Here is a 144,179-nt window from a genome sequence, read left to right on the forward strand (position 1 = left end):
ATACATGGGGCATAAATGCATAGAACTATGCCCAAACTTATATGGATGCATATAAAGAACTACTGATAACTAAGTTAGGTATGTAGTCTAGTGAAACATATCATGTCACGGTTTTGATATCCTACTATAGTTATATAAGGTGCCACCTGTGGGAGAAGCTGGGTAAAGCATTCACGTGACTCTAGGTGATCAAAAGGAATGAATACTGTTACACCAAACAATGTGGATGAATTTCAAAATCATGTTCAAGGAAAGAAGCCAGTCACAAAAGACTGCATATCATTTGATTCCATTTATATAAAAAGGTGAACCAATTATAGTAACAGAAACAGATCAATGGTTTCATGGGCCAGAGGCAGAGAGAGATATGGACTCCAAAGCAATATGAGGGAAATCTTAGGGTGAATGAAATGTTCCGTATCTTGGTTGTGGTGGTGTCTTCACAGGTTTACACAACTCTCAAAACTCATCAAATTGTACATTTTGGGTAGATGCAGTTTATTATATGTGAATTATTCCACAATAAAATTGATAAGGCAAAATACGAGAGGAAGGAAGGTGCCTTTGCGGTGCTTCAAGTATACTCATAACGTATCAGTAATGTTTCATTTCTTAAGGGTCACAGTTTGAATTTTTCTGTTTACCTTTGTGTATGTATTAAAAAATTTACAGTAAAATTTTAAGTAGATAAAGGAATGCAAGACGTTTAATCTCTGCATCAACGCATTTCAAAGATTTGTGGAAAACATGTCAAAGAGCACTTACCTCAATTTATATTCAACCAGATTCATTTGCAGTTTTGTAAATTGGATGTTTTGTGTCTATGAATGTTATAGTCAGGTCATAGGGAACTATCGAGAGAAACCAATTTTTTTTTCATTGACTAATATGCTCAGACATTTAAAAAAATTCATCATTATTTATATAAGGATTATTGGGGAGAGGACTGGGGAAAGATAAACAGGTGAATGATCATTAATAAAGCATACTGATGCATTTGTGGCATGCTATTATCTTATCCTATTTTACTATGTTTAAGTGCACCTTATTCTAACGTGGTAAATCTCCTAATAAAAATTTGGAACATTACTTTTACAATTAACTGATTTAAAAGACTACATTTTGCATTTCTCATAGACTGGATTCACCAAAAGCACACTCTGAGATGAGGAATTTTATAAAAGTGGCTTATGAGAAAGGAAATATTACCAGGAAAGACTAGTATGGAGTGGGAGTGGAGACCTGGAAAAAAGGCGAGTAAGTTTGTGGCATAAAGTCCTACTGAGTTCACAGTCCAGTGATGGATATGCTTCAGCAAGTCCAAATCAGTTGTGCCATATCAATCTGACATTAGTTAGGGTATGCCTCTGAGGGGATGGAAATTACCAGGCACTTCCAGCTATCCTTGCAATTGCAGGGAAAGTGATCTTCAGGAGCCTAAGGGAAGCTCTCCCATAAAGGCACTCAGTGTTAGTTCTTGGTAATAACAGCACATTGGAGAGTATCGTGCACAAAACTGATGAAGAGATAGGAGAGGGCATAGACAAAGCAACACAGCATCTGCTGCAAGCTCAGATACCGCATGTCTCACATTGGATTCTCTGCACTGATTCTTCAGAATGGTTACGAGTCATGACTCCAAAAAGAAAAACTCTAAAGAGGTTGATCAACGTGATAGGCTACAGCCCACCCATGCTGCTGAAGTTGTTGCCACGGTTGTAATTGCCCTAAAATATTTCAGTTTTGGTCAGGACAAATCACTGCTCTTTCAATGGTGAAACGACTGCCTCTGCCACTCACTGTAGTTTATCCAAACACTGGTCCTATACTTCTGTAATCTGTGGTGCTCTTCCAAGTAACCTTCACTGTTGACAGCCCTGAGCCCCTGGTTACCAGTCACTTGTCTGTTAATTGCCTGTTCATAGTTCAATCATAATTGGGAGCAGGAGGAGATGACAAGTGGCTTCCCTGGGTTTCCAGACTTACTTCTTCCTACCTAAATTAAGTATCTAATACTCTGCCTTCTCCTGATAAACAAGATTAAGTATTCCATTTCTTGTCTACTTGTTTACTGTAAGAAGTATCTAAAAATGACCACATGGCAGTGATATATCTATTTTCAATAGAAGTCTTAATTTGTCCTCTGGTGTTTCCCAGGATCTAAACATATTGAATTTTAAATTGTGAGAAGAGGAAACACACATTCTCCGAATAACTCCCTTGGGTTGAAGGTGAGAGGAAACATTCTTACTTCAACTCCTGGATCTCAAGACAATTTTATTCCTTCTCTCAGAGACACGGAAGCACATAATGGTCATTGAATTCTGGCACGTGATGCACCATGAAGAATAGTATCTTAATCTCATGGAGTTCCATCTACAACTTGACACTTCAGGTGTGCCTTTAAGAGGTCTTTCCAATGTTCTATCAAAATGGCAGTTCTAGTGATTCACTATAAGGTATGACCAATGGGTCCCATGATCATGTTTACTGTCACACTCCTCATCGAAAGGCAGATCTCTTGGACAATGCAGTGGCAATGTTATGTCATGTCAGTAAATGAGATACTTAGTCCTTGGATAGTGGTGCTGTTGCAAGGCACTATGCTGGAAAAGGCAACCCTTTGCACAAATTACAAATCATGCAGAATAAATGACCTTTTACAAGTTTGAAGAGCTCTACTGTAATCAACTTGACAGTTTCTGGTGGATTTCTTTAAAGCTCATATTGAGATACTGAATTGGATCCTACAGCTCACAATTTCGATTTTCAGTAATGGTAATGGCCAGATCAGCCTTGGGCACATCATGTTATTGGGCCCATGCATAGCCCTATGCCTACTCAATTTGGGGGCCCATTCTCTATCACTGGGAATAGAGGCTGACTGACATCTATGCGATGAATATTTATATCCCCTTGTATTAAGTGCCTCCTTTGCAATGGATGATCTAGGTTGTGTATTAACCTGAGACTGAGACCTGAGACTTAGCCTTGCTCACACTTTTGTCCTATTTCCATTTGTCCATTCCTATGCCTTTTCCCCAGATCTCCTTATCCCACTCTTCTAGTATTTCTCCTTCCAGACTTCTAATCAACAAGATAAGCTATTAGCCACTATCTAGGAGTTCATAGATATTCTCACCTCAAGTCATTTCTCTCTCCATACACAGTGGATGGCCAGGTACCCCTCCAAAGCTCTGCCACTGGGAAGACTTCCATTCATTCCTGTGTTTAAGGGACATCCACACTTGGCGTTGCTGTTTTCTAGTAGCAGTCATTTTCAGATCACAAAAACACATTGAGCCAAACTATCCACAAACCCACACCTGACTTTTCCTCCAACAGCTAAGAAAACTCCATTAGAACATAGATCTCAGGTGAGGGAACATCATTAGTCTACAAATGTATGTATCCTGGAGCCTTGGCCACCTATTCACATAACTTCTTTGTCTTCTGGATCTGATGATCTCTACCCCAGATTTATATTACTATTACATGGTGGACAGGTGCTGTGCCTGCTCATATTTTGCAAATGATGTAGTTGATGCAGACAGCATAACCTTGCTCTTCAAGCCCACGTTTCTATACTGCAACTCTCTATTGAAGCTTTTGAAGTTTCCAAATGGTATGTTACCTCTCATTAACATCTCTAGCAGCACCATTGAATACGTTGGCTCTCATGGCCAAGGAGAAAGTATGATTGTACTCACTCACAACAGACAGCCTTCAAAATTACCCAATACATATTCAGAACAGTATTTCACACAGGCCAAAATCCAAACTGGCTTACCAAGCACAGAGAGGTAGAGGTAGGAATTTCAACGTACAAAAACTCTCCTTTCAACTTGGAGGATATCTCTTGTCATGCTCCTCATCACTGGAATCCTAAAAGTTTCTACAAAATGGAATGACTTTGAAGAGTTTATTTTCCACTCTTTGGAATATATATATCTTACAAGAGCATTTAGAGCACCTACCACTTTCTGTTCTTCAGGTCCAATTAACATCATATCACCAATATACTTCTGTGGGATGTCCAGAGTTTTAGGTCCCTTTGGAATATACTGTACCAAAGGGCAGAAGAGTAAGTATAGTCTTGGAACAAGACCTTACATTTGTAGTAGCGTCCATTCTGAGTGAATATTTTTTGTCCTAATGCATTTTGAAAAGAACACATATGCCAGATCTGTACAAAATATGATGTACCAGAGCAGAGGTTTTATTGATGGCTTCTAGTGGAGATACCACATTAGGCACAGGAATGGTTAAACATTAAGTTTGTAGTGGTGCACCGTCATCTACTAGGAACTGCTTTTTTACATAGGCTAAACTGTGAAATAAACAAGGACATGACAGGGACAACCAACTCATCATCCTTTACAGCTTTGAAAGCGGCAGTAATCTCTAGCTTTTAACTCCATATATGGCACTGCTTCTGATTTACAATCTTGGGCAGAAGTGTAAGTTTCAAGAGGACTTACTCCAGTGTTCAAAGAAATAACTGAGGTTCTTCCAGGTGCTAAGTATATCCATTTTAAATATTCCCTCAGGGACTGGACATGGCTACCTTGGATGCATTGTAACCACTGAGAGACTCACTTTGGCCGTGCCTTCATTTACGACCTTGATTTCATATACCTCCGTGCAAATAGCGGTCCTTGGTATCAATGCTAACTTGGATACAATGTAAAAAATCTCTTGTAAAATCTGGGTATTTCTCTCTCCCCAGTGTACCATTACCTAGGCGAATGGCCATACATCCTTTTGAATAAGGGCCACAGAGATTACTACTGCATATACTTTGTGTCATGTGATGACCCTTTAAGAAATATTAGCCTCTTCAACTGATTGTCTCTGGTCTGAGAATTGTCTCTATGCTACAGCATAGCAGGGGTAAAAAGTACTCTACTCACCATGAGTAATATGGCTACTATTGTAGTCTGGTCAGAGAAGGATCTAACTCCAGAATCCCATCCTGAGATTCTGCTACCTAGAAGCACCTCTGGGACCAGCTGTCTGAGTTTGGGTTCCCCAGAAGCAAATGTTGAAACAAGGATTTACGTGGCAGTGCACAGAAAATGTCCTAGGAGTGGGGTGAGGTACTGTAAGAGCGGGAATATGAGATTTAGAAGCTAAGGAGCTCAAGCAAAGGTGTAACAGCAAGCAAACCTCCACAGAGAGTAGCTGTAATTCAATTCTGCACTAGAATTTTGAAGACCACAGAAGCTGTGCTAATCAGGAGCAAGGAAACTGAAATATTTATACCCCATCACTGATCAGTCATTGTTTAAGGGAGGTTTGCTGGGTAACATGAATTTTCTGTCACTTAAGGCTGTCAGTTAACAGGGGCACAGTGAGCTCTGGGAGCCCAGGCCAGGTCCCTGGTAAACAGATGCAGATACTGGCTGTTGAGAGTGGAAAGCACAAGAGAAGTCCAAGTGCATGAAAATGGAAAAGGCCTCAGAAGTAACCATGGATGGATCATTGATATCATCTGCTATTATGATATTTAAAGTTCTTTGGAAATTTCTGAATTTTTCAAAACTCCAGCAGTCTCAATAGGATATAACAATATTTTTGGTGGCTCCAACTCATTCATGATTGTTTTTAGTGCTTTGAGATAAAATTATTTTTATAAGCCTAGGACAGGGAACAGCTTATGTGCTTGTGATTCTATATAACTTGAAATAATCTGATATTTCCCACTTGCCTTTAATGTTGTCCTGGTGCCAACATTACAACAGTTGTGCAGTTTAAGTAACCTTGATAAATCATTCAAAATATGATTCTTCCCCAAACTGATATTAGATGATACATGGTTTTTTCCCTTTCAAGAAGCCCTATATTTGTATCCATAATCAAAATAATGTAATAATGTTTCTTACGGATTAAAAATCAAGATGATTTATTTCATTACTTAGGGATAATTTTTAAAATTGAAAATAATTACTAAAAGAATTATAATTCAGCCTATATGGTTATATTGAAACACAGCATCCTTACAAGTACCATAACGTCTGTATTGACTTGTTTCATTTTTGTATGTGTTTGTCACTGGGCTAGGACATGGGGCTGCCTTTAATCTGAAGGGAGTTGAAGACATAGAACTATTTTTTCCCTAGAGGTTTCTTCAAGTGGCTACCCAAAATAAATTTTAAAGAAATTTAAAATATCAATTTTCAGGTATGTATATATTTACTACACTATACTCTTCACTTTGCCAAGAAATTTCGTGGTATAAGGGTCGATACTATAAAAGAAAATGTTGAAAATATTCTCTAGTGGCAACCACTAGAGAAAATCCATCAGTTTTCAATGAAAACACCTACTAGGACTGAACTGAATAGGATTTTGGTACAAGCAAATAAAATACTTGTTGTCAACAAGAAAATGAAGAAAAGGAGAAGGATATGGAATAAACCAAAGACTGGTAGAATTGTATTGGATTTATGTCATGAATAGATAATTGCACTTGAGGAGGCAATTTACTATGTAGTGACCCCATTCTCTGTCCTTTGTCAAATTCAATTCCCCTCACCCAGATGACACGGCCTATTCATAGGTTCTGTCTACACAAGCAAAGTGAAATGGACAGTTGAGCATTTATCCAGTGACTTTAATCAATGTAGATCGATTCTTTATAAATTCTTGGTCTTTAAGAGAAACAACTTGTTTTCCAAAAATTATACGGATAACTGTTTCAATTCTTCCCTAAATTTTGACTCTCCAAATGTTTTCTCAGGACTAACTTGCTCATAGTAATTCAACGTTCTTTTACTCTACTCCACCCCATTTTACAAAAAACTGAATAATTTTATATATTTTGTTTCCTTTCAAAGCCCAATTTCTTTGCCTGTCTTCAAAAAATTGTTTTAATCATTCACATTTTAGCAATGTGCTTAAACAGAATTACAATTTGAAATGCCTAGTTCACTTTTCTCACCACAGGATTTGGGTAGTGGGAGCGGTGTTAACGTCGAAGAGCAGAATTTCTAAACATCAGAGTAGCTGGCTGTTTGTTGTCTTGGCAGATGTTTGTGTTTGCCGGCCTAACAAATCTTTGAGGTTCATATTTTTACATGATTTCACATATGTCTATTTACAATATAATTTGACTTTGACATGTAATACACCATTTAATAAGACCTTTAATAACTGACATCTGCAAACAGAAAAGGGAAGTATCTATGGAACATTGATATGCTTCTAAAATATCAAAACAAAATTTCAAAGATGAAAATACAGGGGCTGGCCCCATGGCTGAGTGGTTAAGTTTGTGCTCTGCTTTGGTGGCCCAGGGTTTTCGCCAGTTCGGATCCTGGGCACGGACATGGCACCGCTCGTCAGGCCATGCTGAGGCGGCGTCCCACATAGCACAACTAGAGGCACTCACAACTAGAATAAACAATGTGTACTGGGGGGCTTTGGGGAGAAGAAAAGGAAGGGAAAAAAGAAGATTGGCAACAGATACTAGCTTAGTGCCAATCTTTAAAAAAAAATTAAAAAAAGAAAATACAATATATCTCTACTCTCATTGATTAAAAAAAGAGCAAATTTTTCCAAATGGATGCCAGGAATCCATATAAGCTTCTGATATTATATTTTACTCTAACAATAAGTTACCATCCATTGAAGGATTGGTAGTGTGACATAATTAACAAGATCTTGCTGGTATATGGCATAAGCTTAAGCAAGAAAGAGAAGTTGGTCAAAGAAAAGGAAGAAGAAAAGGACATGGAGGTGTCTTGATCAAAAGTCAACTTAACAGCAATTTACCCCAGCTAGAGAGAGTCAGGTCATTTTAGAAGCCTAGCTATTGACTTTTTGATATATTCAAAATATCTGTTTCCCTGGGGCTGGCCCCGTGGCCGAGTGGTTAAGTTTGCACGCTCCGCTGCAGCCCGCTCAGTGTTTCGTTGGTTCGAATCCCAGGCGCGGACATGGCACTGCTCATCAAACCACGCTGAGGCAGCGTCCCACATGCCACAACTAGAAGGACCCACAACGAAGAATATACAACTATGTACTGGGGGGCTTTGGGGAGAAAAAGGAAAAAAATAAAATCTTTAAAAAAAAATATCTGTTTCCTGACAAATTGTTTAGGAAGTGACACAATAGTGTTGAGAGTAATCTGTATGAATAGACACACAGGAAAGAAGACTCAGAGAAGCGACTGCACATTTTCACCTTTACTAAAAATTCCAAATGATGCTCCAAAATGAACTAATTTACTTTCCTACTAAAAGTATGTAAGGACTCACATTTCTCCAAATTCCAATCAGCTTCTGATATGATCAAACCACTACAATTCTACCCATTAAGAATATGATATAGCATAGTATTTTAATATCATGAAACAAATCAAATATAGAAAATGATACAAGTAATATTTATGCATGGTTTACAACTCAGATGAAAATGAATACGCCTACTCTCAAATTAGCTTAAGAAATAGAACCATACCAAACCCTTGTAATCCCCCTGTGCACATATTTAATTTCAGATGCTCCATTTCCCCAAGAGGTACTTCTTATCCTGAATTTTTGCTTGTGTGTACACCTTTGTTTTTAACAAAAGATACAGATATTTCTTTATATAAACAGAATCATATTACGTGTATTTTTCTGCAACTTGTCTTTACATCAAAATTATATTTGGGATTTTAGGTTTGTGCTATTTAGCAATTCAAGTCTTAGCTGTGGTTTAATCCTTTTTATGATTAAATAGTAGCACAATGTGTTAATATTAACACATTTATACATTTTCCTGCTGACAGACATTTGTTACTGTTTTAAGAATTTTGTTCTTTGCAAGCAGAGCTACTATAAACAGTATGATCCACGGCTTTGGGGACAAACAAAAGTAGAATTGATGATTAGCAACTAAATGCTTGAAAACCAAGTCACTTTACCATGTAAATACGACCTGTCATACAGATGAGCCAAAATGTACTTGGAGAAAAGAAGGTAAGCCTGCACTATGGAGCCATGAGAAATACTATGTGATTTTTCTCACCAAAGAAAGGAGAGATGTCCACCAATACAAAACTATATTAAGAATTAAAGATAGAAAGTTTTACAAATGATATTTTATGTACAGAAAAAAATAACATCTTGAGAAGAACGATTAGATAATAGCTAAGTCTTATAGGAGCCATTTTAATTATCCCCATCCACCAACTACACGTTATGGTTCGTCTTCAAAGTCTGTGTCTATGAGACAAGGACAGGCAGAGACACAGGATTTCAAGCTTCTGAATGGTAATCAAATATAAATTAAAAAGTAGACGGCTAATGTCATCAATGCTTATATATGCCCAGAATATTCTTTGACCTGATACCACTGCTGCACATTGGAAAAAAGTAGGAAGGAAGAAACTACACGAGTTCATATAAATTACACTGGACCATTGTGAATCTGCCACAGAGAAGATTTCTTGGTTTGAGGAGGTATTTACTCTCATGGGGAAAGGAGCTTATCTCTCTTTACCATAATCAACATAAAACCACATGCAAATACCTTAACAATAGTTTCTGTAGTGCAATGTGCCCAACAGTGCAAAATTATATTGAGTTCTTCATTTTTTTTTTTTTTTAAACAGTTGGCTATTTTTTTTTTTTAAGATTTTTATTTTTTCCTTTTTCTCCCCAAAGCCCCCCAGTACATAGTTGTATATTCTTCGTTGTGGGTCCTTCTAGTTGTGGCATGTGGGACGCTGCCTCAGCGTGGTTTGATGAGCAGTGCCATGTCCGCGCCCAGGATTCGAACCAATGAAACACTGGGCCGCTTGCAGCGGAGCGCGCAAACTTAACCACTCGGCCACGGGGCCAGCCCCTTGAGTTCTTCATTTTAATTTGCAAATATTAACTAATCCAACCAAAATATTAGGTATAATCTGATAATTTTATGTTAACTACCAAGTCCTATATTCTGCAGTGAAAAAAATTTAAACCCTAAAGAGAGGTCAAGTTTTCCCATAATGAAACTGGTTCCAATCACCCTATGATTTTGCCCTCCAAATTTATGCCTGTGTATCAGCAGGGTTTTATCAGAGAAAATGTACTGACAGAAAAAATATGTATATTTTTTCATTATGTATTCTTACTATATTATATTATGTAATATTATGTGATATATAATACATATGATAGAATGTCACCTTAAATGATTTTCAGAGCTTACCGAATGGTCTACGTTACATATGTAAGGCTGTTGTCCTTGCACCTGCAGAGCTGGAGCTTGAAGTCTTACAGGCAGGCAGTCAGGGAGGGAGGATGGATGGGAAGTAGAGAAAGCAAGAACAAGCTAGAACCTACAAGGTCAAGCCATAATCCATAAAGGACACAATGCAAGTCATACCAGCATCTCATCACCCTCCAGCCTCCAACGTCCATGATGATGGTGTCCTGCAGGAGAAGCCTGCACTTGTCATCAGAGCTATGCTTGCACCTGGCCTAGCAGTCAGAGAAGCTGAAGGGGACGCTGGAGGGAGTTAGATGAGCTGCAAGCCCTGCTGTTGCCCCTCACCAACAGAGTGAGCCAGCTGATAAGAGAATCCATGTGAGAACTAAAACAATGCGTGCTGCACTTGTCACAATTATCTGAATGTCAAAATAATGTGGCTGCTGATTTACTTCTGCCTCCTGAGTCTTTGCTGCTTGTGGTCCAGGATGACCGGGAACTACGCAGTGAAAGGAATTATGGGCACATAGCTCTAGCTTAGCTAGAACGACACAATGAAAATTCACCAGATTGTTTGAGAAAGACAGCGAAGAACTATAAGGTAATATCATAAGACACAGTATACGAGAGAGACATGTTGACATGAGTGGTCCAACTTGGATTTATTTATTTGGATTCTGGTAAGTTAACTATAACTACCTGGCCTGAAAAGGGAGTTGTTCTATTTGCAAAGAAATTAAATTAACTCTTAAAAGGAAAAAGAGTCCCACCTGAATTATCCTTAGAGAAAATATAGGAAAGTTTCTGCTAGACTTTCAATTTCAGCATGGTAATGTGAAGAGCTCTGCAGACTTGTCCCCAGGAAACCAAAACCGGTGAAAATTAAGAAAAATCAACCATTTAAAATCTCTGGAATTATCCTAAGGGCATAGAGCATACGAAGAAACATTTATTCAAGAACATTTACTAAACCTCTTTACAATGAGAGTAAAGAGCTCTCTTACAATGACAGTCTCTGGCGCTTGATCCATGACCCAGTCCCTGCTTCCCCACTCCCATCTCAGCACAATCACAGATGATTCGATCTGGGTAAGTGTGGCCAAATAAATGGGACCCCTCTCCCTTCAGCTCCCAGTCAAGGAATATTGTATCCCACCAGAAGGGGCAGACTGCCAGCATCTCTCATGCCCCAGCTCCAAGTTTCAGAGGATAAATTCCTGGCAAGTGCTGTTGAGAGACTGGAGGCTTCCCTCCCCCACTCAAACCACACTAACAGAACAGAAGCTTGACGCTAGCCATGGCACGTGGAGAATATCAGGACACAACTACTTGTGGAGTAGAGGTTCCATGTGGAGAGAGGCTAGCTAAACAAACCGCAGGCTATTATCCCTACCCGATTCCCTGCTCATAAAGCCAGGTATCACCTCCAAGAAAAGCAGATCCATGTCCCCACTCCTAGTTCTAGAGCAGTGGCTCTCAGATTTTGCCTAGGAGGAGAGGCAGTCCATTAAAACAGAGAACTCTGATGTTCTCCCCAAAAACTGACCTATTTGAAACACAGTGTTGGGAATTTCAAACCTAAGAGCACCATCAAAAATGATGGTGGTTTTGACGGTAAGCAATTAAGAACAATACCTAAACCATAGGCTAGCTAGTTTACCAGAGAGAATCAGGGAAAGAAAGAAATAAGAGTTCTTTTGGATCAGGAAAAAACCTCAAAGACTTGCCTAAAAAAACACCTGCAAAGGAGCTGGAGTTTAATTAGATCAGATGGTGGAGCAATTTGTGCCACTGGGAATCTTTGAGAATGCCATAGCAATCGCCTGACAAATAGCGGAGCTCTAAAACTAGGTGTGATACCAACAGGGGCAAAGCAGGTGGTTGAACAGAGAGACAGAGAAAGAGACAAAGACAGCCCTGCTAAAACCACTGTCATCTAAGGATGACTGTGCATAAGCAAAAGACTGTGTCTTCTGTGAGTGACAACAGAGACTTAACATTGAGGGGAAAATAGACTTCATTAAAATAGTTCAGCCAAGGCACTAAACAAATAAACAAGCAAACGACATCAAGAAGAATTGGAGTGGAGGGTGAGAATCCTAAGTTGGCCAAATACATTATCATACACAGAAAACAAGGCAGGCTTGTGAAACTGCTTGTGAGAGGAATCAGATATTGGATTTAAGAGACAGGACATCAAAGCAGTCATTATAAATTCAGTCAAAGAACTCAAGGAAAGCATGGTTATAAAAGTAAAGGAAGGCATGATGACAATGTCCCATCAAATAAAGGAAATCAATAAAGAAATAGCAACTATAAAAAAGAGTCAAATGGAACTTCAGAATTAAAAAGTACAACAACTCAAATAAAAATAATTCACCAGAGGGGCTGGCCCCGTGGCCGAGTGGTTAAGTTCCCGCGCTCCGCTGCAGGCGGCCCAGTGTTTCGTTGGTTCGAATCCTGGGCGCAGACATGGCACTGCTCATCAGACCACGCTGAGGCAGCGTCCCACATGCCACAACTGGAAGAACTCACAACGAAGAATACACAACTATGTACCGGGGGGGCTTTGGGGAGAAAAAGGAAAAAATAAAATCTTTAAAAAAAAATAAAAAATAAAAAATAAAAAATACACACCTTTCTTAAAAAAAAAAAAAATAATTCACCAGAGAGGCTCAGCAGATTTGATCTGGCAGAAGAACGAATATATAAGTGATTATATAAACTGAATTAATCCTAAAATTTCCAGATAATTAAGGAAATTAATCTTCCAATACTTTCACAATGTGCCAAAAAAAGTAGTTCTTACAGAAACTAACCTAAAAGTTTTAAGAATTCAATTTCATATAATTTAGACAAATCTCTGGCAAACAAGACTAGTTTAAAGTATTGGTTTAATTAAAACAGCAATGCTTTGGGGCCAGACCGGTGGCATAGTGATTAAGTTTGTGTGCTCCTCTTCAGTGGTCCAGGGTTCACAGGTTCAGATCCCGAGAACAGACCATGCACTGCTGGTCAGACCACAGGTTCAGATCCCGAGAACAGACCATGCACTGCTGGTCAGACCACACTGTGGCAGCATCCCACATAAAATAGAGGAAGATTGGCACAGATCTTAGCTCAGCAACAATTTTCCTCAAGCAAAAAGAGGAAGATTGACAACAGATGTTAGCTCAGGGCCAATCTTTCTCAAATGCACACACAAAAAGAAGCTATGTTTTCTGAGTGTTAAGTAGAACATAAGCACATATTTTATTCTACCTGTATATGTTATACAGGTTTGCTGATGAAATAAGCTGCATTACATCTACTGGACATGTAAGATTATAACAAAGTTAAATTTGTATTTAATAAAACTGAATCATATTGTGACAAACTTTATTTCAACAGTAATTATGCTTTGTAGTATGTCAGTTTAAAGATAGTTTCAAAGATCTTTAGATAACAAAACCTTACACTTATGCTACATTGTTAGTAAATGTATATTCATTAAGTATATGTAATTTCTAAGTAAGACAATACTGAAATATTAATCACTAAGCATAATATTAAGTTTATGTGCTTTTGCCTCTTATTTTTATACAATACAGAGAGGTCATACATTTGTTTGGGTCTGTTAATGAATGTGTTCATTTTTGCCATATTGAGAAGTTGTACTCTAAGGAAGTATATGGCTATAAAAAGCTCTGATATGTATATTCATAAACTCTGCAAATCTGTGCAAAATACTGGTGTATGACAGATAGTTGAAATTATCCACATCCTGCTTTTCTCTTTGAAACTAAAGTTACTATGGTTAAAAGTCGTAATATGTGTGAATACGACTCTACTAGGAGCGATAGTGGCAGAGAGTGTATGTTTTGTTAAGGAAAAAAAGAGTAGCTTTGTCCTAAAGTAAAATGACTGGTTGTTTTCAGAATGAGAAAGAGAAAAGTGTAGGACAAAACTTGAATGGATATAGAAAGCTGTAGAAAGTCCGTGGAAAGGGAATTTTATTTGTCATGGTCAAAGCTAACTAAAATTTATATATGAGGTATTTTTTTTAAAAAAATACCTTTAGTTTTAAACATTGTAATAATGCAAAACTAAATTTTGATTTTCTCTCTACCAAAAAAACAACAACGTCATTTTCTTGGATTATTAGTCTGCTCTTAATAAGAAGTTGAAAAACGGTTTTCTTTACTTCTGATTAATTTTCTTAGGAGGCAAAAATTCTGTGTCTTAGAATGATATTCTGTGTTTTATGTTGACTGTTTTCATGTCATTGATTATTTCAGAGAAGAAACTATTCTCACTTTTGAAAGAGCTAAGGCTCTTTAAGATCATGTCACCTCCTATGTTTACTTTTAAATTCTTTTATTGGCACTTGTTTAAACAGGTAGCGAAGTATTGTTTCTCACTAACTCATGATCCTATTTAATCAAACGTTGAAACCTCTTGACAACTTCTGATATTTTGCCTTCCCCAAATCAAATCCTAAATGATATCTTTTGCCCTTTGAAATTTCTCAGATGCTCCTGGGAACATCACAAAGGATTTGTTCTTTCACCTTGCAAAAAGAGGGATGTTAGAAATAATTAGGTTTAATTGATATAAGTTGCAGGGGAAGTATTGTCAAATCAGAAGATTTTACCCTTCGTTGGGTTAAATTTGTATGAGCGAAATGTTATCAATACAAATACTGCAGAAATCATAAATAGTTTTCTAGAGATTTGTCACTGCACTGGCTGTCTATGACATGTTTCTATTCATCAGAGTCCTGGTGTTACTCTGCCTGATATTAGACAACAAAAGTTCAATGTGATCAGTCATAATTTCGGTTGCTTTTAAAATGTTAATTTGGTCACAATTTTACTTCTTTAATTTAATCCAGTATATTCTAGTGGTTCAGTTGGGGATTCACATCACTTACTTATGAAGTTTTATTAAGATACAGATGTTTAGGACGTTCTTCAAACTTACCGGATCTTTTTCTTTGATATATTCTTAACATATTTTTGGTATATGTTTGATATACTATGTCTCTGGATTATTATACAAGATTTTTTTTTATCTTTAAAGAGATTATGTTCAACTGTTTTAAAAATTAGATGTAATAGCCACTGTTCTTTGAAAATAGAGATATTCATTATATTTATAGATACTTTGTCTAAAGCTTTTTTTAAATTGGCTTGTTTTGCATGTCAGAGAAACAAACTTTTCTTGTCAGTTACATTATTCCTGCAATGAACTCTCATCAGATCTGTCACTTTTGAAGCTTATCATTAGTAAGTCAACCACAGTCATTTTAGATTTTTTTTGTCACGTACGGAGATGGTTGTTTTACTCCAATGCTTCCCTGAAAGTACTTGCAAATCAGCTACAGGGTGCTTTGTCTTTAACAAAAACAGACCGTCTCAGAGACCCTTAGGAAATGACTATGTCAGTCAGGCACTCGGGCATAGACTCCTGATGGCATTTTATAAATAAGTCTAAGACCACACAGTAGACTACAGCAGGATTTCCAGAATTCGAGTGAAGAAGCAGACGTGTTCATGAGATTTGTAAACCAAGATCAAACAGAACAAGAATTAAATACATAGGACTGAATGAACTGACAAAGAATGACTATGAGTTTTGTTTGAAATATTACTGATGCTTTAATATTTGATTTTCTGGGTATATGGAACTACTTCCTCTTTTCTCTTAAGCCATGTATAACTCAGAACAATTTAGCAGACTATACTTTTATAAATAGATATAAGATATTTTTTTCTCCCTGTTGAACCCTCCAGAATTTGGAAATTTTTATTGACTATTCCTGTCTTCATGGCAATATAGTTATTTGTATAGACTTAATAAGCGTCTTGTTTGACTTGTTAACAGGACACAACTGGGAACATCTGTTATGAAATTTTTAAATCTTCCAATTTTCTTCCATTTTAGCTCCACCCCTCCAAACTAACATTTTCAATTTAGTCCCAAGAACTAAAGCCTGAATGCCGAGATCCTCAGGAGGACTCTAGGTTGACTTATACCTGGTTTTTCCCCCCAAGATCTGAAGAAATACCATCAGCAAAAGCCTAACAAATTCATGTACTGGTAGAAGGACTCATCATTGCAGCAGACCAAGCATGGGCTGGATTTTTCCCTGAACAAGCCGAAGTCTGGACCACTAAGTATGTCTAGTGAAATGCTTGGGTCATGTGTGCCTCTAAACAAAAGGTAATCAATACTGTGGACAACATCAGCCAGAGCACTGACACCTTATTTTCAAAATACTTAGTGAGCAATACGGCACAACAGAAATACTTCATGAGCAATATGGCACAACAGAAATTTTTATCCACCAACCTCTTGGAATCTGCTGGACTGGAGAGTCTCAGGACGCAACTCCTGGTGCTGTAACACAACTTTCAGATGCGTATTTCTCTTCTTCATTTTAGGCTTCCATCTTTGAAGAGGGCTGATCTCAACTCAAAATCAACTGATATATTCCATCATACCTCAACAGCATTCAACTGCTTTTGCAGTCTTCAAGAAACTATTTCCTGGACCCAGATTCACCTTACTCAGGAGGTTCATGACTGCTTCTGAGCTTTTCAGTGATGACTGATAATCATCATGAACTAAAGGAGGAGCTATTTTGAACTTTGAGATGACATGCCAAAACTTATGAGACACAGCTAAAGCAGTGTCTATAGGAAAATTTATAATGATAAATAAATATTAAAAAAGAATTTAAATCAATATCCTAACCCTTCCCCTTAACTGAAAAATAAGAGCAAACTAAACCCAAAGCAAGTAGAAGGAAGGAAACAATAAAGATTATAGTGGTGACAATGATGCACTTTGCCTGAACCGTGTGGTCCTAGAAAACAGTAAAGGTTAAAAAGCCTCAGCGTCAGGGGCCAGGTAGTGGGGCAGTGATTGAGTTCAAGTGCTCTGCTTTGGCGGTCCGGGCTTTGCCAGCTCAGATCTTGGGCGCAGACCTAGCACCGCTCTTCAAGCCATGCTGAGGTGGTGTCCCACATAGAAGAACTAGAAGAATTTACAACTAGAGTATACAACTATGTACTGGGGCTTTGGGGAGGAACTAAAAAAACAAGGAAGATTGGCAACAGATGCTAGCTCAGGGCCCATCTTCATTTTTGGCTAATGGCTTACAATAAAGAAACAACCTGTCTCATAAAATTTATACAAGACTTCTTGTCCACTCTTTCTCATGACTCACATAAAACTTAAGGACAACTCACTAGTTTTCTGTGACACAGCCACACAAAGACATTCCCCCTTCACCTGAACATGCGACAAGGTCAGACACAGAAACACCAACTCTGCTTTTTGTCTCATGATTGATTAGCTGAACTATATGCCCTTGTGAAACTAGCCAGACACAAAGATAAACATTTCCTATTCGGCTGATTGACTGAGACTTTCCATGATCACAAAGTTCCAAAATGTGAATTTCCAAATTATAACTTGTTTACTTCTCTCAATAAAAGTGTAGAAGAAAATCACCCTGTCAAAACACCTTGGAGTTGGATTTGAGGCGTTCATCCTATTGCAACAGCCTAAATAAATCAATTTCATTACTTGATCAGTGTTTAGGCAGCAATTAATGAAATGTGAAAGTCAACAAAACTAAACTTAGTTCTTTGAAAAGACTAACAAAATTGACAAATCTTTAGCCACACTGACCAAGAAAAAAAAGAGAGAAGACTCAAGTTACTGAAATCAGAAACAGAGAAAGGGAAATCTACTACTAACCTTACAGAAATAAAAAGGATTCTAAGGAAACACTAAGAACACCTATAAACAAAATTAAAAAAAAAAACAAGAAAATAGTTTAGATGAAATGAACAAATTCCTAGAAGGACACAAACTATAGAAACTGGCTCAAGAAGAAATGGAAAATCCAAATTGACCCACAGAAAGTAAAATAAATTGAGTTAGGAGTAAAAAAGAACTACTTACAAGAAAAGTCCAGTCCCACATTGCTTCACAGGAGTATTCTAACATATTTAAAGAACAATTAATAGCACTTTTTCATAGATTTATCCAAAAAATAGAATAGGGAAGACTACTCAATTCATTCCATGAAGCTAGTGTTACAGGGATACCAAAACTAGACAAGGACATCATAAGAAAAAAACCTGCAGAACAATATTTCTTTAAATACAAATGCAAAAGCCTTCAACAAAATACTAGCAAACTTAATCTAGCGACAGATTGAAAGGATTGTACACAAGGACCAAATGAGATTTATCCCAGGAATGTAAGAATGGTTTAACATATGAAAGCAAAATAATGTAACACATCATATTAATAGAATAAAGGACAATAAACACATGCTTATCTCAACTGATGTAGAAAAAGCATTTGACAAAAATGTAATATCTTTTCATAGTAAAAACACTCAATAATTTAGGAATAAAAGGGGACATCCTCAACTTGATAAAAGCATCGAAAAAAACCACACAGACATCATCTTACTTAACGGTAAAAGATTGAATGCTTTTTCCCTAAGATTAGGAAAAACAAAAAGATGCTTGTATAATTTCTCTTCAACACTGTACTAGAGATTCAAGCAAGGAAAATCAGGAAAGAAAATGATATAAAAGTCATTCAGGTTGAAAAGGAAGTAAAACTGTCTCCAATTACAGATCACAAGATCTGTACAAATACAAAAATTTTCGAGGAATCCACTAAAGGACTATTGTAACTAGTAAACAAGGTCAGCAAGGTTTCAGAACACAAGATTAACATACAAAACCCATATTTTCATTATGCTTGCAATGAACAATTTGAAACTAAAATTAAGGGGCAGCCGAGGGCATAGTGGTTAAGGTCATGCACTCTGCTTTCGCAGCCTGGGGTTCCCCGGTTCAGATCCTAGGCGTCGACACAGCACTGCTCTTCAAGGTATGCTGAGGCAGCGTCCTACACAGAAGAACTAGAAGGATGTATAACTAGGATATACAAATATGTACTAGGGCTTTGAGGAGAAAAAAAAAAAGTGGGGGGATTGGCAACAGATGTTAGTTCAGGGCCAATCTTCTTCACCAAAAAGCATACCTTAACAGAAAAAAATAAAATAAAATTAAGAAAACAAGTCCATTTTAAATAGCATCAAAAAGGATAAAACACTTATGGATACATTTAACTGAAGGAGTGCAAAATTTATGCTCTGAAAACCACAAAACATTATTGAACGAAGTGAAAGAGACCTAATAAATGGAAAGATATCATAAATCCAAAGACTTAATGTTGTTAACATGAAATACTTTCCAAATTGATCTACAGATTTAATACAATTCTCAAAATTGCAGCTGGCTTCTTTGCATAAATTGACAGCTGATCCTAAAATTCATATGGCAATTCGAGGGACCTACAAGAACCACAATTTTGAAAAAGCAAGACAAAGTTGGAGGACTCATGCTACCTGATTTCAAAACATGTTACAAAGCTACTGTAATCAAGACCAAAGAGTATTGGCCAAAGGATAGACACACAGATCAATGAAACAGAATGAAGGGTCCAGAAATAGACACTTATATTAATGATTGATTGATTTTCAACAAGGAAACAAAACAATTTAATGGACAAATAATTACCATTTCAAAACATGGTACTGAACAATTGGATATTCCCATGCAAAAGAAAGGAATTTGAACTCTATCTCACATGATATATAAAATTCAAAATGGATTAAAAAATTAAATGTAAGACCTAGAACTACAAAACTCTTAAAAAAAACATAGGCATACATCTTCATGGTCTTGGATTAGATACTGGTTTCTTAGATATAATATCAAAAACACAAGGAACAAAAAATATATAGATTAATTGGACCTCATCAAAGTTAAAACTTTTGTGCTGCAAACACCACCATTAAGAAAGTGAAAAGGCTGGGGCTGGCACCGTGGCCGAGTGGTTAAGTTCGTGCGCTCTGCTGCAGGCGGCCCAGTGTTTCGTTGGTTTGAATCCTGGGCGCGGGCATGGCACTGCTCATCAAACCATGCTGAGGCAGCGTCCCACATGCCACAACTAGAAGGACCCACAACGAAGAATATACAAGTATGTACTGGGGGGCTTTGGGGAGAAAAAGGAAAAAAATAAAAAAAATCTTAAAAAAAAAAAGTGAAAAGGCCACCCACAGAATGAAAGAAAATATTTGCGGATCTGATAGGAGAAATGTATCTATTATATATAAAGAACTCTTACAGTCAATAGTAAAGTGTAAATAATCTAATTAAAAAATTAGCAAAGGATCTGAATAGACATTTCTCAAAAAAAGATACACAAATGGCCATATGTACATGAAAAGATGCTCAACATCATTAATACTTAGGATAATGCAAAACAAAAGCACAATAAGATATCATTTCACACCCACTAGGATGACTGTAGTCACAGAGGCAGATAATAACAAGTGTTGGTGAGGATATGGAGAAATTGGAACCTTCATACACTGCTGGTGGGAAAGTAAAATGGTACAGATGCTGTGTAAAACAGTCTTTCAGTTCCTTAAAAGCTTAAATGTTGAATTACCATAGGACCCAGCAAACTCACTCCTAGGTATATACCCAGGAGAAGGGAAAATATATGTCTATGCAAAAATTTGTATATGAATGTTCACAGCAGTGTTATTCATAATAGCCAAAATGTATAATCAACCCAAATGTCCATCAACTAATGAATGAATAAAATGGGGTATAACCATACAATGAAATCTTATTTGGCAATAAGAGGAGAAATACAGATAGACGAAACTTGAAAATAGTACGCTAAATGAAAGAAGGTAGTCAGAAAAGAAAAGTTATGATTCTATTTATATGAAATTTTGGTATAGTCAAATATATAGAGACAGAGTTGATCTATAGTTTTTAAGAACTGGAAGGAATGGGGAATGGGGAGTGACTGCCAATGGGTATGGGGTTTCTTTTGGGGGTGAGAGAAATCTTCCACAATCAATTTTGGAAGATTGGGGAGGATGGAATGAAGGGAATGAAAACATAAATGCATTATTTAGAGTAAACTTAACGTAGATTATGTCTCAATTTTGGTGCTTTTTCCCAACTTATTAAATGTTATTGCCTACATATAATTCATAATTCAGTGCTAGCTTATATTAGTGACTATTCTATAGTTGGATCTTTCCATAGCACTTTTCAGAGAATGGCATTCTTTCTTAATGTCCTCTTTCCACTAGCTTGTACATTAATTCAATAATATACAGTCATGCATCATTTAATGATGGGGATACGTTCTGAGAGATGTGCCATTAGGCAATTTCATCATTGTGAGAACATCAAAGTGTACTTACACAAACCTAGATGGTATAGGCTACTACACACCTAGTCTATATAGTTCTTTTTAATATTTGGGATTAGGGACCAGCTACCTCAGCAACTCAGTGGTACCAAGACACATTAAGTTGGCATGCCAAAAAGTCTTTTCTTATTGTGGGGGAAAACTGTTAATGCATGCTATTTTGCCTCATCATGGAGAACTAGGAGACATCTTATAGATTCACATTAATGCAGATGTAACAGATCTACCAACAGACTGCCAAGATGGTAACTAGCCCTCTCAGACAGAGAGATGTCTCAATTTAGGAAGTCAAGATTTATGTGCAGAATTCGAGAGTTCAAAAGAATTCCTGTGAAGCAGGTGGAGCAAAATGGCAGGGTGAACTGACCCGGGACTCTCTCCCCTTCAGAATACAAAGAAATGGAAAAACTGAATTTCAACCAATGACCCCTAATGCTGAGACCGTCAGAGACCTACAGAGTAAGAAGACAGAGAACGGAGAGGCTGTAGCCGCCCTTGGAGGAGCTGGAATGGGGTAAGAGAGAACTTTGCTTCCTCCCCTAGAGACTGGGATCACTGCTGCAGAGGAGGGAAGGAGTGGGGGAGGGGCCACACAACCAGGGGATTGTCCAGGACTCCCGCCGCCAGTGCAGTGGAAACCTGCTGATGGAGGAAAGTTTCCGTGTGCAGGGACCCCATCAAGTTTGGGCCCCGGGAGACCAGAGTACGAGAGCTGATCCAAATCCAGATTGGCATGTGAGACAAAGTGCCTCACCCCCGCCCCAACCCGTGCTGGGTGCCACCATCTTGTCTGAAGGCAGAGAGCTCAGAACACATGGCTCTCGACCCCCATCTACTGGCGACAGGCTGTAACTGCAAGCAAATTCTACCATCATGCACAAAAACTGCTCCTCTACCATCCAGAAATTTATAAAAGCTCCAGACGAGAAGAGTAGCTATCATCAAAAACTCAATGAGGTAGAGAGAAAGATAGAGAAACAAGCCAATGAGTTCTGGAGCTACGTCACAAAAGAAATTGAAATTATAAAGAAGAATCAAACAGAATTACTAGAGATGAAAAACACAATGGACCAGATAAAACAGAATAAGGATTCCCTGAATGCCCGTGCAGACACCATAGAGGAGAAAATTAGCATAATCGAAGATAGACAGGCTGAATGGCTCCAGACAGAGGAAGAAAGAGAACTAAGAATTAAAAAGCATGAGGAAAATATCAGAGAGATAGCAGATTCAATGAGGAGAAATAATTTAAGGATCATAGGAATTCCTGAGAACGTGGAAAAGGAAAATGGAGCAGAAACTGTGCTTAATGAAATTATAGAAGAGAACTTCCCCAATTTAGGGATTGAGGGAGAAATGAGTATGGAGGAAGCTTTCAGATCTCCTAGATTTGTCAATGTAAAAAGACCTACTACAAGGCATATAGTAGTACAAATGGCAAAAATGAAAGACAAAGAAAGAATACTCAGGGCAGTAAGACAGAAGAAAAGAACCTACAAAGGTACTCCTATCAGACTTTCACCGGATTTCTCTAGAGAAACCTTACAAGCTAGGAGAGAATGGAGTGACATATTCAAAACTTTAAAACATAAAAATCTTCAGCTAAGAATACTCTATCCAGCAAAAATAGAAGGAGAAATTAAATCCTTTCCAGACAAACAAAAGTTAAGGGAATTTGTAACCAAAAGTCCTCCACTACAAGAAATCCTTAAGAAGGCTCTCATATCTGAAAAAAGAAATAAAGGAGAAAAGGGTCACAAACCACAGAGTAGGGAAACAGATAGATAGAATGAAAATAGGATAGCAAATATTCAACTATAGCATTAGGATAAAGGTAAGGAAAGTACCAAAGCAAAGATGATCTTATCACTCTAACTACAAACTCATAATACGAGTTGGAATAAGAAATGAAAATAATAACGTAGGAGGGGAAGAGCAAAGGGATTAAAGCAGTCTAGGCCAAGTAAGTAAGAGACCACCAGAGAATAGACTATATCATACACGAGATTCTAAATACAAACTTCAGGGTAGCCACTAAACTGAAAAACAGAACAGAGCCTCAAAACATAAATAAGGAAAAATCTAATAAACCCAGCATAAGAAATTGCAGTAGTCAATGGACAGGCTAAAACACACAGGACAAGAAACAAAGGTAACGCAGGAAAACCAGATAACGAGTGGCAGATTGACAGCATTAAGTCCACATGCATCAATAATCATGCTCAATGTAAACAGATTGAACTCTCCAATACAAAGACACAGAGTGGCAAAATGAATTAAAGAACAAGATCCAACAATTTGTTGCCTCCAGGAAACACACCTCAGCCCCAAGGACAAACACAGGCTCAGAGTGAAGGGGTGGAGGACAATACTTCAAGCTAATAGAAGCAAAAGAAAGCCGGTGTTGAAATACTCATATCAGACAAAATGGATTTCAAAATAAAGCAGGTAAAGAAAGAGACAGAGGGACAATATATAATGATCAAAGGGACATTTCATCAAGAAGAAATAATGCTTATAAATATCTATGCACCCAACATAGGAGCACCAAAGTTCATAAAGCAACTATTAACAGACCTAAAGGAAGATGTTAAAAACAACACAATAATAGTAGGGGACCCTCAACACCCCACTCACATCAATGGACAGATCATCCAGACAGAAAATCAACAAAGAAATAGTGGAGCTAAACGAAAAACTAAAACAATTGGAATTAATAGACATATATAGATCACTTCATCCTAAAACAGCATAATACACATTCTTCTCAAGTGCACATGGAACATTCTCAAGGATAGACCGTATGTTGGGAAACAAGGCAAGCCTCTACAAATTTAAAAAAAATTGAAATAATAACAAGCATCTCCTCCGATCATGATGCTATAAGGCTAGAAATTAATTACAAGAAAAAAGCTGAGAAAGGCACAAGGATGTAGAGACTAAACAATATGCTACTGAACAAGTAATGGATCATTGAAGGAATTAAAGAAGAAATAAAAAAATACCTGGAGACAAATGAAAATGATAACATGCCATACCAACTCATATGGGATGCAGCAAAAGCTGTATTAAGAGGAAAATTCATCGCAATACAGGCACATCTTAACAAACAAGAAAAATCCCAAATAAGCAATCTTAAACTACACCTAACTGAATTAGAGAAATAAGAACAAATAAAGCCAACAGTCAGCAGAAGGAGAGAAATAATAAAAATCAGAGCAGAAATAAATGCTATTGAAACAAAAAAGGTGGTAGAAAGGATCAAAGAAACAAAGAGCTGGTTCTTTGAGAAGATAAATAAAATTGACAAACCCCTAGGTAGACTTACAAAGAAAAAAAGAGAGAAAGCTCAAATAAACAAAACCAGAAATGAAAGAGGAAAAATAACAACAGACTCTGCATAAATACAACAGATTATAAGAGAATACTACGAAAAACTATACGCCAACAAAATGGATAACCTAGAGGAAATGGATAAATTCTTGGACTCCTACAATCTCCCAAAGCTCACTCAAGAAGAAGCAGACAATTTGAACAGACCAATCACAAGGAAAGAGATTGAAACAGCAATTAAAAACATCCCAAAGAATAAAACCCCAGGACCAAATGGTTTCCCTGGGGAATTCTACCAAACTTTCAGAGAGGATCTATACCTATCCTTTTCAAGCTATTCCAAAAAATTTGGGAGGATGGAACACTTCCTAACACATTCTATGAGGCCAATAGCAGGCTGATACCAAAGCCTGAGAAGGACACCACGAAAAAAGAGAACTACAGGCCAATATCACTGATGAACATATATGCAAAAATTCTAAACAAAACTTTGGCAACCAGAATTCAGCAATTCATGAAAAGGATCATACATCATGATCAGGTGGGATTCATACCAGGGACACAGGGATGGTTCAACATCCGCAAATCAATCAACGTAATACACCACATCAACAAACTGAGGAATAAAAACCACATGATCATCTCAATAGATGCAGAAAAAACAGGTGACAAGATACAACAGCCATTTATGATAAAAACTCTGAACAAAATGGGCATGGAAGGGAACTAACTCAACGTAATAAAGGCCATATACGACAAACCCACAGCCAACATCATACTCAATGGGCAAAAACGGAGCCTGAAACAGCAACGACACAAGGATGCCCTCTATCACCACTTTCATTTAACATAATACTGGAGGTCCTGGCCAGAGCAATCAGGCAAGAAAAAGGAATAAAAGGAATCCAAATAGGGAAGGAAGAAGCGAAACTCTTGCTGTTTGCAGATGACATGATCTTATATATAGAAAACCCCAAAGAATCCACTGGAAAACTCTTAGAAGTAACCAACAACTACAGCAAATTTGCAGGGTATAAAATCAATTTGCATAAATCAGTATCTATATTCTAATAATGAGCTATATTCTATATTCTAATAATATCTATATTCTAATAATGAGCTAACAGAAAAAGAACTCAAGAACACAATACCATTCACAAGCACAACAAAAAGAATAAAATACCTCGGGGTAAATTTAACTAAGGAAGTGAAGGACCTATATAATGAAAATTACAAGGCCTTTCTGAGAGAATTAGACGACGACATAAGGAGACGGAAAGACATTCCATGTACATGGATTAGAAGAATAAACATAGTTAAAATGTCCGTTCTACCTAAAGCAATCTACAGATTCAATGCTATCCCAATCAGAATCCCAATGACATTCTTTACAGAATTAGAAGAAAGAATCCTAAAATTCATATGGGGCAACAAAAGACCCTGAATTGTTAAAGCAATCCTGAGAAAAAGGAACAAAATGAGAGGCATCACAATCCCTGACTTCAAAACATGCTACAAAGCTACAGTAATCAAAACAGCATGGTACTGGTACAAAAACAGGTGCACAGATCAATGGAACAGAACTGAAAGCCCAGAAATAAAACCATACAGCTATGGACAGCTTATCTTCGACAAAGGAGCTAAGGGCATACAATGGAGAAAAGAACGTCTTTTCATCAAATGGTGCTGGGAAAACTGGAAAGCCACATGTAAGAGTGAAAATTGACCATTCTTTCTCACCATTCACCAAAATAAACTCAAAATGGATCAAAGACCTAAAGGTGAGACCTGAAACCATAAGGCTTCTAGAAGAAAACGTAGGCAGTACACTCTTTGACATCAGTATTAAAAGGATCTTTTTGGACACCACGTCTTCTCAGAGAAGGGAAACAATAGAAAGAATAAACAAATGGGACTTCGTCAGACTAAAGAGCTTCTTCAAGGCAAATGAAAACAGGATTGAAACAAAAAAATAACCCACTAATTGGGAAAAAAATATTTGCAAGTCATATATCTGACAAAGGCTTAATATCCATAATATATAAAAAAAACTCTCACAACTCAACAACAAAAAATCAAACCACCCAATCAAAAAATGAGCTGGAGACATGAACACACATTTCTCCAAAGAAGATATACGGATGGCCAATAGGCACATGAAAAGATGTTCATCAGTGCTGATCATCAGGGAAATGCAAATCAAACCTACACTAATATATTACCTTACACCCATTAGAATGACATAAATATCTAAAACTAATAGTAACAAATGTTGGAGAGGTTGTGGAGAAAAATGAACCCTCATAGACTGCTGGTGGGATTGCAAACTGGTGCAGCCACTATGGCAAACAGTATGGAGATTCCTCAAAAAATTAAAAATAGAACTACCATACGACCCAGCTATTCCACTGCTGGGTATCTATCCAAAGAGCTTGAAGTCAGCAATTCAAAAAGTCCTAGGTACCCCAAGGTTTATTGCAGCATTATTTACAATAGCCAAGACATGGAAGCAACCTAAGTGCCCATCAACAGATGAATGGATAAAGAAGATGTGGTACATATATACAATGGAATACTACTCAGCTGTAAAACAGAACAAAATCATTCCATTTGCAATAACATGGATGGACCTTGAGGGAATTATTTTAAGTGAAATAAGCCAGTTAGAGAAGGATAATCTCTGTATGACTCCACTCATATGAGGAATTTAAAAATGTGGATAAAGAGAACAGATTAGTGTCTACCAGGGGAAAAGTGGGGTGTGGGGTGGGCACAAAGGGTGAAGTGGTGCACCTACAACACGAATGACAAACATTAATGTACAACTGAAATTTCACAAGATTGTAACCTAGCATTAACTCAATAAAAAAAAAATAAAAAAAAAACAATTCCTGCGAAGCTACCCAAAATGTTTTGTTTACTATATTATTAAGCTTATCTGATGGAATATTAATGATGCTAATGATAAATGCCATATCGAGTACTTACATGTATTAAGCGATGTGTAAATTTAGAAGGTAACTTTTTGCCACTTAAACATTCAAAATTAGACAATCATTTGTAATAAGGAACAACTAATACCACTTTGGCTAATAGCAGTGATGTGAAAGCCTTAGCGGGACTGATGGAATTCAATGGGCCTATATTTTCAGGAGTCATGAATACTGTGAATTTGGAGATATTCTTGAAAAGTGAATCCCACTTATAGACTTAACCCTTAAACTAATTATTATAGTAAGTATAATTAGTCATTAATGAAGCAAACCCAACTAAGTTTTGACTCAAGTTCATTTTATATCAGGTGGAGTGTGATTACCAACATAGTCTATGATCATTTCCTCAGTTTTTCAGCATCTAGTTTAAGTGGATATCCTTAAAAAACTGTAAATTCCATCAATATTTCCCCTTATTTTTGAAGTAAAGTCTATTGTGAGTTAATAGTTCCATATGAAACCACTGGATTTCCTTTCTTCTACTAACATTTAATTCTTAAAAGGGCATTTTTATGGTAAAAGCAGATGTTCACCAGGTAGAGATGTAGGCATGATTGTTTATATCATGCTCCCCATTCAATTTTTTATTGGCCATGTATAATAAGTCTTAGAGAATGCTAGCAAAGACTCTGATTGCCACTAAAATACATTCCCTGGCATGTAGCACCTCAAGAGCAGTTCCTTTTGCCTGGCAAGTGTATCAGAACACTCTTAATTTTATTGTCCTAGTTATGTAAAATTTCTAGAACTGTGCTATATTCTAGTTATAAGGACCTAGACCAAATCATCATCAAAAGGAGATCTTCTTTTCTACCATATTCATGATGTAATCTTGATTGAATCTCCAAATAGGAGGTAGTAGGTACCCAAGAGGCAAGACACATATGCGGCACAATTGGAAAAATGTTCTATCAGCACACAATGTCAGCTACCATAGTGACATGCCCCTGTATGTCATGCAGAGCCATTTGTGACTCAGATGCTTTAACTGGTCATAAATAACTCAAGTTTAAAAATAGGTTTGGACTGAGGACGGGGGCAATGTGGCAGAAGTATATGTCTTTGGATTATAAGTAATCAGCTTCTGCATTTTCCCTGTTTTTCAGATTCTCTTCTCATCCCCAATACAGAGTATATTTGTTTCCTTCCAACTGTCAATAGAGCAGTGGCTATTCTTCACTAGAAATGCACTTATTGTAAATATTATCTTGCATTCCTGCCTTCTCATGTCTCTGTTCACAACACAGTCTGAGGATTCTCTGAAACCTGTACACTCCACTGTGATGGTCCACACGTTGTTTAACAACAATTATAGTTCACTAAATAAGATACATAAGCCAATAGGGTTCATTAGTCTAATTATACATTTGATTTATACAGAAGAGGTAGATCTAATAGAAAAGTAAAACGGATCACCGGACACTTGGCTACAGGGTCAGTAGAGAAAAATAGTGTGCTGTAATATTCTGTGTATTATTTTACGTGAACAAGTGTTTAATATGTGGTGCTTTTCATAGCAAAACCATAATCTATTGGTCCAGGAACCAACAAGTTGAGATGGGAGTTGAGATATACTTGGTTCCTACTGCCTCTACTGATAATCAGTGATTATACCACACATACGATAAGTGCTTTCGATTTCTGTGACTAATGAGAATATTTCTATTCATGGGTAAAAATATTAAGACTAATGGGCAGGAATATTTTAGCAAGCACACAATAATATTTGCACTCAATTAGAAGCAGATACTGCTGCCTAGCATAAACGAGGTAACTAGGCAAAATCTGAGATATTGACTGAGTTAATCAACCTTACACAATCCTCAGAAATGAAGATTTTGTCTCACTCAATGCAGCAAAGTTTCCTACCCAGCTGAAGGTCCATTTGAAGGCAGAAAGAAAGTTAAGAAATGGAACATGGGAGTCACAAATACCAGTTGCAGAAAGAGTGTAGCCTCTTCCTGCATTTCTTTGCTTACCAGACACACACACAAGCACACATACCAAACATGTATTATATATGATGTATACACTATTATACTTTTTCCTTTTCTCACCTTTTCCCCCGACTATTGTGACGAAATTAGAGGAGGAATGAGCCAATCGGAGATTACATCATCACAGATCAGAAAACCCCATAAAAATGCCTCTGGCGATGGGTGACTTTGTATTTTCTCCTAATGGGGAGACATTCCATAGTCTCCATGAGAATTTTTAAAAATTATCTATTTAGCAAAAAGTGTGTATGTGCAGGAATATACATGCGCATTTGTTCTACATGGGTAGAGCTTAGGAAAAGTTTTTCAATTGTGGTTTTCTCTCTTTAGCATTTGTCCATGTAGGGAACTGCTCCTGCAATCTCCCGAAGGGGCAATACGTGACATAACACAAGAGGCTTGCCCTTCCGGGAATCTGAATACTGAGCAGAGTCTAAAGGAAACTTGAGTTGAGTTACCCAAAGAAACACTTCAAAGCTACCTCAACAAGCTCCAACTATCTTAATAGCCCCAAAGCTAGCTTATTTTGTAGTTTTCATGTTGTCTGGCCTACAAGATTCTTTCAATTGTGTGAACTGCTAAGTTTCTTCCCAATAAACCATTTTTGCTTATGTTAGATTTGGTTTCTAAAAAAGTTAGTGGAGATTGGACTGGGGGTTACCTTTGGGGAAGGGGGGAGGGGGGAGGGCAAAAGGGGTGATTAGGCTCACATGTGAGGGGATGGACTATAATTAATGTTGGGGTGGTGAACATGATGTAATGTACACAGAATTCAAAATATGACGTACATCCGAAAAAAATAAAAATAAAATAAAATAAAATAAAATGTCAAAATGAGCAAAAAAAAAAAAAAAAGTTAGTGAAGGGAGAATAGCCTTTCTTGTTTTGTGCCTGAATTTTGATGGATTATATTTTCATATGTCTGAGATGGAATAACATGTTTTGGTAGTTTTATACTAAATAGCCTAAATCACTTAGAAATCCTTTTGCCTTAAAGTAAGAGTAGACTTGATTTTCTGTAGCTTTTAAAAATGTGAGACTTATTCTCACCCAGTGTTTGAGAGGTTGTTAGGGATTTTGACTTGACATGTAGAATGTAACATGTTATAATTTTGCACTTTCAAAATAATAAATATAGGCTTGAAGTTATCGTTTTCTGGCAGAATATCTGATTTCCAGAATGGATCATTGATGTTAGGTGGGAGCCTATATTTAGCTTTTGCTTTAATAGAAAGGAGCAACAGATAAAGTTTGAAAGTGAGCTCTTTGTCCCTGTGACTTACCAAGTCTCCAATAGCAATTTCTTCCATGCTTACCTCCTCCATTCCTTAAATGCTAAGAGATTCTATGTTTGGTTGGATTTTGGTTAAAGAGTCTATGTTTTCTTTGGCATATTTCACAGAGCATATTTCACATGATGGCAGCATATTTCACAGAGAACAATCAGTTAATAATGAAAGAGTTATGGTCAAACTAGGAACACAGAGCGGGGAGTAGAAACAGATTTGTGATTGTCTCAGAATGAGGCTCCAAAATCATGTGGTTCAATTAGACTTCGATGAAATGAACAAAGCTCTGTGTGTCCCAATATTCAGCTCAGCAAACTCCCACTCCAAACTTGTCCCTTTCCTCCACTATCATCACATTCCAATTATTTTCCACAGTGCAGATAAAGCTTTCCAGGTTATAATTCTGATTCTATCACTTTATGATTAACATCCTTTTAAAAGCACCCATCTGCCCTCTGGATAATGCCCAAACTTTTTTCATCACTTATTTATGCTTTCCTGTCACATATCATGAAGAATATTCATGAAAATTAAGTTTGCAACATTTGGAAAAATAGAAAATACCAAGTCTGAAACGAAGTCTAGAGAGAGAGATTTATAATAAGAAACATCAATATCTGAGAAGAGGAAAATGTCTACAATGGTTCTAGGAAAGAACAGTCAGAAAAATAGAAAAATTGTGAGAATTTGCTATCGACAAGATAAAAGAAGGAAGGCAAGAAACATTCACAGTGCCAACAATTTCAGGAATGTGAAGTATTTTAATAACTAAAAATTATACATTGTTTTTAGTACATTGATAATTTCTGTGGTATGTGGAGGCAAGGGTCAGATTCTGGTACATTTCAGAGGTCAGTGGGAGGGAGATAGGAGAGTTTAATTTGGTGGGTGAATGACAGAGGAGGGCAATGGGGAAAAGTAAATTTTGTTGGCAAAGGGATTGCAGAAGAGAGAAACTCTGAAGAGACGAGAATAATGAAGATAGAAAACTAATGACTGAAAAAAATATAAAGGGACATTAGGGGTATCAGGTCAAAGATACCTGAGTGAGGGTGTAGTGTGATGAAGTAAGAAATATGAAAGGATAAGAATTTGGGGCACAGAATTAACACTTGACACTTTAAAGAAGGAGAGGTTTGGAAACACTTTTTTCTTTAAAGATAGTTTTCAAATGAAAGCAACGTTTTTGTGAGCTGCACTCACAGAAACCTAAAGTCTCTTCAAGGCATGGTGAAATAAATAAAGTGTAAGAACTCCTTCAAATAATTATAGAAAAAAATATACTTAGTGAGAAGATACATTTTATTTAACCTGAATTTCAGGTATTCACTATCAACATAGCCTAGATTTATGAAGTAAATAAAAACTCTCCACTTAAGTAGAGCTCAATGAGCCATTGCCTGAGGGAGATCCTTGAGTAACTGGTATTTGCCAATATTACTTTAGGCTAGACAGTTGCCATAGAGGAGTCAAGTAATTCATGTAGGATCTTGGTGCTAAATGATACAGTTTGATGAGCTATATTTTAAGCTTACTAAGTAACTGTCATTGTTTCATTTAACTTTTACTTTTGACTTATTTTTACTTATTGATTGTATTTTTAAATTGTAAATTATGAGCTATGTACAAAAATAAATGATTCACAAATATTGACTTCAATGAATTATCATAAAGTGGACACATGTTTACTACCACTCAAGAAAGAAACAGCACATTGCCAGGAATCCAGAAACCTCCTTTCACCTTTGAATCGATATCCATTCTCTATTCCCAAAAGGTAACTACTAGCCTGACTTCTAACACTATAATTCAGAACTGTCTGATTTTGCACACTAAGTGGAATCATATACTATAGATTTCTTTATATATGACTTCTTGTATCCAACATTAAGTTTGTGAGACTAATCCACGCTATTACATGTATCTGTAGTGCATTACATTTAATTGAACTATAATATCCTCCAGTGTGAATATAGTAATTTACCAATCCATTCTACTTCTGATGGCTGTTTGGACGTTATCAGTTCTGTGTGGAAAATATCCTCTCCCCCTCTGCAGTTTACAATTGCTCTTTTCTTATTCCACTATATTTAGATCTACATTCCATCTTCATGAATTACAAATACTGCTTTGAACATTCTCGCATATGTCCCCTGGTGCATATGGAATTGCTGGGTAACAAATTACACATATGTTCACCTTCAATAGGTAATTTCTACAGTATTTGATAGTTTCAGTTACTCTCCATCCTATCTATACCTTGGTCTTGACAGTCATTTTTTAGCCATTCTTGTAGCTTTTATCCAGTTAAGACATTTCTATTACCAGAAAATATCTCTTGGATTTAACATGTTACATCGGGTAAGTTAAAAGGATCCCAGATTCAATAATAAATGTAAATGATATTTAGTCATCAGTCACAATTAACCATAGCTAGATATACTGATATTTAGAAATTTTGAACAAGAAAAGATCCTATAATTGGTCTAACATAACCCTTCTGGAGACATAAAAATGTTAGTCTTTGGAGTCAGACTGGAGTTAAACTTGAAGAATTTAGGCAAAATATTTAACTTCTTTGAATCTAACCTTTTCCTCATTTAAAATAAGACTAACATGACTTGCTTCATAATGTTGACTGAAAATTATAGTAAAAAATGAAATGGGATGGAATGTCCTTGGACATTATATGTAGTCAGTAGATTTCTGATTCTTTACCATTTTGTTAAAGCAGATAAAACATTAGAGCCTAAGTTGACTAAATCTACATTATCAAAAATGTTTAACAGATTCCTTGAGGTTAAAACAGGACCTCGTCATTCGCTTCCCGGTATCCTCTAACAAATTTGCGATTTAAACTTTATTACATACAAAATGAACAAGGAGAAAAATTCTCCAATTTACCTTGACTATGGGAGCAAAGCACTGATATATTAAATAAAACATATATGTAACTTTCCATTAAACTCCCATTCTTAAATGTAAAGTACTTAAAAACATTGATAAAGCAACTAGAAATATTAAGATACTTTTTTATATTTTCTATAGTTTTTTTCATTTATTCACAAATATTCATTAAATCTTTATTTCACTGATTACTTACACTAGTCAGACTTCTACAGTTTTACATCTCAGGCCCAAGATTTCACCTAGTATTTTTGAAATATCTTTATTTTTGATTGCTTCTTGTTGCTTATCTGAGACACGTTGTCTACATGCCTGGGTTTTTTTTTTTTCCTCTAGCATGATCCCATTCTCCCTCCTAAAAGTAGTGAGTATGTCTGACTTTTTATAATGAGACAACAAGAGGACTCACAGAAAAGGTATAATTCAATGTCTAGTTTCTACAAACAGAGAGAGAGAAATTCTTATTCCTTTCTAATACTGTCTGTGATATTTCCAAGCCTCTTGGAACAATTAACCTAGGCATTATAGGTTAGCCAGAGGGATGCTAACTCAAGCCACATGAGCTAGCTTAATCAGAACCCACAGGCATTGTCAACAAGAGCAACTGAAAGCTCATCCAAGCTGTGAAAATAGAAGATGGACTTCACAAGAATATTCTAGTGCCAGCAGTGGGCTCTGTCATCTCAGCACCAACGTGAAAAGGAGAACAATTTCTTCTACAGAGAAAAATATTTAATTTAGATCTAGTGTCCATCATTCAAAACAGCCATTTCTTTTTACATCTTCTTGCAACCCATTACACACTCCAAAAAATTCTCTTTTGCTGCAGTGTTTACAAAACACATCTCATTCGTAGAGAGTGTCAAAGCCCAGTACTTTGACTCTATCAAAACAGATGCAGCAAATTTGGCACCCACATTCTTATGATTCTTTTCTTCCAATAAAGAAAAGCAACTTTTTGATGTAAATTTCTTATTGCTATTAACCATGATTTTCTGTTCACCAATGCTTCTTAATCCTACAATTCCTAAGAGTTTTACACAATTCCTTGGCTAAGTAAACGTTACTTTAGCATGCGTTTTAAACATAGCACTTGCAATTATCTCATCCTGTAGAACACTTGAACAAAACATCAAACACCTTTTCTTCCTGGTTTCTTCACATGATGAAGTATTGAAACAACAATTTAAAAAAAATGGAGTGAGTTACTGTTAAGATGCTCAGGACATTTTTCCTCTGAAGGTCATATTAATACAAATTTAAGATAACCTGTACGCTTGATGAGAACAATTAACCAGTCAATTTGCTATACTCTTACATCTGACTTTCCATGGATGAAGTTATCACCTAACACTTTTATTAGCTCTTGATTTTTTTATAATGCACATTTTTAGAATGACAGTAAGTCACACACCATGGCCTAATGATGCTATTAAAATTCAAACCACTGCTCACAAAACAGTTTAAGCCTCTCTGCTCTTTATAAGCCACATTTCTGTAGGTATATCATTTGGAGGTGGGAATGTATCAAGGTGTCTCCAGACTTTTCTCAGCAGTTAAGCATGTTTCTTGAATACTCACTGGCACCAATTCCTTCTGTGCCACTGGTTCACCTGGAGGTCCATGAATACACAGGCAGACGGGTTCAGTCTTCATTGACTACCTTGGCTGTATCTTTGGTTTTGCATCAAAGCCTCATATCTACTTTTGAGCTTTATCTTCTGCATCTTATCTAGGCAACATATTTGGTTCAAACATTTGCTAAAAAGAAACCATATTAAAGTCCTAATGTCAAATCACTTAAAAATACCCTGAATAGCCAAAGGAATCTTGAGAAAAAAGAGCAAAGCTGGAGGTATCACACTCCTTGATTTCAAAATATACTACAAAGCTATAGTAATCAAAACAGCATGGTACTGGCACAAAAACAGACACACAGATCAATGGAACAGAATCAAGAGCCCAGAAATAAACCCACACATCTATGGACAGATAATTTTTGACAAAGGACTCAAGAATATACAATGGAGAAAGGGAAGGCTCTTCAATGACTGGTGTTGGGAAAACTGGACAGTCACATGCAGACGAATGAAAGTGGACCATTATCTTACGCCATACGCAAAAATTAAAATGGATTAAAGACATAAATGTAAGACCTGGAACCATAAAACTTTTAGAAGAAAACATAGGCAGTACATTCTTTGACATTGGTCTTAGCAGCTTATTTTCAAATACCATGTCTGACTGGGGAAGGAAAACAAAAGAAAAAATAAACATATGGGACTACAACAGACTAAAAAGCTTCTGCATAGCAAAGGAAACCATCAACAAAATGAAAAGACAACCTAACAATTGGGAGAAGATATTTGCAAATCAGATATCTCATAAGGGGTTAATATCTAAAATATACAAAGAACTCATACATCTCAACAACAAAAAAACCAACCACCCAATTAAAAAATGAGGAAAAGATCTGAACAGACATTTCTCCAAAGAAGATATACAGATGGCCAACAGGGACATGAAAAGATGTTCAACATCACTAACTATCAGGGAAATGTAAATCAAAACTTCAATGAGATATCAACTCACTCCGGTCAGAATGGCTATAATTAACAAGACAAGAAACAACAAGTGTTGGAGAGGATGTGAAGAAAAGGGAACGCTCACACACTGCTGGTGGGAGTGAAAACTGTTGCAGCCACTATGGAAAAAGAGTATGGAGATTCCTCAAAAAATTAAGAATAGAACTACCATATGATCCAGCTATTCCATTGCTGGGTATTTATCTAAAGAATATGAAAACACAAATGTGTAGAGATACATGCACCCTATGTTCATTGCAGCATTATTCACAATAACTAAGACTTGGAAGCAACCTAGCTGCCCATCAAGGGATGAATGGATAAAGAAGCTGTGGTATATGCACACAATGGGCTACTTCTCAGCCATAAGAAATCATGAAATCTGGCCATTTGTGACAACAAGGATGGACCTTGAGGGTATTATGCTAAGTGAAGTAAATGAGAGGGAGAAAGTCAAATTCCATATAATCTCACTCATAAGTAGAAGATAAAAACAAAGACAAATACACACATAGAAACAGACATTGGGTTGGTAGTTATCAGAAGGGAAGGGGGAGGGGGGGTGAAAGGGGTGATTAGGCACATGTGTGTGATGATGGATGGTAATTAGTCTTTGGGTGGTGAACATGACATAATCTACACAGAAAGCAAAATATAATGATGTAGACCTGAAATTCATATAACATTATAAACCAATGTTACTGCAATAATAAAAAAAAAAAGAGTTAAGGGATATGTTTGATATATAAAACTAGACACATTTCATTTTCATGAAGCAGAGCCTACAAAATACACTGGTAATCTGCTTTAGTTTACTGTCACTAAAAGACTGTGCAGCTTCCAGAGTGTGTGTTTTATTATAAGTGGTATTTTGATTTTTAGTTTTCATTCAGAGCTTAAATTGTCACCCAGATTTAAGACAGTGTTCTTCTTTTTAAGGTCAAAGATCAAAGGCAATCCTTTAAAAAGGCCCACACCATCTTCTCCAAAGCCATATAGCTTCAAACATCTCACATATTTAAATAGAAATGAGATTAGACCAATAAAACTTTGTCCTTACTTATGAAGTATATTTTCTTGACTTTTCTAAAATGCCACTACAATTACATATAAAGTTTGTGTGCATATGTTTATAATGTTTTCGTGTTTGCTAATCTTCTCAGTGAGTAAACACATACTCAACTTCATAAGTTATTTTTCCTCTGATCTCTCACTCTTTATTTTTCTTGGATTATTTAATTAAAAGGACACTATAATACATATTAAGAAAAAATACGAATACAATTGGAAAAATGTGTATCTGTTTATTAGAAAGTAGACTCAGCATCATCAGCATAAATCCTACATTAATTACTTGACTCTTCCGTACCACCTGACTTGTCTAGAGTAATTTTGGCAAATGTTGGTTGCTCAAGGATCACCTTAGAAGCTGTACAATTTTCTATTTTGTTAATTATGTAGTATTTATTTATTTATTCATTCATTCATTTTATTTTCACAATGATATTATAAGTTAGGCAGATATTATAAGTTATTCTACCCTCAGTTAACAGGTATAGAAATTGAACTTTTGAATATTCAAATGTATTCTTAAGAATTATGTATCTGTCAGGTTGTCCAACTGCACTTTACAGAAAAAATTCAAATCGTTGGGATTTACATAAGAAAATAATTTGTTTTTCTGATAATACAATTTACATATTGTCAGTCTAGGTTTGATATGGCAACTACACAATGTTTTCAGTTCTCAGACTCTTTCTTTTGCTTGTTACCCTTCTTAAGACATAGCTTGTCTTTATGGATCAATGTGGTAGCTGGAGTTCTAATGAAGGAAGGGAATAATATATCTATATTTTTTAAATCTCTGTCCATAATTTAGTAACATGACCACATACAGCTGCAAATGAGGCTGGAAAATGTTATATTTTCACTGAATGAACAGAATCAGTGCAGATGTGGTAGAGGGTGAGATCAGATTATGGAGTAGGCAACTAACATGATTTTCCATACAAAGAATGAGAACATATGTCTCTAGGTTTCGAATCTTCCTTTTCTGTGTTAATCTTCTCTATATATTTCATAATTATTTGCTTTTCTCTGTGAATTCAAATTCTATAACTCATTTAAACATACTTTCACATATATAATAGTTTAGATAAATATCAAAGTAAGGAAATATAACAATAGCATGCAGCTAAAAATAGTATATATTATTCCTATTATATACTATATATAATACTATACTAAATAATATATTACTGTCTTTTACATATAAGAGAAATACGTAAAATATGTAAATAAATTTAGGGCAATATTTCTTACAATAGAAATAAAAGCAATTGATTATAATGACATATTCTTCCATTAAATTTCAATTTCTTTATTTAAAAGCATGTCTTAACTTGTCACTTTATGTTTAAAAGTTAGAAGCCAGAGAAGCAGTAAAAATACATTATGAGAGCACAAAAGTATAGAACCAATCATATCTAATAGAATATATTGCACGTATTTTTAATGCCTATGTATTATCGTTATGTCTGGATTACTTATAAATGACCCACAATATATATCATGGTCAACTCAGTTCCTGATGTGGTTAGGATCTGCTATACATCAGACTTTAGTTTAATAACCAACAAGGACAGTACTATTAATAACCCAATTTAAGGGCTGGTGGTGAAGATGGTTTTCAAATGTTGCATAAGGTTTCCTACTTTATATTTACATTCAATTTTAAGTAGAAAAATATAATTTTTCCCTAAGGAAAAAAATTTAATGTGTCTGAGTTTCTCTTAAGTGGATATACTTAGACTCCAATATCCTTTAAGAGCCAGTGATATTCCCTTGTGCGTGAGAAAATTTTATTCTTCACAGTTTGATGCTCCCCCAGGAATTTTTTTCAAATCTACTATCCTCCTCTAATCTAGTTATAAAAATAATATACTGCTATTTTCCTTAGAGACCCTATCCAAAATGCATTCTTAGTTTTACTATAGAGAAAACAAACTGTTGTTGTGCAATTTTAACTCAACACTAAAAATTATATAGGGCACAAAATTAGAATTTTAAGTTTATGAAAATTTCACTCATCTTGATATGTATTCCCTTCAATGAGGTCTCATCATCAACTAGGACAGAAAATCACTGTCTTAAATTGCCAATGAAGAAAACAAAGTCTTACCAAAATTTAATACAAAGTTAACAATGAAGTTAACAAATATAATCAAGCTTATTATTTGCAATGTTGGTCTTAGGAGAGAATTAGTAGAAAGTCTTGCAAGATCCTAAAGTAAATCTAACAACCTACATGATTTGAAAGGTTAATCTTACTGCATGTCTATCTAGCACAATGAGAACTAGAAAAGGTATTTTAGAAATATTGAAGCACCTAAAATCAGCTCCAAAGAGTGGCAAGAATGTTCTTAAACTATTATAGACAGACTTCTACTTCTGGCTATAATAAATACTCTTACACCAGACCAACTCTCCCTGCAAGAACAAGAGAAGCAGAAGCAAATTTTTGAAAAACAGTTTGAAGTCATTAGGGAATTGGAAATTAGAACAAACTGAGATACCTCTATGTATTTATTACAATAGCTAAAATCCAAAACACTGACAACACTAAATGCTGGCAATGATGTGGAGCAAGAGGAACTCTCACTCATTGCTGTTGAAAACGCAAAATGGAAAAGCCACATTGCAAGACAGTTTGGCTCTATCTTACAAAACTCGTCATACTTTTAGCATATGATCCAGTATCCATGCTCCATGGTATTTTTACCCAATGGAGTTAGAAACTTACATCCACACAAAATCCTGTACATAAACGTTTATATAAGCTTTATTTATAATTGCCAAAACTGGGAAGCAACCAAGATGCCTTTCAATAAATGAGTGGATAAACATTCTCTGGTATATTCTATGATGGAATATTATTCACTGAAAGAAAGAAATGAGCTCTCAGGTCACAAAAAGACATGAAGACACCTTAAATGTATATTGCTAAGTGAAAGAAACCAGTCTTAAAAGGCTATGTATTGTATGATTCCAACTATATGACACTGTAGAAAAGACAAAACTATGGATACTGTAAAAAGGTCAGTGGTTGACAGATGTTGGGGAAATGGAGAGCGGGATGAATAGGTGGGGAACCTATTAAAACGGGATTTTTAGGGTAGTGAAATTATTCTGTATGCTGCTATAATGGTGGACACTTGTCATCACACATTTGTCAAAACCCAAGGAATGCACAGCACAGAGTGAACCTTCATGTAAACTACGGACAATAATTAAAAATAATGTATCCATGTTGGCTCATTAATTATAAAAAATGTACCACAGCAATGCAAGATGTTAACTATAGGCAAAATTAACCGCTCAATTCTTCTATAAACCTAAAACTGCTTAAAATTATCTATTAATTTAAAAAAACATAAAAAGTATACTCAAAACACAGTCAATATTACATTACTTTAATGGAACTGCTAAGCAGAATAGCTATTTTGAAGAGTAAAGCAGAACCTAACACAAAAAACGTGGTTTGTAAACCAAGGCCTGATAAATGCTGTAAACAAATTGGTTTCATCCGTCATCACACTGCAAAAATTTTAAATTTGTGTTGTTTTAAGCAGTGAACTCATTTTACTTCTTCAGTTTCCTAAGCCTTGTGTATTAGCTGGGGTTCTCCAAAGAAACAGAACCAACAGAATACAGATAGATAGATAGATATAAGTATAATAGATGTAAGAATAGATTTATTACAGGAATTGGCTCACTCGATTTTGGAGGCTTAGAAGTCCCATAATCTGCTATCTACGAGCTGGAGACCCAGTAAAGCCAGTGGTACAATTCAAACTGAGTCCAAAGGCCTGAGAGCCAGCAGAGCCGCTGGTGTAAGTTTGAGTCCAAACGCGTGATTCAAGGCATCAAGGGTGTAAGCCCCGATGTGAGTCCAAAGGCCCAAGAACCTGGAGCAAACATGTCTGAAGGCAGGAAAAGATGGATGTCCTAGCTCAAGTAAAGAGCAAATTCACCCTTCTGCCTTTTTGCTTTATTCAGTCCCTCAATGGATTGGATGATGCCCACCTGCATTGGTGAGTGTGATCTTGAGTCAGTCTACCAATTCAAATGCTAATCTCTTCCAGTAACTGTCTCACAGACTCACTTAGAAACAAAATTTTCTCAACTATCTTGGCATCCTTTAGCCCAGTCAAGTTAACACATAAAATTAACCATCATTCTTTGCCATCCACACAATTAAAACACACAGAAAACATATTTAAGTTTTCTGCCTGACTCTTGTAGCATTTTATGTTGATAGCCCAAGATAGAAACAAAAGGAATGTCCTTGGCAATTGTATGTTCTAGAAGAAGTCAAAAGACTGAGCTGAAGTATCTGTAAGGAAGTTTATACATCAGGCCTATGTTTAAACTTCTTTAAATCATCCCAGTTCTCTATTTTCTACCTGAAGAGCACACAGACACATAACATTTCTGTGATCAGTTATTCTTTAAAAATTTATTCATCAAATATGCATTGCAGTGTCTGTAAACAGAAGTTAACAAGACAAGAAAGTCCTCTGAAGCTTACAAATCAATTGATGGAGACAAAATTAATAAGTAGACAAAGAAATACAATTATAATTTTAGAGAGTGACAAGTGCAATGAAGAAGATAAATGCGTGCAAGAATGAGTGGGAATTACTCGATCAGATGTGCATAGAAGGCCTATTTGCTTTTCTTTAGCTTCTTAATTATTTTACTCTTGGTTGAGATATTTGGTTCTTTGTTACCATTATGTAGACTTTCCAAATTGTAAGAAGTTGATACAATTTTTGTCCAATAAATATAATTTTGTACTATACATATAGTTACAACAGCAAATATATGCAGTAACTTTGGAGTGAGACGCATACATTGTACATATGCATACATAGCACATTCACATAGCTTACAACGAAAGCTTGTTAAAGGAAAGAAATCTTGCTAAAACTTGATTCACTTATATTCAGTGATTATAATCATTTATAATTACTTATATTGAGAGATTCTCTTTTATGCTACCAACATGGAGGTCCCCTCTCGCTCATCACTCCACATTTTCCCATCCCCTGTCCCCACAAGGAAAACTGCATTCCATACCAAAGCTTCTCTGGTTTCCTGCAGCTGGACAATCTCAGCCTTGTTGAAGATCTTCGAGCTCATCTCCACCTCAGGAAGAAGGGACAGTTGTCTTAAGGGATGCTGGATTGTCCAGATTTCCATCTGTTGAACTTGACAGTTTCTCATTGCTTTCACATATCATAGATTCCTGATGGTGTGATTCAAATACTATGAATGGTCACTTTTTCTTAGAAGGAAACACACATATTTGTATATGGAAATATAAGTATAAATATAACTATATATGGAAATATAAATACATTTATTTTTGTATACGGAAATATATTTTTGCACATGGAAAATACAGATCATGTCTGTTCTTAGTATTAGTCAGTGGGAAAATACTCAAAAAATTTATCCTTCATTGGTAAACATTGTATATGTACAAATATTATAACACAAGAAACTAAATTATTTAGTAAAGAATAGATTTAAATGCTGAAAAATTTAAGAACAGATTTTTTTTTTTTTTAAAGATTTTATTTTTTTCCTTTTTCTCCCCAAAGCCCCTCCAGTACATAGTTGTATATTCTTCGTTGTGGGTTCTTCTAGTTGTGGCATGTGGGACGCTGCCTCAGCGTGGTCTGATGAGCAGTGCCATGTCCGCGCCCAGGATTCGAACCAACGAAACACTGGGCCGCCTGCAGCGGAGCGCGCGAACTTAACCACTCGGCCACGGGGCCAGCCCCCAAGAACAGATTTTTTTTGAGATGAGATGTCTAGAGGAATAAGGTAGATTTAAAATAAAGATAGAAATACAGATACTAATACATATATATACATACACACATATATACCCAGATACTCTACAAACACCTAACACATACATATATGCAATAAGGTTTAGTATAAAGAAGACAAAAAATCATTTATAATAATAAATTTATAATTCAGATACTAATATGTGTAAAATTATAGATTTTTGAAATATACTTCAAAATAATATTACTATCGATGTTTGTTTTGGAAGAGAAATTGAGATTTTTCTTAGGTTCCAAATAGAAAAAGAAAAAGGAACTATCTTTTAAGGTTTTGGAAACTCTTTACCACACATTTGTACATTAAAAAATATATAAAATGTAAAAATTGTATAAAGTATAAAAATGTAAAAAAAAATGACATTTTGTTACGATTTATACCTAAATGAAAAGCAATGGTCATTAGGGAACTTTTTGAGTTTTTTTAAGGAAGATTAGCCCTGAGTTAACATCAGCCACCAATCCTCCTCTTTTTGCTGAGGAAGACTGGCCCTGAGCTAACATCCATGCCATCTTCCTCTACTTTATATGTGGGACACCTGCCACAGCATGGCTTGGCAAGTGGTGTGTACGTCTGCACCCGGGATCCGAACTGGTGTACCCTGGGCCACGGAAGCATAATCTACAAACTTAATGACTGTGTCACAGGGCTGGCCCCAGTCATTATGGAACTTTTTTAAAGCCATTTAAAAAGTCAAAAGAATACAAACAATGACAATTTCAATCTTAATAATAAATCTGCTACACAAGAAGTCGGCAAACTATAGTTCACCTGGTAAATCTGGTCTCCAGAAATTTTTGCAAATAAAGTTTTACGGGAACACAGTCATGCCCATTTTTTATTGTATTGTCCATGGCTGCTGTCCACTAGAATGGCAGAGTTGAGAAGCTGTGACAGATATCATGGGCCTGAAATCTTAAAATATTTATAGTCTGGACATCTACAATAACAGTTTGCCGACTCCTGGTCTACACAAGTTGGGTCACATCAAAGTGAATCTAAAATACTTGTATGGAAAAACTGTGTGTAGGTGTGTAGTTACAATCCATTTTTATTAGATGATTGTGCTACAACATTCACAACTACTTGTATTTTCTGGAATTCTGCTGAGTTTTAGAAGAAGCCACATTGAATAAGAAATGTGACCTGAACCTGAGAAATAGTGCTACATAACTCTGAAGTCGCTTGTTTATGTTGTCTGATTTAAAAAACAAATTACATTTCTTTCTTCATAGTTAAAAACACAGTGTAATTTGTGGATGATTTGAATGACAGATTAATTTGCCCTAATAAAGAGAAAAGATTCACCATTCAGATCTGTTAATGTAGTGCACTCCTTTACCCCTACAACCGGCGTTACCATTAAGTTGTTTGCAGGATTAGGGCTAAAACAGATTCACCTGGGTTAACCTCCGAGTACCACCCCTCGCCCCCAATAACTAGCTGGGATCCTTGGGTGAAATTAATTATATCTCCAAAGCTTAAGCAAAATGTTTTTTCCATTCCTTATGTCATAGTTCTGTGTGAATGTGTGATTCATAGGAGATAACAGATATAAAGCATAAATACACCATAGTGATAAAACGGTTTCTACTTATGCTTACAAAAAAAATTGTATAAGGAGATGTATATTCCTTTCAAAGATTGGTGAAAGTGGTCTCCGTTAAATATATTTTGTTTTAATTGAATATATGCACAATCTATATTATTCACTAATGATATAGTCAAAAGTTCAGCCATTACTGAATTCTAGTTTCACTTGTGTATACTAAGGGATACCAAGTCAGCAGAGCGCAAAGGGAGGAACATACGGAAACCATTCTGCTCGTAAAGGTTTTTCCTGATTTAAGGTTGTGACTTGCAAACTGTTCAGCCTATTAGAGGTTATGTCTTTGTCTGCATGTCACTAAGGAACTTTTTCTTCAATGCCTGGATGACACTTTCTGAATCACGAGGACTGTGCTTTAGGTGAATAATCCCCGAAATCTAAAACATTTTAATAAAACTTCACTATTTGCACATTGAAAGACAAAGCAGATAAACATCTTCATGTATGTAATAAAAGGCTTTTTCTGTAATATGTCACACGCAAAAAAACTGATAATGCATATGTAAAACTTAAAGAAAAGCAAGAAAATGTATACCATTTATCCACCACACAACTTAAGCATACAGATCACTAGGACTTAGTCCTGTGTGCTCCTGTGCTCATTTCAACCAACCACCTCTCTGCTCTCTCGTTCAGAGCCTCTAGCCTAACGTTTGTGTGAGTCATCACCCTTGCTTTTCTTTATAGTGTTACCACGTGTAGGCATCTCTCACTCTCTCTCTCACACACACTTGTATACATACACACACTCATATTTTCCTGTTTTTATATGTTATATAAAGGAAATCTGAGAGTGTAAACTCTGCTATCTCTTGTTCTTTATGTTCAAAATGACACATTTAAAAATTCCTATATATGGTAAATGAGCTCTAATTGATGTTTTCATATAATATTTTATGAACATTTTACCAGCATTTTATGAATATACTGGATTAGGTCTGATATTGGTGGGTATCTGGATTGTTTCCAGTTTTGTTTTGTGGTCAGAAACAGTGGCATAACTTTAGAGGAATTTTTTTTTTATTGCAGTTAACATTGGTTTATAACATAATATGAATTTCAGATGTACTTCATTATATTTCAGTTTCTGTGTAGATTACATCATGTTCACCACCCAAAGACTAATTACAATCCATCACCATAAACATGTACCTTATCACCCCTATCGCCCTCCTCCCTCCCCGCTTCCCCTCTGGTAACCACCAACCCAATCTCTGTTTCTACGTATGTGTGTTAGTTGTTGTTTTTATCTTCTAATTATGAGTGAGATCATATGGTATTTGACTTTCTCCCTCTAACTTATTTTGCTTAGCATAATGCCCTCAAGGTCCATCCATCTTGTCACAAATGGCAAGATTTCACCCTTTTCATACCTGAGTTGTATTCCATTGTGTATATATATCTTCTTTATCCATTTGTCCCTTGATGGACACCTAGGTTGCTTCCAAGTCTTGACTATTGTGAATAACACTGCAATGAACATAGGGGTGCATATATCTTGACACATTTATGTTTTCATGTTCTTTGGATAAATACCCAGCAGTGGAATAGCTGGATCATATGGCAATTCTGTTCTTAATTTTTTGAGGAGTTTCCATACTGTTCATCATAGTGGCTGTACCAGTTTGCACTCCCACCAGCTGTGTATGAGAGTTCCCTTTTCTCCACATCGTCTCCAACACTTATTGTTTCCTGTTTTCTTAATTATAGCTATTCTGACAGGAGTGAGATGATATCTCATTGTAGTTTTGACTTGCATTTCCCTGATAGTTAATGATGTTGAATATCTTTTCATGTGCCTGCTGGCCATCTGTATATCTTCTTTGAAGAAATGTCTGTTCAGATCTTTTGCCCATTTTTTAATTGGGTTGTTAGTTTTGTTGTTGTTGAGATGTATTAGTTCTTTGTATATTTTGGATATTAACTCCTAATCAGATATATTGGAAAAGAAAAAGTGGAACTGTCACTATTAGCAGATGACATGATTTTATATATAGAAAACCCTAAAGAATCCACCAAAAACTTTTATAAATAATAAATGAATACAGTAAAGTTGCAGGATATAAAATCAACATGCAAAAATCAGTTGTTTCTATACACTAACAATGAAATAGCAGAAAGAGAAATTAAGAATACAATCCCATTTATAATTGCAACAAAAAGAATAAAATACCTAGGAATAAACTTAACCAAAGAGGTGAAAGAGCTGTACACTGAACACCCTAAAACACTGTTGAAAGAAACTGAAGAAGATACAAAGAAATGTAAAGATATTCCGTGCTCTTGGATTGGAAGAATTAACATTGTTAAAATATCCATACTTCCTAAAGCAATCTACAGATTCAATGCAATCTGTATCAAAGTTCCAACAATTGTCACAAAAACAGAACAAAGAATCCCAAAATTTATATAGAACAGCAAAAGACTCTGAATAGCCAAAGAAATCCTGAGAAAAAAGAGAAAAACTAGAGGAATCACACTCCCTGATTTCAAAATATACTACAAAGCTATAGTAATCAAAACAGTATGGTACTGGCACAAAAACAGACACACAGATCAATGGAACAGAATTGAGAGCCCAGAAATAAACCCACATATCTATAGACAGCTAATTTTAGGCAATGGAGCCAAGAAGATACAATGGAGAAAGGAAAGTCTTTTCAGTAAATGGTGTTGGGAAAACTGGACAGCCACACGCAAAAGAATGAAAGTAGACTGTTATCTTACACCATAGACAAAAATTAACTCAAAATGGATTAAACACTTGGATGTAAGACCTGACACCATGAAATTCTAGAAGAAAACATAGGCAGTATGCTCTTCGACATCAGTCTTAGCAGTACATTTTCAAGCAACATGTCTGACCGGGCAAGAGAAACAATAGAAAACAAACAAATGGGACTACATCAAACTAAAAAGCTTCTGCACAGCAAAGGAAACCATCAACAAAATGAAAAGACAACCTAACAATTGGGAGAAAATATTTGCAAACTATGTATCTATTTCCAGTTTTAATCACTAAACATCTAGTGTTGAACGTGTTTAAGCATCCTGTAATTGTCTCTTGTTCTACATTTAAAAAGCCTCTCTCTCTAACATATGGGCAACTTCATCTTGGAAGTCCTTTGAAAATTTTATTTTACCTGTTTAGGGTATTACCTCTCAACTACGTCACTAACACTTATTGTTCAACTTTTCCAGAGTTTACCAAAATGGCTAGTTTATACGATATTTACTGTGGTTTTATGTCATTGCTTCCATCACCTCTATTCACCCTGTTGGTGAGAGAGGGATTCCACCCTGCGGTTATGGGGATGACCTAACTCATGACTCCAACATTGGAAAGCTGAGATCAGGACTACTACTCACATACACTGACAGCCCAGAGAAGCAGGGCATTGCATGTCCTGCAGGGCCACAAGGGTGGTTGTCACACTTGGGAACGGAGTGAAAAACCAGAGGATGTGGGGGGCAAGCTTTGTAGTATCAAGAGGCTGAGGTATCTCTCGAGTCCTGCTGGAGGCTGTTATTGGTTGTTTGCATCTCTCTGAGTGCTGGTGGAGAAGCGAAACTTGCTACTCAGGGATAAACAGAACCTGCACTTGGCCCATTTGGTAACCAGGGCTGTTTGGCAAGGAGACCAGGAGAACAGGGTGAGTAGGAGAAACTGTGGTTAGGACATGACCCTCAGGACGTTACCAAAGTCATGGCAGCACACTGTATCAACATTTGGCCTCATCATAGTCATTACTCATCTCCTATGTTTCTTGGCCATTTACTGATCTGTGAAATGCCTTGTCTTGACTTTTTTTCCATTTATAGTCACATATTTTTATTTTTGCTTTTTGATTCACAGACATATTTTATATATTCTGATTACTATTCTCTTATTTCAACTGCTTTTTCTCAGTGTTTGGTTTGTCTTTTCTCTTTCAATTTATGTATTTTTACGTAAAAATGTCTTAGTTTAAATGTATCAAAATATATTAAATTTTTCCTCTATTATGGGCAAGTTTTATGTTATATTTAATATCCTTAAAATTCCCAAATCCTGCACTGCCTTCTAAAATACATAATTTTGATTTTGACTTTGAATTTTTCCCACATGGAGTTAATTTCTGTGAATGCTGTACAGTAAAAATGAAATCCGAATGTTTCTTTTTTTTCCATGTGGATTGTCAACTATCCTGAAAACATTTAGTAAATATAACATGATTTTTTCAGTCACTCTTAAGGCAAGCTCTGCAATAAATCAAATGTGTTTATTTATATTTCTATATTGAGGTCATTTTGCTTTGTTCACTGGTTTTGTTTGTTCCTATCGCTGTACCAATGCAACACAATATTAATTAAGATGGCCATAACATAAATCTCAATGTGTTGTAATGCAAATATTTCATTTTGTTCTTATTTTTCTTCTTTGCTATTCCTGACCCTTTGCTCCTCCTTACAATATTAGTGTGAGCTTGTCAAGTTTCATACATCCCTTTTGGGACTTTGATTGCATCCTTTTGAAAGTATGTAATCTTTTTCTTTGAAATGCTCTCAGCTCTCTGATGACAGTTATGATTTTTTATCCAAGAGGAGAAGGTAAAACAGTGAGACTTAAAAAAAGACAAAGGACAAGTAGCTACCACAAAGTTCTACGATCATTTGTTTCATCAGGATATACACGAATTTCATAACGTCAATAGCTTATTCTTAAATTCTTCTCTTTCCTCCTGACATTTGTATTTTGTTTTGCTTTTTAATTCATGTACTCCACTCTATTATGAAAAATAAATCTGCTCTACCTGTTGAAACTAGATTTTAAAACTAGTGCTTAATTCATCACTAGCATCAATCTAGTTATTGCAAAAAAAAAAAAAAAAATCCAGTTCCATAGCTGTTGAGTTCTGCTAACCCATAATAATGTAACAATCTATGAAAACTAATTCCCATATACTTAACGTGGCTATTCATTAAATTAGACTTCTAAGATTTTTTAATGTAAAATTTCAAAGATTATCTCTATGATTAAAATATATTTACTTATGCTACATAAGTTGTTACTTATCTTAGAGATAAAATTAAAGTAATATTCCATACTTTTAAAATCCATATGCCAACAATAATATGCTGTGCATGAAGGGACGGGCTAGTTAACTGCATTAACTAGTTATTCTAGTCACTCCATCCACACATATAATGTGCATTCATATGGATCTTAAGATACGTGTGCAATTCATTGTTTATATATAATGGTATCAATATTTACTTTATGATACTGATGAACATTTAGGAAATTAAGAACAGATGTCCTATATTGTTTTTCAGAAAATGTTTTTATGTAAATATTTAAACTCATTCAAAACTTAATTACAGCTCTACCTCTTTTTAAATTTGCATAGTTTTGACTTTTTTTTAACACTAAAAGGCCAAATCTATGATTTAATAAACTATGAATACCTTGTTAATTAGAATTTTGAAAATTTATTTAAGTGGAAATATTATTTCTTTTTAAAGCTGGATTTACAGAACACTTGGAAGTACAACGAATACTCTCAATCTCTGGATACTTAAAACTCAGGTTTATCTCACAGAACAGGAACAACTGGAATTTTCACTATGTGATGAAAAACAACTGAGTTAAGATCAGTATTTTTACTTTCAACTTTTTGCACTTGTTTTCTCGTTCAAAGTAGGTAAGTTCAAAGTTGTTACCATTTTATCCTTGGTGCTTAATAATTATTTACTTCTACCAAATTTTCTTGGCAAAGACTGAATATCTTTTTTTTTTTTCATAAAGAAATATGGTGAACCAAGATCAGAACAATGACACTTTTAACAAGTGCACACTTTTGGTTTCTTTTCAATGTAATGAGTGTTATTTTAGTGACTTATTGTATTTAGAATTTTACTACATATAAATTCAACTATTATAATTCTTTTTTAGATATTTTTAAAAAGGCATTTATGATCTTAGCATCAGATGTATTCTGATATTTGTGATTTGACCAGAAAGTGGATTACAAAGAAATATATAGATATTATGTGATCATTGCTGGAAATTCTATTGGCTTTCCCATTAGCATGAATACGAAGTACATAACATCAAGTAAAGATTATTAGGTTTTATTAGCATTAAGGAAAATTATGCATGAGAATCAAATGGAAAGAGACTAGACTTCTTTAATCTCAAACATTATAACAGTGTGAGTATTGAAATTGAGAAGAATTATTTCCAAGAAATGTTTAAAATTGAAATACGGAATATTAGGGCTTCAAGTAATTTCCTCTTAATATGTCACAGCATTATACATCTTTCTTATTCTGAATTCCTGACCTCTACCATATAAATCATTTTTTTTCTGCTGGCAATAGAAAGTGCTAAGTGCTTCCTTTTTAGCACACCAATGCTATACAACACAACTTGGCTTAATGCCTACTCATTTTTCAAGGTCTACTGCAAATGTTATTGCTTTCCTGAAGCTTTCCAAAAGCCACCATCACTAGACAAATTTAGCGATTAGTAAAACCTGAGGTGTTAAACATTATAATGTGATATTCATTATACCTGCATTTGAATATAGAATAAAAATATTATATATTTAATACATAACCTACAGAATTTTATGGAGAAGTTTCTACACGTACATAGAATTATTTACCACATGAGGAGCCTTGATCAATATATTGGCAAGATTTGCAAAAGGTCTATCGTAAATTGAAATACAATTCCTTCAGCATGAACAGCTTTTCGACATCTTCAAGCTCCAGAAATCCAGAAATAGACTCTCCTTCAGTAAACAACAGAATATGGATAAAAATGGTACTACAGAAAAATACTAGATACTAAAGATTAGACAATAATAGAATTAGACAAAGGTACAGAGTATTATTAAAAACAATAGTATAAGAGAAACAAAAAGAAAACATACAAATAATTGTCCTCTTTAAAATACACAGTTTCAAAATGTAATCTCTTATTACTAAGTGAGAAAAACATCACTTGTTCATACGTTTCCCTATGGAAAGGAAAATGCTGTTATAAATTCATGGAAAGTTTTCTCTGCCAAAGGGAAAAAGAAGGAATACTCTGCCAATTGTTTTTTTTAGATTGTCTTTTTTAAAAGGAGTGAAAAATAATTAGAAGTATTTAAATGTATCATTTGAATGACACAACTATCTAGAGTTGCCTACTAAAAGATTTATTCTAAGATTTTATCTCTAGTCATATACTAATTTTCTCAATTTTTAAGAGTATTTTTAAGTAAATTGTGTAATCTACATTATCAGGTTTTTTTCTGTCCAAAAATCTTTCTTTTCTTCAGAAATTATCATATAATGTTCAAGCTTTTTGCAATTATTCAACATATCTATTGAAATTGTCTTCCTTATATTGCCTCTGGTTTTCCAAAATCTGCCGGTTGCCCTTCCAACTCAATCTCTTTTTGGCAGGCCCTCTCAGGAAAGGTTTGATTAACTTATGCATGGGCATCAAGCCATTTAAACAGATGGGGAGAGTGAAAACAGAATATATCTGTCAGGATAACCACTGTGCTAGTATAATCCATGATTCCGTTCTAAGTAACCATATTAATATACAGATTAAACAGTACACACCATTACATAAACTCTTCAATGGTGAACAGGACTTTTGGAACCTGCTGCAAATTTTTTAGGCCCCTAGAATAACGTTCTATGCATTAAAACAGCTTAATAAATTAAACAAATACAAAAATCTGCACTCTACCAATCCATTTGGAGAGTAGTGATGACAGCCTAAAGGCAATTTAAATTCCCATGCATTATTTCTTCTTTAATCAGGTATTATTGTCGGTGGTGCCATCCAGCCGATTCCAGCTCTGAGTGCTCCTGTGGACAGCAGAGCGGAACCCTGCCTGGTCTTTTTGTGCCATCTTCTCACCCTCTGGTGCTCTTATCAGATAGTGCTCTGCTGCTATTCACAGGGTGTTGATGGCCAATTTTTTCAGAATTCGGTGGCCAGGTCCTTCTTCCTAGTCTGTCTTTGTCTGGAAGCTCAGCTGAAACCTGTCCACCATGGGTGACCCAGCTGGTATTTGAAATGCTGGTGGCATAACTTTCAGCATCACAGCAACACGAAGCTGCCACAGTATGACAACAGACAGACAGGTGGTGTGGTTCCCTGACTGGGAAACAAACAGGGGCCACAGTGGTGAGAGAACCTAATCTTACCCACTAGACTGACCACCAAGTCAAGTGCTAAATGTCCCCTAATAATTAGCCAATGTAACATACATTTTTATATATTATCTACTAGGCACAAAATTCAATCTAGTAAATATTATTCCTATGTGTAACATACGAGGAAAATAGACACAAAGATTACTTCATTTCCTTTTTTTGGTCATTATAACTATTAATGATGAAAGAATCTCTTAGATCTATGTAAAACTGATAATCAACTGTTAATGGAGAGCTTGGATTTCTTTACCAAAGAGTCAAAATACGTGAGTAAGTGTAGATAAACCATTTTTGGTCTTTGGGTGCTGCTGACACTGCAGAATATGATTCTCCACAATTGAAATTTTAGTTTCATCACAAATTGAGCAAGATAGCCTGGGTAGAAGCGAGATCAGTACCTTCTGTAGGAACCTCTTCACCTCTGAGATTAACGATCTGCTTTAAGTACTCAGTGTGGTCCAGAAGTGAATGTTTAGGCTGCTGCCACTCTTTCAGGGTGGAATCCTTGGGCAATCTCCTCTTGACACCCTGATTGTGTAAGGTAAGATCAGAGTCAAACAACTCTACCTCCTCCCTTTCCAGTTAGTGAAAGTGAGTGAAAGTCTGAGAAATGGATTTTAACAGTCACATCCTTTTCCTGACAAAGTTCTGTAGCCAGTTCACTCCATGATCATACTTGAACCCTTTAAATTAAAAAAAATATATTCAATCAATGCCTGCCTTCCTCTTTTAAAATCTAAAGTATAATGGGCATAAAAATAGTTAAACAGGGGCCAGGCCAGTGGCATAGTGGTTAAGTTCATGTACTCTGCTTTGGTGGCCCAGGGGTCACAGGTCTGGATCCCAGGCATGGACCTACACTCCTTGCATCAAGCCATGCTGTGGCAGTGTCCCACATATAAAATAGAGGAAGATTAGCACAGACATTAGCTCAGGAACAATCTTCCTTATCAAAAAGAGGAAGATTCGCAACAGATGATAGCCTAGGACCAATCTTCCTCACCGAAAAAAAAAAAAAAGTTAAAAAAATAGAGTTACAGTAAGGTCAGTGAACTATAAGGAGACAGAGTTTAAATTTACCCCCTCTTACATAATGAATAATTAGTGAGGTAGAAAGTAAATACTCAGAAAAGGAAGACATTAGAGTAATGAAGTGAGACATTTGAAGTGCACGTAAACATTAAAACATTAATCTCTGGTCAGACTGTATACAGGGAGATTCACAGTGCCTATCCCCATCCAGTGCTTAAAAAGAGGCAAAAATCTGTACAGAAAAATAAACAGTAGTATTAACATGACAAATAAGCCATTTAGCAATATGTGGGTGGGATGGAAAGTCTCGTACGTCTACCTGGCCACTAGCTGTGTGAAGCGGCAAATGAGAATCTGTTGCCAGGTGGCAGCACAAGTACTGCAGTTCCCTTTCCTCACTTCCGTGATCCTTCCCTCTCTGCTTCCTTGCAACAGAAATAGCTAAGCTGGCCTCAGTTTTCTCCCCCATCCAGTGCCTCCAAGTAATCATAAGTAACTTCAAGTAACTATAAAATCCAGATCCCCCAATGGGTGAAGATTCCCGGATCTTCATTCCTTATAGGTGAAAAGGTGCTAGCTGGTTATCCACAGCGGAATGGGAATCAGTGATTTCAATTCTAATTCTCCTTCATTCTTCTTAGAAAGAAACCAAAAGATATTCAATATAAACAGATTTCAGTTACACTTAAACTATGTGTAAATAACAGTTCAAGTAAGGATATATCAGGTGGCAGTAATCTGTATTCTCTAGAAAAAAATAGCTTTAATAGAAGTCCTCATATCTTGTAACAACAAGTTTTAATAGAAAACATAAAGATACAATCTGTTTCCGTAACTGACATATTATTGTTGGCCAATGTTTGCGGAGAGCCTAGAGTATGGCTGTGAGAAGTCCCACTAGAGATGCCATCATTTCCCTTGAAGTCACATTTTAATCGAAACATCTAGTTTATATTATAAGTGCTAAACTGATTTTTATTGCATCACAAATCTCAGCAAATACCGCAACTAGGCTGCTTAGTAATTAAGAAAAAAACTCTGTGATTATTCTACTCTTGTTTGGGCAAAATATTTTAAGCAATTTGGCTAATCACAGTTTTGGCACCTCAGCAAATATAACCACCTCAATGAACTTAGCTAAAAGGAGTTTGTGCCTAATAAATGAACTACTTATTTATTGAGCGAATATTTTATGGAGAAGAGGGAAATGTCTTATCTTCTTTCTGGTAATATAAATTATTTCTATATTTTCAATCATCCAACAATACAGTACACAGTGTCAGCAAGTTATTGTTATATAATGTGTCTTTAACTGGCCATAAATCAATTCATATGTCAGGAAATGTAAATATGAGTAAGACATTTTACACTGAAGTGATGTTTCATAATTATCTAAAACAATTTTTCTGTTATGTTTTCTTTCAAAGCTGTTTTTCTAGTTATTTAGAGTGATAATAAAATAGATCCCCTTCTGTGTTCCTTATACTACTTTAGGCTACTGTAGAGAAGTCAACTATATTGTGAATAAAGGTGGCCTTTCTTCATGCAAAGGCCATTTAATTACACTTATGTTCTACTTTATTTTATAATATACTTGTGGATAATAGATGTTTTATTTTTATACTTTAATTGAGAAACTAGCATGCGAATCTGAAATGGATGCTCTGTTTATCTTAGCAGCAAAGATTGTATGGACAAGCATCTATAGCTATATCTATACTTATATTTACATATGTATCCCTATATTTGTGTGTACACACACATATATACATATACAGTCAGCCCCTGGTATCCATGGCTTCCACATCCAAGGATTCAACCAAGTGTGGAGCGCGTCAAGTTTGGTTGAATCCGCAGACACAGAGGACTGGAGGACCAACTGAAGGACTTCAGCATTTGTGGATTTTGGTATCCATGGGGGTTCTTGGAGCTAATCCCCCGTGGATACTGAGGGATGACTGTACATATATAATATATGATGTATGTGTGTGTGCATATATATGTGTGTATCTGTGTTGATGTTATATCAATAAGGACTACTTATACCCACATGTATACCTATATATATATCTATAACATTATATACGATATAGCTTTTAGAGTGTTGGCATTCAAATCATTATCATTACATAAACATTGAATCTTAATTGACCCTTGGCTTTTCACATTGATGTATCAGAGTAATAAGGTGCTACAGTTATCATAATTATGCACAAGTTATTTAGATTAGGTTTCTTGTCACGTACTCCCAACTATAGACCTTGTCATCAACTCCCATGTGACTAATTCAAAATTACTTGGTTTCCCTGTGAAATCAATCCCACTAGTACCATTCTTCAATTTTATTGTGATGTCCTATTTTTGACTCCACCAATTATACTAACTACACATCACTATCCCTCTTTCTTCAATCCTTTCCTTATTTTGATTCATTTCTATGCTGTTATTGCAAAAGTACCTTTAAAATACATTAAATCTCTCTGTGTCTATGCATTTTCATAACACATGTGTATTAGCTTGGAGAGGCTAGTTTGAGGTAACAAATGTTTAATACTAATGCCAGCACCTTCCTATTGCTGATTTGGCCCAAGGCCTGTTTTAGTAAATAAAGTGTTATTGAATACAGACATGCCATTTGTTTCTATATTTTCTATGTCTGCTTTTGTATTACAATTGCACAGTTGAATAGTTGTGGCAGAGACCTCATGGCCCACAAAGCATAAACTATTTACTGTCTGGCTTTTTTCAGAAAAAAAAAAAAAAAAGAGTACCTCCTACTATTGGCTTACAATTGAAATTTATTTTCTGTTCATAAAAATGTCCTGGGTAGTCAGTCATAAGTTTCATTGGGTATCTCTCTTTCATATGGTCATTTAGGGAACTTGTTTGGTGGTTGCTCTGCCATCCATAACATGTGGCTTCCAAGATTGCCTTGACATTTTTATCCAATCATATGAAAGAAAGATCACAGAAAAACAGATGGGAATATTTCATGTGTCAGGCCTGAACATACCTAAGATAAATTTCACTCACATTTCTTTGGCTAGAAATCAACCACTGGTCATGTCCAGATGCAAGAGAAGTGACCCAGTCTTGTACCCATGAAGAGAATACAGACGTTATGGAATAAAAGCAGTATTTGCCACAAGGCCTTTGTAAGAATTCCTATCCTGGAAGAACTAAACAATTTGATTTTCTGGGCCTGCCACTGAACACCCTAACAACACTGTAGAAATTCAAAAAAGAGAGTTGATTATGGTCACAATAAACAAAGAGCCATCAGTTACATTAGAAATTATACTATATTTCTCCAGTGAGCTCTCACACCTTCAAAGTAACAATTTCAAACTTTCTTTGCTTTGTCCAACTATTCACTTCTCTTCTACCTGTACCATCCCTTCCATCTTAGCAGACAACAATGCCTCTGGCTTCAGGAGAAAATAAAAACCATTAGACGTTCAGTATCTCAACTTTTTGTATCAGTCATATTAACTTACCTGCACCTGCACCCATCCATTCCTCCTTTTATAACAGACGATTTGTCCACCCTCTAACTAAACGACAAAACTCATACTGGAGCTCATGCAGTTTGACTTGTTAATAATGTTACATAATTTATTATCCCTCAGGCTCATTTTATTCAAAATATCCTTCTCAAATTATCATGCCCCTTTAGAAAGTCTATTCCATTTAACTCAAATAAAACTAAATTAAATTATCCAGCCATTACCTTATATATTTTTTCCATCTTTATATGGCCTCTAATTTATACCATTCTTCAAAACTAAAATTTAGCTCTCTTCTCTCAGAGGTCAGAGAGATGATTCATTAACAAGGACCATCTACTTATAGTTGTGGCCATGATCAGCAATCTCCTCTCTGAACTCTGCTCCAGATTCATGTCTGCTATTGTACAAAACTACACTAATGGCCACCTTGTTAATCATATTTTTTTCTTCCATTGTCACACATCTCAATGAATGCCATGACCATCATTCAGTTGCACAACTTTGAAAGCTCATATATCTAAACCTAATAAACCTAAATATATGTCATCCTCATATCTTCCTTCCCCCGCCCTCTACCTCTATGACATGTCTATTTTAAGCAAATATTAACTTCAAAACATACAAGCTCAAAACACTTCAAACTCTGTTATAGTTTAAGTTTTCACCATTTACTTGAAATAATATAATAATCAAATTATATCCATTAGTATACAATCCCTATAATTTCTAGTCTCTACAATGTAGGCACAGCAACAGTATTAGCATACAAAGATAATTATTTCCCTGAATGCAAATATAATTGGTCCCCCCGCCCCGCATCATATTATCTTTCCCAAATGTAACTGCTCCCCTTTCAACAGAAAGCTCAAGACCAAATTTTCCCCATTGCTATTATTAAGGAAAAAAGGTTTAAACCCTGAATACTCAAGCTACTTCTTACCTTCAGAGTCACCCCTTGCAGGCCCTCTCCATTCCAGCCTCAAGAGCCTTCTTTCTGTCATAGCACCTTCTCCCATCCTGTTTCCTCCTCCAGGTGCCACCCATCCTAGTCCTGAATGTCTCCTCAAGGAAGACTTAAAATCTGTTCAGCTACCAGAACTCAACTCTAATATAACATCCTCAAGAAAAGTTAGGATTACACCAGGTTTTTGTCCCCCCCAATACTATCTTTTACTTTTCTTTTCTAGCACTTACTACAGTTCCCAGTGACCATTATTCACGTGCTCATTCAATTAAAGTATGTCTAACTCATTAGACTGTGAACTCAAGGAAAGCAAGTCTTTTATTTAATTTTGCTCTCTATTTTAAATCCAGTGCCCAGCACAGTGCTTCAAACTAAGTAGGAAATGAAAAAGTATCTCACCAATGATCTGATGAATAAAATCAAAGAAATTCGAATGCTGAGTAAATTTCATGATATTATCTTGTCCAACCTTAACAAATTTTTGACTCTCAACTCTACTCTCCTACCAGATATCCAGGTATTTTCCATGTGTGTACTTTTTCTTTTTTTCAGTGAGGAAGATTGTCGCTGAGCTAACATCTGTGCCAGTCTTCCTCTATTTTGTATGCAGGATGCTGCCTCAGCAAGGCTTGATGAATTTTATGTAGGTCAGCACCCAGGATCCGAACGTGCAAACCTCATGCTGCTAAAACAGAATGAACAAACTTAACCACTATGCCACTGGGCTGGCCGCATCCATATGTATATTTTTGATGAGGAGGACATACACTATTTAAAAAGGCAGTGCATTTCATGGTTGAGCTGCTCTAATTTATTGGAACAATCTTTTCTATGTTGAATTAATATCTTCTAAACTGCCACTCCAACTATATTGTGCCTTTTCATGAGCCACATAGAGACTGCTCTATTGACCACAACATACGTTTTATATGTGAAAGCTATATATATCTTATACATGCATTTCTCTTTTCTATGATAAATAAAGTGAGTGGATTTTTATTTTCTATACAAGATGTCTTAGTCTGTCTGGGCTGCTATAACAAAATATCATAGACTACGTGGCTTAGGAACAGAAATTTATTTCTCACAGTTCAAGAGGCTAGGAATTCCAAGATCAAGGCACTGCCAGATTCTGCCTGGTGAGGGCCTGCTTCATAGGCATCCACCTCTTCCTGTGTCCTCACATGGCAGAAGGGGTGAGGGGGCTCTCCAGTGTCTCTGTTATAAGGACACTAATCTCATTAATAAGGGCTCTGCCTTCCCGGCCTAATCACCTACTGAAGGACCCACTTCCTAATACTATGACATTGGGCATTAAGTTTAACATATGAATTTTGGGGGCACACAAACATTCAGTCTAAAAACAAGTCCTATTTTTCTAATAATATTTATGTACAGTAGAATTTTCTAAGGTAAAATGTACATATTTACTTAATTGAAATTTTAATTGAGATAATTATAGTGTCACACAAACACGTAAGAAATAATACAGAGAGGGCTGGCTCAGTGGCGTAGTGGTTAAGTTTGTGCACTCTGCTTTGGTGGCCCAGAGTGTGTGGGTTCAGACACTGGGTGCGGGCTTACACACTGCTCATCAAACCATGCTGTGCCAGCGTCCCACATACAAAATAGAGGAATATCAGCACAGATGTTAGCCCAGGGACAATCTTCCTAAAGCAAAAAGAGGAAGATTGGCAATAGTTGTTAGATCAGGGATAATCTCCTCGCCAAAAAAATATAATAATAATAATACAGAGAAATCATGTACATTTTACAGTTGCTCCCAATGACAACATTTTACAGAACAATAATACAATATCACAATGAGGATATTAACTGATAAAAACCACTGATCTTATTCTGATGTCCTCTTTTACTTTCATTCATTTGTATACGTGTGTGTATTTAGTTCTACACAATTTTATCAAATGTAGGTATCAAATCAAGGTTCATGAATCCATTACCACAGTCAAAATAAAGAACAGTCCAACACGACAACTGTCCCTTGTGCTATTTTTTGATAGCCACACCCACTCCCTTGAATCTCCCCCGACTTTTGCCACTAACCACCTGGCAACCACTAATCTGATCTCCATGTCTAAAATTCTTTCACTTCAAAATGTTATATAAATGAAATCATACAGTATGCAATCATTTTGGAACAGCTTTTACACTCATGATTCCCTGAAGTCATGTTGTAAAAATCAATAGTTCATTTCTTTTATTGGTGAGTATTCCATTGTGTAGATACACCAGAGGTTTTTTAATCATTCACTCCTTGAAGAGATATCTGAGCTATTCCACTTTGGGCCTACTATGAATAACGCTGCTGTAAACATTCACATATAAGTTTTTATGTGAACATATGTGTACAGTGTTCTGCAATAAATGGCAAAAAGTCTAACTGTCGGGTTGTAGGGCAATCGCAAGGAATCACTAAAATTCTCCCCAAACTTTCACCAATTGCCATCAGAAGGTGTTTTCTGAATAGGAGAACTACTTGAGCATGGGGTTATTAGTATCTTTGGGTAATTCATATGTGCAAATCAAAAACTTGATAAACTGAGGTAACACAAATGTCAACTCACAAAAAGCATATCTTTTACCGTCAACAAAGTTTTACTAATAGTTCAAAGGATGCACTCACAAGCCACAGGTTCAACAAACTTGGCAACACCTGAGACCAGCATTGTAGCTTTCCAGATCCTTTCTTCTCACATTGGGGCAGCTCTTATTCAAATTTAACACACAAGTTCCCAAGAGATGCATCAGGGCATCATCTGCATAAATGGAGTCATTTTAGTCATACAATATCTTCATTTATACTCTGATAATTACAAGCTGTCACTGACATTTTCTAGCAGTCTCTGACCTATAAACCCATAATTTTGAGGTCAGTTTATAAGCCAGTTAGACTGAAAAGGCATATACTGTTAAAAGTATTTAATAGATAAAAACGTTCCATTATGTTTCCACTAGTAAATACCACCAGGAGGTCAGATTAGCTTGTTCACAAGATTTGACCACATCATTGCTTTTTATTGCTTTGTGAGCATTACTAGGGGAGGGAAAATGGGTTGCAAGCCAGTTACTACTCCTTCCCTTCTGGTCCACATTCTTTAGTTTGGAGTACTCTAAAAGCATTTTTATGACATATTTGGATGAGATAGAATTATACATATATATTTCTGTGCTTTTTTATGACATATTTGGATGAGATAGAATTATACATATATATTTCTGTGCTTTTTGTATGTACTGGGAAGAATAAAAATGACCTCTTGTCCATAACATCTTTGTCTACTGGTATTTATTTTCCAGCAGAATTTACCAAGGCATTTTCAGAAAGAAAAATACTGATAATTCTCACCACAAATGTCTTTTCAACCTTTCCTCCCATCTCTAAAACTCACTTGAAATCTTGACCTATACATAATATAAATACCATCCTTTCTTGTATTGATTTTTTTTGTCTGTGATCATATTTTGCAATGTCTGTGGTAGGAATTTTATATCATAAGCTACTAGAAATTTTTTTAGGAATCTGATTTTATAGGATATTTTCAGTTAGTATTTCACATGTATTTTATAAAAAATATTTCAGTGAAATATTAAAAGATATAAAATATAAAAAGTGAAATATAAAACATATTTCAGTGAGGGTTGCAAAAGGCCAAAATAAATGAAAAGTAGCATTTAAATAGACAGGCATAAGTGAAACCGGGGGCCAACTTGCTTTAACCATACTCCGATGTCTGTTTGCAAAAGTAGTTAGATAATGCATTGCTAAAACCCACCCTTATAGGTAACACCTCTGAGGCTTGGGTCGCCATAGTAACAGATGGAGTGCTTGGATTTTTCAGGAACTGAGAGTCAACCCCTTGTCAAGTTCAGGTTCGTTGAGATCACCAACACATCAACTGGGCCTGTGCAAATGCTCGGCAAGGCACCTTTTTGATGTGGAAGAGTTTAAAAACTCCAACTTCAGACCATGGCAACACTGCCATTTTGTGAACATGTGTCCTATCTTCACAGGCATGAAACTTGACTATGCTTGTGCAGATCATCAATTATGTCCAATCATCTATTCCCACACTTCAGATCACTCTGCCGCCTTCTCCCATAAATATCTCTGAGCCCGCCTCCCCTTTTTTTTTGGTGAGGAAGATTGACCCTAAGCTAACATCTATTGCCAATCTTCCTCTTTTTGCTTGAGGAAGATTGGCACTGAGCTAACATCTGTACCAATCTTCCTCTATTTTGTATGTAGGATGCTGCCACAGCATGGCTTGATGAGCAGTGTGTAGGTCCGCATCTGGGATCCGACCCGTGAACCCTGGGCAGCCAAAGTGGAGTGTGTGTACTTAACCACTATGCCACCGGGCAGTTTCCTGTTGAAGTCCCATTTTTGAGGAGGTGGATCTGAGACTGATTCTCCCAACTTTCCCTTGGCCCCCTTGTGATTAAATCTTTTCTCTTTGCAAACTTGTTTTGGTGATTGGCATAATTGTGCAGCCGGCAAAACAAACTTGGTTTGGTAACACAAGTGTGAAAAAACAACTGCAATCAATGGCTCTAATATTGAATATAAGAAAAACAAATCAAACAACAACAAACAAAATTTAAAAAGTACCACAACCACAAAGCAGGAAGTTGAGATAATCATTGTTCCTTTACTCAGATTCATATATCAAGTTGAATCCTATATTAAGTTGAAAGTATTCCTTTATATGAAAGTAATACAGCATGAGTGTTGTCAGGATGAGGACACAGTACCTTAGCTTAGAATAAAAAGAAGTTTTAGAAGACGAACTCACTCAACTTAAGGACTATCTAAATATTTTTCTATTTCATTGGCTGTCTATAATCTAAAAGACTCATTTAAATAAATTCCTTAAGAGAAATAAAGATCTATCTCATTAAAATCATACGCCAAAGCTAACTTTCAGTCTATGAGCAAAGTATCAAAAAGAGAAAGAAAACTAAAAAGAACAGAGAGAGAAAGAGCAGCCAGTCATATGAAATTTACAACATATGTCAAAAATTAAAAATAGAATTTTCTCATAAACATGGAGGTGTTTTTTAACCTTTTGGTATTTTTTTTTTTAGTATATTTTCTGTACAGACAATAAGAACAAAATTGAATGTAACATTTCACTTGTGCGTATTTTGTATTTTATATACTAAAATATAACCTATGTCTTGATTTAAATAACAGAAATGGATCTACACTCCTCATAACTTTTCACTGCATTTTTCATAAGCAAGATGGTCATTATCTCTAGCTGTGAAAGGACAAACCACATTTAAACCCTGGAACTTGGGTTCTTTGTGAGTATAAGAAACATATAAGCAGAGAAAGCTCCTAGTTTCAATGGTCAAGACCTCCTACAGAGGAAATTTCCCCACAATTCCTATTGTGAAAGTTCAGGGGGGTCCACAGAAACTAGAAACCACAAGATATAAAGAGAAAGAGAGTATGTGAGTGAATTATCTTTAATATACCTACCACATCTGATTTTATATATTTCTGTGATGGCCTTTAATAATATGGTAGCCAGTAGCAGAATACGCAAATCTCTAAATATTCCCTAAGGAGCTACAATTTTGAAATTATGTTACACCACTCTGTCCCTCCACTATCTCCTAGTATACTCATCAATTTACTATTCTTATAACTACCCTTTATTCTCCCTCCTCCAGACCTCATTTAGAACTTTAGAAAGTCTTGCTTTTAAATGTCTTATCGACCTTTGAGATACAATTCAAACTCATTTCTTCAAATATGCTTTTCTTAGCTTAAATCAATCTCTTTCTTTTTCATCTTTTTAAAGAATTAGGTTTTCATATTTTGTACAGTTTTTATCCTATTTATTGGACTTCAAACTCTCTATCTATGCTTTCAGCTTCTGCAGAACAAGAATATTCGATCCATCTTGGTATCCTCACAGTACCTACCAAGCGTAGAACTTTCCATATAACACATGCTCAATATATGATGGATTAACCAAACTGCAAAATATCCAGGCGGAAGGATCATTCCAGTATATCCAAAGTGGCAACCTTTCATCTGCGCAATCTCAGGTTTCCTCACTTAACAAAAAAATCCTTTCGAAAATACTGAGTAAAAATTTCCTGAAGTACTATTATAAAATATTCAGCATTAAGCATGCATTATTTGTCAATGAATTCTGTGATCTTCTCAAGAAAGACGGAAAACAAAAAAATAAAATCCAAATTGTTAAAGACAATTTAGGAAGTAAATCTTTATTTTTATTTGTTTATTGTGTTGTTTTGATGATTAAAATTCTCTTTCCAGACAACCTAACTTAGGCTTCTTGGGTTAAACATTCTGTTGTAGATATCTGTATTTGTAGTGTTACTTATTTAATTTGTTTTTTATTTGCGCAGCAGAAGTAGTATTTCCTGATTATTTTGGTATGACCACCTCTAATTCACAGAGCACATTTTCTGCTTTTTAGACATTATTTGGCTGTGAGAAACTATCTTCAAATGTCTGAAGGTTTATTTTTTCAATCTAGCTATAGGCTAAGCTCTGCCAAATGAGACACACATCATAACCCCTTAATGTTACAAGGAGGTTAAAGTTAGGCACATGGCCACATTATACTCAGGTAGAGCAGCCACGCTGACTTGAATTGTTTGAATCTGCAAACCAAAGAGCTGATGATTCTACAGGCTGTAGGTCACTTGAAAATTCCAGCTGTGCTAGTTGCAGAGCTTGCCAATAAATCCTGCCATCACCTAGGGCCTTCCTAAAATCTGTACTGTCATGGATTTGGAGGTCTACTGATAAATAAGCACACTTCGTGAAAACAGCATCAGTTAGCTTATTCTTGTTTTTTTTTGTCATTACTCTTACAGATTTTGTGAGAGACAATAACCTGTATTCTCAGTGAATGGACACAATTTTACTTTTAGAAAGCTCCAAACTTGCTTTATTACAGAGACTATTGTGTAATGTATTTTTTTTGTGCTCCTAATGATAGAGTAATAGACAGCAGGAAATATGACACTGTAAAATCTCTCCTGCCAATGAAGGAGTTGACAGTCGGGCCCAACGTGATGAGGAGAAAGAGGATAACCCACTATAACACGAGCCAGGTAGTGATTACACGAGACAGAGACCTTAAAGCAATGCTCTTAGAAGACACCATCATGTCCAACTGATCTGTGAAAATATGGTTTAATTTTCTAGGTTCAAAAAAACAAAAAACTAATATTTACATCATCCGTAACAATTTGCACAATTTTCGATGCATTCATCTTTGTATTTCAGGCAAAGAGTGTGAACAAAAAACGAAAGGAACTTGAAAATTCCTATGTTTCCCTATAAGCGTTTATAAAGGAAAAGACTTCAATTATGAGGACTTATTTATATAGAAGATATATTTTACTGATGTTCCAATATATTAGTGTGTACATGCGCCACTACATATGATAAGCTTGCCTCTCTTATCATTATATGCTAATGGAGCAGATGGCACAAAATAGGTAGTCAGCAAACATTTGTTTTTGGATTAATAAAGTTTGATATCACAAGAGGACTTTTAATATCAGGAGATTAACTGAAAACAACACTTTGAGAATATTGGCAAATGTTTTGTATGCTATTCCATCTATAGAAAAATACAAAAGTATTTTGTCAAAATTGAAAAAATATGGTTTATTCAGTAAATATTTATTGAGCACATTCCATGTGTCACAAACTGTTATGAATGCTGAGAATGTTCCAGTGAATGGGAAGCGTGAGAGAAAAAACAAATTCTTGTCACATGCTTATATTCAGATGATTGTTTTAATTTTTTAAAATTAGCAAATGTTTCTTGAACAAACAAAGAATTTAATTGTTCAAAATAGTTTCTTTACAGAAATTTCATCTAATTTCTGAGTGTAAGGAATCTCAACCCCTCGGTCCATGGTGGCTGTCACAATAGGAAGCTCCTAAAAAACAAAGCCCCTCCGTCGGCATTATTCACTTGGTTACTGCTGCCTGTGTGCAACATGATTCGATGTGCGTGTCTATATTTACGTCTGTGTGTGTGAGTATATAACGGCAGCAAACATGTAGAATATATTTCATAAAAATATCTTTGAGTTAATATTAAGACTATCTAATCTAACTTTCTAATATTACTCTCCATTATGTAACATGATAATCTTTCAAAATTGTATAGTAAAATAGGTTTTTTTGATGAAATTCCCAATGCCTGCCATTCACACTAATTTGTCATTTTATATGCAAATTTTATACATGATTTTCAGAACCTAAAAGTCAAACTGATCCATTTTCTAAATAAGATAGTAGGCATAATATTTGGAGATGAAGAATACAGTTCATATTCTTGAGATATCAGTAATCAAGGTCCTCTTTACCTTTAATGCTGATGTCAACACCGATGTACCACTCTGTTAAATTTTACTCATCAATAACAATGTAGGCTAAAATAAAGACAATAATCAAATATAAATCTTAAATTATCAGCACTTTACAATAATCAAATATAAATCTTAAATTATCAGCACTTTATTTTTATGAGAAAATAATCTTGGGTTGGAAGATAATACGAAATTTTGCTTCAAACTTTGGATTATAAATAATCACCGGGAATGATTATGTTTTTGGGCACAACCAAATTTTATTACTTTCCTAGATTCCTCTCAAGTAAACATTTAGCTCTCTCAACTAAAGCCTTTAGATTTTTGAGGCCTATTATACCCCTACAGTTATTTGTACCAACAGTAAAATCTGTATACCTTTTCCTGATAAAACATTTGATTGACTTGCTGGGCACTAGTAGTCACAAGGAGATATTGTAGTAATAAAAAATAGCACAAGAATTTGTCCCAATGCATTGTTTAACCAAAATTCAAATAAAATATTTTCAATTCTATCCTCTGTGTATTTGGCTCTATATTTTACATAGACATTTATGAGCTTAATTTTATAAATAAAATGAGGTTAAATAATGATACATTATACAAAAGTGTGCCTTTATGAACATATCAAAACATCAAATTAGATGAATACTTTTTGGGTAACTTAAGGTGTGGTCAGTCCAGAAAATATATCATCTTACGTTGTATCCAATTATGCTTTTCTAATTTTAGAATAATTCATGCATCAAAATCAGAAGAAATAAATTTCCTAAAGTTACTTATGGCCTTTAACAGAAATTAAATTTTATAGATTAATAACCTGAAAATTATAATGATTTGTTGAAATGCTTGGTAATATACATGATGCAAAAAAAAAAAATTGAATAAATTATAGTGGACCTACACACTGCTCATCAACCCATGCTGTGGTGGTGTCCCACGTACAAAAGATAGAGGAAGACTGGCATAGATGTTAGGTCAGCAACAATCTTTCTCGGGCAAAAAGAAGATTGGGGGCTGGCCCAGTGGAACAGTGGTTAAGTTCACGTGCTCTGCTTCAGGGGCCCAGGGTTCACTGGTTTAGATCCTGACTATGACCTATGCATGGCTTATCAAGCCATGCTGTGGCAGGCATCCCACATATAAAGTAGAGGAAGATGGAGATGGATGTTAGCTCAGGGCCAATCTTCCTCAGCAAGAAAGAGGAGGATTGGCAGTGGGTGTTAGCTAAGGGCTAATCTTCCTCAAAAAAAAAAAAAAAAGGAGGAAGATTGGCAATAGATGTTGTTAGTTCAGGGTCAGTCTTCCTCACCAACACCCCCCCTCAAACTGGAATTAATAGTTTGGGTGATACGAAACCACTCAGAGGAGACATTTTCAAAAGGTAAAGAAACTCTTGATATGAATTCCCCTCCTGGTCTGAAATTTTGGTATGTGTGAAAATGTTGTATGTTCCTTTAAACTAGTAACAGCTCTCAAAATTTTTTTTTTAAATATGCTTTTTTGGGGTGAGGAAGATTGGCCCTGATCTGACATCTGTTGCCAATCTTCCTCTTTTTTTTTTTCCTCCCTAAAGCCCCAGTACATAGTTGTATATCCCACCCATAAGTCATTCTAGTTCTGCTATATGGGATGCCGCCACAGCATGGCTTGATGAGCAGTGTGAAGTTCTGCACCCTGGATCCGAACTGGCAAACCCTGGGCCGCCAAAGCAGAGCACACAAACTTAACCGCTCGGCCATGGAGCTGAACTCAAATTAGTAACAGCTCTCAAATTTTAAGTGGAACTTGTTTTGTAGAGGGTAGAGTAGACCTAGAAGCTTAAGATTCAGCTGTATTATCTATAGAAAAATAGGAAATAAATATGCTGAAATGTACTTTTAATGGCAAAATTTTAACACATCACAGATATTGTGCCAGGAACAAAATATAAAGAGAAGCAGTTCCTGACACCACAGGCTTCCCAGACTAGTCTTCATTAAATAACTATCCTACCAGATAATACATAATATCATAGCAGCGTACTATGGCTGCAAAGGTGAGGAAATGTTCACTTCTGCCTAGAAAATCTCCAAGTAGCAAATTTACCCGTAAAGATATGTAGGCAAATCACATAACAGTTAACACATGTAACAAGCATCAAATTTACCTATAAAAGTATCTAGGCAAACCACATAATAGTTAATACATCTAAAATTAACTATGACACTTGGTACAATAATCTTAGTTCTGATTTAATAGCAAATTAAATGGAAAATATCAAGATTCTAAAGCATACTATATTTACTTCTTATCCCTTATCCATATGATTCATTTGTCTTTCCCACAGTGAAGGCCCTTTCTGCCTCAGCTTTATAACATCTGAGAAGCCATAACACACAGATATTTAAGTGGTACCCAGGCCTTATGCCTCTAATTTGCACTTCGGAATTTTCCTACTCTGGTTAATGCTGTGTCTCATGGCAGATATCTCCTATTCAATTTTTTTTACTTTTGTTTGGCATAAACCTTAATATTCAAATTATTCTTCTTTTTCTCCTGGAACAAATCTTTTTACCCCTCTCTTTCTTTTACTCACGAGCCTCCTCCTCCATTTTCAATTTTTTCTTAAAAAGATATTATGTTCCTATATATGCCTCACAGCTGTTTTTTCTTTTTTTTTCAACCTCTTACATTGTCAATGGTTATAAAATCTACCTAAACCATTTTCAGAGGGGCACACATATCATTAACAAATTAATTTATTAATTATAGTACGTATAATACAGAAGACATCTGCCCAAAACTTACAGGATGGCAGATCATAGTAAGAACAATTTCATATCCCACACTTTGGTGTCAACACTATGATTCTTAACTTCTAAATACAGATGCTTCCTTCTGGGAGCACATAGTAAAATCAGAAGTTAATTTTTTAAATAAGTTTAAGGTCATGTTAGAGAAATCTGAGAAAGCAACTTGTCTTCCTAATCCCTACTTTGATTCTATTTCAAGAGATTAAAGGAAAACATTATAGACATTCCTCAAAAATTCTTGTTACTTTTCTGGATTTCTACACATTTATTGATTTGCAAAATACTAGTGCCTGCTACATTTTTTCCTATGAAATTTTAAGTATTTTTTTACAATCTAGATTTCAGAGACAAAGATTAAACAAATTGGTTGATGTCACTGTTTGAAAATCTAGATATGTACCTGGCTAAACATAGCCAAGATTTTTTTTACATTCATAGGTTATTCTTGGGAATATTGAATGTCTGAGATATTCTTTGTTCCTCCTGTTTTATACTGTGGATGAAACAACTGTCTTATCTGTTTTTACTTATCAATAATCCTCTTTCATGCAGTAATAACTCCATTTGCTGGCTTAAATTGTTTTCTTTAAAATAAAAATGAAACATTTGGGGAATAAACGAATGATCTACTAGTCAATGAATTCATGAATGTCTGTGTATGTTTGCATATGATTTATCCTTTGTATTATTTGCCTTACAGGTATGTTTTCTGTTGGTATGTACCAGCTCTACTACAAGGACAGCCCAAAAAGGAAGCAAAACCAGAAGCATATATGAGTGATCATATATACTGTCATTGTATTACTTAAAAAATAGCTCTTCATTTTCAAATTCCTTATGGTTGGTCTTTGTAACTATGGGAAAATTTGAATTGAGGTATACAAATGTAGTTTAAACATATAACTGGTATTAAAGTTGAACCATTTCTAATCTAAATCCTAACCTCAAATACATTTACTTTGAGAGACCTGATCAGAAATAAATTACTATTAGCATCATTGCCCTGGAGCAGCACCGGATTACTCAAGCCTGCGTCATATCAGGTCTCAGCTTCTAGTAACATATTTTCAATCAAATTCCTAGTAACAGTTACATTTGGAAGATGGGCTATAAAATCAAAATGATTATACAAGATGTTTTGCATCCTTCTCAATTTTTCCAGAGGGTGAAGACATTTTTAAAAAAATCCGTTATGTAATAAAATAAAAAAGGAAGTCAACGCTTTCAAAGCATCACATTAAGTCTCCCAAGCTATTACTAAGGGCACTTACCCAGCTGTTGGGCATCTTTGCAGTGGTTTGTATGTAGACTATCCTTCCCTATCCAGGCAGACAAAAGAGAGAGTCGTATTTTCATGTTAAAATGTCAGCATGCTGAACGTTACCTTCAGTGTTTCTCTCCAGTCTTTCTCAATATTCCTCTTTCCCCCTTTCTCTGAGCACACAATATTTATATTGCTGCCCTGTGGATAACAGAAGTTCCCCTCTATGCAATCCAGCCAGACCTCTCTCTTTCGTTAGCCCTTCAACTTCAAAACTGGAACACGACTTCAACTTTAAAATGCAGTAAATTAAATTGATTAATGTAAAAAATGTAAACTACTCATCTTGTTCTTGAGATAATCGCCTTCTGAGAGTTATTTACATTGTTCATCCAAAAGACCACGCCTCAGCTGGCTCAGACAGTGGATGGTCAAGCTGTATATAAGGAAGAACTTCCTGTGTAGGTTTGTAATTTCTCTGCTTAGGGGTAAACTGCTCTCTGTCTGCAAAGTTGGCCAGAAAACACTCTAAAGCTATAATTTCGTTCTATTTCCTTTTGGTCTAATATATTTTACCTCCAGAAGGCTTTTAATACTTTTCTCCTAACTTTACCACCATAAATTGAGCAGTGTGGTTACCCCCAAGAAGGGAGAAGAAGGAAAATACCACCAGAAAAGGTTAAACAAATAATTTCAATATACTAGTAAAGTTTTATTTGTTACATTGAGATGATGCATACATTGCTTATAATTGAATTACTCTTTATACTTTTTAGTGATGGTATAAAATATTTCTAAAAATTCAGAAGGCCAAGCCCTACCCCAGACATTATGATTCTAATATCCAGGCATACGCATCTTTAATAAGATCCACAACACTTCTCACATAACCAAAATTTTAGAATCACCAACTTAAATGTAGTTAATCTTTATCTCTCTTTCTGTTTCATTAAATTAGGGAATGCAATCATTTTTCTAAATTACGGTTAGCTAACACAATAAAACTTTCAACCATAGCATGGTATTTGGTGTTTACTACTTTTAGAATGTGTATCTCCCTGGTGCACTGGATTATGTATAAATTGTAACAGCTCCCGCTGAGTTGCTGTTCCTGCTCACTTATTGATTATGTCTCTGAGTTATTCTAACAATATTTTAGGGTTAGATATTAATGGAGAAAATATGATAACTTGCTGTAACTATAGATGCTTCTTAACACATAGCTTTAAAATTATACTTCGCTAAAAGTACTCAAAGAAATATACCTTTTTAAATGATGAATACAGGTCCACTTTTTCCTGGGGAGGTTGATGTCTTAATGATAGCATTATATATAAATTGTCTCATAAGATTGAAAAAGCGGTCTAATTTGTGTAGGCATCATATGGGTTACATTTCAGGGAAGTTTATGACAGAGAGAGAGCTTAAAAATATTAACTAAAGAAATAACTGAAGGTTCTTGAAGACATTTTATATTTACATACTTGTCAACCACCAAAAGAGCACTACTTAATAGAATAATGTAACTAATTAAAACTAAATGAAACAAAATATTCTCTACAAAACCAGAGTCAGAGTCATATAAATTTGAGGTGAATCATTCCATGTACATCTAAATCATTTTATGTATCTTCCTATCTTCTTGTGGTTGTTGTTTTCATTTAAGAATGATAAATTCAGCCTATTATATTTGTTCTATCCAGGCCAATAGTCTTTTAATGAATAGCGAGCACACAACTGTAACTAGATAATTTATTTATTTATTATTTATGATGTACGTTTTTGACAGAGACGAAGAAGAAGCAGGTGCATAATGATGACAGTTAAAACACTGCCAATATAAAGTAAAAAGAAAAAAATGAACAGAGGCAATTAGTTATTAGTTATTGTGTCTATCTAAACCTGTAATTAAAAATAATATATGGCTTCATTAAGTGTTCCAGATTTCTATGTGATGTATTTTTCCTAATTATATCTTAGGAGAATGTGGCAAAAATGAAGCTGGAGTCATTGAAGACAACTGTGTCTCCTAAACCTCTCTCCTAACTAATGGAATAACTTATACATTGTACTTTTTATTTCCTTTTCCATTATCACAATAGGGTGATAATTCTTCTAAATAAAAGAGCTTCTTCAACAAAAAATTCTGTAACATCACTGAAATAGTCAGTCTGACAAATGTATTATGTCATGTGTGTTTTTCTGTCCTTTACTGAAATTGGAGGATTATTCTCAATGTTTCCATTTTTCCCAAAATGAAAGTCATGTACCACAAATTGATCCTCAATTAGAAATTCTTTAGATTCATTCATTATCTTGCTATTTTTTCATTTTATAAAATGCAAAAGGATTCTCAAGATCTTTATCCTATTAGGTAGTATGGTTTCAGGTAGTATTAAGCAGCAGAGTAATTGGACAAACAAATTTAAAACTAAAATCATAAAAATACACATATATATTTATGTACAAGTATATTTTGTCACTTATTTTCAGAAACTGTCAATCAGTATTATATCTTTTCTTAAAGAGAGTATGGGCTTCCTCTTTTGGTTACCTTTCCCTATTTTTGGCATTTCTGTACTCAAGACCCTACTAAATTATTCTTTAGAGATTTTAATTTATATTAATGAAAATACTGGGGTCACCACTGAATCTCATTCACAAAGAAAAGTGTATAAGTTATTGTTATTTTTTATCATTTGTTTACTTACCCCAAGTAATTTCAACACACATTCTTCAATAACTCCCTGTTTATGCTTGTTTTGAACTATTATGTGAATCTTAATTTACTAATTTATAACTTATTTCTTATAATACATTAAATTACAAAATTCAAATTTAAATCTTAAATTTATATCTCTGTAATTTAAAAGAATTACTAAATATGCTGTAATAAAAACCATTTTGCCACTATTCTCAATTGCCAAAATGACACTTTTTAACTTCTATTTTAATCATATAAGATGTAATTTTGACATAGCCCTAAAAACGTTCCTCTTTTAATCATTTAACATTATTTATATGTAATTATCCATATATCCCACTATTTACCATTTGTCATTAATCATAATTCTCCAATGACTTTTAAGATAATAATGACCTTGAACATTTTCTTATTTTGAACATCCAGGTTTTTTCAGTGTTCCACTGTTTAAAAAAAAGAAAAACTTTACATATTTTATACATGTAGCTTGTGGTCTCCTATGAATTATTCTTTATACATAACACTTGGAAGTAGATATTTGGATCAAATATATAAATAAGATAAGCTGTCAAATTAACTTCAGAAAATGATTTAAAAGTATACCAAAGTGATATTTTGTCTGGTATTATTTCAAACACACAGTCTTATTAGATTCAATTTAATATATACATCCTATTCACTTTATCTTTAATGTAGACTGAGTAACAATGCAAAAATTCTCAATAAAAACACTAACAAACCAAATTCAACAGTCAATTAAAAAGGTCATACACCATGTCCAAATGAGATCTATCCCTGAGATGCATGGATGGCTCAACATACACAAATCAATAAATGTGATACACTGCCTTAGCAGAACGAAGAATAAAATCACTTGATCATCTCAATATGCAGAAAAAGCATTTGACAAAATTCGATAACCTTTCAATGATAAAAACACTAAACAAACTAGGCATAGAAGGAACTTATATCAACATAACAAAGCCTATGTGGATATGAAAAGCCCACAGCTAACTTCATACTGAACTGTGAAAAATCGAAAGATTTTCCTTTAAATGAGAAACAAGATAAGGACACCCACTCTTGCCACTCTATTCAACATAGTACTGGAAGTCCTTGCTAGGGTAATTAGGCCAGAAAAAGAAATAAAAGGAATCCAAATCGGAAAGTCCCAAGCAAAATTATCTCAATTTGCAGATAACATGATCCTATATGTAGAAATCCCTAATGGCTCCACCAAACAACTATTAGAACTAATAAACAAATTCAGTAAAGTTGCAGCATACAAAATCAATGTACAAAAATCAGTTTATTTCCATACACTAACAACAAACCATCTGAAAAGGAAATTGAGAAAACAATCCAATTTGCAATAACCTCAAAAAGAATAAAAAACTTAAGAATAAACTTAACCAAGGAGGTAAAAGACTTGTACACTGAAAACTAAAAATTGTTGATAAATGAAATTAAAATACATTCAAATAAAGACATCTCATGTTCATGGCTTGGAAGAATTAATATTATTAAAATGTCCACACTACTCAAAGTGATCAACAGATTCATGCCATCCACGTCAAAACCCAAATGCCACTTCACAGAAATAGAAAAAAAAAATCTTAAAATTCATATGAGAGCACAAAAGACTCAGAATAGCTAAAGCAATCTTAATAAAGGAGAACAAATCTTAAGGTATCATACTTCCTGATTTGAAATAATACACAAAGCTATAGTAATTAAAACAGTCTGGTACTGGCACAGACAGAGACATATAGAAGAATGGAACAGAACAGAAAGCCCAGAAATAAACCCATGCATATACAGTCAACTGATCTTTGACAAGGTTTTCAAGAATACACCATGAGGGAAAGACAGTCTCTTCAACAAACAGTGCTAAGAAAACTGGAATATCCATACACACAAAAATTAAGTTGGACCCCTATCTTACACTATACACAAAAATCAACTCAAAATGCATTAAACATCTAAATGTAATACCTGAAACTGCAAAACTCCTAGAAGAAAACATAGAAGAAAAGCTTCTTGACATTGGTCTTGGCAATGGTTTCTTGGATATGACAGCATAAATATAGGGGTAAAAGCAAAAATAGACAAGTGGGACTACATTAAATTTAAAAGTTTCTGCACAGCAAAGGAAATAATCCACAGAATGAAAGGCAACCTGTGAGTGGGAGAAAACATTTGGAAACCATATATCTGATAAAAGGTTAATTTCCAAATTATATATAAAAACTACACAACTCAATAGCAAAAAACCAGAAATAATCTGATTTAAAAGATCTGACTAGACATTTTTGAAAAGAAGGCATACAGATGGTCAATAGGTACATGAAAAGGTGCCCGGCATCACTAATTTCCAGGGAAATGCAAATTGAAACCACGAGGAGATATTTCTTCACATCTATTAGGATAGCTTTTCTTCTTTTCTTTTTTTTTGCTGAGGAAGATGCACCCTGAGCTAACATCTGTTGCCACTCTTTCTCTTTTTGTCTGTAAGTTGCTGCCACAGCATGGCCACTGACAGACAAGTGGTGTAGCTCTGTGCCCAGGAAGTGAAGCCAGGCTGCTGAAGTGAAGCATGCTGAATTTAACCAGTAGGCCACCGGGGCTGGCCCAGTTAGGATGCCTTTTATGAAAAATATAAGTGTTGGTGAGGACATGAAGAAAACGGAACCCTGGTACACTACTGGTGGGAATGTACAGCCATGATGAAAAACTGTATGAAGTGTCCCTAAAAAATTAAAACAGAAATACCATATGATCCAGCAATTCCTCTTCTGGGTATACATCTGAAGGAAATGAAATCAGTAATCTCTAGATATATCTGCAGAAGTATATGAAAGCATGTTCATTACAGCATTATTCACAACAGCGAAGTTATGGAAACAAACCAAGTTTGCATTGACAGAAGAATGGATAAAGAAAATGTGGTATATGCACACAATGGAATATTATTCAGGCTTAAAAAAAATAAATTTCTGCCATTTGCAATATATGGATAAACCCAAAGGGCATTTATGCTAAGTGAAATAACCCAGTCACAAGCAAATACTGTGAGATTCCACTGATATAATGTATCTAAATAGTCAAACTCATAAAAACAGAGAATACAATAGTGATTGACAGGGGCTAGTGGTGGTGGAAGAAATGGGAAGTTGTTCAATGGATATGAAGTGTGTTATTCTAAGTTCCAGAGATCTGCCGTACACTAGTGCCTAAAGTTAACGTTATGGTATTACATGCTTCAAAATTTAAGAGTGTACATCTCATGCCAAGTGTTCTACGACAAAAAAAGATGTGACACAAAGAAACTCTAGGTGTTGAATTTGTCTATTCCCTTCATTGTGTTGATGGTATTACAGGTATTTGCGTATGTTCAGATTTATCATATTGTACACATTAAATAGGAGCACTTCTTCTGTACATACCTAAATAAAGGTGTTATTAAAAAAAAGAAACAATTTTAATTGTGGCATGGGCTTTAGAGAACAGGCCATCACCTAGCTAAGGATTTTTTTCCTCATAATCTAGAAGAAAATTATCTTAGACTCAATCCGACCCAATCCAAACACTTGTTCATCACGCTACTGAACAATAACTTTAGTCACCAGACACACCAAATCCATGCCTACATAGAGAGCAATTCCTCTTGAAGAATCTCTGAGGGCTGATTGGACAGCTTCTGCATAACAAACAACAGAGGGACCACAGAGAAAGGTAGGGGAGATGAAGACACAGTATCAATGGGAACCTCATTGCAGGTGCAACAAACTGTAGCAGGGAGCAATATCACTGATGGGCCCATGTGCAGGTTTGCCTACCCTGAAGCATAATGAAAAAACAGCAGTTTAAAGGGCACCTAGACTATATGGGAAGGAAATCTATTTACCAATCCTAGAGCATCTACCGAATGGGTGGAGAATTGCTGGAACACTCTGTAGGGTCTGAGGTGCTAGTGAATGCCATTTTTTTGTGTTCCCTCTCCACTTTGATAGCATGAGCAGGAACATGGTCAGGATGCTCTAGTTAGCCTGCTAAGGCCTGAACACTGCACACCCAGGACTCCCCTAGCTTACACCTGCTCCAGCTGGCCTGCCAAAGCTGTCTGGCACATGTAGTACACAAAGGGGCTACTCCTACACAAGGCCACTCCTTCAAGATTGGGAGAAGCAGCTATTTCACCTAATTCATAAAAACAAACACAGAAAGGCAAACAAAAGGAGAATACAGAGGAATATGTTCCAAATGAAGCATAAGAGAAAACCCCAGGAAAAAACTCTAATGAAACAGAGATAAGTAATTTACCTGAAAAAGAGTTCAAAGCAATGGTCATAAAGATGTTCAACGAACTTAGGAGTGGAACTCAGGGACCTCTGGGACAACATCAAGAGTACTAACATTCACATTATAGGTGTCCCAGAAGGAGGAGAGAGAAAGGAGCAGAAAAATTATTTGAAGAAATAATGGCTAAAAAATTTCCTAACTTGGGGAAGAAAACAGACATTCAGGTCCAGGAAGCAAAGAGGGTCATAAATAAGATGAACCCAAAGAGATCCATACTAAGACATATTATAGTTAAACTGACAAGAGTTAAAAATAAAGAAAGAATCTTGAATGCAGCAAGAGAAAAAAAAGTCACATACAAGAGAATCCCCATCAGACTATCAGCTAATTTTTCAGCAGAAACTCTGCAGCCAGAAGGGAGGGGCATGATATATTTAAGGTGCTAAAAGGAAAATAAATTACATCCAAAATACTCTACCTGGCAAAGTTAACATTCAGACTTGAAGGAGAGATAAAGCGTTTCCAGGCAAGCAAAAACTAAAGGAGTTCATCGCCACTAAACTAGCTTTAAAAGAAATGTTAAAGGGTCTTCTTTAAGTAGAAAAGACAAGGCCATAACTAGAAATAAGAAAATATATGAACGAAAAGATCATCTCAGTGGTAAAAGAAAATATTTAGTAAAGGCAATGGATCAGTCACTTAAAAAGCTAGTATTAAGGTTAAAAGACAAAATTAGTAAAATCAACTATAGATACAATAGGTAGCTAATGGATACACAAAATAAAGAGATGTAAAATATGATATCAAAAACATAGAACATTACAGGGGAGTAAAAAAGTAGTTGTTTTAGAATGTGTTTGAACTTAAATGACTATCACTTTAAAATAGACTGCTATATATATAGGTCAACATGTATGAACCTCATGGTAACCACAAATCAAAACCACACAACAGACACACAAAAAATAAAGACAAAGAAACCTAAACATAACACTAAAAAACCCCATCACACCACAGGGGAAGAGACCAAGAGAAGAAAGCAACAGAGAAGAATTACAAAAACAACAAGAAAACACACTAACAAAATGGCAAAAAGTAATAATTATTTTAAATGTAAATTGACTAAATGCTCCAGTCAAAAAACAAGTGTGGCTGAATGGATAAAAGAAAAAAAGACCCATTTATATCCTGCCTACAAGAGATTCGCTTCAGATGTAAACATACACACAGACTGAAAGGGAAGGGATGGAAAAAGATATTCCATTCAAATGGAAACAAAAAGAAAGCTGGGGTAGCAATACCCATATCAGGCAAAATGGCCTTTAAAACAAAGACTAACAACAAAGAAGGGCAAAGGGTCAATCCAAGAAGGGGACACAACATTCATAAATATTTATGCACCCAACATAGGAGCACCTAAATATATAAAGCAGATATTAACAGACATAAAGGGAGAAATTGACAGAAGTAAAACAATAGAAGAGGGCTTTAATACACAACTTATATCAATGGATAGGTAATCCAGATAGAAAATCAATTAAGAAACATTGGCCTTAAAAGACATATTAGACCAGATGGACTTAATAGATAAATATACAACATTTCATCCCCAAACTGCAGGATACACATTCTTTTAAGTGCACATGGTACATTCCTCAGGATAGATCACATGTTAAATCACGAAACAAGTCTCAATAAACTTTTAAAAAGACTGAAATCATATAAACATCTCCTTTAATCACAATGGCAAGAAACTACAAATCAATTACAAGAAGAAAACTAGAAAAAAACAAACATGGAGACTAAAGAACATGCTACTAAACATGGGTCAACCAATGGGTCAATGGGTCAAAAAACCAGTGGGTCAATGAGGAAATAAAAAAATACCTTGAGACAAATAAAACCAGAAACTCAACTTTCCAAAATCTAAGAAATGCAGCAAAAACAGTTCTAAGAGGGAAGTTCATTGAGATACAGGCCTATCTCAAGGAACAAGAAAAATTTCAAATAAACAATTTAACTTTACACCTAAAAAGAACTAGAAGAAAGAACTGAGCCCATAGTTAGTAGAAGGAAGGAAATAATAAAGACCAGACAGGAAATAAATGAAATAGAGACCAAAAATACAATAAAAAAGATTAACAAAACTAAAAGCTGACTCTTTGAAAAAATAAACAAAGTCAATGAACTTTTAAATAGATTCATCAGGAAAAAAAGAAGGGCTGGCCCAGTGGTGTAGTGGTTAAATTCAAGAGCTCAGCTTAGCTGACCCAGGGTTCACGGGTTTGGATCCTGGGCATGGACCTATGCACCGCTTATCAAACCATGCTGTGGTGGTATCCCACAAACAAAACAGCAGAAAATTGGCATGGATGTTAGTTCCTCAAGAAAAAAGAGGAAGATTGGCAACAGATGTTAGCTCAGGGCCAATCTTCCTCACAAAAAATAAAAAAGAGAGAGAGAGAAAGGGTCCAAATAAGAAAAATCAGAAATGAAAGAGAAGTTACAATTGACATCACAGAAATACAAAGGATCATAAAAGACTACTACAAACAATGATACATCAACAAATTGTAAAACCTAGAAGAAATGGATAAAATCCTACAAACATATAGCCTTTCAAAACTGAATCATGAAAAAAGCAAAATTCTGAGCAGACTGATTACAAGTAATGAAAATGAATCAGTAATTAAAAGACTCCCAAAAAACAAAAGTCCAGGACTACATGGCTTCACAGGCAAATTCTACCAAACATTTAAAGTAGACTTAATACCTTGCCTTCTGAAATTATTTTAAAATTCTGAAGAGGAAAAAAATGCTTCCAAAGTCATTTTACAAGGCCAGCATTATCCTGATACCAAAACTGGACAGAGACATACAAAAAAAATTACAGGCCAATATCCCTGATAAACATAAATGCAAAAATCCTCAACAAAATATTAGCAAACCAACTGCAACAATAAATTAAAAGGATCATACACCATGATCAAATGAGATTTATTCTAGCAATGTAAGGATGGTTTAACAACCACAAATCAATCAAGGTGACATACCACATTAAGAAAATGAATAAAAATCATGTGATCATCTCAATTGATGCAGAAAAAGCATCCATCAAAATTTACTGTCCATTTATGAAAAAAGCTTCAACAAAGTGGGTATGCAAAGTAGGCACTTCAACATAATAAAGATCATATATGACAAAGCCACAGCAACACTATATTCAACAGTGCAAGGCTGGAAGCTTTTCCTGTAAGATCAGGAACAAGACAAGGATGCTCCCTCTCACCACTTTTCTTCAACATAGCATGGGAAATCCTAGCCACAGCAATTAGGCAAGAAAAAGAAACAAAATGTGTCCAAATTGGAAAGGAAGAAGTAAACCTGTCAATATTTGCAGATAACATATTATATATAGAGAAAACCCTAAAGACTCCACCAAAAAACTATTAGAACTAACAAGTGAATTCAGTAATGTTGTAGAATACAAAATTAATACACAGAAATTGGTTGCATTTCTACACACTAATAACAAGCTATCAGAAAAAGAAATTAAGAAAACGACCCCATTTACCATTGCATCTAAACAAATAAAATACCTAGGAATAAATTTAACCAAGGAGGTGAAAGACTTGTACTCTAAAAACTACGAAGCACTGATGAAAAAAATTGAAGATGGCATAAATAAATAGAAAGACACATCATCCTCATTGATTGGAAGAATGGATAATGTTAAAATGTCTATACTACCCAAAGTAATCTACAGATTCAATGAAATCCCCATCAAAATATCAATGGCATTTTTCACAGTAGAAGGAAGAATCCTCAAATTTGTATGGAAACACAAAAGACCCTGAATAGCCAAACATTCTTGAGAAAGAAGAACAAAGCTAGAGGTATCATGGTCCCCGATTTCAAACTATACTACAAAGCTATAATAATCAAAACAGTATGGTACTGGAATAAAAACAGATACATAGATCAATGGAATAGAATGGAGTCCAGAAACAAACCCATGCATATATGGTCAATTTATCTATGACAAAGGAGGGAAGATAATACAATGGGGAAAAGATAGTCTCTTTAATAAACAGTGTTGGAAAAACTGGACAGCTACCTGCAAAAGAATCAGACTGGCTCAGTCTCTTACACTACATAAAAAATAAATTCAAAAAAGATTAAAGACTTGAACATAAGCCCTAAAGCCATAAAACTCCTAGAAAAAACATACACAGTCAGCTATTTGACATTGGTCTTAGCAACATTTTTTTAGATCAGTCTCCTTAGGCAGGGCAATAAAAGTAAAAATAAATAGCATTGCAACAAACTAAACAGTTTTTTCACAAAGGGGGAAACCATCAACAAAATGAAAAGGCAACCTACTGAATGGGAGAAGGTATTTGCAAATCACAGATCCAATAAGGAGTTAATATCCAAAATATATAAGGAACTTACACAACTTAATATCAAAAAAACAAATAAACTGATTAAAAAATGGGCAGAGGACTTGAAAAGACATTTTTCCAAAGAAGACACACAATGGCCAACAGGCACACGAAAAGATGCTCAAGGGGCTGGCTCCATGGCCTAGTGGTTAAGTTTGGCACTCTCCACTTTGGTGGTCTGGATTTGGTTCCCAGACACAGATCTAAACCACTTGTTGGCTGCCATGTGATGGTTTCCCTTATTTATGCACTTGTAAGGTTTGAAGAACAACTCAACTATCCACGCCATATCAACAACAGGGACTGAAGAAATTTATGTGATTCACAATATACTGAGTAATGACTAAGTATCAATGGGGGAAGAGTGGATTACAGGTCTCAGAATATATTCTAATCCTTATATCCCATGTAAACTCTGTGAGTTGACTGTAATATAAATGAAACACTTTGACCATTTGTGATTATAAAACATACGCCTAGATTCTGCTTCTGGAATAGTGATATAAGTGCACAACAGACTGACCATCTCACGGTTAATTATAAACTCTGAGCAAAATTTTTAAAAAACCCAAAACCAACAATAATTCAATTTTTCAATGGTTATGGAACATGGAGAAAGTGGGCAAAGTTCTGAGAGGACTAAAACTTTGGGGGAGTTATGACCATGAAGTGAGTGCCTTATTGTGACTTTGTAGTAAGGGAAGGCTGCAGCTGTTGTGTGGTGCAGGATAGCTAAAACTCCAGTTGATAGTCTGCTTTCTTTTTCAAATGAAGAACTAAGGGATTGAGCACCAGAAGCCATGGCTGCTAGACAGTTGGTTAGAGAGAGTGCAAGAGTAACTGAGAATCAAACTGATGTTGACAGATTTTCTAGTCTGAATCTAAACAAGCTAAGCAAAATATCAATATTTTTCAGAAAATATATCAGAATCCAGAGTCTTCAAAACAACATCTACAATGTTCAAAGTACAATCCAAAATGCTTGAAATACAAAGAACCATGTAAATATGTACCATTTTCAAGGAATAATATAATCATCAGAGGGTATCCCTGATATGACCCAGACTTTGGAACTATCAGAAGAGGATTTTAAAACAATTATTTTAACGACATTCATTGAAGTGAAGGAGAAAACAAACATCATGAATAAAAATGTAGAAATCTTAACAGAAGTAGAAAATATATGAAAGAACCAAAGAAACTGTTAAAATAAAAAATTACCGGAAATAAAAAATTTGGGTGTTTAATAAGTAGTATAAAGGTGGCAAAAGAAATAGTAAACATGAAATAATAAAATTATGCAATCTAAAGAGAAAGAAAAAAACATTGAAAAACTGAATAGATTTTCAGGTATTGAAATATACAAAGAAATTACAATACAAAAACAGTCTAACCTATGGGCAATCTCATTTCCAGAATGAGAGAAGAGAGAGAACGTGGTAAAAAAACAATGGTCAAAAACTTACCAAATTTGATGAAAGACATAAATTTAGTGTTTTTAAATACTAAATCCATCCTGGATACACACAAAGGAGGCCACACGTATACATACAATTGTTTAAATATTGAAATCCAAAGGGAAGGAGAAAATCTTGAAAATAGAGAAAATTGATACTTTAAATACAGAGCACAAAATTAAAAGTCTATTTCTCATCAGAAGCTATGGAGGCCAGAAGAGAATGAAATAATATTTGTAAATTTTGGCAAGAATCAAAATAGCTGCCAATGCAGAATTCTATATTTAGTGCCAAGATCCTTCAAGAATTAAGGCAAAATAAAGACAATTTCAGATCAAGGAAGACTAAGAGATTCACTGACTTAAATCCTGCATAACAAAAAACACTAAAGTTTCTTTAAGTTGAAGGGAAATACATACATAAACACATACATACATAAAGAAGTAAATTGTACATACATAAATAAATGGTATAAATAACTGTATAAATATATTTTTTGTCCTTTTAACTTTATAATGTATATTACAGCTTCCAGCACAAATTAAAACATTGTAATACAGAATTTATAACATTCCTACCTCTAAAATCTATACAGTGTAAAGACTGAGGGGAAGATACGAAGAACCCTATGTTTCCAAGTTTTATACCTTTTATAAGATGGGGTATAACATTAATTCTAAGTAGATTCTGAAAAGTCAAGGACATATAATTTAATACTAACACTTTGGGAAATATTAGACAGTTTCTTAGAATGTTACAGATACACCTATCATATACCCCAGATAGTCAACTCCTAAATATTTACCAAGAAAAATGAAAACATACAAAGTCTTGTATCAAATGTTCATGGCAGCTTTATCCAGAAAAATTTTTTAAAATTAGAAACTAAGTATCAGCAAGTAGGTGAATAAATAAAACGTAGTATATCAACATTGATACACTCAACAAGGATCTACTTCAAAATATTTATGCTGAATGAAAAACAGCAGACGAAAAAGAGTATATACTGTATGATACCATTCATATAAAAAGTTTTAAGTGCAAACGAATCTATCACGACAGAAAGCAGATCAGTGGTGTTGAAGCTGGGTGTGGAGAGAATGAATCACAAAAAGGACACAAGAAAACGTTTGCGGATGATGGAAACGTTTTGAATCTTTTTTTTTGTTGGTGATTTAGCAGTTATGTATGCATGTCAAAACTCATCAAATCATATATTTTATGCGTGTACAGATTTTTGTAAATAATTATTCATCGATAAAGTTGTTCAAATGTATGTTATCTAATGATGATTTAAGAAGTGTCCACTTAATATAGATATACGTATGCTTGGGCATTTATTAATTTTATGTTGTTGCTTAACAAATTACCACAAACAGCGCTCAAAGTTTTTGTAAGTCAAAAGTCCAACACAGCATAACCTGCTTCTTTGATGAAGGTATTATAAGGCTAAAAGCAAGGTACTTGCTAAACTAATTTCTCATCTGAATGCTCTAGGGGAAAACCAACTTCATTCTTCTTGTTGGCTGGACTCAGTTTCTTGAGACTGTAAGACTGAGTTTCTTGCTGGCTGACACCTCGAGGCCACTTTCAGGTCTTAAACGCAGCTGAAATTTCCTTGCCATGTGTCCCCCTAATGTTCAAACTAAAAACGTGGTGTAAAATTTTTCATGTACTTGAATTTCTCTGACTTTATCTTCTCTGACCCCTCAGAAAAAACTCTCTTCTCTGAAAGGCATTGTTTGAGGAGGTCAGTGCCACCCAGATAATCTCTCTTTCTTAAACCGTGCATATAACATAATCTAACCACTGGAATAGCATTGGTTAATTTCATAACATCCAAAATTATGCAGCGTATACATAGGAGGGGCAGAAAATTTTGGAGACATCTTAGATCCTGCCTACGACACATACACACTTTTGGGGGATATAGAAGGGAGGGTAGATAACAGCATTATGTGAGTAACATTGGATGTATAATGCTGCAGGAAAAGCAATTCCAATATCTCACTGGATTAATAACAATTTTCCCCCTCATTTATGCTATATGTTCATCATAAGTCAGCTGTGTACTTACTTTGCTTCTATATCGTGCCTTCTAAGATTCAGAGCCTAATAATGTAAGTACTGAGAATGCATAAATTGCAGGGGAACAGAAATCTGTGTTTTGAAGAACTGTACCACCAAATAATTTAATTTTGCATATTTCCCCTTTTTTTCTTCTTTAAACAAGATGAATTTCAATATTACTGCTTGCTCTTGGTATTTTCTCTGTATTGAGTGAAAGGTTTTCATAAAATTTATTTTTCTATTTCCTTATCTACAACTAGGTTAGTGTTGAGGAAGAAGAACAATTTAACCAAGGGGGTAGATTTGTGTGGCAATGCTTTTCAAAGGGAGAGAAATTTGGTAGATCGCTAGAACCAACTGCAACTTCTCACCTAAGAACTATTCTTTTGGTCCTAAATTCTTGGAGACTTGTGCTGTGTTTCACCATATTTCTTTATCTATTTTCCTTCACACTCAAAAACTGCCTGTAAAATAGTTTCTTCAGCTGAGTGTTTCACAATCAAAATATTCTGAAATAAGTGAATATGGAAGGGGGGAAGAAGGAAGAAAATTTATCTCAAAGAAAAAATTTAAAAATGCTTAATGTGTTCTTTGTTCTTCTAGGAAAGACTGTGTAGCTTTTTGGCATTGATAAAGTCTAATACTAGAATTTGAAACAATTTCCAAGGATGTATATTTTCTAATATATGAAAAATTATGCCACAATTTTCTTAGTAAATTTGACTTCTTAATAAAGTTTTTTTTTTTAAAGACTGGCACCTGAGCTAACATCTGTTGCCAATCTTTCTTTTTTCCCCCTTCTTCTTCTCCCCAAAGTCCCCCAGTACATAGTTGTATATTCCAGTTGTGAGTGCCTCTAGTTGTGGTATGTGGGACACCACCACAGCATGGCTTGACAAGTGGTGCCATGTTCGCACCCAGGATCCAAACCTGCAAAACCTGGGGCTGCTGAAACATCGTGCGTGAAGTTAACCACTCGGCCACAGGGCCAGCCCCTAAAGTGTATATTTTGAATAAGTGTTATTATGGAAATAATAGAACATTATTGAAAATCACTTTAATGCATGCATGGAAATTGTAAAAAACTGTCCTGTATTTTCCAGAAATCTACAATGTTTTGGGGAAACTTAGAAGGATATCTATTTTTTCAAACTGAACTTGAAATCCTTTCTTCTAGCTGATTTTTCCTTTTTATTGTTGCTAGAGCTTGAAGTCCTTCCTCAAAGGTAAGATCCCAAATCACCTAGCTGAATTTATGACTTAACTATTTCATATCTGTTCCTTCAGTTTTGTTATCTTACTTGCCAACAATCTTATTTTTATAACACTCTATCCTGGAAGAGAAAAAAGTGCTTTCTTTACCCCCTAAATCACAGAAATATCTAGTCTGGTAATGGTAGGAATTCATTCGGCCCCATCAAGATACTAAAGGAATGGACTGTAAGAACGTATATCAATGGTTGTCAATAAATAAACATGTAGGTCAGCATATCCACTTCTGTCACTGCAAAATCAATTTATTTTTGCCTAAACCAAGCAAGTAACTTGGGAAAGAAAAATTTCTTTTATTCCCTCATTATCAAGGCTTCCAGTCCCGTTGTATTTTCTCCACGCAATACAAGCTTCACACGTGGCCTTTGGCAATCCACTGGAGCTATCAGCCTCATCTCTCAAAACATACCAATTTCAAGGGCTCTCATTCCACACCATTGTCAGGTAATCACAATCTTCCTGAACATTCACTTTTCTCTTAAAACTTGAAAAGATAGAGAATTCACTCACATCATGATATATCCAGGGCTCTCCAAACACTGATGTTCTCTATATGCCAAAAATAGTCTTCCTAGGGAAAATTTCCTAAAGGTCCTCCTATGAAAACTGGTTGGAAGACATGAAATTAGACTTGGGGAAGGGATTTCATCTGGTTATTTGTTAGAAACTCCACAGGCGCACTTTGTGGGTTTACGGTTCTGTGCTCTCTGGGTCTGTACTGATAAGTGGAACTTTGCATAGTTAGTTATTCAGTGACTTTGAAAATTTATTTTATTGAAGTACATAAATAATTTCACCAGCTCTTTATGCTCTAACTGTTCAGACAGAAAAAAATGGAGCAACTATGTTTCAAAACCTGCAAAAGCTAAAATAGCTTCCCTGAGATCCCAAATCTCATTTTAAAGGTACATTTCTGATGTCTTTAGCCTTTGCTGTGGAATTCAGTAAATAAAGATGTTGATCATTATCCATCTGACTATGTTTAGCTTTGTTTATTTTAACATGCTAATGTATTTCATTAAAGCTGCACCTGTTACCACCATTGAATTTAAGGGTCTCATGTTTCTAGTACACTGTATTTTTAGAACCATATCTTGTACATCAGCTCTGTCAAACACTTTCAATCCCACAATGATTCAAACTAGATTTCAATAAATAGCCAACAATATTCCTTCAAGCAATTTTGTTGTTATTACTGTTGTTGCTTTCCTTGCTTTGTTTTTGAAAGCTTCCAATAAAGTATTGGGACAGTTATTAGGTTTCTTTATGAGATAATGTGTGATTTAGAAGGTAAACTATTCATAAAGCAACATCATGTTTCTTACAAGATTTTTAACAGGAATATTATCTTATACTTGTTTTATCTTTCTTACTCTATTAAAAGATGTTCTCCCCCATGCCTAGCAAAGGATGCTGCATAGGATAACTCAGAGTTCACATTTGTTGAATTAAAGGGAAGCGAATGCAAATCATTATAAATACAACTTTAAATTCACTTCCTTATGCACAAGGACTTGTACTCTGCTAAGTGGGGTTCCAGGGCTGCATCTTATGGCCCTTTTCTACTTTCATACCTGAAGCAACAAGTCTTCAGATACTGTCTTCTTTCTTTTGATAACTAATTCTGTACATTTTTCCCTTCAATGTTTTGTCCCTTCCTAATTTGACTATCTACCTACTATCTTTCAAAATATGCAATTATTGAAATGTCTAAAAAAGTTACAAGTGTACTCTATCATATAATGCTTTGTAACTTAACGCTAATGTGAAATGTAAAGAAAATTGCAATGTTACAGATTACTGAAATCACAACATTCTCGCTTTAGAATCTGTTTCCTAATGTGTGGATGCCAATTCCATTTTTGAAACCTAAACAAAAGCTCAGAAAAAGGCCCATTGTCAAAAAATATTTCTAATAGTTCTAGGGAGGAGATGGTCACCAATCCTCTTCCCTCGCCCTGGTACTCCCTTGCAACAAATAAAAACTTTATATACTTGAGCTATGCAGAGCTAAATACACATAATGTGAATTCAAGTTCTACACAAAAATGAATGTAAGATATCACATCTTCAAATTATTTATTCCTTTATTCATTCAATGTATATGTATCCATAACCATTTCTGTGGAAATATTTTAGGATTGGAAAAGAGCACTGGACAACAAGTTACTCTATGTTCCCACACTCAAATATATATTTTTAGTCTATAAAAATGAAAACATGTTAAAAAATAATCATATCATGGGGACTGAAAACTTCTAGGTAATATTTCAGTTTTAAATGTAATATCCATACATTTTTCAACTTCTAGAGATTATGAAGATAAAGATCCCATGCTTTCCCTCTTTAATAAAAATATGGTATGGCCAAAATATTTGACAACAACAATGGAAATGAAATAGAATAGCTAACAAAGTATCTGCATTTAGTATATGTTTTCCTAGAGGCAAATAAAAAGTTTTCAGGCTCACTACAGGCTCTATTTTCCATTTGAGCCAAGATGGCACATTTAATCTGATTTGGACCAATCTGGAGCATATCTTCTTGCCTCTTAGCACCCTTGCTGCCTTCTTTTTATACAAGCTTCTTTATTACAAATGCACAAATTATTCCTAAAATTGTTCTTTTGATACTCTATCATTAAATACTCAAACACAAATGGAGTAAAGAAACTACATAGGCTTTTATTAACTGATTCTCTTTTATGAGTAAATTCCAAATTCTAATCATATGCATTCAGGTCTAACCAGACTTAAGTCACATATAATATCCCATTACAAATTACTTCCCAGAGATTAATTTGAATGTAGTAATAAAGAAATATGGATACTCTTGGAGTTGAAGAGAGTCCCAGATTGCCATTAATACTAATTATGGGAACAGAATATAAACAAAACCATTCAAGCAATACCATTTAAAGTAGGATTTAGGGAATGGCTGGGCATGAATTAGAATATTTTAAGTAACTGTAATTACAACTGATGAAATAACTTTAAGACAATGTCAAAAATATATAAAATTGAGAAGATGTGTTGGAGAATGAATTAATATATAACAAAGATGGAGCAGGTTATGGTAAATATATAACTATGTAAGAAAACTCTCCTTTATTACTATCTTGAACACCATTAATTCCTCCATTGACTGCATAACTATTGACTAATATATGACAGACACTGGGTAGGACATATAAGAGTGACTATATCCTTGCTCTGCCATCTTGGAATTATGGTCTATTAGGGAAAAAAATAGGAAATGGATCATTTACATAAAATATACTATGTTATTAGATTAGAAAATGTCCATGATTCTGTGGAAAAACTTTGAAAAGCTCCCTAAAAACAGACTATTTTTTTCTCTCGGTTACAAGTGCTTCTGTTTTCAGGGATTGTCATGAGTAAAAGTTTTCAAAATTGATAGTTGTTAGTCAGAAAATTAAAACAGGAGTTCAGAATCCAGACATTGGATTTGTGACAAGGGCTAAGACTGATAAATTTGAGGGAGATAAAAACCTGCATGTGTTTCTTAGAAAGTGAATAAGCAGTTTAATAATCACAGGAGAAGCTCAGAAATGTGGTATTAAAAAGACAAAAAAGTATACATAATATCAATACTCTTTAAATACCTTTTTGAGGTAGTAGTCAAGTAAAAGCAGCCTCAGGGAACATATGACATAAATTTGAAAATTCATAGGATATTAAACATTTTCCAGGGTCAGTGCATCTAAATCTTTTTAAACCTAATTTTGATTGGGATATAGAAAGAGAAACTCATGCTGTAATTTAGCATCTGAAACTTTATATATAAACTAAACATAACTACTAAAGTAAGTTAGAGATGCTATTTCTTTTTCTGAAAAAATTCAATATTTCCCAAATTCCCTTTCCATTTCCCCAACTTTGCCCTGCTTATGACTACAGGGAAACACTCATAGCAGGAGAAGGTCATCAGAACAAACAGGACACTCTATTTCATTTTCCTGACTTGGTCACATTCACAACAGTGGGACACTAGATACAATGAAATGTTTCTTCTTACCTGGGAGTGAGGGGAGAACTGGCAAGATAAACTAAGAATAGTCTTGTTTATCTTTGAGATGCGTAGGCTAAAAGACATTTTAAAAAACGAGTACACTGTGGTATCTGAAGTATCTGACTGGACGACTAAGTGATCTGCAATAAAATGCAAGCTAGTAAGATCGTAATGGCTTGTGGCTTGACTTCAGGGGAGCACAAAGAAGTACCACTCTAAGAGTTTCTCCTTTCAACAGAAAAAAGAAAAAAAAACACCAAGAGAAGGCATTCTAGTTGGTAATTGGAATCCCTTGTGACCTGTGAACAATGGAATGAATAAGAGCCTAATAATTTGAACCAAAAGGACTGATTCATTCTAACAGTGGCTGACCTGAGAAACACTGAGTTCTTTCTTTCTGGAAATGTTAAAGCAAAGGCTGAAGAATAACTTACCAAAAACATTGTAAATAGAATTTCAGTTCTGCCCTGGAAGAGTAGTTGGATGAAAAGAACTACAGGTCAATGGTTGCATGCTTCAAGGAAGAGTCTTCTTTCCCTCCTTGTGGGTTATCATTTCTGCCTTTCCTATAAGTTGTCAGTAGCTCCCCTTCTACCTGACACACACACACAATAGATAATGACTGAACTCCATGAAGATGCTTCAGTTCACCTTTTTCCCTTTTTGAGTACCTAGGCTTCAGTGTACTTTATCTTCAAATGCACAGCAGCAGAGGCTCTTTTTAGTAAAAATGGCCCTCAGACAGTGGGAGCTTACATCCTCATGTATAGAGAGCAGGGAGTGCCTTGGAATTCTTGTCACTTTCCGTTCCTCCCCATTACATTTACACACATACCCTTTACCTAAACACTGATGGGTAACAGACTGTGAAAGCCCCTGCTCCTTTGCCCTCATCCAGAACAACTCTGGATTCTAAGTGAACACTTCAGAGCCCTTCTGTGGGATCAGGCTGAAACTACCCACTATGCAATTTTACCCAAGATGAAAATCTCCCTTCCTGTTCTTTCTGCCCCTTTCCTCTTATACTCCTGGGAACATTTTTTAAATAAGTTACTTGCACACAAAAAATCATCTCATGCTTGCTTCAAGGATACCTAACGTAAAACATGTTCATTGATCATACTCAACCTTTTCTTCAAGATTCCTTGTAGCTCCTATTTTCTCCTTGGGGTAGTCACCAACCCTTCTTTCTCTGAACTTTAATACACACTTATAGTGCTCTCAAATATTTTAGAAGTGCTATGGAAACTTTTAAATCAATCTCTCTCTCTCTTTCCTGTATATTGGTGTATTTTGTCACCTCAATAATGTTACAAACTTTTCAACACCAAAAACATGTCTTTTGTGTGTTATTCCTTTTTTTATACTTCATGATATGTTGTTATGCACTAAGAAAGAGGTTAATGAATACTTAGTAAATTAAGAAGTTAAGTCCCCGTGGAAGGAAATAGGAATGAAAAGCTGCCTATTTTGTCCAGGCACTAGGCAGAGTGATGGAGTTTCATTCTCTCCTTTAAAATTCACATAACTTATATGGCCATATAAACCATAAGTGTAATTTGGTCCAGTTATTAGGTGAGTGAACTGGAATTAAACAGGTCTATGTGATGCAAGGCAAAAGAATTTAGTAAACTACTTCAATAGAAAATTTAATACAGGTACTCCAGTGGATCTTCTGAGATTGAAATGCTCATTATTTCCAATAAAAATTATGCTAAAAAGATAATACATTAGCTTATATATCCAATCATTTAATGAAAGCTTGACACTGAACTAGTCATTTGGGTTAAAAAAATATATGACAGTCTCTACTCTCAAGGAGATCACAGTCTAGTAAAGAAAACTGATGATAACATATTAATTACAAGAAAATATGATGAGTATCTGGATTGGAAATATGTACCATGTGTCATGTAACGTCCAGAAGGTATATTTCTAATTCCACCTGGGGGTGAGGATATACTGTAGGAGCTTTTATCTCTTATAGCTATCACCATGATCATTAAGGCTAAAGTTATTTTGTGATTTAATTCAAATCAGGTAGATTGATTGAACATTTCTTATCTGCTTATATTACAACTGACTTGATCCTAGCTTTATTTATTATTATTCAATATCACTGAAATATTGAAGAAGATAGTTTAAAGTTTTTAATTATTTTTGTTATTAAATAAATTAGCTATAGAGAGCTTAGTATATTGATCATATTGGCTAGCTATTAAAAATTTAAAACAATTCCAAATTATTAAAAGATTTAACAAAACTAAAATATAAAAATACAGTGTTTTTATTTTTCCTATATATTTGAAAGTGTTTTCAACATTAATATTCACCATTTTTGAAAAATTACAAAGAAATTTAAAAATTCACAAGAAAAATAATCTATTAGCATTTTCTCAAAAACGCTGATTATCATCTGATTTATATGCACATATGTATACATGAAAAATTTTAGTGAGTTATTTCATATTTACTTTTCAGTGATGTTTAAAATATAGAATTAAAAAACAAAGTAGAAGTAATAGACAGTAAGGTCCACAAGTTTTATCATCCTGAAAGATATATGAGAAGATGCACTTGATGCAGTGCAGAGTAATCAGTAAATCAGGGAAGCAGAAGGAAATCAAAGAAAAGAGGAAGAAAATAAAAGATTGCATCACTGATGAAAATTTTTGCCTGCTAAAGCTGATTCATTACATTGTTCATCAAACAGAATTTGTAGTTGAAGCTGTGATGAAAGACAACACTAGACCCAATTTATCAGTGTAGAATTTTTACGGAGAATATCATGGAAAGAGTTTAGTAAAGCAAAATAAAAATGAAATCCATTGAAATTATATATATATACTAACATCACCACAGTCTTCTTTGAGCACAAAAGTAGGAAGAATAATAAATAAGATACATGGGAGAATAGGATAATAGTATGATCTTCCACTGGCATCTCACATTCTCCCCTACATGAAATATACATTAACCTTACGTAATCACAAGTCAGTCATTTGCCATCAACAAAGAAATTTCCATCTTTCCATTCTTTCTCCCTCTCTCTCTCTGTGTATACATATATATACATAGTCCTTAACTGCTAGCAACCATTAATCAGTTCTCCATAGTTTTATTTTGAGAATGTTATATAAATGGGACCATACAGTTTATACTATTTTGAGATTGTTTTTTTTCTCAAAGCATAATGCCCTGACGTCCATCCACATTGTAGCATGTATCCATAGCATGTTCCCCTTTGTTGAATAACACTGCATTATATGAATGTACTAGAGTTTAACTCTTCACCCACTGAAGACATTTGGGTTGTTTTCAGTTTTACCTATTTTACAAATAAAGCTGCTATAAAAATCCATGTATAAGTTTTTATTGTTCTTGATCATATTTTAAGCTTTCGAATAGGCTGTGAAAGTGAAGAAATAATTATGCAACTAGAAAGGATTAGAGTTTATATTCTAGCCCGGGCCCAGGTTACTTCAAAACCAGATTTGTCAACCACACAGTGACACTAACTATTCTGATGTTTCCCACATTATTGGATTTCATGTTTCAGGACTCCCAATAATAACTAATACACAGGATCTTACACTGAGAGTGTCTTTAAGTAGTCAATATTTATCAATTATTATTTACAAAATGTTTGCTTCACTCCAATAAGCACTACAAAATACTGACTTTCTGCTATGTGGTGAACATAATGGCAGCGGCTCTAACTAGAGTGACCCTGGTCCTGTGTCTATATGCTCTATTTCTGCTCAGATAAGCAAGTTCCATGCTAATTAATGGAAAGAACATTTAAAATCCTTTTTCTTTTTGATTGGCAGTGCTGTTTCCTCAGTGAAGAATGAACAGAACATCTCTTTTCTGTTTATTAAGTCCTGTTGAATCTTTGAGCAATATCATTAAATATTCCAAGATCTCATAAAAACTCTAGGCAATTTCTACTTAATAGTTTTATACCAATATTGTGAAGTTAATGGAGGTTAAAAGATTATGTAGAAGATAGAGCGTGGTAGATAGAATAATAACCCTCAAAAATGTCCACATCCTAATATCCAGAGTGTGTTAATCTGTTGCATGACAAAGAGGAATTCAGGTTGATGAAGAAAATAAGGTTGCTAGTAAACTGAACTTAAAGAGAGAGATGATCCTAGATTAGTCAGGGGAGCAGAATATAATCACAAGGGGCTTTACAAGTTGAATAACGAAGCAAAAGAGGAATCAGAATCAGAGAAAAGCATGTGAAAATGGGACCAGAGAGATGGCAATGTAAGAAAGACTCTGCCTGATGTTGCTGCCTTTAAAGATGGAGTAATGAGGCCAAGACCCAAAGAACACAGGTGGCCTCAAGAACCCAGAAAAGGCAAAGAAACTGATTCTTCCTACAGAATCCCAAAGGAATTCAGTAACTTGACCTTTGCGCAGTGAGACCCATTTCAGACTTTTGATCTTCGGAAATGTGAGACCACAAATGTGTTGTTTTAAGCTACTAAGTTTGTGGTAATTTGTTACCAGCAATAGGAAACTAATATAGATAGGTAGACTGATAGGTGATTGATAGACAGATGATAGAAGACAGATGATAGACATAGTGATGGCTAATTTTATGTGTGAACTTGGTTAAGCCGTGGTGTCCAGATGCTTGGTCAAACACCAGACAATAGTTACTGTGAAGGTATTTTTAGATATGATTAAGATTTAAATCAGTAGACTTTGAGTAAGGCAAATTATCCTCCATAATGTGAGTGGGCCACATCCAATGACTTCAAGGCCATAAGAGACAAGGACTGAGGTCCACTGAAAAAGAAGGCATTCTGCCCCCAGACTCGGAACTGCAACTTCAACTCCTCCCCCGGGTCTCCAACCTGACAGTCTGCCCTGAAGACTTCAGATTTCCAGCCCCACATTCATGTGAACGAATTCTTTAAAATCTCTGTGTGTGTGTGTTTATACACACATGTATATATGTATGTATATGTATGTCCTCTTGCATTGGTTCTGAGTCTCTGGAGAACCCTGACTAATGCAGATAGATAGATGGATAGATATAAAGTAGGAAAATTTTGGTTGTTTACACTTGAATTAGAAGCCTAGAGATTTTTTTAATTGAAGTTTAATTAACATATAACATTATACTAGTTTCAGGTGTACAAAATAATGATTTGATATTTGTATACACTGTGAAATGATCCCCATGATAAGTCTAGTTACCATCCATCACCTTATACATGACATTTAAAAACAAAACTAACAAAAAAACCCAAGCTCATAGCTATAGAGAACAGATTGGGGGTCAAAGGTACAAACTTTAAGTAATATTCTTCTAGTCCTTCACACAGATAGCTGACTTTCTCCTCCCCTCATAAAACTATATTTGAGTAATAACAGAAAAATAATTTTTATTAGTATGTAACCAAAAGGACATCCCACTGGTAAAAAAACCCCACAAACTATAGCTTGTTCCTATTGATTTACAACTTTGAAATATGTTAGCTTAATTCAATAAGAAAAATGATAAATATACATATGTATCTCCTCTGGACTGTCCCTTGGAACCCACTGAAACAAAAATCACAGTTTCAAATAGTATTGGTACATAATATGTGAACATAACAGGAAATAAGACTGGTGCTAGACTTTAATGAAAAAATTTATTTTATTTTATTTTTGCTGTGGAAGATTCACCCTGAGCTAATATTTGATGCCAATCTTCCTCATTTTTTGTATGTTAGCCTCTGCCACAGCATGGCCACTGACAGACTAGTGGTGTAGGTCCACATCCAGGAACTGAACCTGGGCCACTGAAGCAGAGTGCAGAGAACTTAACCACTACACTGCTGGGGCTGTCCCTAATGAAGAATGTTTAATGCAAGCATTACTTACATGGGTCCAGCTAGAGCTATGGACAAAACGAGTATACGATAAAAGATTCAAATATTAACAACAGCAGGAAGCCATTATCCTTACCTCCAGAACTGTGGGAAAAGGAGAGGAAAGTGCTACAAGGGCCAGTGAGAGCTACACCCACGGATAAAGACCCATTCAAGGGGAGCTATAGTCACGACAATCTCAGATGGAGGTACTACTACCAGAGAAATGACACTGAAGCAGGGAATTCTCTTTATGTCCCCTATCTCCTCCCAGTACCACTCAAAGGTCTAACCCAAGTGAATACTACAGAGGTCAGTCTTCTGAGGGCACAGAACATAACAAGGAATGCCAGATAATGCATATGCGGAAATTCAGAGTAACCAACATGTTCTGTTCCTGGCCTACACTCAACAACAAAGAAGCCTTGAGTGGAGTTTTTTCCATGAGTCATATATTGATTCTTATACTCTCCTGTATCTCTGCTCACTCCATATGTACCATCTTATATTTTCTACTGATTTCCTGCTTGTTTACTCTTTTCTATGGTTTAGTCATCTATCTCAATGTCTCTAATTTCCTGCGACAGAAATATGTTGGGTGTTGACCAAGCATTTCAATATTCTCTTCCTGGATACAAGGAAAAAGTATGTTTTCCAGCCTTCCCTGTGAGTCGATGTGACTGAGTTCCAAATAATGGAATGTGAGCCAAAAGTGGCCTGCATCACAGGTTTAAAGTGTCAGTGTCACAAAATGAAAACAGTCTGGATTCCTGAGCCACTAGGGCTACTGCAGGTGAGAAATAAACCTTAATGTTAGCCATTAAGATAATTGGATTAATTGTTAGACAAGTTAGCATTAGATGCCATAACTTGCAGACCTTCTAGATTAAATTTTCTCCTTTGGATGGCTGGTTTCCTGATTTCTTTTTTGAGTTGTCTAATGACCTAGTCCTTGTTCCAATCTACATTTGGTGTCCTAAATCAGATGACTGCAATGCTTACAAAACCAACAGGAAATACTGAGTACAATAAAATATCATGTAACCTACGTGGTAGGAAGTGAACTCTTCCTGTGAACCTGCAAACTGTGCATCAAATAATAAAGAAAGCTACTCCCATTTTCCTCCCTTCCCATGGTGATTATTGTCGGATTGATAAGTCATACAAACCCAAGAAAAGAACATTGCCTACTGCTGAATTGCCAAGATGATAGAGGGAACTAAAGTATAAAAAATTGCATGAACTAAACTCAGAGAAAGAGGTTTTTAGATAAATTTTAAAATCATAATGCCATTCTTTCCTTGATTCTTGAAAGACTTTTTTAAAAGTAGCTTAGTGGGTGCAATTTAGAAAGAAAAATTGAAATAACATATATTACATAAAATATCAAATATATTTAATTTTCAATACTCTTGGTCAGAAGTGTGATTGCAATCAAACTGTTCCACTATGGATGGCAGAGTTTCCACGATTTTCATCATGAACATGATTGGACTGTCTCAATGACTGGGCTGCAGATTGAACATTCATTGGTGTTTGGTCCGAATAAAGCACCAGAATGCTCTCCCTGAATTCATACTTGCTTTTCACTACAGATAAAATTTTTACTGTTAGAAAACCCAGCAGTTTATTTTCACTCACTGAAGTGACTAAAAATTATTGCTAAATAAAGCAAATAGTATTTTTGATCTAACACAAGCAGTAAAAACAATGTAACACAATTTGTATGTCACAATGATAGTATCTATCCCATTTTCTTATGTTTATAGGTGTTCATGAACAAAAAAATTTATATAAAGTTAATACATTTTATTAAAAATTACCCAAATGTAGAATGTCTTCAAAATGCATTTTTTTTCATATTTGTAGACTGTATCTAGTTATAATTTTATTGCATATCTTTAAGCCATTTTTAAATACAAATTTATGGTAAGTTAAATATATAGCTCACAATACACAATGCTTTTAATTTTTGCTGTTCAATTTGACTATAATCAGGTGCTTAATGAATTATTCAATTAGGTTTTCTTTAATTGATAAGAAGTCAATTTTAGATGGAAGCATTCAAAATCTTTAACATCTGGCATCTGTTACATTTCAGTAACCTTAATCTACTGCCTAAGTGTGATAGGTAGAATGGTCACCCAAAGATGTCCACATCCTAATCCTTGAAACCTTTGAATATGCTATATTTCATAGCTGAAACGACTTTGAAGATATATTAATTTTAAGGATCTTAAATTAGGGAGGTTATGGATTATCTAACTGGGTTCAATCTAATAACATGAGAACTTAAAAACAGAGAACTTTCTCTGGCCGGAGCCAGAGAGATGTAGTGCAGGAGGCAGGAGAGATACAGCAGAAGATGAAGTCACACCAATTCCAAGAATAAGGAATATTCAACACATCATTGCAGGTTCTGATATATAAGTGTAACATATGCATGGATCTGAGAGAGGCCTCTAGGAGGTAAGGGTGGTTCCTGGCTGACATCCAAATAGGAAACAGGTACTTTAGTACCACAACCACAGGAACTAAATTCTGCCAAGAACATAAATAAGCTTGGACATGCATTCTTCCCCAGAGCCTAGAAAAAGAAACCCAGCCTTGCTGACACCTTGATTTTGATCCTGTGAACCTGGAACAGAAAAAGCGGCTTTGCTACATTGTTCCCAGACTTCTGACCTATGGAAACTGTGAGATAATAAAAAGGTTCTTTAAAACTGCTAAGTTTGTGGTAATTAGATACATTGAATATTATCATTTATCTAGGGAAGCCATCTTGTTTTATCCACTACCTGCATATTTGAGCAACAGTTCTAAAATATATCCTGTCAGGTGTCAAATATTAAATATAAAGAGGAAAGTGAATGTGGTGAATCAAATAAATGTCAATCTTTATGGAGAGTAAACTAGATAGATTTAGGATTATTCTTGAAAGTAGCATCATTCATTCACACAATGAAATAAAATATTTCACATTAGGTGGTAATTATGCAAGAGAATTATCTGAAATACAGATTTGTCAGAAAATAATATCTAAATCTCAGACTATAATAAATAAAGTACAAAATGCCATACATATAAGAAATTCTGAAAATGTTATGACTATTACATATTAATACTCGATTACATGTCATACAGCCAGGTGATATGTATTGTATATAATAATTATTGTGCAATGTTTATGATATTACAATGAACCATATTTAAGTTCATAAAAATGAAATAATTTAGAGTGTGGATTCACAAGAAAAATTGTACACTCTCTATATTAAAGATGATGTAAGTACTTTACATTTTATATGTAACATTCTCTAATAATTAAAAGCATAGATTTGATCCCTAAAGTAAAAATTATTATAAACTATCATTAACATATAAATATTAAAATTTATATATAACTTCACAAAGTTTGATTTCAGGCAATTCACAAAATAGCACAATATTCTTTTAAAAGGAGGTTGACTTCCTTTTCTCAAATTAAACATATGTTTCTCTCAACAATTTCTTTATTTGGTAACAATCACGGGTTAGTGTTCAAAATAAAAAGTAAATTATTTTGGCAAACATTTTCCAACAGAAATGCCTGTCTCGGTTATTTCAGTGAAGTAAACATCTGTTTTAGGGTAATGAGAAGGGCAACATGTTTTTGGCCATGTCCCCTTTGTGAGCTTTGGCTAGAAATTATCCTAGGAGGATTGCCAATTAAAAAATGAAAACGATTTAAAAGAAGATTGGTGGAATTTTAAATGGGAATTCAATACCATCAGAAAACAAAACCAAAAGTTTTCCTATAAATACTTTGACGAAACAGGAACCAAAGAAGATATATGGATGGCAAATAAGCAATGAAAAGATTCTCAACATCTTTTGCCATTTTTTTGTTGGCAGTGCTGTTGAGTGAATGCAGTCTGACTCCTAGCAACCCTGTGTAGAGCAGAGCAGAACCGTGCCCGGTCTTTTAGCGTCATCCTCTCCCCTTCCAGCGCTGTATCAGACAATGCCCTGCTGCCATTCGTACAGTTTTCATGGCCAAATCTTTTGGAAGTTAGTGGCCAGGTCCTTCTTCCTGGTCTTAGTCTGGAAACTCTGCTGAAACTCGTCCATCACAGGTGACCCTGCTGGTATTTGAAATAACAGTGGCACAGCTTTCAGTATCATGGCAATGTGCAGCTGCCACAGGGTGACAATCCACAGACAGGTCATGTGTTTCCCTGACAGGAAAACTAACCCAGGCTACCGTGGTGAGAGCACTCAATCTTAACTACTAGACCACTAGGGCTGGATTTCATCATTAGGGAAATGCAAATTAAAACACTTACTAAAACTGGTATAATTCCAATGATGGCGATACCAAATGCTGGTGAGGAAGCAGAGCAACAGGAACTCTCATACATTGCTGATAGGGATGCAAAATGTGGCAGACACTTTGTGAGAAAACCTTTCAAATATATACTTAACACAGGACCCAGCAATCATGCTCCCACATATTTTGCCCAACTGACTTGAAAACTTAGATCTACACAAAATGTGAATGTTTACAGCGGCTTTATTCACAATTGCTAAAAGTGCAAGCAACCAAGATATCCTTCAGAAGATGAATGGCTAAAAAAACCTATGGTACATCTACACATGGGAATACTAGTCAGTGATGACAAATGAAAGAGCTATGGATGAATCCTAAGGACAGTGTTCTAAGTGAAAGGAGCTAGATCAAAAAATCCACATAATATGCAATTCCATTCATATTATGTCTGGGAAAAGTGGAATTAGAGGTAGAGACAACAGACCAATGTTTGCCAAGGGCGTGGGAGTGGGGAATGTTTGACTAGGGGAATAACAGCGGATTATTTTTAAGGGTGGTGACACTAATTCGGGTAATACTGTGATGGTAGGTACACGACACTACATATTTTTCATAAACCATAGAACTACACAGAACAAAGAGTGGACCTTAATTTATGCAAATTAAAAATAAAATCAACCAGGAGTTCAGGGGATCCCAGGATGGAAGGCAGAATGTGCTAAAAGACTCAAACTTGATTATGATAAATAAATTACAACATAACCTATTTAAATAAAATTAATTAACTAGCCACATTTTCCATTATAGTCACTCAGTAATTTAAAAAAGTGTCTATCAAGAATCTTGCATCTGTTTAAACTACCAAAATAATTATGCAAAAGGAATATTGCTTTTGTTTTGCCTACTTCGTTCACTGGTAAATTTAAGCCAAAATTATAATGACTATTATAGCTCTCACAGAGGAATAGTTTTCTATGCTGTATAGAGCTGTAACATTGATGACTTCATGCATTTGAAGATGTGAGACAAAAGTTCAGAGTCCTTTAACGAGTTTCACTAGTTGCTACTTGCAGCATGTTTGAAGCTGGTATCTCAGATGACTCTCTTCAAGTCAGCTTTAATGACTGTACAATGCCAACCCCAGTCTGAACCCTTTTTATTGCTTTATTGATATGTATATCTCCTTAAAGGGAATATGAAGAAATATGACCCTATGTATCCAAGATAAGATAAATTAGAATTTCACAATAGTTCCAGACTATAATTACATTTTATCATAGTGTACAATTTTAGCCAGGAAATTAATAAACAGTAATACACATTAATTCAGCAGAGTGGCTCTGCCAAAAGATGCAGATAAAGCCGCTCTGTCACCCTTTCCCTAAACCTGCCGTAGTCTCAATGAGCAAGCTCAGATTTGGATTTAGGACAATTCAGGCAATTAATGCCATTTTCCTTCAATCAGAAATCCAAAAGTAATGTAGATTTATCTATATATTTTTAGGCAATGTACAGTTTTAAAGGTACACACTGGAATAGTAAAAGAATCACCTGTGTAGTCTTCAGTTTTGTTTGTTCAATAAAATGTGCTTTGAGGACAGATTATAGGAATTTATAGCCACAGGATGCTACTTCATTTATCCATTTTAAAAGCAAACTTACTATTTCAAAGACTTTAACATTTCTTGCCAGAGGAGAAGAAAACTTAATGTTTTAGAAGTCATTGTGCCTTATTGTAAATTTCCTTAATCATTTCATTCTATGAACTTGAGTTTTTGAACTACTGGATAGATCTTGAAATTAGGAACATTTTATTTAAAAAAATTGTCATTCCTTAGGAGCATGATTTTACATTTACTGATAATATTACTATACATGTAATTACACAATTATTACACGTATAATATGCACACAAACTTAATCACCTGAGTGCCCTTGCAATAGGAAATATACCAATTTTATCGACATTTTAGTCAACCCTTTGGGTATACAGACTCCTGTATCTGAGTAAATCAGTTTGACTGAACATACTGAATGTGTGGTGTCATCTGAATATAGTTCTGGTGATTGATATGTCTAGAAAATACATTAGACAATAGGCAAACTCTATTTACTTTCACTCAAGTGACAGATCCTAATTGTGGAAAAGTGTCAAAGAGTTCTTTCGGCTACTTTCAGAAACAGATTAAGTGACAGTTTTCAAAGTAATTCTGCTTTGAGCCACTGACAGTAGTAAAGTGCTCCAGAGGAAAAATACCATTTTTCGTTATAAACTTTATTTAAACTAAGTGTGATAGATATTTACAAATGCAATACTGATATACAGTCACCCCTTGGTATTCACAGGGGATTGATTCCAGGACCCACAGTGGATACCAAATCCACAGATGCTCAATTCCCTTTGTCAGCCCCCTGTATCCATGGGTTCCAAATCTGCAGATTATGATGCAGAGTTGGTTAAATCCATGGATGTGGAATCAGAAGGTGTGCAATCCATGGATATGGAGGGCTGGCTATATTCTTAAAAAAAAAAAAAAAGTGAAAGATTAAGATGTTTGAGGTTCTAAAATAGATGAAATTAGGGGGCCAGGCCTGCAGTGCAGTGGTTAAAGCCAGTGTGCTCCACTTTAGCGTCCCAGGTTTCAAGGTTCAGATCCTGGGCGTGGACCTATACCACTCCTCAGCCATGCTGCGGTGGCATCCCACATACAAAACAGAGGAGCACTGGCATGGATGATAGCTCAGGCCTAATCTTCCTCAAAAAAATTAAATTAAAATAATAGATGAAATTAGGGCATTGGAAAAAAAACGCAATTCTCAAGATTTTTTCAAGAAGCTTATGATTTTCTCAGAAGGAAACTTTGTTTCACTTGTCATATCACAAGTATATAAAACCAGATCTCCAGAAGCATATAGTCAGAACACTGGAAGATATCTCAAGGATATATATGGAACAATCATAGGATACTTGAAAAGCTTTAGCCAATTCTATTCATGCTGTGTTAGGTCTATTGATCAATTTGGGAAGGACCAGTATCTTAACAATATTGAGTCTTCAAATCCATGAGCACAATACCATTTATTTAGGTCTTCTTTGATTTCTTTCATCTGGGTAGTTTCAAATCATGTAAAATTTAGGACTAAGTATTTGCTTTTTAAAGCTATTTGATGCTGTTTCTTTTCGAAAATTTTGATTACCAACTGTCATTGTAAGTGCATAGAAATATGAATAATTTTCCTTTATTGATCTTGGTTTCTGCCACTTTGGTAAACTTATTGCTTAGTTCTAGGGTTCTTTTGTAGACTTGGGATTTTCAACATAGCCAATCATAGTATTTTTGAATACAGTATTTTTTCCTTTCCAATCTATGACTTTCTGATTTTTGTAACTTTTATTGCCTAATTGAACAAACGTGGACTACAAGTAAGATGTAGAATAGTAGTTGTGAGGGAGAGTAAGAGTATTATAGACGATTAACAATCTTAAGGGGAAAGCATTGTTTTTCACTATTAAGTATCACCTTAACTGTATGATTTTATAAATGTTCTTTATCAGGTTAAGAAAGTTCCCTTCTATTTTAATGAGAACGTGTAGCAAGAAAGAATGAATTTTCTAAAATAGTTTTTCCCCATCTGATGAAATCATGTTTTTTTTTTTTAAGTCTGTTAATATGACAGATTATATTGATTGCTTTTTAATGTTAAACCAGCCTTACATTCCTGGCATGAACTTTACACTTAGTTGTGACATATTCTTTTTCACGTGTTGCTGGGTTTTACTTGCTAATATTTTGTTGAGGATCCTTGTGCCTATGTTCCTGGGTGATGTCGGTCTGTACTTTTTTTGGTACTCTATCTAGTACTGCCATCAGGTTAATCTAGGCATCATAAAATGGGTTCAGTAGTGTTATGTGTCTATTCTGTGGGAGATTACACAAATGGTATTGTTTCTTTTTTAAATGTTTGCTGGAATTTGTCAATAAAACCATCTAGATTTGTGATTTTCTTTGTAAGGAATCTTTAAACTACAAACTTACTTGATTTAATAGATTTGGACTATTCAGATTATCTACTGCTTCCTGAGTTATGGTATTTTTCACCTTTGAAGAAATCGGTCCATTTCATTAAGGTTGTCAAATTGGTGGCGATAGTATTGTCTTAGTATTATCCTGTTATCCTTTCAATGTCTTTGGGGACTGTTGCCTTTTAGTTTCTGATATTAATACTTCATGTATTCTTGAGCCAGCCCTGATGGTCTAGTGGTTAAAGTTCCACACTTTCCACCTCGGCGGCCTGGGTTCATTTTCTCATCGAAGAACTGCACTAGCTGTCTGTCAGTCGCCATGCTGTGGTGGCAGCTCACATAAAAGATCTAGAAGGACTTACAACTAGGATATACAACCATGCACTGGGGCTTTGGGGAGAAAAAGGGGGAAAAAAAAAAAGGAAGACTGGTAACAGATGTTAGCTCAGAGCAAATCCTTCCTTGCAAGAAAACAAAAATAAATAATTCATGCATTCTCTTTTTTCTTTATCTGGCTAAAGATTCATCAATTTTTTTGATGTTTTCAAAACAACAGCTTTTGTTTATATATGTATTTTACTGTATTCATACTCTTTTCTTTTTCCTTTTTTCCACTATGACCTTATATCCTCTCTTCTGCTCGAATTTCAGTTACTTTTTCATTTAAGGTTGAAGCTTATACCATAAATTTAAGACTACTTCTTCTTTACTAATACTTTTTCATGCTTTTGCTTTTCCTTGAAGCACTGCTTTAACTTCATCCCACAAATTTTTATATGCTGTATTTTCATTTAGGTTAAAATGTTCTACTTTTCTTTAAGACTTCCTTTTTCACACATTATTTAGAAGTGTGTCATTTAATCTCCACTTGTGTCATTTAATCTTCAATCTACACTGTATTGTTGATTCCTAGTTTATTTCCATTAGGGTCAAGGAACATATTTTGTATAATTCCAATCCTTTTAAATTTGTTAAGGCTCATTTTATAACCCAAGATATGGTCTATTTTGTAATGCTAGATATGCACTTGAATAAATGTATATTTTGCTATTTTGGGGTTCTGTATTCTATAAATATCAGTTGGGTAATGTTGGTTGATACTGTTAGTCATGCTTTCTCATTCATTGCTATTTTTCTACTTGTTCTATTAATTACCAAGGCAGGAATAACGACATCTCCAAGTACAATTGTGAATCTATTTATATATTCAATTCTGCTAGTTTGTTTCATGTAGTTTGAAGTACTTTTCTTAGGTGCATACACATCTAGGACTGCTATATCTTCTTGGTGAATTAACCCTGTTTTCATGATTGAATGTACCTCTTTATCCGAAGTATTTCCCTTATTTTGAAGTTCTCTTTCCTGATAATACATACAGTCAAGTTTTCCTTAGATTAGATAATACATATAATTTTCCACCCTTTACTCTTAACTGTCTATAACTATACTCAAAGTATGGTCTTGCAGACAACGTATAATCCCCCCAACCCGAATGCATCCATGTGTTGTGCTTAGGTCATTTACCTCTACTGTAATTATTGATGTGGCTGGATTTCCGTTTATCATTTCACTTGTTTTCTAACTATCTCCTCTTTATTTATTCCTGTTTCACCTTTCCTGCCTCTTTCAGATTATTTTTTACATCTGACAATATATCTATTGGCTTTTTTACAATATTTCTTTGAATTGTGTTTTTACTGTTGCTATAAGGATTACAATATATATGTCTAACTACTAAGTCAATTTAGAGCTAATATTTTACAATTTCAAGTGAAATATAGAAACTTTACATATTATAATCCTTTAACTACCCTATCTTAAATTGTAATTGTCATATGTACATCCTTATACACTGAACATCCTTCAGGTAGTTATAATTTTGCTTTCAGCAATGATTTAATTTGCTGCTGATCAATTTACCTAATTGTTTTTTCTGTTATTTTTTGCTTTGTGTTTCTTTTATATTTTAAAATGTCTTTTCTATCACCTTTCTTTCAGAAGGGTATTTTTGTTGGACAGGATGCTGAAGTTGACAATCATTTACTTTTACTATTTAAAAAATATTGTATGCTTATATTCTGATCTTTATTTTTTCTAGTGAGAAATATAAAGTCACTTCTACCAGTGTTTCTCTATTGTAATATGTTGAGTTCTTGGTTTGCTTTCAAGTATAATCTTTATTTTTGGCTTTCATCTGTTTTGTTATAATGTATCTGGGTATGACATGCTTGAATTTATTGTGTTTGGAATTCTCCAAGATTCTTCAATACGTAAATTAATTTTTTCCTTAAATTTGGAAAGGTTTTAATCGTAATTACATCAAATATTTTTCTCATTAATATTTCCCCTGTACTTCTGAGACTTCAAAAATATGAATGTAAGACTCTTTGATATTGTCCTACATGTATGTCCCTGAGGCTTTCTTTTTTATTTTTTTGCTCCCTTTTTCAGGCAGGTTAATTTATATTGTAATTTATATTATTCTATCTTTAAGTTTACTGGTTTCTTCTTCTGTCATTTTCATTCTACCATTGAGACTATCCAGTCAATTTTAATTTCACTTATTGGATTTTTCAGTTCTTGATTAAGCCTTCTGCCTTTCTAGTCAAGTGCATTTGCCTATATTTAATAGAGCATGGTTGTAAGAGCTTCTTTAAAGTCTTTGATAATTTCTAAAACTTTCCAAAGTTTAATAAACTTTTCTCTTGAGGGTTGTTATGGTTTCCCTGCTTACATGTTTTTCACGGAATTTTGAATTATATACTGGACATTTTCAGTATTTTTGTTATGCAACCGTGAGTCCTGTTACATCTTTTGGAGAAGACTGATTTTTTAAAAAATTGTTAAAGCAGGAAATGAACCTAGTCAGGTTCATACCACCAGTCTTTCTCTGGGCTTTGTTTCTGACGTCACTTTAGTTTTCAAAGATTCTGCAGGGCTATTGGGTGTAACCCACAGGCGTACTATCCAGGGCCCAGTCTGGAGCCTGAGCAGTGTTCTGTATCATACTAGTTCTTAAAGCCATTGCTAGACCAGTGCTGGGTCAGTTCCAGAGATGCACTACTCAGACTTGAACTTAGAACTTTATATACAAATGTGGCATTTCTTTCTCCAGCTCTCTACTCTCCATACTCTTCCACAGTCTCTGGCTACCAGGGAGCCCCTTTTCTGATACTCTGATGTTTTAATTTCCACATGCCTTCACACACTGCCTACTAGTGTCACTGCCTTAGAAGCAAAGCATCAAGAGAAAAAGGAGAAAGAAGAATAATGGGGATTCTCTTCATATTCTCAGTATCATAAAGTCTGCTGGTCCCGGTTCCTTTACTCAGAGAGAAGATACTCCCTACAGTTTTAGACATCAGCATAGATACCACTTCCTCTTCTGCTACAGGATTGTAGTTTTACGGCTGTGACAGGGAAAGTAAAAAGAGAAAAAAATGAGGAGCAGTTTCCCCCAAAATCTTTGTCCAGTGGGAAGGGTGGGTGTTCCCTTGCTTGTTTTTGAACAAAATAGAGGGTTTCTCTTGGAGTATTTGGTGTACACACCTGCCTCACAGTTCTGGAATAATGACTTGCATAGCTACTGAGAGAAGATAACTCAGTTTAAAAATAACAAAACAAAAAAACAAGCAGGGCCTCATAGTTACAGTGAATGTTCTTTCATTTTCCATTTTCCTACCCAATTTCTCAGCCATCTTTTAATTTTTAGAATCCTCAGATAGTTGCATTTTGTCAGCAGTTCCGAGTATCAACTGGAAAAATATGATAGGGTATATAGTACAATATTATTTTAATTATTGCTCTTAATACCATTGTCATGATATTTCGACGTGCTAACTTGGCTAGGCTATAGTCCCCCATTATTCATATACTAATCTAGGTGTTGCTATAAAGATATTTTGTAGATGTGATTAAAGTCTATAATCAGTTTTCTTTAAGTAAGAGAAATAACTCTGGACAACTGGAGTAGCTGGAGTGGGCTAAACCAATCAGTCAAAGACTTTAAGAGCGAGAAATAAATTCCTACGTGTTTATTCACTGAGATTTTGAGGTAGCTGGTGACAGCAGTGTATAGTCAATTATTTTGGAGAACAATAAAACTGATTTCTCGGGGATCCAGTTGTATTTCTTTCCTCTTTTTGATCTTGTTTACATTTTTTCTCTCACTACCAGGGACTCTTTATGAATATTATAATATGATTGAGGGTCCTCATACTTAAAATAATAAATATACAAATAGCAATCCTTGTGAATCTTTTCTAAAAACTTGCCCATTCACATGTTATTTGATAAAACAGACATTTGCAATTGTTGACTGTTCTCTCATCTCCCACAATCTTCTCAGTCCTTTGTAATCTATAGCCTTTCTTCTTACCACTCCAGTAAACATGCTCTCAAGCACGAATTCCTTATTATAAAAACCCAAAAAAACCCACCTTTCTTGACTACTTAGCAATATTTAGCACTAACAACTCCAAACTCCTCTAAACCTCTTCAATTTCTTTGTATATTGACCTAGATTTGTTTGTTTTCATTTCCACCCAAAACTTTTCAATCTCTTCTTCTTCTTCTACTAATTTTACACGTTGACTTTTCTCTAGGTGTATCTTTGACCCTCTGCCTTTTCAATCTTCACACTCTAATGAACTCAATGAACTTTGATATTTTTCAAATTCATAACTTCAGCCCAAATCTCTCTCAAAGTAAGGCAGAAACTGTTGCACATGTCCACGTGCAAATTTATAGAACTTTTACCTCAGTGTGTCCAAAACTGTGTTTACCTTTTCTCACAAATATGTCTGTGAGAAATCCTATGGTCTCTAGTTTAATAAAATGCACCAATACCCATCCATTTGCCAGTGCTGGAATCTGCAGCATGATCTATGAATTTTTCTTGCCTGCTCCTCCCATCTTTAATCACAAAATCCTGGAAATAAAATTCTGTATCAGTCCAGTTCTCTCCATCTCTACTGTCATATTCTGGTTCCAGATAACTATCATTCCTCTGCTCAGCACTTTTACAATAACATCTATAACCATTTTTCCAGCCTTTTATCATTTTACTGCATTCCTGTAGGAAGATTTTTTCCTAAGACCCATATTTGAAAACGCCATTTACCTAATTAAAATCCTTTGATAGTTAGTCATCCCACTTCAGATAACATCCAAGCAACAACAAAAAATTCTACAAGTGATTGTACAACTTGGTTTCAGCTCTTCTCTCTAGACTAATTTCTAACCCCTTTTTCAATGGTCTATGACCCAACCATACCAAATGTTTCACATTTAATTAAAATTCCATGTTGTCTCTCAATTCTACTCCTTTGTACATGACATTCTTTTCCTTGGTATATTCTTATCCACAATACTGAATAATGGTTATTAACTCGTGCATCTCCTTTATATCCCAGGTCCAAAGTTAAAAGATTCTATCTTTCTAATACACTTTATATACCTAGTGCTTTACATATTCTCTATGATGTACAATAAATATTTTGAATAATTTAATAAAAGAAGGAAGAAAAGGAGTAAGAATCTATAAGCCAAACATATGTCTTTCAGTTTCATTTATAATTGTAAGATTTTTATGGGTGTTAATTATACACTTTCAATTTATTTCATTCTGGTCCCTTTTTCAGAAAGTCTAAGTATGACTCTAGGACAAAGCTCTAGGAAAATCTATTACTTCTATTTAAAACATTTTGTAGTTTCCATATTCAAACCTACTTGAATTGAATCCTGCTCCTTCCCATGTAAATATCTGCCTCTTTCTTTTTTACTTTCTTCTATTAGATTATCAAAGTATACTAACTATGGTTTTTATATTTAGTCCTATCTCTCAGTACTTAAATTTTTCTTCAAATAGTTTGAGTGCAAAACAGAGGTGTTTGCCTTTTCTCCTTCCTCTCCTTTCCTACTTGACTTTTGTTTTGTGTGTTTGTGCGTGTTAAGCATCTTGGACTTACTCTGTCACTTTTATTTTATGTAACTTCAAATTAAATAATAAAACTATAAAGGGTAAAACAGACTTTTAAATAAATTTCATAGACTGAAAGTTTATGTTTATTTGCACATATACTACCAAACAAAAGGGGAGAAAGTTCTGTCAAAATCCCAGTATTGCCTCCCACACATCTGCCCCCAAATCTAAGAAATGAATCACAAGATATCACATTTCCCAAGCATTTAACAAATACCTGTTAATTATGTTTATTACTACAATGAAAACTGGAGATACATAAACGAAAAAAAGCATCACCATCCTTTACGTAGTTGAATGAAGGAGATCAGCAGAAGAAGTGATATAGATATTAATAACACAAGTAAACGACAGATGGATTGTAAGAAAGACATGACTCGCTCTCGTTTAAGGTGTTAATCAGGGAACATCATAGTGTTATTGAAGCTGTAAGAAGGAATGCAGTTTTCCAAACAAAAGTGTGTAGTTCATCCTAAATAGAAACATCAAAAAAGACTAAAAATGGTGTACTGGGGAAACTAAGTCTTTTGACCTTGCTGCAACAAAAACGACCAAAGGGGGAAGCTATGCAAGGAGGGTAGACACAAAGGAAAGATACAAATGATGAAAGACCTTTTGCCATGTCAGGAAATTTGCTTTGGACTACAAAAAGCCCTTATGGTAATTGATCAGATTTTCATCATCCTGGTAACGGAATGATAAAATATTAAACTACGTATGAAGTCAAATCTGCAGTGGCATGTTGAGTATCTGTTTCCAAATTCAGAAAGCAGCTGAAAGTTCATATATTTGAATAAAGGGAACACATAAGAAAATATTCATAGCTAATATTTATTGTTTTTCAGAAATGTTTCACCTGCTATAAGTCAATTAGTTTCTTTAAAAATTATACTAATTCAATGAGGTGTTACTATTATTCCATTTTAAAAATGAAATTACATGCCAGAAATATTGATTTATTTTCTTAAGGGCAAACACTTGATAATAAATGAATATTTGATAAAATTAGGCTCCAAGACCTAGTACATGTAACTACTACGTTACATGAAGAACAACATTTAATAGAAAAGAAAACCATCAATTAGGGAAAATAAAAACAAAGGCACAGCTCAACAAGATGAAGAACAAGTACATATGTTTCTTAAATGCTTACTTGCTTTTGAGTCAAATCTACAAAAAGTAGCTAGATCTTTTAAAAAATAAAGATAACACAACGTAAGACATAATAACTGATCTGCATCTATGTGTGATTATACTGGATTGGGTCTCTTGTGAGCATTCCATTGTCAGAGATTTCTTGTGTAATTATAAGATGAAAAACAGATTGCTGATATTACGCTCTATGATGGGGCTCCTTGCTGTTGCAAATGGAAGGAGATTTTTTTGAGTTAATTGAAAACACAGCTTGATGTCCCATGAAGTTTAAATACCGAAATTCAATGCATAGGAAAATAATTAACAAGTAAACTATGCTAAAGTAATGTTTTAATTGAGATAAATTGGTAGAATAGAGATGATTTTGAATTACAGTATTTTTATCATCTTTAAATATCTCTACACATACAACGTATACACACATAACTGATAACATGAAGGTTATTCTTAAATGAATGTTCATCATTTGCAGCAAACATTCAAATTAGCATTGGCACACAATGTCTAAGGTGACTGGGAATGAAAAGATTTTGCCAGAGTCGATAAGTAAAAAGTAAGCATTTGTATAAGTGCTTTCTTATACAGTATGTCACTTGATACAAACAAAAGTTTCTGGGAAGCTACTTTTATTATTCTTATTTTGCAGTTGATAAAACTAAGACGTGGTGAAATTATCAAGTGTGCCAAAAAGCTTGACTAATTGGCGACAAAACCACTAACCGTATTTGTGATTACTCAGCTTCTTAATGATCTTTCTCTCCTCTAAATTCATCCCAAGTTTTTGAAATGGCACTTTACTATGTGCTAGGTACAGAGCCACAAACTAGCTATAAAACTCACATTTGGTACATGGATACAGAAAATAAACAATTAAAGGAAAAACTATGTAACATGACTTACATGAATAAACTAATTCCTGTTAAGAAAAAAGAGTAGGTGGGGTTGTTATTGCCCATGGAGTAGTCAAGAAAGGTTTCTTTCACTTTCTTCACTTTCAAGGAAGTGAACCTGGAAGAGAATGAATGAGTGAACCACAAAGATATCATTACAGTATTTATATCCTATACATTTCCCTGCATATATATTCCATACCATATTGTTTTACATGTGTTTTATATATACATACACATACGTACGTATAAACATAAAAACCTATATATGCATGTGTATAAACATGCAAATACATATATATACAAAAATTTTTATAATTTTAAATACATTCTCTCAACTGAATTTATAATTATCCCAACCTTCATTCTCTACCTCTCATCATATACATAACAAAGTCAAGAGAAGACACAGCAGAAATAGTTTACTGACTAAAGAATATAATTTTCGATAAGGAAGTATAAAATATGTATATTCATTAGGGAATACTCTGTGTGTGATATATGGTATACACATACACACACATATATATAAATATATATAAATATATATATATATATATATATATATATATATATAGTATCAATATATATGAATTTCATTTCCATCCCAAAATGTCAATCCAAAATCCCAGGCATCCTTGTCAGAGAAATTATTAACCTGTTATTCCCCAATTCCTGATTATCCAGCCAAACCACTACTGCCTGATCATAAGTGTAAGGATATACATTTGACCATCTCCGGATTCAAACAATAAAGACAAGCAAATGCACTGAAGACTTTGCTAGTGTCTTATAGGGATGCTCCTGATGCTGCTGTAGTCCTTTGCCAGTTGGAATCAAAACAGATTTTTAAAAGAAAAACTTCTGACAAACATTCAAAGAACTCCCTGTGAGAAAACAGATGTAGATTGAGGACAAAAAAGGCAGGCAGCTAGGAGTGGATACCACAAGAGTTTGAGAAACATACTGTCAAAACTCACTTGTGGCTGAGAAACTGTTCTTGCTCATTCAGGGGCATTTTACCATTTTCAATTGAAAGATGTATTGCTGCTACATCAAAGCCTATAATGTGATAGACCAGTTACAATTTATAATGGCACCTCAGGTTATATGGGCACCTTCTGTCCCAAAGACAGGTATTAAGTTTCTAAAGTCTGACTGCAAGCTATGAAGAGGATCTCACGCATCTGAAGAAGAACACAAATCCTTAGGTATCTCCTCTGTGAATCTTCTATTGGGGCTTTTCAGAGGTTTAATATGACATACCTATTTATTAAAGTACAATTGGATCTGCTGGCTTATAAAGGCCAGTCAAGAAGAAAATACGCATTCCACCCCGGAACTGTTGCAGAACCTTTTCTTGCTCAGGATCCCAATCAAACCCAGCAGCCTTATGAATTACCTGAATATGATATACGCTGCCTCTAAAATTTAAGGGGCCCAACCAAGCTTTGTATGTCTTTTTTAGTGACAGGTTGTTTAAGTAATAGCAACTTGTGTCTCAATTTGAAGTGGATACCATGACAACTTTTTAGAATATTAGATCCCTGGGAACCTCACTGAAGTGAAAAGACCCTGAATTTTCATGAGGTTTATTTCTCACCCTTTTATAGCAGGTATATTGTCATAACTTATTTGTTCCTCCCTCCTTCTCAAGTCTAATCAGCATGCTGTTATAAATATAATAAACACTCTACATTATATTGTGTGTCATGTCAAGGAAATCAAGATCTTCGCACACTCTCTGCAGAGGTGATGAGAATTAACAGAGACCTGAGGCGAGACCATGAAAATGTATTGTTTTTCTCTCCGGGTAAAAGAAACTGCTTCTAGTAGTCCTTCTTAATGAATATAGTGAAAAGAGCAATTGCCAGATCAGGGGTTTCATATCAAATTATCCAGATCTTGCTCCAGTAAGGATATCACAGTTGAAACTGCAGTGTAATTGAAATGAGGACTAAGTAAAATTGTACTACAATCTATAGCCATTCTTGGAGATTAATACACCCTCTGAATAGACTAAATTTACCAGACTTGTAAAAATTTCAAAAGAAAGACTATAAAGGGCTTCCACACAGTAGTACTTACCTCAATAGCCCTCAGTCCATTGGTTAGGGGGCAAATATGGGAAATCTGTTGTTCACCAGTAAGTTTCTTCCAATTATACATTCAAGAACCAGCAAATTAATGACAAATTGGTTCCATGGACCCAAAGATCTACACTTGTAAAATATTGGTGCCCAAACAATGAATTACTTGAGGTCCCTAAAATTCCACTTTGATTGGTGTACCGAAGTCACATATTAAGTGCCCATGGAATAACAGCAACTCAAAACCTATGTCTACTAAAACATAGATAGTTTTATTTTGGCCTGGTACAGTTATCACAGTTCCTAATGAAGATAGCCTAGCAGATCATTTATAATAAATCAATTTTGAAAGGCCTTGAAATATTCTACTGCATAAATTTAAGTCAGATTTGTGCCTTCAGATCTAGAAACTATGTATTTATTTAATCAAACATCACTGCAGTACATTGTTCATATATTTTGTCTCTGAAACTTGGGATCAGTTTGCCACCATCAAAATCTCTGCAGATTAAATCATTCTGTTACCCTTTTGTCCCTGCTTCCAAATATGGCAATTTTATCCCCTTTACTACTGGAGGTTAAGGAAAGTAATAAAGCTTCTGTGTCAGTCCTAAATTACCGCTGAAATTAGGGCGATCACCTTTACAGCAGCGTCTCCTGCCATCATCCTCACCTAAAGGGCCCAGCAATCTCAGAGCTGTTTATGGAAGCTGGCCCTCCTTCACTAATGCATTTCTCAATTCTTTAGCAAAGGGATATTCTTCTGAGTCCTGAGTATGTAACAGGATGTATGTGCACATCTTTTTCAACTGCCTTAAACATTTGATTCATTCCTTTCACCACATCAAAGGAGTTTGAACACCTTAATGTCATTGAAGAATAATCACGAGTACAGCTCTGTCCACCACACAAACTGTCTGAGCCACTTCCAGTTGCCCGAATATATAGCATCCAGAATCTCTGTAAGTTACCTATAAAGATAAATTTATCCAATATATTCTCCTTATTTTAACATCTTTAGAATCCAATTTTACACATTTTCCCTTAAGCCTCCTTAAATAAAAAATAGCGAAATTTTGCAATGCTTCTTGAGAATATACTCTCTCTTCCTGTGTCACATGTCATACTTGAATCCCTGTAGCATATTATGATTGCAGTTATAGATGAAATAGAGATTGAAGCAGTGAATCTTCAGAAAAACAAACATTCTCTTGTGAAGGACTTCCTAAGGATGGCTTATTATATTGTTTTTAAGTAAAGATACTTAAATGTTTTTGTTTTAAGCACTTCCACTGATAGTGCTTTGGACAATCAAGATTCTTAGTTTCACTTGAGTTCATTCAAGTCATGAATCCATTTCTTTCCAAAAGAGGTCTGTTTTACATTAGATACTTGATAAATCTGTGGATTCGGCCTATACTGTAATCCTGCAACATGCTTAATTAAATTTTAGGTATGATTTTCAGTCACATCTACTTTACAGCTATGAGAGGTCTCTCACAGTAGAACACTGTTTCTATCACTGTGACTTGAAAGTTGCAAGTTCTATTTCCTGAGCCCGTCATTTTCATCCTGTAAACTCCGTAGTTCAGTTATATGTAACTACCCCACCCCACTAATAGTTGTCATCACTCTAACAATCACGTAATCAGGCATGGCAGGCACATGTCTCACCAAAGCCTGATCTTCCTCAGGTGCTCCATCCTAAGCAACCAGTGATGGTAATTTAATTAATCCAGAGGCCAAGGCATGCCATATTCCCAGCAGACCTTTTGCCATTGTACAGAAACTCAGTATAGAGCCAAGGCCAATCTCAGAATTCCATATGGGAGGGTCTATTTCCTGAAAACTCATTGTATCCATTATTGTTTCATTCATGGTCCAGTCAGAACACGGAAAACACATTGTGTGGTGAAGCAGGCCCATAACGGTGAGTCAACTGTGTACTTGTCTTCCTTCCTAATGCCACCTTCAGTGACATCACATTGGTAATTTGACATCTGCCATGAGGGGAGTATACACACTTTAGAAATGAGCAAATTAGACAAGCCATAGATCCCCTCACCCTACCCCTACCAGCGAGCCAGTTGTTAAACATTTACCATTGCACCATTACACTTACATATTTAAACAAGAAGTTTAATAGAAGGAGTTGATTAAACATGTCTTGGATAGCTAAAAGCAAAATGGTGTCCTTGCAGTTATCTAGAAATCAACAATTACAGGAATAAGTTCCAACCTCTACGGGTAGGATACTAAAAGGAAGAGATGTTATTATGAGAACCTAGTGGCTCAAAGAAGCAGTACAATGAGGTGGGTTCTTGGAGGGACACTGTACTCCCAGACCTCTAAGTTTTTCGGACCAAAGAGAAAGAGATATGCCCTGGAGAGGGCTCACACTGCTATGTGGGAAACAGCCTGTTACGGCCTCAGACAAGCCAAAGTTTGTTTCTCAGTGGATTAGGAGAGTGGCAAGCTGGCACTCTGCCTCATAACAGGGCATGGCTTGTTTGCTTTTGGTACCTCTGAGTCAGCCCAGCGATGCTAGTGCTGGGAATGCCACTGGAAGTTGATGGCAACTGACCACTATCACTGAAGGAATACTGCCAGGGATGTGCAAATATAAAGAAAGTCTCTTATTCTTTCTTCTCATCTCCTGATCTTCCTCTAATGTCTCCTATTAGTAGACTCTAACAGAAAGCCAGCTGGTCAGAGAAAGCGGAAAGTATCATTTGCAGAGTCAAAGTCTAGGAAAACAAATTTGAGCAGTAAAAAACAAACAAACAAACAAACAAAAAAAGCCCCTGGAATTAAGAAATTAGGTAAGTAACCAGAACTTGTAAGTCAGGCATCTCGTAAAAGGGTTTAAATTTTATACAGAATGCAACTGACGAGGCATGAAATGCTTGGTAATCAGGTAATCAGCTAATCAAACGATACTCTGGAAAACTCACTTGGTGTCAGCGTGCAGGGTGAATAGGAAACAAGATGGAATTAACGGAAAAGGAAACATTTAAAAGCCTGTTGCAGTAATTTAGGTGAGAAATTTGAGGGCGTCAATTACAGCAGTGCCAGTGAGCTGGAGAGGAGACAGTTTGAACAGCAACTCAGAGCATCAAATTTCATTTGTCTTCATCACATTTAGGTAACAGTGAAGAAATGCTAACTAACTTTTGAAACTATTGTTTTTCTACTGCAAACATTTTTAAAAGTGTTTAATATACAAAAAAGTAGTTACTGAATGCAGAGTTCATTTCATCGCTTCTAATTTTGTTTTCAGACCATAGAAATAATTTTAAATAGCAAATGCAGAGAGTTTTTAAAGGTATGTTTTAATGATCAATCGGACTTGGGAATTAAAAACCAGAGAATTCCAAATTAGAAATGCCATTATTTCATTTCTATATAGTTAAATTAGATATAAAATAGTTGCCAATTAAAGCAGTAATAATAGTTAGGTTTAATAATTACTTTTATAGCTTCATAGTAATTTATGTCCTAATAAATATATTCAGATCCAAAGCAAAATTTTCTTACATTAAGTTTCCATTTTGAGCATAAGCTAACACCCTATAATATACTGAAAATTATTGAAGGCCTTGATTATTCAGATAGCAATATTCTGGACTTCTCATATATCCTAATTAGCATAATCTCAGAGGGTAAATGCATTTTTTTTGAAAAATGTTTATATGAGTTCATATACAAGCCATTCAAGAACCTATGCAACACTAGGGCTTCAGAGAGCCAGGATTAGGCAGTGATCTAACAGGGATACTGGAATTACCAAAATTGCAAAGGTTGGTCCCAATAGAAATAGCCAAGAGGTCAAATGAATACTGTCTAAAAAATTAGTAGTTTGGATACTATTCAGATAATTGTTGGCCTCCAGAGTTCCAACTAATAAGCAGAAGATAAAACGTGGCATCGTAGGCAGCAGTTCAATTTTGAAAATTAGGAGAACATGCCAAGGCAGAAGTCCAATGTTATAAATGGATTCAGTATTGGGAGGCAGAGTAGAAGTGCTACTACTGGGCATGACATGAGTTTCTGCTCATCCACCTGATTAATCAAATTAGGGTTCTCATTAAGAGCAGGAGACTGGCTTCTAATTCTCTGATCTAATATAAGTCACTTTACTCCTTCTGCACCTCTGGATAAGTTCTTGATGAAGGAGCAAGGAGCAAGGAGCCTGTCGACATATGCACAGTTCCTGGTAGGACTGCCTTAGAAACAGAGATGGAAATGGACCAACAGATGGCACTTCACAAAAGATACTGCTGCAGGGAGAAAGGAAAGGCAGAGACAGGTGAAATAAGGAAGGGTTACCTAATGATCAAGGACTAAAATTATCAAGAAATAGTCAAGATGTCACAATTACCGGAGTAGATTTAACCCATCATTAGCTATTTAGTTATTCAGAGAAGAGGAATATTGACTTATTAATGCCATGAAATAATGATCAATTTGGGGCAGAATTGATAATATGAGAGGAATGAAAGGAAGATTAATGGGTAAAAAGAAAGACTGGGTGCTCCTGTATACTTGGCCAAAGTAGTGAATAAAGTGGCGAGTTGCAAAAAACCAGAAAATAAGAAACTTTAAGGCATAAAACCTGAAAGCAAATTACTTAGGCAAATGATTACAATGATTTCACCATGGACTACATATATTATTAAAGCAAAAGGAAAGGGAAAATGCGATATATATACTCTTTAATAATGAGCTCCTTTGATTTTGAAAGCATAAAATAGCTAGAATATATGCTTTAAACAGATAAAAGTTCTGAACTTGTTTATGAATATAATTCAATATAAGTGGATTTCTTTATGGCTATTTCAACATGTTTTCGAATTCAGATGAACATCCAAAAGCAAAGACACACATATCCCCAAATCTAGATCCCTCCAATATTCCCCAGACTTCCTCAAATTCAGCCCGAATCTGTGCTTTTGAAATGGCACCTCCACGCTTTTTCAGTATAGTCTTTCCTCTTCTAGGAAATGATACTCTGAATTCTCCAATGTAGAAGATGCAAATTAGTTTGAGTTCCTTTTAATTCTCTCAATCCTTATTCACGATCTGAAGAAAAAGTCCAGTAATCACAGATTCATTTATTTTATTGATGTCTTTAAAAGATATGTCCCTTAAAAACAAATTACTCCTTATTTCCCATCTCATGCTTCATATACATAATCACACTGACACCCACACCAACCCCACGTCAACAAATATCTACGTTTGAAGTAGAAACTACATCTTCAAAAGAATTTATCTGCATGTGGTGGTTTTTATCATCCCCACTCCACCCCCACACATCTCATTTGCTGTATTTGAAAGAAACTGTGTGAGCATCTGATCTTTACAACTCTTCTTCATTTCTGACAACTAAGCTTTACTTCTTCTCCTATATTTTTATCACCTAGTTGTTACAGCATTTGAGCACGTATGTGTGCGAGTATGGACATATGTATGTGATTTTCAACCAAGTTTTTAAAAATCCAATGAAACAAATGAAATAAAAATTCAATCGATACTGATTTCTGGCAGTTTTAAAGAGAATTCACTACAGATTTTACAGCAGTTTTAAGAGATAATGTTCTGACTCTTGCCAGCTGTGAGGATTGTATTTCAGATAAACAGCATTGGTCCCATTTTAGTCCAACAACATATTACAGCTGCTGAGTAAAGAATATGTTTAGATTTCTTTAATTTCTTTTCAAGGGAGAAGGTCATAATGCTGAATTAGTAATGCAGGCATTAAAATATTTTTTGCATTTAGTTTGTATTTCAAATATAGAAACAAATTAAACTTCCAAATCATATTCTCTATCCACTCAATGATCACATTGTCTTACTATAAAGAATGAAGTAAAAGTACATTCTAGATTCTAATGCATTGTTCTTTATCCAGTAAGCAGCAATCTTCAGGTGATGAAATCAGTAAAAAGACTTGGAACTGGCTGTATTAAATAAAAACCAGAAGAGACTGTCAAAAATAGAATGTAAATTATCAGAGTGCATCCCAAGTGTAAAGATAAGTATAGTCCCTGATATTATATACATTTCTTTTTTACTGATTTTTTTTTTTTTTTTTGGGTGAGGAAGATTGGCCCTGAGCTAACATCTGTGTCGATCTTCCTCCATTTTGTACGTGAGATGCCATCACAGCCTGGCTTGATGAGCGGTGTGTAGGTCTGCAGCTGGTACCTGAACCAGTGAACCCTGGGCTGCCAAAGCAGAGCATGCAAACTTAACCACTATGCCAACGGGCTGGCCCCTTGAAGTTCTTTTTTTACTAAGATACAATTACATACAGAAAATACACAGATCTTAATTGTACATTTCATTGAGTTTTGATCAATCTGTACACCTATGAAATCAACACCTCGTTCAACACATAGAGCAGTATCATCAGCCTAGAATCTTCTCTGATGCCCCTTTCATCTACCTCTCTACCGCAGTGGCAAGCACTATTCCAGTTTCAATAGTGTTCTTTTCCTTTCTTCTACTTATGTTGGGTTTGCTTTGTTACTTTTTTTTTCAGATTCTAAAGATGACAGCTTAGAATATTTATATTTAGATGTTACTTTTTGCTAATATAGACATTTATAATTATGAAATTTTCTCATAGCATTGCTTTATCTACATCTCACACAGTTTGGTATATTGTGTTTCCATTAGTGTTCAGTTCAAAATATTTTCTGCTTTCTCTTGCTATTTTTTCATTGACCAATGGATTATTTAGAAGTATACTGATCAATTTCCAAATACAATTGGGATTATTTCATATATTTTTATTGATAATTCTTAATTATATTGTCATAACAGAGCATACTCAGAAAGGTTTCAATCTTTGAAACTGACTGGGGCTTGTGTTATAGACCAGTATATTGTCTATCCTGGGGAATGTCTTATCCTGCTAGGGCTGCCATAACAAAACACCATAGACTAGGTGGCTTCAACAAAAGAAATTTATTTCTCACAGTTCTGGTGGCTGGCAGTTTGAGGGAGGATGCCAGCATGGTCAGGTTCTGATGAGAGCCCTCCTCCTGCCTTGTAGATGGCTGCCTTCTCATATATCCTCACAGGGCAGAGGGAGAGCTCTGATCTCTCTTCCTCTTCTTACAAGCACACTAATCCCATCGTGGGGGCTCCACCGTCATGACCTCATTTATATCTAATTGCTTCCCAATGGCCCCACTCCAAACACCACCTCATTGAGAGTCAGGGCTCCAACATACAAATGTTGCAGGTACACAAACATACACTCCCTAACAGGGAAGATTTACTGATTTTAAAATAACATGTTCTACATCTGTTGACTATAGTGTTCTATATCTTTCTAATAGTTAAATTGGTTGATAGTGTTGCTCAAATAGTATAAATCTCTACTGTTTGTTTTTTTTTTCGGTCTACTTCTTGCATTAAGAGAGGAATATTATGCCTCAAATTACAATTATAGGTGTGTCTATATTTTTTCTTTTTAATCTGTCAATTATGTTTCCAGCGTTAAGGATGTGAACTATACTGTGTTATGCATGTGAAGCTCTACTATTATTAGGTGCATACACATGATGTGATTATTATAACATTTATATATCTCTAGCTCTGGTAATGTTCTTTCTTTTGGAGCCAAGTCTGTCTCACAGTAATATACCACGTCAGGTTTCTTATAATTATGATTTGCACAGTATATTTCCTCCTAGCATTTTGATTGCAACTATTTGTGTCTTTATATTTAGAGTTTGTCTCATAAACAGCATATACTTGTGTCTTAACTTATTGATAATCTCTTTTTAATTGGAGTTATTAGCCCACCCACACCTAATATGGTCATTGGTGTGGTTGAGGATAAGTCAATCATCTTGTTTTCTATTTGTTTCCTCCCTTAATTGTAGCTTTGTAACTCAGCATATCTTAGATTGAGTAATTTTTCTTACTCTATTCTCATCTGAAGTACCACCTATAATTGTGTTATTCTTGAGAGGTTACTCTACATTGTAATGTTTATTTTTAAATTATTACAACTCATCCTAAATTAATGTGTTCTTTTTTTGCTTTTAGTGAAGGTAGAGATTCTGTCTCCTGTCTTTCTTTGTCCACTGCTATATCCCTAGCACCTGGAACACTGTCTGGTACAAGGTAATAACCGAAAAAACACTCGTGGAATGAATTAGTGTTAGCTATTATTATTACCTATGCTGATTTTATTCTAGGATTTAGGCCTGTCAGCGCAGGCCTGGAGGACTGGTGCAGGATATTCTTGAGGGTCTATTTGCAGGAGAGAGAGAGGGCTTCCTGGGAAGAGGTTATCCGCAGAAGGCTGTGAGACAGCAAGTAGGCACTCCCAGGAAAGTCTGCAGGACACTGAATCTACTTGCACCATGACCTTGGACTTCCAGCCTCCAGAACATTTCCATTGCTCTTTATTTCTTCCTGAAGATTTGACTTTTCATCTGGTATCATTTCTCTTCAACCTGAAAAATTTGCTTTGGCATGTCTTACAATGCAGGTCTGCAGGCAATGGAGCCTCTTATCTTTTCTGATAATGTCTTTATTTCACCTGCAATCCTGAGGGATATTTTACTGGATACAGAAAGATAGTGTAACTGAGTATGGAGTTCTTGAAGCATATTTTCACAGAATATAGAATTCTATATAGAATTTCTTCCATCACTTTAAAGATGTTCTTCCACTGTCTTCTGATGGCCACAGTTTTTGAGTCAGCAGTCAACCAAATTCCTGACGCTATGTATCTGACGGTTTATTTTCCCCCTTTATGGTACTTTCAAGATTTTCTCTTTAACTTTGGTTTCCAGCTCTCAGTTTGATGTGATGTGCCTAGACAAAGTTTTCTTTAAATTCATACTGCTTAGGGTCTGGCTAGCTTCTTGAATTTTTTATCTTTTATCATATTTGAGATTTAATTCCCACTCTTGGCCATTTCTTTCTTCAGATACTTTATTCTGCCTTATTCTCTCTCCTCTTCTCCTAGGTGTCTAACTACAAGTGAGTTAGACTTTATAACACTGTTCCACAGGTCCCTGAGATACTGGCTTTTTTTTTAATCTTTTTTTCCTCTGTTCTTCAGAGTAGTTAATTTCTATTCATCTATCTTCAGGTTAACAAAGTAGTTTTCTTTTACATCTCCATTCTATTGTTCAATCCATCCAGTGAATTTTTTTGTCCTCAGCTATTATATTTTTCTGTTCTTTATTTTCCCTTAATTTATTTGAAAAATATTTGTCTATTAAGTCAAAATGATACCATTTTGACATGGGTAGTATAACTTTAGTGAAATATGACAATGGCATGAAGGACGGAAGGATGGAAATGAAAGTATACTATTGTTTTATTATAGATTCTCACATTAGAAATGTTTTATTGAATCTCAACAGAATTTGTTTCATTAAGTTAGTGAATGACATTTATCTTCATTTCTAACTCCATACTTTATTTTCATATTGGCTCCTTTAAATATCTCCATCACCAGGAAGCTCTTCTCCACATTGTAATTGTGATATTTAGTCATGAATTACTTTCCTAATGCCAAAATCAGAGTTAGTCAAACTCATTTCATCAATATACACTTCAGGGTGCCAGATAATACATTTTTTAGGAAATCATTATTAAAAGAAAATAAAGACTGTGATTTCGTTGATTCAAATGGATGTCAAAACAATTTACAAACAAATATCAAAGTCATTATCCATTATACAAGGGTTTACAAACAGTTATAATTGCATAAACATCTTTTTGGTAAAGCTTACAGATAGCTTGCCAGAAGAGTAGCATGAGATTCAAAATTGCTTACATTCAATCATGAGTATCTACTTAGTATATATAAATACAAATTTTAGCCCTACTAAAACTATCACAAGCATCTGAAGCACAAATATTATTTTTGGAAAACAGTTGATCAGTTCCAGAGTCACATAAGAGACTTCTGAATGACAAGTCTTAAGACAACAATAATTTGAGGAAAGAGTAAGTCTTTTATTGTTCCTGTCAGGGTGATTTTCAGTAACTGCAGTACCTACCTATGTTCAATCCTAATTCTACTGTTTGATTTTTCCTACATTTATGGCCTACATTTACGGCTTCAACTCAAAACATCTTTCAATCATTTCAGGAACTTGAATCCACTGATCACACACTTAATTGTGCCTCACCTGCTTATATTTGTTATCCATTAGTGCATAATAAATTATTTCAAAACACAAAGGCTCAAAACATGTACTAAAAACCTTGAGTTACCTGATGCTGGCTAATCACCTGTCTTTATCTTTTGTAAATGGGAATCTGTGTGAATCTTTGTGCATGAACTTAAGTTCTGAAATCTCCCAATTTCACCTGATGATCTATTATCTGATATACTGTTCAGACTAACATGCCCAGATGTCTAAAGGCCACTGAAAAACTTATTACAAGCTATGTTCTTTGATCAAAGCTGTAGTTTCAAATGAATAGTGTCTTCCAATCCATCTCTGAATAAATTATCCAGTGACTGTGTGAAGGCAGATGGATGAAGAAAGAAAGGTGGATTAAAGAAAGAAGACAAAACACATAGGAAATGAGTACAGGGTCGGGGAAGAGGAGTCAAAAAAGGAATTAACTTGCCTAAGACACTAAAGGAAGCTGAACAAATTATTTTAAAAACTTAAAATAAAAGACTAAATAACTGCTACTGGAGAAATACTAGTATGATCAGAATTCTCATAAAGAACATAGGAAAAATAATATTGAACCGTTTAACAAGACTCATGTTCACTATAGAACAAGTATTAATACTTTAAAATAATATGTAGTTAAAATCTTTTCTATTGGTATTGATCCAGAAAAAATCCCTTACGGCTGTCTGCTAGCAGTTGGCTTGTTGCTACCAGCAAGGTCGGCTGTTGTTGGGTGGTACATAAACAACTTCACAGAACTTGAACATCAGATAAAGTCACTCTGGGACTGTGAAAGAAGGAGACAAAATTATGACACCACTCTCTAATTGCATCTGAGAACAGGCAAAAAAAAATCCATGTAATCATAAAAATGACCAAACATCCCACGTGCAACTGCTGCTACTTCACTATGGACAATATCAGAGTCATTCTGTTCCTCTTTCCTCCTAGGTAATGGCAGAATCACCCTCAATTTATGACAGAATCCACTTCAAAGAAAACACCTACTTCCCTGAATCTCTGCTAAATCACCTAAAACAAATCTGAATCTTATAAGAGGCCCTGGATAACACCCTCTTACTGAGACTCCCCAAGGCTCCTGTTGGTTTTCTGTCTTCCCTGCTTCACAAAGGTTAATAAATTTAACTTTATTTTACTACAAGTGCATTTTTAGTGCTCTTTAACTGATGTATATCAACAGTATATTTCATTTGAGAAAAATTAATTCTATGTAATATCACATTTAGATTATTTATAACAACATATTCATATAGAAAAATACAAAATCCTGGATGGATCTGCAAGTAAATATCAAGTAGACCTAAATAAACAAGCATAATGTTGTTGCCAATAGAAGCAATCATAAAATTCATACGGAACCGCAAAAGACCCAGAATAGCCAAAATCATCTTGAGAACAAAGAACAAATCTGGAGGCTGCACACTTCCTGATTCCAATATATCATAAAGCTACAATTAAAACAGCATGGTATTGGCATAAAAATAGACATACAGACCAATGGAACAGAGTAGAGAGCCCAGAAATAAATCCGTGCATACTGGTAATTGATGTTTTACAAGGGTGCCAAGAATACACGATGGGGAAAGGATAGTGTCTTCAACAAATGGTGTTGAGAAAACTGAATAATCACATGCAGAAAAATGAAACCAGACCCTTACATTACACCATACCAAAATCAATTAAAAATCTATTAAATACTTAAACCTAAGTATTGAAACTGTAAAACTCCTAGAAGAAAATACATGGAAAAAGCCTCTTAACATAGGCGTTAGCAATGATTTCTCAGATATGACACCAAAAGCACAGACCACAACAGCAAATATAAACAAACAGGATTACATTAAATCGAAAAGCTTCTGTACAATAATAGAAAAAATTAACAGAATCAAAAGACAACCTATGGAATAGAAAAAAATATTTGTAAACCATTTATTTGACGAGGGTTTAATATCCAAAATACGTTTTTAAAAAAACCTCAGCACTCAACAACATAAAACAAATAACCAATTAAAAATGAGCAGGGGCTGGCCCAGTGGGTGCAGTCGTTAAGTGTGCACATTCTGCTTCTCGGTGGCCCGGGGTTTGCCAGTTTGGATCCCGGCTGTGGACATCACACCATTTGGCAAAAGCCATGCTGTGGTAGGTGTCCCATATATAAAGTAGAGTAAGATGGGAATGGATATTAGCTCAGGGCCAGTCTTCCTTAGCAAACAGAAGAGGATTGGCAGTAGTTAGCTCAGGACTAATCTTCCTGAAAAAAAAAATAGAGCAAAGGAAGGGCCGGCCCCATGGCATAATGGTTAAGTTTGGCACTCTCCATTTCAGCGGCCTGGGTTCGTGGGTTCAGATCCCAGACGCGGACCTACACCACTCATCAGCCATGCTGTGGTGGCAACCCACATATAAAGTGAAAGAAGATTGGCACAGACGTTAGTTCAGGGCTAATCTTCCTCAAGTAAAAAAAGAGGAATATTAGCTCAGTGTTAATCTTCCTCAGCAAAAAAATTTTTAACAAATGAGCAAAGGACTTGAACAGACATTTCTCCGAAGACAAAATATAAATGGCCAACAGGTATACGACAAGATGCTCAACATCATTAATGATCAGGGAAAGGCAAATCAAAATTACAATGAGATATCACCTCACACTTGCTAGGAAGGCTACTATTAAACAGAAAAAGATAAGAGGTACTGGTGAGGTTGTCAAGAAATTGGAACCCTTGTACTCTGTTGGTAGGAATGTAAAATGTTAAAGCAGCTTTGGAAAATAGTATTGAGATTCCTCAAAAAATCAAAAATAGAACTACTATATGATCCAGCAATCCCGGTTATAGCTACGTATCCAAAAGAAGTGAAATTAGGATCTCGAAGAGATATCTGTACTCCCACTTTCACTGAAGTACTACTGACAGTAGCCTATATGGAAATAACGCAAGTGTCCATTGACAGATGAAAGGATAAAGAAAATGAGGTATATACATACAATGGAATCTTATTCAACCTTAAAAATAAGGAAATCCTGCTATTGTGACAACACAGATGAACCTGAGGGACACTATGCTAAGTGAAATAAGCCAGACACAGAAGAACAAATACAATGTGATTCCACTTAAATGAGGTATCTAAAATAGTCAAAACTCATAGAAGGACAGAATCCAATAGTGATTGCCAAAGGGTGGAGGGTAAGAGAAAATGTGTAATTATCCAATGGATATAACGTTTCAGTTATACGAGATGAATAAGTTCTAGAGATCTACTGTACAACATAGTGTCTATAGTTAACCAATATGGTATTCTGCATTTCAAAATTTGTTAAGAGGGCAAATCTCTTATGAAATGTTCTTAACACACATAAAACAAAGCGACTCAAAGTAACTCTTGGAGGTGTTGGATATGTCTTGATTGCAGTGATGATTTTAAGAGTGTGTGCATATGTCCCAACTCATAAAATTATACACATCAAATATTTGCAGTTCTTTATCAATTTTACCTCCATAAAGCTGTTAACAAAAAAGAAACAATTTGAAAGCATGCTGTAACAGAACTCTGCTGGTTCAAATTCTATAACCAAAGTAGCAAGTATTTACATTTTAAACATGATATATGAAGTATAAAGCATTCTTACATATATATAAAAATGCAAATATATTAAATATATAAGAAATATAAAATAAATCACATAAATCACTTCAGATAATTCCTTAGAAGTTATTTGCTAAAAATTAAGCTGATCTTATGATGACTGTTACTGTAACTATCACTATTTTAAATACTAAATTTAGTAATTATTTCAGTGCACATTTTACACTGCAAGAGAATAATATAGTATTGTTGCAAGAAAGACAATTTTTAAATTTTGTTGTTGTTGCCTACTAAATTAACCTAGAATCATTATGAATTCTTTAAATGAAAGTGACAGACTAAATTATAATGTTGCTGGTATTGAAGGAAATCAATATATTTCAATGCTTAGCTTTTCTAATATTTAATAACAGTGTAAGTTAGTGTGCTATTTCTAATTGAATAGCAATAGTGTTATTTCTATCATCTGTCAACACAACTGTAGTGTTGTATTTTTGATATTTATTTTATTACCTACCCTAACGGCATTTTGAAAACATAACGGGGAAATCTTGTGCCAGCTCTTGAAAGCTCAGAATAACTCTCAGTCCTTTCAGTCCCCAATTTTCCTCAGCACCCTGATTCAAGCAATTATATTTTTTAAAGCCTACAAAATAACATAATTACATTGTTGTTTTGTCTAGATTTCCATATTTTATGGAAATATATAAAGCCATTTTAATAACATAAGTACATTTTATTTTACTTTAATTAAATCACTATCATTATGAGTCACAAAAAAACGTGAAGATTGGTTTTTTTCTTTGTGGGTCAATATCATGGTTTTGATATACTTTAATTGGATTTTGAAGTCAATATTCTGTGCACTGGTAAATTACTAGAGATGAAAACATTTTTTCACAAGGTTTCTAGTTTATGGAGGTGTAGTTACATGTTTATTTTTATAGTTTCTTATTTTGTAAATGATTTCTTCAATATATTTTCTTTCCTAGCTTTATTGTTGAATTAATGTAGTTTCATAAGTAGTGTAGAGATTATAGACTCAAAGAGTCTAAAAATATTTGGTTTTCTCATTTCATATTTCAGAATAATTGCATGACAATTTTAAGCAATATTAGAAAATATATAATCCTCTATTATTGGAATTACCATATATCCTATTATAGATCTTGGCATCACATCACTGTTTGCTATGATAAAAGCATTTTAGAATAAACATAGAGCCCTACTGAAAGCATTATTGTTTTCAGTAGCTAAATAATGTTTTTTAGCTGTCAATCATAATTTCTGCCTAATCTGTTTTTGTCTCAAACTCTCTCTTCCTTTCTTAGAATTAATGTGATGGAATGGAATGGAAACACAGAGTATGGGAACCTTGGTTTTCGCGCTTATTCCAAACGATTATGCATATAATTCGAGAGCAATACTATTTACTGTGAGTTTTCACATCTTTAAAGTGGTACTAAAAAATCTTCACTAGCCTTTCTCTTGAGGATCAAAAGAAACAATGATTATGAGGAAACTTTTGATGGGACATCAATAACATAGTGAAATAGGTGGTTCCAACCTGTGTCCCGTCACAGAAAATCTGATATAAACAACCATCCACACGTGAAAATACCTTCACAAGAGCTTTAAATTCCAGGTGAGAGATTACAGCACCCAAGTGGAGCAGAGAAACAAGAAAAGACACATTGAAAAGGGTAGGAAGCTGAGTTTCACTCTACCCAAGTCACCTCTCCCCTAAGCTCACACAGCACAGGGCTGAGAGAGATCCTTTCCACCATGGAGCTCTCTCATAGGGAAAACAGATTGAAGTGAGCATCTGACTTTGCCATGGACCCAGACTCCAGTCCCATCCCAAAGGTCCCAAGTGTTAGGCCAGTGCTTGCAGACCCAAGTGCAAAACTTCCCCAGTGCCAGACTGGTTCCCACAGACCCAGGCTACAGTCCTGCCCCAGCAGCAAGGCAATCTCTATAGACCCAGGCTTCCTGCCCACCCCAGCACCAGGCTGGCCCCCATGGGCCTCCAGGCCCATCCCAGCACCAGGACAGGGCCCATGGACCCATATGCCAGATTCACCCAGTGTCAGACTCACCACTACACACTCATGCTTTAGGCCTGCCCTAGCACCAGGCCAGCTCTAGTGAGCCCTGGCTAAAGGCTCACTCCTGCCGACTTTGGCTCCAGAACTTCCCCATTGGGCCCCTTTCCCAAGATAGCCCAGGTGGATCCAAGTTCCAGGCCAGTTCCTGCAAATCTAGGCTTCAGGCCCACACTCACGGACCACATGACCAGATCTGATCACCCACACACCATGGCAGCAGGTCCACTCACAGTCTCCATCTGCTGAACCTCACAGAATCTCTGGCTGGACTGACTAGTGAAGAATTTTCCCTGCTGAAGCCAGTCTGTAAGGATTAGAAGAGGTGACTACATTTTTAAAAGCACAGACGCCATTAAAATACTACAAGGATCATGAAGGATAATAAAAAAAAAAAATATATATATCACAAAAAGGAACAAAATAAAGCACCAGTAACTGATATTAAAGAAGTGGAGATCTGTGAGCTGCCTGACAAAGAATTCAAAATAATTGTCTTAAGGAAGCAACTAATCAAAATTAGCAAAACAAAAAACAAAATCAAAAGTTTCAACAAAAAGAAAGAAACTGTAAAAAGGAACCAAAAAGAAATTCTAGAGCTGAAGAGTGCAATGACTGAACTTAAAATTAAGTAGACAGCTTCAACAACAGACTCAGTGAAGCAGAAGAAAGAATCAGTGAGCTCAAACATAGATCATTTGCAATTACCCAAAGGAACAAGAATGAACAAGAGGAAAGCCTATGGAATTTACAGAACCCATAAGAGCCAAATCAATATACACGTTATTTGAGTCCTAGAAGGAACAGAGAAAGAGAAACAGGCAGAAAACTTATTTAAAGAAATAATGACAGAAAACTTTCCAAATCTTGGGAAAGAAATTAACATCCAGATCTGTGAAACTCAAAGAATCCCAAATAAATTGAATATAAAGAAGTTGTGATCAAACTGCTTTTTAAATCAAATTATCAAAAGTTAAGGACAAAGAGAGAATTTTGAAAGCAGCAAGAGAAAAGAGACTCATCACATAAAAAAGGACTTCCATAAGACTATAAGTGAATTTCTCAGTAGAAAACTCACAGGCCAGGCAAGAGTGGGATAATATATTCAAAGTGCTAAACAAAAAACTTCCAACCAAGAATACCAAACCCAGCAAAGCTGTCCTTCAGCAATGAAGGAGAGATAAAGACTTGCCCAGACAAACAAAAGTTCAGAGGATTCATCACCACTTCTAAAGGAAGTTCTTCCAGGTAAAACAAAAAGATGCTAATTAGGAACAAGAAAATACATGAAAGTATAAAATTCACTGGCAAAGGTAAATATATAGTCAAATCCAGAATACTCTAATACTATAATGGTGGTATGAAAATCACTTTACTATAAAAGTTAAAAGATGAAATTATTAAAATTAACTATAGCTACAATAATTTGTTAATGGATACACAATATAAAAAGATGTAACTTGTAATATCAATAGCATAAAATGTGAACAGCAAAGTAAAAGAGTGAAGTTTTTTATGTGACTGAAGTTAAATTGTATCAGCTTGAAACAGACTGTCGTAACCACAAGATGTTATATATAAATCTCATGGTACTCGCAGCAAAAAAGTAGATAACACACAAAAGATAAAGAAAAGGGAATCAAAGCACACCACTGCAAAAACTCATCAAATCACAAAGGAAGAGCAAAAGAGAGGAAGAAAGGAAAAAAAGGAACTATGGAATAGTCAGAAAACAATTAACAAAATGGAAACAGTACATCCTTACCAATCAATAATTACTTTAAATGCAAACGGATTAAATTCTCCAACCAAAACACTCTGAGTGTCTGAATTAATTCAACTATATGCTCCCTAGAAGAGACTCAATTTAGCTTTAAGGAAACACATAAGCTGAAAAAGATATTCTACCAAAATGGTAACCAAAAGAGAGCATGGGTTGCTATACTTGTATCAGACAATACAGACTTTCAGTCAAAAATTTTCATAACAAAGAAGGTCATCATATAATGATAAAGGGGTGAAATCATCAAGAAGATTTAAAAAATGTTAACACATATGCATCTAATACCAGAGCACTAAACATATAAGGCAAATATTAACAAAAATGACAGGAGAAATAGACAGCAATATAATAATTGTATGAGACCACAATACCCCAGTTTCAACAATAGAGAGATCATCCAGACAGAAAAAAATCAATACAGAAACAGTGCACTTACAACTGCATTCTACATCAATTGACTTAATACATTTATTCAGAAAATTCAATCTAATAACAACAGAATACATATTCTTCTTAAATATACATGGAACATTCTCCTGGATAGGTCATATGCTGGGCCACAAAACACATTTTAACAAATTTAAGAAGAATCAAATAGTATCAAGTATCTTTCTTGACCAGTGATAGAAAGAAACTAAAAATCAGTAACAGATAGAAAACTGGAAAATTCACATATCTGTGGAAATTAAACAACATACTCATGAACAACCATAGGGTTAAAGAAGAAATCAAAAGGAAAATAAAAACATACTTTGAGACAGATGAAAATGGAAACATAACATACCAAAACTTATGAGATGCAGCAAAAGCAGTCCTAAGAGGGAAGTTTATAGCAATATAAATGACTACATTAAGTAAAAAGAAAGATCTCAAAGAAGAAATGATAATTATGTGACGTGATGGAGGTATTAGCTAATGGTATGGTGGTAATCATTTTGCAATATATAAGCATATCAAATCAACATGTTGTGTACCTAAAACTTATCCAATGCTATATGTCAGTTATATCTCAATGAAGGCAGGAAAAAAACACATATAAAAGGATATTTGTAAGAGAGCTACCCAATTGCTATGGTGACAACAACATAATTTCAGGGAACAGATGTTCTAGTCATTCTGTAATGAGTGTAGAAAAGTGTTTTAAAACCCACATAGTAAAGATGATTACAAAAGTAAAAAAAAAAAACTGAACAAAATAAAATAATTTTATGCCACAAATTGATAACCTAGAAGAAATAGAGAAAATTACTAGAAACAATAACTATGATATACCACATTAACAGAATGAAACATAAAAATCATATAATCATCTGAATAGATGTAAAAAAGCATCTAAAAAATTCATTATCTGTTCATGACAAAAATTCTCAGTGAGTTGGGGGGCAGAAGGAATGAATGGGCAGAGCACAGAAGATTTTTAGGGCAGTGAAAATGCTCAGTCTGATATAATGATGGATACCTGACATTGTACATTTGTCCAAACTCATGGAATACACAACACTAAGAGTGAAGCCTAATGTAAACTATGGACTTTGGGTGATATGTCAATGTAGATTATTCAATTGTAATAGATGTTCCACTATGGTTGGTGATGTTGATAATGGGAGATTCTATGCACGTATGAGAGCACGGGATTTATGTGAAATCTCTGTACCTTCCTCTCCATTTTGCTGTAAACCTAAGACTACTCTAGAAAATAAGATCTTTAAAAATACTCTCAACAAATATAGAAGTAATAGAGCTAAACATAATAAAGGCCATATATAAAAAGCCCACAGCTAACATCATACTCAACAGTCAAAAGTTGAAAGCTTTCCCTTTAAGATCAGGAACAAGACAAGCACATCCACTCTAGCCACTTCTAACCAACAAAAGACTGAAAGCCCTAGTCAGAGCAGTTAGGCAATAAAAAGAAATAAAAGGCATCCAAAATAGAAAGAAAGAAGCAAAATAGTCTGCAGATGATATTATATATAGAAAATCCTAAAGACTCCACAAAAATATTGTTAGGGCTAATAAAAAAAAATTCAGTAAAGTTGTAGGATACAAAAATAAACAGAAAAATCAGTTGCTTTTCTGTTCACTAACAATGAACTGTCTGAAAGAGAAATTAAGAAAACAATCCAATTTACAATAGCATTAAAAATAAAATATTCAAGAATAAATTCAACCAAGGTTATGAAATATTTGTACACTGAAAACTATAAAACATAGATGAGAGAAATTGAAGATGACATAAATAGAAAGAAATTCTCATGTTCATTGACTGGAAAACTTAATATTGTTAAAACGTCCATACTAAACAAAGTGGTATACAGATACAATGCAATTCCTATCAAAATTCAAATGACATTTTCCCTAAAAGTAGAAACCATTTTGAAGTTAGTTGGCAGCATAAGAGGTGATAAGAGATGGCTGGATTTTGCATATTTCATGGGATTAGAGCCAACAGATTTTCTGACAGATTAGATAGGATTTGCAAGGAAAAAAACAGTAAAAGATGATATCAAGTTTTTAGGTCTGATTGAGAAGATGAAAAGCTTAGTTTTGTGTTATTTTAAGTTTCCTAGCACATATTCCAATAGTGATGGTGAACAGCAAGTTGAATTTGCAAATCTTGAGTTCAACGGAAAGGTCTAGTCTCGAGATACCATTTTAGAAGTCAGGAGTGTATTTATGGTATTTGAACCACAGAATGAATGAAATTACAAAGAAGTGTGTGCAGGGAAAAGAAAGTGGATCAAAACTGAAACCTGAACTACTTCAAAGCTTAGAGATCAGAGAAATGAGACGTAAACCAGCACATAGAACACAAAAAATGGGCTATTGAATTAGGAGGAAAATTGGGTTAGTGTAGCGTCCAGAAAGTCAAGGACTCAGAATTGTCCATTGTTGTAAGCAATATGAATATCACTTTTGACTTGGAAAAAAATAATTTTGTTTGAGTAGTGTAGGATATAAAGCCTTATTGGTGTGGCTTTACGAGAAGAGAGAATGGGTAGAAAAGAAAAGCATTAGAGTCTAAGCTCTTAAGATTTTATGGTTCACTTATTATAAGTGCACAAGACAAATGAAGTGAAAACTCAAGGAGCGGTACTGGCTTAAGGAAGTTACAGTTTTTTCTCAAAACATGAGGTATAACACATACTGTTACACTAATGAGAGTGATTAAATTAACCAGGGAAAAAATAATACTGCACAAGAAAGGGGATAATAGATTGACCATAGATTTCAGTAGGGACGAGGGGCTAGAAACCAGTGTAAAAGCACTGAAGTTGGATTTGATAGGAGGATATTCATTTTGTCCATCATAGCAGGACAGAGATGGGGAGGTCAGTTCCGATAGTGATGGCAGGTTGTGGATAGCTTATTCTGACTGCTTCACTTCTCTCAGGAAAATAGCAAGAAGCCCATCTGCCAGAGTGAGGATAAGTGAGGAGCTGCTGGTAATATTAGGACAAGTGAAAATATGAATTATTTCTAGGATACTGGGATAGTGAATGAAATCAGGAAATGTATTCTGATTGCTTAGAAGTTCTATGGATCTATGTCAGGTTAATGCACATGATTTCAAATGGAGAACAGTCAGACAAGTTGCACATTTTCTCCAGCCACATTCAGCTTAGTGAGTACAGGCAGGAAGCAGGAAGTATGCTGTATTTGATCACTCTCATGAAGCATCACTTAAACATTATTGAGGTCTATAAAGTAAGAGTGTGCACATGGAGTTTCTAAAATAATGAACAATTAAATTTAATTTTGATAAATAGAAAAGTCTGATGCCACCCTCTCATTTACAAATTTCTATTGCATTTTAGATAAATAAATAATAGTTAAGATTCTTCTCTCACTTACAAGTTCAAATGAGTGATATGCTCCCATATAATTTTTTTTTTAATTTACTGATAGAGGAGTAAACATTCTCTCTCTCGCAAATGTGTATCATTTGTTAGTAAGATTCAGTTTTGTGAGAATTACTACACTATTGATAAGCCAGATGTAAGCTGGGCACTTGGCTTCTCAGATATCAAATTAAACTTGATCCAAATCACAACCTTATCAATGTATAAAATTCCAGAAAGGGATTCTAAATTTCCATAAATACCTGTTCCCTTTTGTCTTTGAGATGCCTTGGTTATCAAATCCAGCGCATTGACTGATTTCTGTGAAAAACAATTCATTCACATCCGAGCTATGAGGTTAATAACTTTACAAAAGTTTTGATGATTCTTCTTCTAGTTCATGTTCATGAGTTCACACTATTTTTATTTTCTTTTTCCTTCATCTCATACAGAAACCTGGAAATGCTTCTCCTGTTTCGTGCAAAATCATACTTTCAACAGTCAGGCCTGAAATGTCTCATCTAACAACTCAAGAGGGAATCTAAGAGTTTACCCCCTCCCCACTTGTCTCTGTACACACATGTGCACGCACACACTCACTATTCCAGAACATAATAAAAATAAATGAAACCCCCTTCTAAAGGGGTGGAAAATAAATGTTTCTTAGTTCTACCAAAAACTGTGTCATTTAACTTATACCCAGAAAATGCCAAATAAGTCTAGATACATTTTTAAACTAACGATGTTCATGGCTTATACGATACTAACATAATAAGTACACTTTTAATTTATAACAATATTGGGGATGCTGTGTCTGTTCTTTCAGTGTAGGTGGAAAACTCATCTAGAAAGACCATAGTCAGCCTTGGGCTGCTTTTCTAGGTTTCTCTGATTATCTCAAAAGAGTGTGTTTTGCAGAAAACAGGGAAGAGGTGGAGTTGATGTAGCATTCAGTCTGAAAGAGATTAGAGCATAGTCAAGACTAAATTGAACCCCAGTAGATTCCCTGAGATTAACAGGGCAGGATATATAAGAAGAAAAATTTATAGCCTCAGCCTCTGATTGACGCTAGGGCCAGGAACTACGTGCTCTAGACTGGGAAGGAGTTCAAAAATGAATAAAACTTGCCCATCTCAATCTAAATTATAGGGACATGCCGAAAACATAGAGAATTTGAAATTGGCATAGAATTCGCCATGGTGTTGAGAAATATCAGACTGTTCAATTTCAGCAGAGGTTGGAGACTGTGTGTATTAGGGATGAAGGGGGTGTGAAATATGATGCTGTTGTTGATCATCTCTGGGAACAGCCCATCACTATTTTAACTAAAGCAAGTAGAAATTGGCTTCAGTTATTCCTGGTTACTGTAATAGGAGAGGTAAAATACTGTCATGGAAACTTTCCTGGGTTAGCAGTCAGAAATTTGGGGTTCTATTTAGGTTCTATAACAAAATGACTGTATCACTGGAGAGTCACTGGCCTTTCTGATCTTTATTTTCCTTTATTTATATAATTAAGATAATGAAACCTTACCCAATTGAATAGTGGTATTATATTTAAGAAAAAAAAAATTTAAACACATAACAGTACTTTAAAACACTTGAATATTAAACAAAGCATTTGTCTTGATTTTATATTGTATGTTTGTGCCAAATATTTTGTTGTTCCATTATCTTATTTTCTATGACACCACACATATGGAACTGCATTTAGTCAATCTAGGATGACCACTTCAGAGATTTTAGTTCAAGATTTTTATCACATCTGGAAAATATTTCCAGGCTGGCAGAAACAAATCTTCATGTAGATATTCAGAGGATGTCAACTAAAATGGCATAAAGAAGGTTGAAAATGACAGGACATGGTTTGTCATTGGAAGTGGTTCCAAAAGAGTGAAGTTAATAATACATAGGGCAGATACTCAATCAGGCAGCTGTCTCAGATCAGCTGGAAAATGGTCTTGACAGACAAATCTGTAAAACAGTTGCCAAATATGTGACACCTAAATATTAAAGTGGGTCACCAATGACTTTCTTGATTCACAGAGATTCCACAGAGGATGATATCACAGACTTTTAGGATGGGAATCATAGAAGCTTAAAGTTGGAATAACTTGAGAGCTGACAGTGATTAGTTTAACTCAATATATCATTTTTTTTATAGTACACCTATCTGATGGTTCAGTGCTGATAAAACAGACCTAGTCTTGTGAATCTCACCATCTTCCCAAGCATATTAATGTATTCGGGGACAACTTTAGACACTATCAATGACATTCTGAGAGATTTCTAAGTTATTTTAGCAGATTGACTCTAGAGCAAATGTTTTTCTTCCACAATGGCTAATGAAATAGATAAAATAAACAAAACCAACAAAACGTATACTAGTAGCAAAAATTGAAGGAAACAATATAAAGAAATTAATTTTGTAGGATGGTGACCCAAAAAATAGACTATTACCAAGAAGAGAGCTAAAAAGTAGTGACACAGAGGTCCAAAACCCTGACCTCTATAAAAATATAGCTTCTAAGAGAGCCTCAAACAGTTCCACCTCTTTGTATTCATTAAAGTTCCTTTGAGTGTGGGCTAGACTTACTGGCTCATTTCTAATAAAACAAAAATTGGTAGAAGTTATGAAGTATCTTTGATACTACGTTATAAAAAGGCTTTGGCTTTCATCGTGGATTCTCTCTTTCTCTGTGTGTGGCTGTCTCTCTGATCACACACATTAGGGTAAGTAGGATGCCATGTTATGAGCAGCCCTCTGGAGAAGCCCACATGGCATACTGAGGAACTGTGGCTGTTAGTACAATAGAATATGAAAAACGGAAGACGGCCAACAACCATGTGAATGAGCTTGGTGGTAAATCCTTCAGCTTCAGTCAAGTCATTAAATGACTACCACCTTGGGGCCAGCCCACTCGTGAAGCGGTTAAGTTCGCATGCCCTGCTTTGGCGGCCCGGAGTTCACCGGTTCGGATCCTGGGCGTGGCTCTACGCATTACTTATCAAGCCATGCTGTGGCAGGGGTCCCACATATAAAGTAGAGGAAGATGGGCACAAATGTTAGCTCAGGGCCAATCTTCCTCAAAAAAATAAAGATAAAATAAAATAAATGTCTACCACCTAGCTGATAGGCTGACTTCAACCACTGAGAAATATTAAAGAAGAACCATACAGCTAAGCTGCACCTGGATTCCTGACCCACAAGAAACTGTGAGATAATGTTTGTTTTTTTAAACTGCTACGTTTGGGGATACTTTGCTACATATAAATAGGTAAGTAATACACCTGCACATGCAGGAAGCCATACTGACTGGAAAATAGATGAGTAGCTCCTAGAGGCAGGAAAATATTCAAAGGAGCAATGCACAGATAAGGGAAGGACCCACGTGCCTGATCTTCTATGGCAAGGGAAGAAGCTCCAGAGTCACATAAGGACTTAGAAGACACAAATTATTCCTTATTAGAACGAGATATATTTTAATCTTAAAATAAGACAAGTAAAAAGAATCTTATGAGTAACAAAACAAATATTCTAAAAGACTACATGCTACCAAAGCTATTTACCTCTCCCTTTATCACACACTCCAGTCTGACTCAGTTAAAAAAAAAAAAGAAAAGAAAAGGAATAGAAAGAGAAATGCTCACCCATTAAACTGTGGCCAAGAGTAACTCAAAATAATTTTTCAGTTACCATAAAAAATCAAAATTTTATTCATTCATATCACAGAGACTTGTTAGTACAAGCAGAATTAAAAGAATAAGCATGGCATCTACCCAGACTGGATACCCTACTCCCTCCCGTCACTCAACCTAAAAGGACTTTTATAAAAAAGCTAAAGGGGCATACTTAGAGATGGAAAGTCCAAGTAGTCAACCTTCCAAAGAACATAGAAAGCTATTAAAGAATTACACACAAAGAAACTGCCAGGCATAAGAAGTTTCTCAGTGAATTTCTGCCAAATACTCAACGTCCAGATAGTTCCACCGTATTATATATTGTTCCAGAGCACTGATAAAGAAAACTCCCTACTTCTTTTTATAAAATAAGCAGAGCATCAATATCTCAACCTCATAAACATGGTATAAATGAAAGAAAACTGAAAGCAGTGTCACATTAATATTTATGCAAAAATACTTATGATACTATTAGCAAACTAAATACAAACACCACACGAAGAAAATAGTACACTGTGAATAAGTGTGATTTATTCCAAGCATATACAATTATTTCATTTTAGGTAATCTATTAAAATCTTAAAACACATTAATAGATCTAAGGGTAAAATCTTATGCTTATCTCCACAGATGCTGAAGGAGCTTTGAAAATATTCAACATATACAGAATTCGGAATATATTATGATGTACATCAGAAAGCTATATAATGTTATAATCCAATGTTACAGCAATTAAAAAAAGAAAAGAATATGCAAATTTTAAATAATATCTATTTACAAGGAGTTGATTAGGCTTAATTGTATAGATTTTTCATGGATGTATACACTTATAGTGATTTTATGTTACATAGGTACAATAAAGTCATTCTCTGCTAGTGAAAAAAAAAAGAAAATATTCCACATGTATTTCTAATGAAAGTACACAGGAAAATAAAAATTTAGGAATACTTTCTTAAAATGATTAGGGGGGCCGGCCCGGTGGCGCAGCGGTTAAGTTCGCACGTTCCACTTCTCGGCGGCAAAGGGTTCGCTGGTTCCGATCCCAGGTGTGGTATGGCACCGCTTGGCACGCCATGCTGTGGTGAGCTGGGTGTCCCATGTATAAAGTAGAGGAAGACGGGCACGAAGTTAGCTCAGGGCCAGGCTTTCTCAGCAAAAAAGAGGAGGACTGGCAGTAGTTAGCTCAGGGCTAATCTTCCTCAAAATAAATAAATAAATAAATAAAATAAAAACTAAAATGATTAGGAAAAAACACACGCATTCTTCACTTTTAGCCCTTAAGCCATTAACCCATGAAATGGAGGAACACTAGAAGCCTGACTACTAAATGCAAGAACAAGGTAAAGATCCCACAAACTTCACTACATACTCCTTGACATTGTACTACAGATATTAGTCAATGCAATTAAACAGAAGTTAATTAAGGTCACAAGAAATGGTCAAAAAGAAAAAAGTCAATCTGTATCTACTTGCAAAAGATAGAGTGGTAATTTGAAAAATCCCAAGAGAATCAATGATAAAACTAAAAACAATGAAAAAAACTAAAATTTAACAGAATATAAAATTGACACACAAAAAAATCAAAAATCTTCATATAGCCAACAAAAAGAATAAGAAATGATGTAGAGAAAACCATACTTAGAATAGTAGCAAACAAATTAGAGTTAGTTACTAAAAAATGTATAAAATCTCTATTAGGAAAAATTTTTAAAACTCCTGGATGACAAAAAGGTAGACTTAGAAAATGGAAAAATATGCCCCTCATCTTGAATATGATGAGGCAATATTATGAAGGTGTCAGTTTTCCCTAAATCAATTTACAAAGTTAATTCATTTGCAGTGAAAAATACCCACGGTCTTTTTGTTTTTAGACAAGTTAATGCTAAAGTTTATATGGAGAAACAAATACGCAGAAATACCCACTAAAACTAAGAAAAAATCACTATGAGGGGAGCAAGCCTTATTGGACATTAAAACATACTATAAAACCCTTATAAATAAAAAAAATGATGATCCAGGTGTAGTAGCAGAAAAAAATAGAAAATTAGAAATAGATCCAAGTACATATGGAAACTTAAAAAAGGTGGCGTCTCAAATCACTAGGGCAGATAGAAACTTTTAAATAAATAAAACTTGGATAACCGGGTAGCTATTGAAAAAGAGAGAAAATTTACATCCATATTCTTACTAATACAAGAATGAGCTCCAAATGGATGAGATATATAAATGTAAAAACACCATGCAAAAAAAAAAAAAAAACTTTAAGCTTAGTGTAGGCAAAGAAGAGCTTTTCCAATTATGATTCAAAATGCAAGGCAAAACAAAGAAAATATTCATAAGTTTAACTATATAAAAATATTTTTCTTTGTTCCCCAAAAACGCCATAAGAAAGTGAAGACACAACAGATAAAGTAGGAGATACATCCACCCTTAGTCACTATGAGGTCTCCATTGTGCCTTAAGACATAACCTCCACCTGCTCAAGTTGCCAGATGAAATACAAGACGTCTACTTAAATTCGAATTTCCAAGAAACAATGAATATTTGGTTTTTAGTGCAAATACGATGACTTCATCCACACCAGTGAGTTTGCCCAGATATGTGCAGCACAGTGTAAGGGAATATGCGTAACGTTTCCGGGGGCACCCTATCTTCCTGAAATCTAGTTGGACAGTTTGAAGGCATATTCCACATGATAACTCAGGGGATGGACAGCAAGACTGAGCCTTATTTGTCCTGCATAACAACCCACTAATGAATGCATTCAGTAAGGAACTACATCCCCACCCTGTTACACTTCCCTATTTCCTCCAGTTTACTGCCTGAGACCACCTCCAAAAGGAACTGCCTGCATCCCAGTCCTCCTTTTAAGGGAAACACAACTAAGATACAGTCTATCAATAGCTTGCATCTGCTTAATTTTTTTAAATAGTTGAAAATAATGTATTTTCTAGGATGCTTTAAGCATTGAAATTTTAGAATAAAACTATTGTATCACTCTTATAAAGTATCTAATGGAATCTAAATACAATAGTAATTTATTTAAAACACTAGAAATTAATGCTTTCTTCAAGATGTACA

The sequence above is a fragment of the Equus quagga genome, chromosome 6 (assembly GCF_021613505.1).
Source record: "Equus quagga isolate Etosha38 chromosome 6, UCLA_HA_Equagga_1.0, whole genome shotgun sequence".
Taxonomy (NCBI): Eukaryota; Metazoa; Chordata; class Mammalia; order Perissodactyla; family Equidae; genus Equus; species Equus quagga.